This window comes from Psittacula echo, assembly GCF_963264785.1.
Source record: "Psittacula echo genome assembly, chromosome: 7".
Classification (NCBI taxonomy): domain Eukaryota; kingdom Metazoa; phylum Chordata; class Aves; order Psittaciformes; family Psittacidae; genus Psittacula; species Psittacula echo.
In genome coordinates this window covers 49731380-49842580 of record NC_137740.1, presented here as the reverse complement: position 1 = coordinate 49842580, position 111201 = coordinate 49731380, and the positions used below count along the sequence as shown (strand labels likewise).

Sequence of the window (111201 nt, the reverse complement as noted above, 5' to 3'; positions counted from 1 at the left end):
GGAGTATTTGCAGAGCTAAACCTCTTCTAATAGGGCAGACGGAGCCTTCTCTGTGAATCCAGATTGCTGGTGATGTGGTGATGTCTGTTGTGTCTTCACACTGCTACAGCAACTCTCATGGTTGACCATCATGGATCAGGGAGCACAGGGCATGCAGATGCTCGGGGAACCAAGAGGAGAGTTTTGTGGGGCAGCAGCGGAGGGTTTTGCAGTGGGTTTGAGAGCAGCATCCCGGCTGCCAGCCCTTTCTGTTGCTGAAGACAAAAGCAACTGCACTGCAGCAGGGCTGCATTAGCAGCATTAGCATCAGCAGCTGGGCTCTGTGCAGGCAGCTTTGCTGTTGTGCCACAGTGTTGAATATTATCAGTGTTCAGCTAGTACCAAAAATGCATTTCCTACACCAGTACTTTGATAGTGCCTGAAAAGCAGCAAATTCCTACTGGGTTTCCCCACTCTACAGTGTGTGGTTCCCGCCAGTGTGTGTCCTCTGAGTACCTGGTCCTGTTGTGGAAATACAGCCTGTGTTGTGTGGGCGCTTGGCTGGTGGTGTCTGCGGGTCATGAACTAGGCAGTAGAGATGTTGAAAGGGAAGTTGTGAGGGTGGTGAGCTGGTAGCAGAAGCCATCAATGGCAGTGTGGCAAATGAGTTTCTGTCTCTTATTAATGACAGGAGAGGTAATAGTCTCTCTACTGCACTAACTACAGCCAGTGAAAATATGGTAATGAAAATAAGCCCCATTGCCAGTATCTGAAGAGTTACAATTTGCATTTATAAAGAGGCTTATGTGAATAGCGATTATTATTTTGTACATGGCTCTCTTTTGTCCATTCTATTCTGATCTCAGCAAATGCTGGTGTAATTGATCACAGGGGATTAAATGCTGCAAGGAAAGGACTGGGAAGCCATGTAAATGGAAAACTCTGGCTGGTTTTGACTTAAAGTAAACTTGGGTTGTGTGTCACAAAGAACATGCTGCCTGCTCAGTCATCGTAATGCCCACCACTATTCCCCTTCCCAGAGCTGTGCATGGCTGTTTGCTAGTAACACAATAAACTCTCACCATTAGTTTACCTTGTCCTGGATGCCTGGAGTGAATAATTCCAATTTCTGCAAGGATTTATGCCCCCTACCCTTTGGGTTTGGCCAGTGACTGTAATGAAGATGTGGTTCTGCTGGCAGATCAGCCTAAATTCCTGCAAAAGTCGCTCCTGTAACTGCTCATAGTTGAACATTTGATATGTATTTTGTATTCTCTCTTTGCTATTGCAGTCCCTGATGATATCTCATCTTTATTCCCCAAAATAAAGCCTCTTAGCTAATGTGTCCCCTAATGATTATGTGAGTAATTCCTGCTTGAACAATTGCTACTCTTTGCTATGAAGGGGCAGGCTTGGAACAGACTTTTGCATTTGGTTCTTATTGTTTCATATTTTGTGTTGGTATTTTTTGTCTCTTGAAGTTTTGGGGGTTTATTTCAAGTCCTTGTAAATCATCATCTCCTTGCAGGGCTGTTAGACCAGAAGTATCTTAATGGGACTTAGTGAGTTTGAACAGTAGCAATGCCTGCAATGACTTGGTATTACCTCTTTTGGTGTAGATACTGACAAATGCTAGTGATTAGGGAGCACCATTAGGATCCTAGTAAAGTGCTGAATGCCTGGAGTGACCTAGTTATTTAAGCACCTGAATGCTTCCTGTGGGATCCTTTAGGGTTGCCTCATTAAATGTGTTTTGCTGGTCCTCTGCAGAGAACTTTGTCTCCACACTTGTTGCTACTGTGACTGCAGCAGCTTTGGTCAGTTTACCCTTTTCTAGCCAGCACTGAATAGTTATCAAACTAGAGTGATTTTAACTAAAGCTCAACGATAGCTATGAATAGGAATGAAACCTCTAGCAGCCCTATTCATTAGCAGCCATTTCCCCTCAAGTTATCAGGAATGGTTTGCAATGTGTGGACAAACTGTGCTGTGGTGGGGAGGGTAATAGAAGCAAACGGAATGCTGAACGGCCCTTTTCCAAGGAGGCAAAGGACAAGGACTGATATTTTGCTGTTTTATAACAAGACGAGGTTGGAAGGGGCTTGGAGCAACCTGGTCTGGTGGAAGGTGTCCCTGCACGTGGCAGGGTTTAGAACTGGATGAGTTTTAAGGTCCCTTCCAGCCTCAACTGTTCTATTGATTCTGTGACAATGGGTATAGGTGAACACATTTAAAACATTTGTTTTAAATTCAAAAATTAAATTAAATTTTAAGTTAAAAAATTTAAAAACATTTGTTGCTGGTTTTGTGGTTTTTCTCTAAATAGCCCCTGTTACCACATGAAATGTCTGTGGCTTCCAGTAATGTCTCTGTTCTGAGCACTGTCATGAAGAGGAATGAAGAAGAAAAACACTTGAGCAAGGAAATAATTTGAGGTCTGCTTGGTTATAGTGAGCTTAGAGAAACCTGGTGTAACTTTAGCCCTGAGTGCAGGGTCAGCTCTCACAACAAGCTGTGAGCAGCCAATGTCATTGCTTCCCAGGCTGCAGTGTTTCAGGTGTCTCGGCCAAACATTGCTCTTGGTGGTGCTCCTTAGTGCAGATCTGCAGTCCGTACTCCTCTCTAAGCTTTCAGACCTCGTCACAAAGAGACGGGCGTTGTGGAAGGGGTGAGCACAACACTATCAATCATCCTTATGGAGCCAGGAGAGCTGAGACAGTGGTCTCGGAGGCCTGGGGAGGAAAGTGTCACTCAGAAAGCGTGGAAATTAAAACTGATGGCTATCAAACTGGAAAGGACATTTAAATTTAGCACTGAGGGCAATCAGACACCAAAACAACAAAGGAAAAGCAAAATAAATCCTTTATTGCTGGAGACCTTAAAGCCAGTATCCTGAAAGAAGATCTGGTACAAAAACAGGGTGTTCCTCATGCAGAAACCTCAATGGAGATCAGGGCAGGGCTTTGGCTGGTTGAAGTCACTGACCTCCTTCATCGCTTGGCAGCCCAAGCAGGTGGGTGCACGATGCAAAGGCTACAGCAGGGCTGTGACATGACAGGGATCCCTAGCATGCAGTGCTGCAAAACATGCATCTGTAACATTGGTGACACAGATTCACAAATGTTGTTGTCTCAGGTGTAAAAAGGGTTAAATCTTCCTTTCTCCTGTTTTTGCTTGTTTTCCTTCTAATGTGCCTGGGTTTTTTTCAGAAAAATCATGGTCTCAAAAGAATTTCAGGCCCACCACCAGCCTTCATAGCAAGATGTCTCCAAGGAACCTCTGTGGTCTCTCCTCTTCCCCAGTGCCCCAGCAGGACTTCGCATCAATAAGCATTTGCCTGCTGCTAAGCCACCAGTAAGGTCTATGTAATGACAGCTGTATGTGTTCTCGGATGCAGAAGGTGTCAATGCTCCTTTCTCAGGGGGCTGGGAGACCCCAGCTTGTGCAGCAAGGTTGGATTCACACACAGTGGCCTGGGCAGCGTTAATCATATTCTTTCCTCTCCTCTGGTTGCTTACAGTCTCATCTCTTACAGTCTCTTCCCTTAGATTCTTTCTCTTCCCTTAGATTCTCTTAGATTCTCCTCCCTTAGATTCCCTTCTCATAGATTCTCATCACTTAGTTTCTCGGTTCTAATAATCTCTTGTATTTTCTTCTGTTTTCTTCTCTTATATTGGATTCTCTTGAATTTTTTAGAATCTCTTCTCTTGTTTTCTCTTAGATTCTCTTAGAATCTCTTATCCTGTATTCTCTTACATTCCCTTTTCTAAGATTCTCTTAGATTGTCTTAGATTCTCTTCTTGTGTTTTCTCTTACATTCTCTTCTCTTAGAATCTCTTCTCTTGCATTCTCTTACATTTTAATCTCTTGGAATCTCTTGGAATCTCTTGGAATCTCTTGGAATCTCTTGGAATCTCTTCTCTTATATTCTATTCTCTTATATGACAATCCAAGAGAAAGAAGAGCAGAAGAGAATGGGGGAGAGAGAGAAGAGAATAGGAGAAAGGAAGAAGAGGAGAAAGGAAGAGAATAGGAGAGAGGAGGAGAAAGAAAGAGAATGGGGGAGAGAGAGAAAGGAGTACGAGAATGAAAGAGAATAAAAGAGAACAGTAGAAAGAAAGAAGAGAAGAGAGGATGGGAGAGAGAAGAGAGAATGGGAAAGAAGAGAGGAGAATAGGAGAAAGAGAGAATGGGAGAAAGAATAGAAGAGAATAGGAAAGAACAGTAGAAAGAAAGAAGAGAAGAGAGAATGAGGGGAGAGAGAGAATGGGGGAGAGAGAGAATGGGGGAGAGAGAGAATGGTGGGAGAGAGAGAAAAGAAGAAAAAGAGAAGAAAAACAGAACAGAAGGGAGAGAGGACAAAGAAGAGAAGGAAGAAAAGAAAGGAAGGAAAGAAATAAAAGAAAGAGAAAAGAGAAGAAACAATAAGAGAAAAGAGAAGAGAAGGAAGAATAAACGAGCAGAGACTAAGACAATCTAAGAACTAAGAGAAGAGAATACAAGAGAATACAAGGAAGAGAATCTAAGAGAATATGGGGAAGCAAATATCAGAGAATATAAGAGAATAGAATCTAAGAGAATCTAAGAGATTATAAGAGTAGAAAATGTAAGAGAAAAGAATGTCAGAGAAGAGAATGCACTAGAAGGGAAGGGAATATACGAGAAGAAAAGGGAAGAGGCTCTAAGAGAATATAGGAGACTATAAGAGAAGAGAATGTAAGAGAAGGGAATATAAAGGAAGAAAAGGGAAGAGCCTCTAAGAGAATATAAGAGAACATAGGAGAATATAAGAGAAGAGGAGAGACTATGAGAAAAGAGGAGAGAATGTAAGAGAAGAAAAGGGAAGAGACTTGTAAGAGAAGAGACTCTAAGAGAATATAGGAGAATATAAGAGAAGATAATGAAAGAGAAGAGAAGGGAATATAAAAGAAGAAAAGGGAAGAGGCTAAGAATATAAGAGAATATAGGAGATTGTAAGAGAAAAAGAATGTAAGAGAAGAGAAGAAAATGTAAGAGAAGAAAAGGGAAGAGACTCTAAGGGAATGCAAGAGAAGAGGAGAGAGCATAAGAACAGGGAAGGGAATATAAGAGAAGAGAAGGGAAGAGACTAAGAGAATGCAAGGAAGGGAGGGGGTTATTAAAGAATATAGGAGAAGGGAAGGGAAAGGAAGGGAAGGGGAGTTTTCCATTAGCATCCCCAGTGGTCTTACCTCTTCCTCCCATGCCACTTTGTCATGCTTCACTGCAGGATCCAAGGACCTTGTCCCTGAGGTCTGGGTTCATCAGCACACTGTGTGCTGGGCAGCGTGCATCATCTGAAAGGCTGGGCTTCCTAGAGACTCCGTGATCACCAGGGTGCAACAGAGGCATCAGTAGAGAAGGGTCTCTGGAAACGTGCTCTTTGCCTGCATGCACTGCTCTGTTATGGTATTTTCCTGAAATCAGGGGGTTAAATACACATCTCTGTCCCTGTGAGTGATACCTAGGGCTGCCAGGAAAGTGAGTCTGTGTAGTAGACTGTGTGTGTTATGGTCTATAAGCCCACCCATCAGATATAGTACATTTGAAGTCTTGCCACTGTGAAATGTTTAGCAGATAATACCCTTTATTGAACTAGAAAACTGCACTAGTGCTGCATGCCTGGCAGGCTTCGAAAGGTAGGTAAATCTGGGGCTATGCACATGAAAGCTCTACATCCAGCTGTGGTTCAGGTGTCATTTTACTTATAGGTAAATGGCAGAGCAGCCTCAGGGCTCCTGCTAAGCTCAGGGGTCCATCAGCTGCATCAGAGGAGCTTTGCTTTCAAGATGTGACACTTGCATCTCTGATAAATGACCAGTTCAAGCAGGCTGAAATAAAAGCCAGTTTCCCCAGAGCTGGGTGGTGTTCACACGCGGTACATGTGGTAGCAAACATTCAATGTGAACCACATGCCAAACAGACCTTAGTATCTCAGATAAGCCAGTTTCCTCTCCCCGGCTGCATTAAAATGTGTTCCCCCAGGTGAATGTAACCTCATGTCAGCAAAGCGCTTTAGCTCAAGGTACTGAAGACGAGCTTCAGCAAGGGCTCAATCTCACCAGACACACCGAAGAGTGTGAGGGCGAGAAGCTCTTCCCATAAGACAGAAGGATAATTGCAGCTTTGGCGGGGGGGTTTACAAAGAGCTGAAGAGACCCTCAGCAGCTGTAGGGAATGCCTGCACTCCCTGGGGTTCTAATCGCAGAATCACTGAATAGTTTGGGCTGGAAGGGGTCTTCACAGCTCATCGAGTCCAACGTCCCCTCCAATGAGCAGGGAGGTCTTCAACTAGGTCAGGTTGCTCAGAATCACATCCAGCCTGGCCTTGAATGTCTCCATCACCTCTGTGGGCAGCCTGTGCCAGTGTTTCACCACCCTCATTGCAAAAATAATGCAGCAGACCAGCAGCTTGTGGTTCTCCCTCTCTCCAGCCCTTGTCTTCTCCTCAGCAGTGCAGCTCATCTGCTGCAGAGCTGGGCTCCCTCTCAGGAAAATCACCTCTCAGCCCTGAAACTGCCCCACCAGCCTCTGCTCACAGAAGCAGATCAAGATAGCAAAGCTTTGTTAATTTGTGTATGTCCTCTAGACAGAAGACATCATAAACAGCAAGGTCCACACACCGTGAGTACTGTGGTGGACTCCCGTTGGGTTGGAAAGGCTGCATGGGTACTCATTCAACAAGGCAGCTTTGAACTCTGCCATTTCAAACTTCAGTGGAGTGTGCTGCTTGTGAAAGACCTCTCCTGAAATAGTAACAAATACAGCAAAAGCTCTGTCCTGGATGCCAGTGCTTCAGGGGGCGCACCGGCTGTAGTAGGTAGGGCTCATCAGGGGGCATTACCTTGGGCACAGGTACAACACCAGGTGCTGCCCACTGGTAGGACTGCTTGTGCTGTGCTTTGACTAATGCCACTGTTTTCAGAACAGGGCATTTTAAACTCCAAGATGTTTCAGGCAGGAATGACTTTTACTCTGCATGCGTAGGACCTAAATACAACCCTGACCAGGTCTAGGACTTGCGGTGCTCCTGCATTGGTGCGGATGACTGCTTCTTTCCCAGGTATGAACCTTTCCCTGGAGAGAGGCTTGGAGCCATGGAAGCTGGAAGCACTCAAATGTCAAGAGGAAGCTGGCGACCCACATTGTTACAGCATCCAACAGGATGACTAGAAAAATAGTGGTAAATACCCATACAGCTGCTGCAAAACAGCCTGCAAGCAAATCAATTACTGCTTAAGTGAAAAGCAATGCAATGATCCCAAATCAGGAAAGCAAATCCAGCTGAGATTTCCTGTGAAAATACTTTCAATTAAATGAGTGTAACTGACTGGCAGGGAAACTACTTTTTGAATTAAGCAGGTAAACAAGACCAAAATAATTTCTTGCTTGTTCAAGCAGAGGACATGGTTTTTGCTCAGATTTACTGGCCCCAGGTATTTCTATATGAGGACCTAGATCTGTCCAGCTGTTAAAGTGTCACTCTGAATTTATGCCAGTGTAAGAGGAAACCAGGTCCTGCATCCAGCTCTGGGGCCTCAACTCAAGAGGGATGTGGAGCTGCTAAAGTGAGCCAGAGCAGGCCATGGAGATGCTGCGAGGGCTGGAGCAGCTCTGCCCTGGAGAGAGGCTGAGAGAGCTGGGCTGGTTCAGCCTGGAGAAGAGAAGGCTCCTTAAGGGGAGATCTTAGAGCAGCTTTCAGTACATAAAGGGGCCGACAAGAAAGCTGGAGAGGAGCTTTTGACAAGGGCCTGCAGGGACAGGACAAGGGGGAATGGCTTTAACCTGACAGAGGGGGGATTTACATTAGACATTAGGCAGAAGTTCTTCCCTGTGAGGGTGCTGAGGCGCTGGCACAGGGTGCCCAGAGAAGCCGTGGCTGCCCCATCCCTGGCAGTGTTCAAGGCCAGGTTGGATGGGGCTTGGAGCACCCTGCTCTAGTGGAAGGTGTCCCTGCCCGTGGCAGGGGGTTGGAACTGGATGAGCTTTAAGGTCCCTTCCAACCCAAACCAGTCTGGGATTCTATAAAAGATGTAAAGGAAACAGAAAGCAAGTAAGCACCTTGGAGAGACAGCGATGGGGAAACGGCAGGGGCTGTGGCATGCAGGAGGGGAAAACAAACACTTGACATAAATTTAGTTCCTGATGTGTTAGGCTTATAAAACTAGAGAAATTAGGAATTTCTGATGACTAATACGTCTGAGCAGAGAGCATGGGTAGTTTACTATATATCTATCTGTATCTATATAACTGCTCTATTTTCTTGAACTCGTGGTTCTAAGGTGTTCTGCATGAAGCAGAAGGTTTAGTCAATATTCTCCAGATGGGACTACCAGACTTCAATCAGGGTTGGGTTGTTTTCTCCTCTCTCTCCGTACAGTAATGAACCTCTGTGCTAAGCTGCCTTTTCAAGTGTCTGAAGGAGCTGTATGCCCATGACATGTTCTCTCTGGGTCTTCTGAATATAACTGCCTTCAGTCACTGGTAGCCAGAGCTGCTTCCTGTGACTGAGCTCTAACTCTGCTGCTCAGCGTGAGCGACTGCTGTAAGCCTCTGCTCTCCCCTGTCAGTACAGAGCTCTTGTTTTTAGGCAGCTGGAGACAAAGTGCAAGTGCCTGACCTCTCCCACGTGCTATGAGGAAGAGAGTCCTGCATGGAAATCAGCCTGCTGCAGTGCAGGTCACCTCCCCACCAGGTTGTTTCCAGTTGAGGTCACACTGAATAGGAAGCAGGAACCCAGCATAGCCCAAGTGCTGCCCCAGTCCCTGCTGCTGCCTGTCTGCAGCATCTGAGCCCTGGGAAGGTTGGATCTGCAGGGCCCTGGCACTGCTCCACAAATCTGGAAGACCGTCCTCGCTGTGGCAGGATAGAAGCCCACCAGATACGTTCCTAGGTTACTGCAGCCTGTAATTTAGGAACCTCCTAAACCGGAGATTGCTCCTTCATGTAACATGGCCTATCAGGGGCTTTTCTCCTTTCCATGCGCACACAGAACCATTTTTATACCCAATTTCTCAACACCCAGCTGTGCACGGCACAGTCAGCACGTCCCTGTGCCTGCCAGAGCTTGGTGCTGCACGGCACCAGGCAGAGCACAAGGAGCCAACACAGCCGGCACCCTCCCGGTAAATCCTGAGCTGGATCCTGCTCCGAATGGAAAACCTCTGCTCCCACCTGGAGCTGCCAAGGGCTAAAGAGCGCTCTGGAACTCCACAAGGCCCAAGCTTTGCTCCGCTTCAGGGCTGCACAGAAAATGTCGAACCACTAGAGGGAAACCGGGGCGCAGCTCACCTCTGAGACAAGCAACGGCTGAAGATGTTGAAGGTGCAACACTGACAGGGAATGCTCTGACCACTGTTCATTTACTCTGAGTGCATAAATGAGCACACTGAGGCAAGCTCTCAGTTAATTTCAGTATGGCGGGGCAGAATCTCACAGTGTTTGTCATAAGTGATTCCCTTTAACAATAAAAATATGGCATGTCTTTTACTGTTAAGCAGGTATCTTGCTTGTATGGGTTTACCAGATTATTTTCGATATTAGATAAAATAAACTGTGTACAACTGGAGGAATAGTCAACAATTAGTAGTAAGCTCCAGGTTTGTCATCTACATCAAGTGCATCTGGATGGGATCTCTCCCCTTTTCTTCATACAGCAGTAGAGATTTTGGCAGCAGAATAATGGATTTTAAAACATTTAGACATTGTTTAGTCAAATGACACAAAATTACATACAATAATCTACCTTCTTTTGCTGGACAAAGCTGCAGTGTAATGGGTATTGTGCAATATCAGCATTAGCACTGAAACTCAGAATACCCTTTAGCCAGGTCCTGGAAGATTTAACATACAATAAGACACAACCTCCTTTACGTCAATTTCCAGACGATAACCAGATAGGACTGCTTCAGGGAAGCTTACTCTTGCTTACAGACGATGGCAAAAAAGCATCTGAAGAAAATGACATTCTTTTCAAGTCCTTTTTTTTTTTTTTGTTTTTCCCCCCAACCCCCTTTTATTGTAGCTTTCTGTTGCTGGGTTTCTCTTTATAGAGTGCAGTGACACGTGGGAGAACTCCTGACTTCCAATCAGTTGTAGCCACTGCTGAGATCGGGGAACAAATCCGGGCTAAATTAGGCAAGGAGTAAAGAAACCTGGTGGTGACACTACCTGGTGAAAGAGCTCCTGTCAACTTGCAGAAAATAAGGAGGACTCAACCAGGTGAGAGTTTATGCCACTCTGGGGTGGCACTCGTTCGTACTCAGGGTGTGCAGTCAGTTTGGCTCCCCTCTGCCCCCTGCAGTGCCAACACACGTGTAGCTGTCACCTTATCTCTAATTCTCCTCAATTCACATGTGAAAGCAAAGGTTTGCAAAAAAAGGAGCAGGAAGAGACCAACTAATGAAGCTCAAGTATTCCCATGTCATAACTAGTAGGTTTCCGTCTAGCTTGCTTTTAACACCTCACCGCAAGGGGTGTTTGTAGGTTCAATTATCTTCAGCATTAGCAGAGTTTATTTTCATCTCCAGACAGAGCACTTCCAACTGCAGTGTAAATCATAGAATGATAGAGTAGCGTGGGTTGGAAGGGACCTTAAAAAGTCTTTTAGTTTAAATCCGTTATTTCTTGTATCGTCTACCATGGATATAGCAAACTATTTACTCCCTTTTTCTTCTTAGGAAGACCTCAGCAAGAAAAATTGGGCCGCCGTGGCTCGCCGGGTCCCCTATCGGCTGGCAAAAGCCTACAGCACCCGGGATTCCCAGGCGGTCTCCCATCCAAGTACTAACCGAGCCCGACCCTGCTTAGCTTCCGAGATCAGACGAGATCGGGCGTTTTCAGGGTGGTGTGGCCGTAGGCAGCCTCTTCTCCGCCATCACCGCACTCGCTCCGCCGCACACGCTCCCGGCCCGCGCTCAGCACCAGCACCCAAAGCCACCCGCACCCTTGTGACGCCCAACCTCGCCAGCACCCCCAAGCACACAGCCCCGCACGGCCCTGCCCGCGCCTCCCCGACAAACACCCCCCCGCACAACCGACGCCACGCTCCTTGTCTCATGTCCCGCAACAACGGGGACTCCCACGGACCTGCCCCTCCGCAGCACCCCACCGACAAAAAGGGTCCGGGGTTGCCCGCAGGGGCCCCTATCGACATCATAGCTCAACATCCCAGCAAGGAAAAGGAGGCTGGCATTGCTCGCGGGGGCCCCTAAAGACGCAAGTCCCCGCGTACAAAAAGGGGCTAACATTGCTCGCCGGGTCCCCTATCGGCTGGCAAAAGCCTACAGCACCCGGGATTCCCAGGCGGTCTCCCATCCAAGTTCTAACCGAGCCCGACCCTGCTTAGCTTCCGAGATCAGACGAGATCGGGCGTTTTCAGGGTGGTGTGGCCGTAGGCAGCCTTTTGTCCGACAGCACCACTCTCCACGTACGCGCTCCCGACCCGCGCTCAGCCCCACAGGCAATAGGCACCGGCAGCAATGGGTTGCACACCCACCCTGAGGGAACCGCTGCCGCACGGTAACCCCACAGAGCACAGAGCCCCGCACGGCCCTGGCCCCGACGCCCCAACACAAATCCCACTGCAGAAGCAACGCCACGCCCCTTGCCTGCCGCCCCCCAAGAAACACGGCAGGGGGACCCCTGCGGACCTGCCCCTCCGCAACACCCCACCGAGAAAAAGGGGTCCGACATTGCCCGCAGGGGCCTTAATCACTGCACCCCTGCAGCAAGCCTTTCTAGCACAGACCCCTATACTCCTACCCTCTGCTGTCTTCTTTTGTAACTGAAACATCACTTGTATTCCTTAGTAATTGCTTTCCAGTGCCATTGCTTAGTTTTTTACACTGTAGTATTCCCTAGCAATGTTCTGGTATGCTTATATCTAGTTGCCTTATGTAGTTGTTGCCATTCCCTTAAACAGCTCACTGAAACTTCTGTGTCTTGTCTCTTTAATGATTGCCCTTTTCAGATGATTGTTCCTTTCCTCTTTTTTTTATCACCCATCTCATATCCCTGACATTTTTTTCCAGCAGATGGCAACCTGGCTGTGCTTCTTCTTACTTCTTTGTTATACTCATGTCTTTAGACACCTCTCAGGCCAAAGCTTTTCTTCGCTCATGAGTGTCTGCGGTGGTCAGTGGCCTGTCACATATCCCATCTCTCCTCTCAACGTCCTTTGGGTGGAAGGAGGATCTCTCCACCACGGATATGGCATTTTCTGAAAGCACAGTAGTGTGAGTATGGCACGTGGTGCTCCTGTCACTCTGAACCCTTGTTTTCAGGCAGTCCTGGTGTGGTATACCTGCACCGCCATTCCTGCGTCAAACAGTCTGGTGACCCTGTGGTCACCTCAACCCCTGCTGGAGCAGCCTCAAGCTGCCCAGGCAGCAGATACCAGACAGGGCTCCTGCGAGCAGCCTCCACAGTTATTTTCTGAAGAGGTTTCCTGGGAGTGAGCTTGCCAAAGAGTGTCAGCTGTAGGTCACCACACTATGGTAGGGTCAGAGAACTGCTTACTACACACCTGCGGTGTGAAGCAGCCACTGGGACAGGACTCCCATGACACACAGGCTTGGGCACACAGGAGCCATAAAGAGGCTGCGTGTCTCTGCCAGTAGTTTCCTCTCCCCCTCCTCCCCGGTGGGTAAATCGCATCAGCAGCCACCCTGAACAGTCTCATGACAGCCGTAATCCCATCCCGGGGGATGCCACCAGCCACCTATCAGCCGGGACAGGGACGATGAGTGCTGGGAGGGACATGCCTATGATCTGCCAGGGACTGGGGACAGCGGGGATGGTACTGGGCACTGTCCCGGGAAGGGGAGCAGGGTGGTGGAAAAGGTCTGCCTTGTCTTCCATGCTGCCTGGAGAAGGAGGGGGAGCCCAGCACTGAGCTGAGCTTTGTCCTGGGTTAATTTTAGCCCAAGGAGATAAGAGAGGGGAGGCGCATGGCGGCACTTAAGGGGTCCCTCTGCCCCGCCGAGGATGGGCCTGGCGTCTGCCACCCATGCAGTCACGGAGTGGGCTATGCGGTGACTGGGGAGCCGGCGAGGCCTGACTGCTCCCACCGGCGCGAAGTGGTGCCGGCAGCAGTGAACCCTGGGCCAGGGCACAGCCCGGTGTTGGATGCAGGGAGCTCCCTGGGGGGACCCTACCCGTGGAGAGGTAACCATGGATTGTACCTCAGTGGGGGGCTCCCTGCCTGGGAAAGTGGTGACATAGCCTGCGTGTACGTGCGATAATGTACCCGTATCAGCCTGTGCGGCTGTACCCGACGGTGGGTGTACTTGTGATGGGTACCTCCGACGGCAGCGCGACCACCACCACACGATGCCGCTGCGCCTCCTTAAGTTCCCGCCCCGTCCGGGCCTCGTCCCGCCCCGCTCCGCTCCGCCCCGCTCCCTCCAAGTGAGGGAATAAAGTTGCGGGTCGGGTCGGGGCGGGCAGGCCCGGCAGGAGCGGAACGGAGCGGTTCGCGTGCGGGGCCGCGGGCCATGGCCTCGGAGGAGCTGGCGCAGAAGCTGCAGCGGCGGCTGCAGCTGGAGGAGAGCGGAGCGGCGATGGAAGGCGAGGAGGTAGCGGCCAAGGGCGAGGCGGCGGCCGAGGCCGAGGGGGACCGGAGCTGCCTGACGGCCAGCGCGGGCGCGGAGCTGAGCGCGAAGCTGTGCCGGCGGCAGGACATCAACGAGGGGGCGGCGCAGCCCCGGCGGGCCGCGGTCTTCAACCCTTACACCGAGTTCAAGGAGTTCAGCCGTCGGCAGATCAAGGACATGGAGCGCATGTTCCGCCTGTGAGTGGGGCGGGAGGGGGGACGGGACAGAACTCGCTTGGCCGGACTCGTGGGCTCGGCCGTCGGGCTTGGGGCTCTGACTTCCCCCCGCGGGTCCTCCCAGTGCTTTTCCCGGGGGGGACATCTGGAGAGAGGCTGCCTGCTCTTGGCTGGATACTTGCATTTCTTCGCGGTTTGCGGTCGGGCTGGGAAAAGCTGCGGCATGTTACCAGCGCCATCTGATCCCCACATTATCCCTCTGCTTTTTCGGGGTGGAGGGGGAGGGCGGAGAGGTTGCTCGTGGGGTTTGCCCCGGACTCGAGGCTGGAGCTGAGACTTGTGCTTCACTCACGACCTGGTGTTGCCTCTGGTTTACCTGTGTGTGGGCCGGCAGCTGTTCGTGGTGGCACTCGTATGCTGTGGGTTGGAGGACACTGTGTCCCGGGGCCTCGCAGCAATGCTGGGGATCTGCCTCAAACAATCGTGACCCTGAGCATCTCTTTCAGCTCTGCCTGGCAGTGCTGTAGCTCCTTCCACGGTCCCATTTGCCAGGCTTGGTGTTCCCTCCTGTGCACTCAAACAAAGCTTGTGTACAGCTTCCTCTTGTTTTCCCCTTCCTGGGGGCTAGGATAGGGATCCCCTCCTGACGTGAAGGTTTGTATTAGAGTCGGGCTGCTGGTGGCAATGCAGAGAGGTGCTTTTGTAAGCAGAAGGGCTTGGCCCTTCCTGGGACTATGACCCTGCCCTTTTCTCTACAAGCCCCGGCCTGGAACGTGCATGGGTGGCTTTATGCGTGCTCGGGCTTCCCTCCAGCAGCACAAACCTCTGTGCTCCTGGGGATCGATGTTCACCTAGACCCAAGGAGAGGGGTCCAGCAGGCATGGCTACCGGGCTGGGGGGAAGCTGCTGCCCGGCGTGAGGCAGGACCACAGAGGACTTTCATGCAATGGGCTTAATAAAAAGACTTTGCCATGGGCTTTCATGGCAAAGTGCAGAGATCTCGTTCCACTTACAGAGATGATGGCAGCTGGGCTTGTAACTTGTTAGGTTTTTGTTCTATGTGAAAGCTGCTCTGAGCACCCTGGAGGCTGGGGTCATTGCAAGGATCAAGAGCCTGGTTAAGTGCTCCTGGTGCTACGTGGTGTTGCTGGCCCCATCTGGGGCTGTTGCTGCAGCAGACAAGGCAGTGAGCCTTCCGAGCTCACCGGAGTTCTTTGTTGCACGGGCAGTGTTTTGTCGGCAGCCGGGCACGGGAGGAGAAGCGGGATGGGTGAGGCTGCTCTTCTGCCTGCTCCTGTGTGTCCCTTTTGACGATGGTTAAAAGAGTCCTACTCTGGCGAGCACTGAGACATGGCACTGTGAGGGCAGGAGGACAAACGATGCAGGCAGCTGCAGTGGCCACAAGCTGCAGATGAGAGCCTGGAGTGGGCAGCAGCCCTGCTTCAATAGAGATGAGGAAAGGAATAGTGGTGGTTTGGGGAATAAAAAGTGCAAGAGCTGAATTGCAGCCGAATTTTTCAACAATGAGCTCATTAAACGCCAGCCTTGTAAGTGGGGAAACCTAGGCTTTGCAGTTGAATGCTAATCAGATGGTCAGTGTAGCTGGGAAACATTGCAAGCCCTGTGAGGACTACTGCAGCTGAGTGCTGGCTGGTTGTGCCAAAAGGGAAAGAAGCTAGGCTGCTGCTCCCCTGTGCTCCCCAGGCAGTTGGATGGAAAACCCCGTCCTGGTTTTCCCTCTGTTACAGGCACCTGGCGTTTGCAATGGTGGAGAATCTGGTCTTTGCTCCATCTGCTGCCAGTGACCTCTTTTCAAGTGTCAGCTCACACCATGTGCTCTGTGAGGAGAGGAAGTATTCCCCTTAATTCCTGCCAGTCAAAACTTGAGTTAATGTGATTAAGGCTTTTTTTCTCTATATGGCTTATTGGCCGTGGCCACCACAACTCAGGATCTTTCTTACTAAAGGTAAAGTAAGCTTTTGACAGACAGGGATGTGCCTTGTCACTACACAGGATGCAAGTTTCCACTATGAGACTTCCCCCTCAGAAGTGTTTCTCATCAGTTTAGTCTGACTTGTAAATCTATAGCTTGGACTAAACATGAGCCTGTGGGACCTGGGCACAGTATGGGCTGGGCCAAGGTGCTCCAGCCAGAAAGAGGCACTTGCTTGTGATTGTGGCTGCTCTGGTGTTTGCCTAGGCATTCCACAGTACAGCTGGTGGCTGTGACCACCCCGTGCCAGGGTGGAAGTGAAGGGCTTGTCTGAACATGGGGTTTCCCGAAGTCCAGTGCTTCATGCAGGTGCTCTGTTGCTGGCTGTGCCAGGAATATCCTTCCAAAGCAGGAATGATACTCCTTGTTCTTGCTGCCATGGTTGGGCTCACTTTTCCTTCTCTTGTCCAAGACTCCTCTTGGCAGCATCCCCCGATTTTGGCACTGTTCCCTGGGAGATGGGGTACAGGTGTCTGTTGTGGGTGCTGGGTACAAGTAGCTCTTGGGGTGGTTATCTTTTTTTGGCAGAGGGACCAGCAAGTCTGCAGCTCAGGCTAATTATAATGCGACCTAATTAGCTGCCTGTTCTGACAGTGTGTGAGGACTGTGGTAGCCATGATAACCTCCCTTCACCAAGTCTTGCGCCTCAGGAGCTCTGGAGTGTCACATCTCCCCTTGGTGCCCTCTTGTCCAGATAAGTGGCAGAGTGGAATATGAAAGCCAGGCCTGTGAGGCTGTTCCAGGCAGGAATGACCTTTCTGAGGGAAGAAAAAAGCCACCGTCTTCATCCGCAGAGTGCGAGGGAGTGGAGAAATTCCAGCCTTGCTGTTGCTTTTGTATCTAGGGAATTCCATGCCTTGCCCGCGTATCTTCAAGTGCCTTGTGCCTTGCTGGTGGGAGAGGATGTGATGTCCGCTTGCCCTCCTGGAGCTATTTGGGAGCCACTCACCCTGTACCAAAGGATGTGTCTGCTGTGCTGCAGCAGACCTGCTTGCTCCAGCGCTGCCGTGCTCCCAGTGTGACCAGCTGTCTCTGGAGTCCAGTGCTCAGGGATGTCACCCCCACAGGGACTCGGCCACCCAGCCCGGGCCCTGCATGCTGCGGTGCCTTGGGGTCTTGCCCAGGTCTTGCTGGAGGATATTTTGATCTTGCTGTCATGTCGCTTCTAAAGAAGGAGAGTTCCCGCTGCCCAGGCTGAGGAGGATGGAGCCACATGTGGCTGAGGAGCCTGTTCCTGCCTCCACCCTGCCGTGGAAGAATTGTTTCCAAAGCTCTCGGCAATAGAATAGCTCAGTTGAAAGGGACTTACAGTGATCGAGTCCAACTGCCTGTACTGATTCAGGGCTGACCCGAAAGTTAGAGTGTTAAGGGCATTGTCCAAATGTCTCTTAAACACTAACAGGCTTGGGGCATTGACCACCTCTCTAGGAAGCCTGTTCAAGTGTCTGACCACCCTCTTGGTAAAGAAATGGTGCTTCATGTCCAGTCTGATCCTCCCCTGAGGCAGCTTTAAATCGTTCCCATGCATCCTATCACTGGATACCAGGAAGAAGACATCAGCACCTCCCTCACCATGTGAGGTGAAACACAATGCTCAGAGGGAATAAAGTATTGCTTAGGATTTTGAAATATTTAAGTGAAGATTACTGCCACTTCAGCTTTATTTCAAAGCCTGTATTAGGCCATTGCAGCATGCAGAAACTGCAGATCAAAGTACAGGTGCCCACAGCATGTGGAGCAAGCTCAGATGCAGCACACGTGAACAGGGAGGACAGGTTTTCTTTCCAGCCCTTCTCAAGAAGCATGAATGTTTAGAAACTGCTCTTTGATCCTTCAGGATTTGGGAATTCTCTTCAACTGTCCTTTTATTTCCCTTGGGTTTTTTCAGATGGCTGGGAGGTGACTGCAGAGTCAATACAGGTGGTGCAGTCCTCAGCATCTCCTTTCTCCTCTCCTCCTGATCCCTCTTTCTTCTGTGGTGTAACCCCCCAGCTACACTGCATATAACACCAGTACAATGACTGTACTTGGGCTGTAACAGTGCGTAACAGACTTCTTTGCTCTTAAGCAGGTCTGCTGAGCAGGTATTCCCTCCTTCCCCTTCTACATCTGCTCCTGCTTTCTTCTCCCAGCACTTCAGCATCCCAGATGGAAGCGAGCCAGCATGGGAATCTGGGTGCATCCTTGCTGCAGATCTTGTCAGCTGCTGTCTGTGTCTCATGTACTGCCAACAGCACTGCTGCGGTGGCGGTGCTCTGGAGCCGTATCACACCAGCCTGTATTCCCATTCCAGCCATCACAGGTGGGGGCCTGCCATAGCACTGACTTGGTGCTGGAGTTGCCTGCCTGTGATGTGAGATGTCTGCCTGTTGGCACAAGAGCCCCTCTGTCCATGATGCCTGCATGTCACCTGGATGAAGCTTTGCTCGTGTCCCCGGGAGCTTTGAGCCAAAAGGAAGCAAAGCCTCAGTGTCACAGCAGGGATAGGAAGGGCTGGCAAGGCACCTGAGTGCTCCATATGCTTGCTGCACCATTCCTGGAGTACAGGATGGGATGGCTCCCCAGAATGTCTGGAGAGGGACTTTTTACATGGGCATGTAGTGATGGGACAAGGGGGAATGGCTTTAACCTGACAGAGGAGAGATTTAGGTCAGATATTAGGAAGAAGTTCTTCCCTGTGAGGATGCTGAGGTGCTGGCACAGGGTGCCCAGAGAAGCTGTGGCTGCCCCATCCCTGGCAGTGTTCAAGGCCAGGTTGGAGGGGGGCTTGGAGCAACCTGGTCTGGTGGAAGGTGTCCCTGCCTGTGACAGGGGGTTGGGACTGAATGAGCTTTAAGGTCCTTCCAATTCTAGTGATTCTACAATGCGCTTGGGGACCGAACTTGCCCTCGTGCCCTCTTCCAGCAATGCCTGTGGGGGCTGACCAGTGCCCATCACCAGAACAAAGCTGCTCTGGGGGCAGTGATTCAGGTGTGAATGGTACTGGGCAGCTCCCAGAAAGCAGGCAGTGGGATTTTTGGTAGGGCTGAGGTGTGCCAGGAGCATCGGCTGCCTAACAAGTTGCAGTCTGCGTTGTGCCCCATGGTGCCTGTGTCGGCAGGGGCTGGAGGGAATGAATTTCACCATCTCGCATGCCCTATAAATATGCCTCTCCCTAAATAGTCTGGCTGCACGGCCCGTGGCAGCCGAACGGCTCTGCTCAGGTCCTAAAATACTTGGGCTGTTTTCGGAGACAGGGGGGTGGGGAGAGAATGCAGCAGTCTGCAGCGTGCTGCTGTTGCTCTATTGGGGCTGGCACCGAGCATCCGGGGAGCTTCTGGCTGTTCCCCACTGCAAGAGGCTGTTAATCTGGTTTTGGGGTGCATCTCGGTGCCAGCGGGTGTGCTCCTCAACACCCATTGTGCGGCTGGTACAGCGTGCTGCCCTGCCACCGCAGCCTGCCGCTGGCAAGTCCCCATTTCTCACAATCCGGGCTTTGTGCTGCCTCTCTGCGGGAATGATGAGCCCTGAAGCTGTGCCCCATGCTTAACCCTTTCGGGGCAGTGCATTTATCAGGGCAGGCACTGAGGGCTGGTGTTTGCCTGTGGGTAGTGTCTAACAGAAGCGGGGTGAGATGAGCGTGGCAGGCAGAGTAGTGTTCTGCCTTCGTCTCCATTGCCCAGCACTTCTGAGAGGGGATGAGCAGTGTTCTGACCCTGTTTGAGTAGCCCTTGGTTGGGATCATCCTTCTTCTGCACCCAGCCAAAGGGCAGCTTGAGCTTGCCAGGGCCAAAACAGCCAAGCCCAAGTGCCTCCCTGCCACTTATGTTTTTTGCTGCTTTATCTCATCAAAAGCACTGCCGCTCCAACCCCCTTGCTCTGGAGGAGCAGCTCCACACCCTTCATCCCAAACTTAAGGGAAAAGCAAATTGACAATTAAACATTACACTCATCATGCTTCTGTAAGGGATTGAAAGTGTGTCTTGGAGCTGGGCTGGGTGATGCTATGAAATGTGCCTTAATTAATTGATGCCTTCATCTCTGTGATGAACCTGCTGCTTTTCTTCCCTGTGACGTCTCAGGTTTGTGACCTGGTTTCTGCTCCAACAGAGGTTTCTTTCCTAGTGCTCCAGAAAGCTGTCTGGCCTGGTGGGCTTGTGGGTTAGGGTGCTGAGCATGCAAGCAGATTGGTAGCAGGGGTTGCACTCTAGCCTGATGGTGATGTCCCTGCCGTTTGGGGTCTCTTGGGCCTGGGACCCCTGGAAACAAAGAGGCAGAGATAGTATAAAATGTGTCTGTAGAGGCAGGGGGACTCTGGAAAGCTGCAGAGGCTGCCTCAGTTTTGGGGGGAAAGCACCCTCTGCCCAGTCTTGTGGAGGCAGCAGCAGAGCTTTTAGCTGCAGCCCTGCCTTGTGCTGCCCATGCCTGCAGGCAGCTCGGGGCCAGCGGCTTTGTTCATGCCTTCCTGTGCCACAGCTTCCTCTGCGGCTGTGAGGTTTCTTAGCTGGAAAGGGCATTCTTCCAGGGTAACCACAACTGTGCAGGTCTTGGTCTGCTACAGCCCTTATGTCTTTGGAAGGGAGCTAACAGTCAATGAAAGATGATGAGTGAGAGGGTTTGACTGGCTCCTGCTTCAAAGGGTTTAACTCTGTGAGGATTGAGGTGGAGGTGAGGGAGCAGTGGCACACGCTCAGGGGCTGAGCCCAGCTTGGCAGACCCTGTCCTGTCCTCCCCTGTGAGCCCCCAGCTCTGCTGTACCCCAGGCAGGACCAGGCTGAGGGAGGGTTGTTGATGAGAGAGCTGATAGCAGAGCACCTGTCCCTCCAGCCTTTGGACTTTGAAACCCAGTGATGGCCCTGGCTGTGTGAAGCACGGGTTGCTGGGTGGGCTGAAAGCTTATATGCAGTGGATGTTAGAGGAGAATTGGTGTGTGGTCCCAGGCTGACTGTGGCAGGTCTCTGTCTCCCCATCCCTAAAGCACTCTGCTCCTTGTGCGGGTGCTCTCCTCCTGTAAAGAGTCCATGCAATCCTTTTTGCTCCACTGGGATCATGGTCCCACTTCAGTCTTGCTCCTAGTGTCCTAGAGGTGGGTACTGGCTTCCTCTGCTAGCCTGGCCCTGTGATGCAGCCCACAGCACTGGCTGGGATTGCTGTGCTTCCCCAGGACTATTGTTCTGTCCTGCCAGGAACACTGGATAAGCAGCTGCCCTGAAGCATGGTGCTCGTGTGGTACAAAACCATTTCCATTTTGTAGAGAAAAGATCTTAACAGCTCTGTGTGTGTGTGTGTGTGTGTGTGTGTGTGTGTGTGTGTGTGTGTGTTTTGCCTACAAAGAGATCTATCTGCTTTCTGCTGGGCTGGCCTGTGCTTCTTGTTTCTCCTCAAATCGAGCAGCAGACCTGGCAGGAGCTGGCTCGGGCATGCATTTGCCTCCCTGTGCTGGTGCATGGTGTAAGGCTGTGTGCAAGTAACCTTTGTGCTGGGCACACAAGTGGGCGAGATGGAAATCCCGCTGAGATAAGCCGAGTTCCTCCGTGCTCCTTCTGTGTGGGTGGTTTGGTCTGAGCTCCCCTGAGCACTTCTCTATCTGAGGCAGCTCTGAAAGCTGTCAGCTACTTCCTTGAGCTTAAGATATCTCAGCACTGGTCATGTCCTGCAGCTTCCCTCCTCCCTTGAGCTTTGAGCCATGCTGTGACTTCAGCCTTTGGCACAGTTCCTCTTCTGGGAAGATGGAGATGGGGATTTTGAGGTCTGACCCCCTCGCCTTTGCACCCTGTAGGTATGACTCGGGACGGGATGGATACATTGACCTGATGGAGCTGAAGCTGATGATGGAAAAGCTGGGAGCCCCGCAGACCCACCTGGGGCTGAAGAACATGATCAAGGAGGTGGATGAAGACTTTGATGGGAAGCTCAGCTTCCGTGAGGTGGGGGTGACTGCAGGAGCAGACAGGGATGTGGCTACGGGGTGGAGGGAGGAGGCAGCCAGGTCTGTACTCTGGCTGTAGGTGGGCATGTTCCCTCTGTGTTTCTCCAGTTGTGGGGTGCAGTGGAGAAGCAGGAAAGCTTCCCTATGCCATGGGGGGCTCGAGCACTGTCAGCTTCCATCTCCACGTAGTAGCTGATTGCCAAAGCTCTCTAACCTCCCTGCTTGGTTTGTGAGCACATCTGAGCCCTGCTGCAGCTGCCTGGGAGTGCTGACAGAGCTCCTTGCTGTATCTGGAGGTGGCACATCCCTTCAGTCACAAGGTCTCACTGCTGGGCTCCTGTGATACAGTGGCTCAGGCCTCATTTGAGGTGCAGGGCAAGGGCTCTGCTCAGAGCAGCTGATTTCATGTGGCACTGGAGGCTTCCTCGTCTGGTTTATACTGCATCCCTCTGCATCAGGCAGTGACCAGCCATGGGGGAGCTTCCTTGGGGGGGGGGTCACCTCCCTGCACCAAGGAACAAATGTGGTGATTCAGCAGCTCAGTGCTGGATGCTGGCTCAGCAGGGATACACAGCAAACAGGTTTGTCACCGCTGGGCTGAGACCGCTGGGAGCAGCATGAACAGGCCAGGAACTGCTGCTAGGCAGAGAAGGAGTTTGAGCAGTGACCTGCATGCATGCATGCATGCGTGCACAGGTACTCAACTTACCTTAGCAGGAAGGGGGAGTCCAGATACCAAAGCTTCTTGCTGCATCTTCCCAGGCTTTGGTTGCTGTCTCAGAAGCATATGTCACACTGTGGCACTTGCTTTCTAAATTAACTAACATCCCCTTAGGCAGCAGGAGGGCCAGTGCTGCTTGTGTCCTGCGCTGGTTGAGGACTGTGCTGCTGTCCCACCCCAGGGGATGGCAGCAGTGGGGTTGTGCTCTTGCCATGTCTCCTCCATGGCGGTGGTTTGGTTGTGAGACAAGGTGCAGAGCTCTCCACAGCTCAGGACATGGAATTGTTCATTTTGGAGGTTCTGAGGCATTTGGCAGTGCCTGGGAGGAAGCAAGAGCAGCCACAGCCCATGACTGGCTGGGCTGGTTGGGGTGAGGGGCAGCTCACAGAGCTGATGCTCTGTCTCTCCCTGATTTCACCCTCCAAGGGTTTTCTTGCATTTCTTTTTCTACAAGAGAACAGCAGTACAAGACAGAGGCCAAAGACTGTTGGGTTACAGGCCCCAGCCCTTAGGGAGCAGGGAAAGGCATGCAAATCTGGGAAATGAGAGCCTGCTGCTTTACACCATGAAAGCCCTAGGCCAGCAGCTCCTCTGGGCAGAGAAGATGTGCCAGGTCAGAGGTGAACTAGGGGTAGCGAAGAATCCAGTGGAGCAGGAAGAGCACCATTCCCTTGGCCCCAGGTAAGACTGTGATTGCCAAACTACTGTGGGCTGGAGGAGCTCTGTGTGCCTCCTGGGCCACCCTTCACCCTGGGTAAAGAGCTGGGGACAGCCTCCGGGCTTGCTGCAGGGGCTCCTTACTGTGAAAGATAAGTGCCTTTATCCTCAGAACTCTGGAAGCTACCTGCAGCAGAGGGAGCAGCTCCTCTTCTTGGAGCACAGCCCCCTGCACAGCCCCCCATCAGCTGGCATGGTCTGCTTGTGCTTCCAGCCCTTGGGTTTACAACAGTTGGTGCTATTGTAGCTTCTTGCCAGATGCAAAATGATGGTCAAGCAACCCCCAGCTTGAGCAGCTCATGGGTTAGAATGAGGGAGCATTGCTGGCAGAGCTCCGGGGACAAATTACACAGCAGCTTTGTCATGTACCCAGAACTCCTTCTGCAAGGAGCAGGGTGCTGCTTGCTTTATTGCAGATGTGCTGCGTCCAGCTGCTGTGTTTGGGCAGAGGGCTGGCAGGAAGGCAGGTTTCACAGTGGGTGAGGAGGCCTGAACTAATCCGTAGCACTGTCCCACTCTGCTTCCTGTTGGTGGTGACAAGCAAGCATGTGAAGGGTGATGAAGCTGACTTGGGGCTCAGACAACACAAGTTAAAACCCTGGTGTAAATGAGTGTCTGAACTCAACAGGGTTGAAGTCAAGTGCTGGAGGGCTCCTGTCTGCCTCTCCAGAGAATAACAAGTCCTGACATTCCTGCCTGAAGATGTGCTTCTTGTGGCCTGGGCAGAGAATTGCTAAGGACCTCTAACTTGCAATAGGTCACCTTTTGCTGCTGCTTTGAGTAGTGTCATGTCCTCTCATTCCAGGTAAGCTGTTGCCTGGGAAGCAGGCTTTGTATGGCTCTGACTTGCTGCTGACAAACTGCTGGCCCCATTAGGAAAGCTACCTTCTATCACTGACCTTTGAGCATCCATCAATACATCAACAATTAACTGCACAATTGCAGCAAAGGAATTTAGGCTTAAAAAAAGATGAGGTACAGCGTGTGGAGGAAACACCTCTGACTGCCTGCTTCTGTCATGACCACAGGAAACCAGAGTTAATTGTTATAATAGTAATGTCTAATTGTGGCTGCTATCTAAAACCCTCAAAAATCCACCCAGTGTCCATCATGCCCACAGCAGCTTAAATGCTGACCCACATCATGTGTTTGCTGGCAGGGCTGGTGCAAACCACAGCCTTGGGTGACACTGCTTTTCTGGCAAGCTGTTGCAAGGCTGCTGCTGCCAGTCAATCCTGTGCCTTCCCTCACATCTCTGAGGCCAGCATGGAGCCTGGTGGGGCTGCATAACTGCAGCATCGCTCTGAGACCTGGCAATGGAGGGTAGATCTTGGACCATGAAGAATGTGAGCAGATATGTCTCTTCTTTTATGGGGTTACATGATGGAAAGTGTGTCATCTTGTCCTCCTTGAGAGCACAGCTTTTAAAGGTATCAACATTGTTCACTTGTTTTTCCTCTATTGCCATTTTCTTGAGGCTTAGCTGCAGTTTATGTGCCCTGGGCCCAGCAAGAGTGTGAGACAGGCTGGGAATGGAAGCTGAATACAGACTGCTCGTGGTCTCAAGATAGCAAGGACTGATGCCTTGGGGGCAAGGAACTGGTGAGGTGAGCTGCAGGTGGTGTGCTGGTGTAAGGATTGCTCCTGCGGAAACCAGCATGATGCCCCAGAGTCCACCTTGCTGGGTGCTTGGGGCTGATGTTACGCTGTGTCTGTCCCAAAAGGTGATTCAGTCCTTGGTTTCCTTTAGCTCAGCCCACATTTCGTGGCTGTGGCAACCATATTCCACCCCTGGAGGATCGCTGCCCTATCCTCTAGTTTCAGGATGATTCATGCGCAGTTGTACTCATGACTGGGTGTTTCCAGTCCCTCCTTGGGCAGCAGCTGTAGCAGACCTCAGGATTGTGCTGCCTCCGCTGTGCTTTTCCAATGCCAGGAAGTGGGACTCGAAGGGTGGAGCAGAAACTGTGAGGAGGAGCCATGACTAATGCCACCCTGGCTGCCAGCCCTGTGTCCCCTGCCTGGTGGTGGAGGAGGAGAGGAACCAGCCTGAGCCCAGCGGAACTGAGCAGAGGGAGAGGATATCTTGGGCAGGATTTGGTTTCTTTCTGAGCAGGATGTTCTGCCCATTCAGCAGAGCGTCATCTAATTTCTTCCATGTGTCTGGAGGGGGGAAGGTTCCCTCCCCAGCCACAGCCTGATGTCTGGCTGCTCTGTGCTGAGCACATGCAGGTTATGAGGCAGCAAGCAAAGCCTGATGACGCCGCCTCTGTGAGAGGCAGCCAGCGTTTCTGTCATCTCCACACCCTTCCCCATGGGAAGCCTTTGCATCTCCACCAGCTTCTGCGAGCAACTTAGAATCATAGAATCACAGAATGGTTTGGGTTGGAAAGGACCTTAAGATCATCCAGTTCCAACTCCCTGCCATGGGCAGGGACACCTCATGCTAGACCGGGTTATTCCAAACCCCATCCAACCTGGCCTTGGACACTGCCTGGGATGGAGCATTCACTTCCTTGGGCAGCTTGTTCCAGTGCCTCACCACCCTCACAGAGAAGAATTTCTTCTTTATATCTAACCCAAATCTCCCCTGTTTAAGTTTGAACTCATCACCCCTTGTCCTATCACTACAGTCCCTGATGAAGAGACCTTTTCCAGCATCCTTCTGGCAGGCAAGCAGATGCTGGGATTCTGCTGCCCTCCGCTGGGACAGCTCAGACTCTGTAGGAAGAGTCCAAGTCCCCAGCCTGGCAGCCTGCAGAACACAGCACTAGAGGTGTTTGAGGATTTATAGGCAGCCCAGTGTGATATGTGTAGCCCTCTGCCCTGAACTGAAGCAGTGCAGCTTTGTGCTCCCTTTGAACCTGGGTGACTTGTCCCAGTCTCTGTTCTTTCCACACTGTTCCAAGGACTGAGACCCCTCGGGTGGCTAAGAAGATCCGGCAGTTACAGGACATATCAAATGATGCATAGAACATCTTAACCTGGATCTTGGTTAGCAGGTAGTAAGTGGTGCAGAGGTCTTTATTTTTAAGCAGGCAGATTTTTGCATCCTTTATGTAAAATAAAGCGTGCTTTCCTCATTTGTTTCCCAGTACAATTCACATGCCAATATGCACTCTGTTGTAGTGATTCTGGATTTAAATGTCTGTGGTCCAGTGCAGAACAGAGGTTTCTAAACAAGTTGCTCTGTGCACAGTTGTTCAAGCCACTCCACCACAATGGTGTGCCCATGCTTAGGCTGCTGTTCTCACAGGAGTGCACTGGTGCCTCTGTGAAGGGATCCTGGGGCTCAGCTGTGAGCCAGGGCCATTTTTGCCCTGCTTTCTTTGTCATGGGATATCATTTGAGTCCCCAGAACACTGGGGAAGTTGGTGAGGGGCTTGTGAATACATCAATAGGGTGTGGGGACATAAAGTATATCTGAGCCTACCTCATGGTTGCACCATACAGGTGATCTCCTTCCTCTGGCCATATAGCAGCCCAGGCTCAGTAGGAGCTGTGCTTTACCAGGAAACCCTATTTTCCTATGGGATTCCTACCTCTTTTAATCTGACAGGGCTGTGCGCTAAAGCTGGGTACAAGGTCCGTGGCACCGCTTGGTTTGTATAGACCTGGATTCCTTTGCTTAGAAATGTAAATTCCAGCCCCCTGCAGGTGGGGCTGGAATTGTGCTGTTTGTGTTTTGTTTGAGCCTCAGTGAACAGCTTGAGTGTTTTCTCTCTGTATTGCTAGTTCTTGCTGATTTTCCATAAAGCTGCAGCTGGGGAGCTGGAGGAGGACAGCGGCCTGTTGACTCTTGCGAAGCTCTCGGAGATAGATGTCTCCATTGAGGGAGTCAAAGGAGCCAAGAACTTCTTTGAAGCTAAGGTACGGTGTGGCACAGAGAAACATGAAAAAGCTCTGTATGCAGGCCTTAACTGCCACTGAGACACTGATCCTCCTTGCTTTTGAATAGAAGACATGCCTAGTATTATTTCCTAGCTAAAAGGATGCATATTTCATGCTTCCCACCCCAACCGCAGCTATAGCTTTTCCCCTCAAACTTTGTTGGACTCTGTCTACATCCTTCTGCAGATCAGTCAATGCTACAACAGCTTAATTAACCACCTCTGCTTTGAGTCTTGCAGGGCCAGGCACAGGGACTGGCCAACCTATTTCCTTGTGGCTGTGAGCTCTATGGGAGAAGCTGGCTGACTGCTTTTAAAGACAAAAGTATCCTGGAAACTAATGCAATAGGGACAGTGTTTCCCATCTTGCAAAACTTCCCTCAACCAGAACACTCTTGAGTTCAGTGGTGAATGGAGTGTTTGGAGTATAAGATTTCAGACATCTCTTTCTCGAGCAGCAATCTAACCTTTGGAATCAGAATTATTCTACAGGGTCCTGGGCTTGGCAGAAAGAGCTTTGCACCATTCAAAGCTGACAAAGCACCCTTTTTGAAAGCTCTCTTGGAGAGAAAATAATCCTGCTTGTTTATTCAAGAAGTTTTTTTTCCCCAAGAGCATAGCACAGCTCTTGCCCAGCAGATGTACTGAGATGAAAGCTGCAAAAATAGCCAGCAAATAAACAATGTCTCTTTGATCTGCAGATTATCCATGGTGTAGTATGATGTTCTCAGATTTGGCTGTCATTCAGAACTATCTTCTGCAGTAGTTTCTCCCACTGTATACTCACAACTTATGCTATGCTGCCTGCCTACAGAAAGAATGTATGTGACCCAGTACTGATAGCATCATTTTGGTCACTTGTTAGTGACTTACTAGTAAACGACCTTCCTTTTTTTGATGTTCAAGTCAAGCAAGCTAACAGGTACTGGATTTAAATACCCAAGCATTGCAGTGTAATTAATACTTGAGCCACACTGACAGAGCACTGGGTGGCACAACAAACAGTTCTCCATTGCTCATCTGGGAGTAGTTTAGGCTCTGGCTCTCCCTCTAAAAGGCTTGACATGCTTTTATTTTCTCTTTCTCATAAAGGTTCAAGCCCTCTCTTCAGCCAGTAAGTTTGAAGCAGAGATAAAAGCTGAGCAGGATGAGCGAAAGCGGGAAGAGGAGGAGAGGAAACACCGCCGAGCAGCTTTCAGGGAGTTAAAGTCTGCATTTACCCAGTAACCGACCAGCCAATATGCACTCTGAGATTGCACATGACTTGGTACGTTTCCCAAATCAGGGCTCTACCTGGAGAGAACTGCCTGGATCCTGCCTAAAACTTGTTACAGCTTTGCTAGCCTTCCTCTCCTGAAGATCCTCCTGAGTTTAAGGGCACAGTTCTTGCAGTTACTATGCATTCATAACAATGTGAATCCTAAGAGCTGTGTACATGCTGTTGTGCTCTGAACTGTCAGGAGTACATCACCCTGAAGCAGCCACAGCAGGTAGCAAATCATGGGTGAGCACCGACAAGTGTCATGTTTGCCTACTTTATTCTTTCCTTCTTTTCTATACATTCTTTTTCTCTTAACACCATATTAATTAATTCCTTGCTTGCAGGCAAGTAGTGAGGTCTTGTGTAAATCAGGGTGTACAAATTACAGCTTAACTTCCTGTATGTTTGTACTGCTGTTGGGTGTTGTCACCCTTTTCTTTCTCAAAGCCCCGTGCCACAGGCACTGTGAAAACACTGTGAAGAGAGAAAGATAGTTACTAGGGACATGGATCAAATTAGTTACCATTTCCTGTAGTGTTTTCTGCCACCCAGCATGTTGTAGAGTCTTCCAGTTTTTCTTCTCTGAAGTGCCATAGTAACAAACCTTTCTAGAAGAGGTAAGAATTCCCCAGAGTTTGAAGGGAGGAAGCTGGCTCTGTCTTAAATGAGGAATAGAAAACTGAATTGCCTGACCATCTATCTTCTTTCACATTCCATCGCATTTAGTGTACTGTACGGCTTCAGTGTATTTTCCGGCCTTAGGCAGCTGTATCTTTTTTTAAGGGATATTGCCAGCTGGACAATGCAATCGGGTGGCACAATGGGGTTTTCTATTTGGAAATCCTGAATCATGAAGGTGACATTGTTTGTAATTTCATTAGAGCCATGACATACCACCAGCCCAACATACTGAGCAATCCCTGCTTGAGAAGGAGAGAGCAGCAAGGTGAGCACATTTAGCTGAACTGAAATCAGAGGGCTTGCACTATACTATTAGCCATTTTCTTTTGCAAACACAGGAAACTTGCCCACAAATGTTAAAATGCCCACTGCTCGTCTGGACACATACACTGTAGGTCAAGGGAGCTGTGTTCCCTCTGAGACCTCTCTTGAGACATGGGTTTGCTCAAATTTAGCCTCTGCTATTGGCCCAGTTTGTGCTTCTTTTCTTTCCAGTATGAAACTCACCAGTCATGTTTTCATTTGTCTGTTTTGCTTCTTAAACTGTGAGCACTAAACTGTGAGCATGGAATAATAAATAGAAAAAACCTCTACTCTTTAATGTCAGGTGAAAGAATTGGTAAACAATTAAACTGTGTATATATATCTTCACAGATTATATTTTATAAATCACGCTTTTTTAGCTAAATATTTATAATTAAATGTTTTTATACTTTACAACAAAGCAGATAATTTCATCTTTCAATTATTTCTCCTGTTGCTGAAATGTACAAATAAAGCATTGTTATCTTCTGTCTTGTCTGTGGTTTATCTTAGGTCCGTGACTATACCATTTTGTTCACAAATTACAGTAATGATCCCCAAAACTGTGTCTTGGCTTGGATGAAAAAGCGAAGTATTCTCAGGCAGATGCTCAATAGCACTTCCTCTTCTGTGCAGCAGTTCTGGTGTAAAAAGCCCTAATGTTTGCAATTCCTCAGAAAGGGACGTGGCTGTTTAAATATTTGAAATACTGTCCACTGCTTAATGCTGACATCTGGAGGTTTTCAGCCTTCAATTATCTTAAAATAGCCATTGTCTCAGCTGTGGTAGTGCCCCAGCTGGGATCTGGGCAGGTTGCTTCAGCTACCTTTCTCTTCACTTTCCCTCCTTCTGCATTTATAGAAAGGAGGGAGGGAATACATGGACATCTGAAAATGGGTCCAAGCATCTTTTTCCTACTGTTCCTGATGTGCTAAGCTTCACTGGTATGGTCAGTTTGGGAGAGGGAGGGTGTGCTAAGGAGGAGGTTTAACAATCCATCATTTCAGGTATAGTCCAGTGGTGAAATGGAAGATGTGAATGATTTATCCAGTGTGACTCCTACTCTGTGCATTGTCAGCAGTTGATGCTGTGTGTCTGTGGGCCATTGGGTCTCGGAGGTGAGTTAAAATCAGGATGAAGGCTCCTTAGTCTCTGCTTCCAAGGAAAATTGCAACACTGCAGCTTCTGATTTTTTTCTTTTCACTGCTCACTCGTGCTGCTTTGCATGTGCAGCTGTGTGAGGAGCTGGGGGCAGCAGGAGGAGAGGGTGGGAAAAGGGCTTCCAGTGGTTTTATTCCAATAGATGCCAGTCAACTCCAGCTGACAAATTTCAATAGGGAAATGAGCAAAGTGTGGCAGTTGTGTTCAGCTCAAATAGGTGCTGTTAGCTGCAGCCTTCATTCAGTGCAATGACACAAGTGCTTTTGGGTGTGCTTTTATTTTGAATTTAGCTTTGCAAAAATTAACATTGAGAAAGTAATTGCGTTCTAAATTGCTCTGTTTTGCTGGCAATTATTGGATTGAATAACAATGTCATTAGGTTATGCAAAAGTACTTAAAATTGCTTAGCAAAACCTCCCATCTAATACTTACTGCCTGACAATACTTAATTGTATTTACCTATATTTAGCACATACGATCCTTGATCCTCTGACCTTTTATGCCTGATGTCACCACAGGTGGTTCTTAAAGGTCGTGGCAATCCCAACTCTCTTTACTGATACCTGCTGGTACATTAATAACTGGTCTGGCATTCCTGACATGCCCCAAGTGGCGCTAAGTAGAGAAGGCTGATTAAAAGCCTGTTGTGCTTTTGGGCCTTTCCCTGAAGAGAAAAAGACTTGCCTCAAGTCACTCATCTCCTAGAATGGGAACTCTGGATGGTCGTTAATCCCTCGAGGGTTTTTGTTTAAAGCTTCCCAGAGTAGAAGATGTACAGTAAAGAAGTCACTAGCACTTCAGGCAGCACTGAGGATGGCTTTAGCCTGTGTGGATACACAGATCACAGTGTGTTTCTCAATGATGCTGCTTCTGTCATAGGCATTGTTGTTTGCTTCAGGGGACAGTGTTTGTTGCCTAAAAAGCACAGTGTAAACACAGTCACGAGAGAAAGGGAAACAGTACGATCAGGTTGTTTCTGGCTTAGGGTTCAGGGTTTATCTGTGAGGATTAAGGTGACCAAATCATATTTTAACCTTACGGGAGCATCCAAATAAATTCCTTCCAAGATGGATTGGAGTAACTGAAGTGCTTTATTGTTGCCTTTCAAACTCAGCTTGTCACATGTGGGAAAGATCTTAAAATAATTGTGTTGCAGAACTAGCGGTGTGTTTGCAGTAGTCTATCTTTTAAGCCATCTGAGGGTGATGGATGTGTTGAAGTGACTGACTTGAAAAACCTACAGTTGGATGTTCACCTGCCTGCCTTGTCTGTTGCTTTTATTATTTTTAGGGATGTGACAGAGGACATGGAAAAATGGGCTCTTGGGAAGACACTGACACTTCTTAGGCAAAATCCCTGGTATTTTGACAAACAGGGGAGCCACTTTTCCAAATAACAAAAAGGGGGGGTGAGAAGGGGAAACATGACAGACTGCTGCATCTTCTGGGCTGCTTTATGCCATTATTTACCAATTCAAGGCTGTGCTCTGTAGTTCCACTACTGTAGTAAAGGAGGCAAGCTAGGGTGGGTGAAAACAATGGGTCAATGAGGAAGTTTTTAGTTTGTTATGGATGCCACTTACCTGTATGTGGGGTTTTAACAGTGAGGATGAATTGGCACAGAAAGCCAGGGCTCTGAAGTACATCGTGTTCTCGGTATCCAGACTAGCTGCTTAGGTATTTCATGCTTACATTGTATCGGCTGAAGTCCTGTAATTGAAACATGTAGGAATTTACACCCACGGACACAATATCGAATTTTTATGACAGTCTCCCTGTTCTGTTTGAATGAGTGTTGTGGAGGATTTAAGATGCATCTGCTATTACCAAAGCCCAGAAATTCATCCGAGTTTCCTTAAGGTATTTCACAAAAATGCCAAGTTCTGCAAATCGGGCATGCTTCAGATACTCTTGTTTTCTTTTGTCTCAATAAAACAATGTTTGTGCTAACTGGGATAAAGTTTCCCACAAGTGCTAAACTTCTCCCCTCTCAGACGAAGCTTGTCTGAGAACATGCGAAAACATTTTTGAGTCCCCACACTCATGTTTGGTAAGTAGAGTAACAAGGTGCAGCCGTTTCTGCAGCGAAATTAGAAGTTCTTACTGACAGCTTCAAGGACAGTGCTGCCTCTCTCCCTCCCAACACCGTTATTAGTTATTGCCTCAAGCTGTGTGACAACAGCCAGGGGTATCAAATGCAGCTTATCAGAGGCCAGCCTTTTGCTAAAGGGAGCTTTGCTTTTACATGCCAGCCTCTCTAAAGGGGGAATTCAACTCTAAGATTTTCAGGTGAAGTAGTCCTGTGTTGTTCTAAGCTAAAAATAAGCCCCAAGAACTAGAGGCTTTCAACCTGTCAGCTCAGAAGAATCGCTTGTGTTCACTGTTGCATCAGTTTTGGCTGGTGTTCAGTGCACAATGACAAGTATTTATTCACCTAGAAGCAAAGGGAGAAAGCTACATGAACTGTGGCAGAAATCACAATTGGAATGAAATTGTTTCAGCTGAAAACGGTTGTGACTTCAATAGTAAGTAACAACCAAGAGTAGTTTTTTAGGCTGAAGGAACCACATGGGGCTATTCTGCATCACAGACTAATATGGGTTTGAGGACTAAAAATAAAACAGTATTTTTAGCCAAAAAAAAAAAAAAAAAAAGAGCTTGTCATTTTCCTCATCGGGAAACTCAGAGTAAAAATACGTGCACCTAATGCCCTTTCTCTGTCAGTGTCAGCATCCTCCTTCCCAGCTGTATCCCACAGCAGCATATCCACAGGGCTCCTCTGGTGCAGGGGTGAGAGTGGGTCTGACCCCCTTGGCACCACGGATACTGCATGTGCTTAAAACATGGTTGCTTCCCAAAGGTAAGGAAGATTCCTATGGCCTTGTAGTGCCACCAGGAAAGCTGAGTTACCTACATGTAAGCTAATGGGAGAGAAACGGTAAGGCTGCAGGTGAGAGACTATACCTTGAGACAGGTATCTACTGTATGGAAAAGGGCTTTGAGTATTGTGAGTGTTTGCTTAGAGCTTTAAAAAACAATATCTATGGGTGTGGATAATTATGGAACTTCCTGCACATGTACCAAAGACATTGCAACCAACCCTGGAAGAACTGAAGTTAGAAAGTGCTATACTTCTATACAGTGCATTGATACTAAGACCAATAAGCAACATTGCTAAGGGCCTTTGAAGGAAATTCCATACAAGCTTTCCTTGATCACCCTAATGGGGTCAAAATTCAAGGCCAAATGGAAAACTATTTGAGACATTTTTATAGTGATACCAAAGTTCTGCCGTGGCTTAGAGGGCAGAGTGTAAAAAGCATTATGTCTCTTCAGTTGGTTTTGTGTTATAAGCAGAATCTTTCCGTGAAGTCTCTAAATGGAGTAAGTATCGAAAATTAAAAACATTAATTTATATTTATGTACCTGTATAGCAAAAAATTGCAGGCAGTTTCTTGTTTGGCCTAGATCTGTGTCAAAATAGCAAGTGTAATAGTTGGGTGATTAAATTGGGGCTGGTGGGGATAGTTTGGGGTTGGGTTGGGGTTTTTTTTCTTATTTTTTTTTTTTTTCTGATACTGTTTTTCATTTCTCTAACTTCTGTCTTGAAAGAAACCCGTGAAGAGCAAAATCAGGCTATAGTAATTTTCTTTTGAGGAGAAGTTACTAGCATGTGATTGGGTAATATGAAATCTTAAATGGCATTAGCGATGCACAGTAGGTTTAAGAGGGTATCAGCGGAATGCATTTAGGTGAGAGTATACTATTCTTTGTCTTTATGCTACCCCTGCTAACCCCTCAGCCGTGTGCCTTGGATCTAGTAGTGATCTTTGAATGGAGGAAACTTCGACAGTGAAACAGCTTGTAAACCAGGATTCCTTCTGGCTGAGGTTGTCTGTAGTGATATCTAACTCCTGCTATGGGACTTGCAGCACCCTGCTCTAGTGGAAGGTGTCCCTCTCCGTGGCAGGGGGCTGGAACTGGATGAGCTTTAAGGTCTCCTCCACCAGAACCACCCTGATTCTATGACGACGCGCGCTGCTGCAGCATGGATGCAGCAGGGGGCAGTAATTTGCCTCAGCGGCACAGGCGCTTGGCACCAAGCGGTCGGTTTGAGTCCAGGCGGGAGGGTGAGGCACCGATTTAGGTGCTCGGGGGACACCCGCTGCTCCCGTAGAGGAGGCAGGGCGGGAGGCGCAGCCGATCTCACGGGGAAGCCATCCATCGGCGCCCACCCGGCCGCCGGCCCACAGCGGGAGGCTGCAGTGAACCACTGCCTCCGGCTGGGGGCGCTCGCTTTCCCGCGGGAGTGAGGGACGCTGCGCGCACAGCTGCGGTGACGTCACGCGGGCGGGGCCGGGGTGGGGGGGACGACTAGAAAAGGGAGCATCGTAGCCCATCCGGGTTCTCCGCGGCGGAGGCAGATGGGCGGGGCCTTGCCTCACGTGACGTTGCGTGGCGGCGCGACCGCCATCTTGTGTTGTTGGGGCTGAGGAGTCGCTGTGGTCGTGAGGGACTCTCCGTCCGGGAGCGCAGGTAACGCCGTCCCGCCGGCTCCCTGCCCCCGGCACCGCCTCGGCCTCTCCCGCCGCCTCGCTGCCGCTGCGCTCCCGCCGCTATCGCTGCCGCGTTCCCCCTCCTGCGGGAGTGGGCCTAGGCCGCGCGCCGAGCACCGGCCTTGCCGGCAGCTCCCGTCCGCCGCGGATGCCGCAGCCCGGAGGCACCCCGCGGCCTACCGGGAGGCGAGGCTGCCCCGGCCTGGCGGTGAGGGGTGCGCCCGGAGGGGCTCCCCTGCGCTCCTGGCGATGGGCTTTTGTGGGGCTGCTTGGGCCTAACCCTGCTTGGGGGTGTGGGCCTTGTCCTCTCCATGCGGCTTCTTGGCAGCGGAGGACGGTGCCTGTCAGGCGACGGTAGGGCGCCTGCGGCTCCTCACTGCCCCCGGGGCTGGCACCTGCGTCCCCGGCGCTGTCTCCCCTCACACTGACCCTTGTGAACTCGCTCGTCGTCTCGCAGCCCAGGGAAAGCGGGCCTGTGCTCCGGCAGCGCTCGCATTGAAGCCACTGTGTGCCCTGCTGTGAGCACGCCCAGCCCTGTCACAGGCTGAGGAAGGAGGGAGCTCATCGAGCATTCGAGCCTTCCCCCCATCCCCCAGGCAGCAGGGTGTTGGGAGCAGCAATGACCAGCAGTGTTTGACTGCAGAGGCCTTGGCAGGCTGAAGAGAACATCGATCAGGAATTGTGTACGTTTGGTATTGATCCAAGACAAGTAGTTTCAGTGTCAACAAAGCAGTCTCTGCTTTTTCAGTTCTGTGTAATTGCGCTTTAAAGTGGGCCAAGTAGTAGGCTGAAAGGAGATGCTGCCAAGTAGTACTTCTGGAATAAAACCTACATTTTCCCCAGTAACCTTCAGCTCCACATTCTTGCTTTGCTGCTGTAATGGTTTATCTCTTGTTGTCATTCTTAAGTGTCTTGTTTTCTTGGGTGGGAGGGGAGAAAATTCTGGTTGTGTTTTTCTGTCTAACTTCTCGCTGCTCATTCTATTTTCTTGCTTCAGGAGCTGACTTTGGCAAGTTCCTGGAAAGTACGTGTGAATTCTTTTTTTCCCTTTCCTGTAACTGCTTGTTGCTTTTGTTCTTAAGAAACTTTTTAATGAACACAGATTAATTTGCTGCTTTGTGAATAGGACTTCTAGTAGATGCACAGTGTGATAATTGGGAACCTTTGTGAACAAAATTGGTTGCAGTTGTCACTAATAAAAGCTTGCTCTGGTATTTTTGAGCTCTGCAATCGGTTGTTGGCTCCAATAGATAATAAGAGTTTTAGTATTACAAGATATTAGAATGCTTGCCATTAACTTGATTAGGAATCCTTTGAACAGTTAGCTGATGCTGATGTGAAAATGCGTGCCCTGATCAGTCTGAGGGGTATCAACAGAAACGGAGTGTCCATTGCCACTTCTGCACCATCTTCATTCCCTAAGCTCATGTATTTCTACAAGTTAACTGATGTCAAGGGTCACGTGTGGAAGTGTTAATTTCTTACTGAATGTGATAAAAAACAAGTGTCTCTGTAATGGATAACTGTATTAAAAAGGAGTCGGAGATTTATCCATGGGAATTGAATGTCACTTCAGTCATGACCTGCATCTTGTGTTGAAGCTCAGTAGCCCCTTTTCAATATCTGACATCATTGTGTATAAATACTAGGTTTTCATAATGATTCCAAGAGCTGCTCAGGCTCTTGCTGGCTCTGGATACATGAATGTGCACCTGGATACCTTGTCACTGTATTTCTCTTAGGACCTTTTCTAAATGGTTAAAGCAAGAGCATAGAACTAAAATGCAAAGTAATTATGTTGCAGTGATGATTTGTTTCTCAGGGTGATTAAAAAATAATTTGATCCACAGTAAAAACTTGGACTCTTGCAGATCCTCTTTTCACTACAGATGTTGATCTTAAGAGGACTATGAAATAGGAATATCCTGAGATACTCCTGTTAGTGTGTTGTGTTTTTTTTTTTTTTCTTGCCTTCCTAAAACATATAGTAAATGAAAAATGCAATCTTTATGTTGATGCAAGAAAAAAAAAATGCTTATAAGTAGAGACTTGAGTGCTTTACAGCTAACTTAATTTTACCAACTGTTTTGCTGCTTGATTGAGGAAAAGACTGTGTGTAAAACAGAAGTACAAACAGGATGATTCTTTTTTTTTTTTTAGGGAGTTTAGACTAAGCACCATTGTGTCTTTTCTCCTATGCTTTCTGTCTCCAAAGGCCAATTGCCTAAATGTAGTTCTGTCACAAACTGGAGTTTCTTACACCGGAATGCAAGAAAAAGGTTGGCAGCTCTTTTAAGATCTATAGATACTTATTTTTTAAGACACCCCCCTCACCTAGCTGTCAGTAATATGGAACATCTGACTGGGGCAGCTGACTGGCTGAAGAGGTGCTACCTGCCTCTGCTGAAGGATCTTTCTATTTAAATGTAGGAGGGAAATATTGGTTCATAGTAATTGATGAAGGTGAGAAAAACACCTGACCATGGTCCTTTCTTCTCTGCCCCTTCCTTTAAAGCAGGTGAAGGCTCCAGCTTTTTTTGTTTGTTTGAAATACCAAGAATCTGAAATCTGATTCTGCCCACTTCTGTCTGATCTTGTAAGTTCAAGTAATTATCAATTATATGTTTATTACTCTTCATTTAGGTTTTTGAAATTCCTTCTTAGGGCTTTTCAGTTATGATTTTATGTCTTCTCATAGTCTGATTTAGAGATAAGTTCCTTTTCCTAGCATTTTTTTCCTCATTTTTCTGTGTTGGTTTTTATTTTCCCTCCTCTCAGTGCTTCTGCTCAAAGATGAGTGGAGATAAGCTATATTTAATTCATGATTATAGATAGAGCTAAGGGGCAGAGCAATAAAATTTCTGCTCACAAGTGTAAATGCACAGGCCTTATCTGCCTTCTCCTTTCTACATAGCTTACCATTGGATGCTTTGGTAAGGGGAGACTCATTTCTCTGTTACTGAAGAAGTGTTTGTGTTGAAAGGGACTTTCTTTGTGTGATTTTCTCATCCATTTATTTTAATTCAGAGAGTGACATTTGAAAGTCTAGGTGTGTAAAATGCTGCAGGGGTGATAGTATTTGGTTTTACAGGAACAAAGTCAGTTTTCACCCCAGCTTTTCCTCTCTTGAAGTCAACTCCTGAACATTTTTTGGTTGCACAAGTGATCTGACTTGAAAATTGTCAGAACTGAGAAATCTTAGCAAGTGTATTCAAGGTGTATGTAAATTATGAATGGAATGAAGAAGAATTAAGTGTTTTAAATTATAAGGTCTATACAACATTGGCCCTCTTGTGGTTGTTGGTAGTATATGTGTATGTGTGTGTATATGTGTATATATATATAAAATCATGTAATTTATCGTAGTGATGTTTAGTCTTTTAGCTCAGATGGTGGCGGGGGATGGTAGCAGACTGAGTTCTTTCATTTGCTTTGTTAGTAGCTGAGATTGCCACAATGTGTTGATCACAAAATGGTCCACTTCTCTTTTTTGTAGAGGGAGGGCTGCCAGTTCATTCTCCCTAAGGTGGTTAAACATTGCTTGAATAGAGAAACTGTAGCAATGGCTTGATGTGTGTGCAGGGAAACTAGGCTGCCATTGAAATTCATATGTCCGTCTTGCATTTTGTTTTCTTTGGGGATGGAGAGGATGCACAGAATTGTTTTGATGCATCTGAGGTTTTTCATCAAGAATGAAATCTAAGTGTGTGTTTTCAGGAGTTAACCTCTCCTGTAGTCCTTACTATAATGTAATATATAGAAGCTGGATGTCCAGACCAGGATTGTGGAGAAGAACAGAAGGGATATCAGGAGCTTTATAGAGGTGCTGGAGTCTATAGGCCAATGAGAAAATCTGATGGACATCTAGAAAATTTCTCTTAAAATGCTGCCTTGTTGACAATGTCTTTTAGATCATTAAGTGAGTGTTGTGTAAGGGCTTTTTTTTTTTTTTCTCATTTAAAACTGTGCATTATGATTTTGCCTCTTCTGTCTTGTATTTTAAAAAAGGCAGATAAGAAAGAATGACTTCTTGATTCCTTCAACAGTGGTTCTTGTAATTTGTAATTATAAACTGGTAAATGAGCTTATGTATAACACGCCAGGAATATAAACGGTTAGAAAAATGTGTGTATGTTAAATAGGTGTTATTACAGTGGAAGCAGGCATGATGCATTGCACTTGTGAAGGTAATGTTTTGTTACTAGTGTTTTGTCCTTTTTATTTAGTAGAGGAATATTTGTTTCTAATTGTGGTTACTATGCAGTAATATTTTTTTGCTTTCTTTTTTTTTTTTTTCCTTTCCTCCTCCTGTCATTGACAACAAGTTTAAATACTTTGCATTCTTATGATGAAGATCCTGGTTTGTGTGACCATGAGATTCAGAGGGTATAGATGTCCATGTGTAGATAAGATGGGGTAAAAGCAGATTTGTGGTCTGTGTATGGTGTAGTGAGCCAGGTCAGATTGGAAGAAACTGAAGGAAAGAAGGTGCTGTGCACTGTAAAAATTTCTTTGGGTGAACTTTTATGATGGTGAATGGATAGGTTGATTTATGTAACTTTAGACTTGGAGTCAGAATGTCACGTGGCAAGGAGCTGGCATGACTGGCAGGTAATGAATGTATGTGCAGTTCTGGGTTTCCTAAACCACATGTGGTAGGATCTGAGGATGATTTGGGTTGGAAGAAATCAGGCTTTGGTAGTTGTTTGCTCCAGCCTCCTGCTCAAAGCATGGCTGATTTCAGTGTTAAACTGAATAACGTGTGTGATAGAAAGTGGGTGAGGCTGATCCTGGAAGCAGCATATGACAAGGTTTTTACGTAAAAGCTTCTAACAATTGGTTTAATAAACTGGAGACCCAGTTCAACTGACATTAAAACCAGTGGAAGCTTTTACATTAGGCTAAGTTAATGCTGAATCATCTGTATATGTAATTTTCTCTATGTATACTAGGCTTTAAGAGTACTAAGGCAGGATCAGGTCATCACAAGTCAGCTTACAAAGAGGTGACTCTTAGATCAAAACAAGTGAATATCTTCAGCAATAGTAACATAAAGAGAAAAAAGCGATGAGCTATTAAAAAGTGTTGTAATTCATGTGCAGTAACAAGTTACCTTCTGACTTACTGGTTGATGAACATATGTAACCTGATCCATGCGCTAAGTCTCTCTGTTAAGACCTTTTATTAGACAATTTCTCAGTGTTGAATATTTGTTTCCTTAAGTATAGGACATTTCAGAACCATATGAGTAAGAAACCTGAAAGAAGGGGTGGGGGGAGAGAATTTCTACAAACCCCGAAGAAACTCCTTATGTAAATGGCATTTAAAAACAGAACCAGAAGACTTCAGAACGACCCGTATCTGTTTGTTCGATGAATGTTTTCAGTGAGGGTAGTCTGAAACCTTGTTCTGCCACTTTGAATAGATGTATGGGCTGTATAATGTGTGTGATGAGCGGGAGAGAGGTGTGACACTGTTATTTTGGTTGCATTCATGTAGTCTGGCTACTGGCCTTGCTGAGGAGCAGGTCAGCATCCTGACCTCTGTCTTGTGGAGTGCACACACTAAATATTTACCTACTAGCAAATTTTGGATATACAAGGTAGAGAGATGTGGAAGTGATTTTTCAGTTGGAAAACAAGAATGCTGGCAGGATTTTGGGATAGGATTTGCAATGAGAAGTGGTTTGTGTTCCAGCCAGTGGCAAGGCCAAGGGTGTGGTCCCTTGACTGCTTGGAACTTAATCGCTGGTGTCTGGCTTTGGCTGGAAGTCTTGTAATAAAGGTGGAGGTCACACTGCTTTCTTGTGGAGAAACTGGGGAAAGTTTCATGTTCTTGTGTTCAGGTGAAGCAAGAAGTGAGTAGCTTTCTAACCACCCAGTTGACAATAGTAGGTAGGAAAGAAGGAAAACATCTGGAATTGTGATATTTCATGTTCCTTTATTTTTCTTGGGTTTTGTTAGGTGTGCATATCTCCTTAGTCTCTTTTGTCATCCTATCCCAGAAGAGTTTCAGTGCCTAGTGCTTGTGTTTGTCATTCTTGACTGTGGTGTAACATGTTGCAAGCTGCAGAGCTCCATGAAGCTTTAGGTGGATCTATATGAAGTGAATAGGGGGGTGTCAGTTTGGTATTGCCATTTGGGAAAGTCATGGGCAATTTTTAATCAGAAACTGCTGAGAGATCAAGAAACTTTTGCAATGATTTGAGATGGGAAGGTTAGAAGACTTTAGGAGATCTAAAAATGTAACTGTAATATTAGAGGTGTATTTCCAGGAGAAGTGAATGGTTTAGACATTGTTCCCTTAGGAAAAACTTCCTCTTGGCACATGAAAATGCCTTGAAAAATTTACCACCTTTGTCAGGATAAAAGGCTTGATGAGCCAGAAGGGCTTATTGTGTACCATCTTGTGTAATGTGACTAATGGATTTTTTTTTCCTGATTAATTTTTTGTTTAAACTAGGACATACTTTTTAGGAAATCATTTAGTGTTCACCTGAAAACAACTTACTTTATCTCTGAATGTCTTGCTTCAGTCCCTTCACTGAAGAAGCTTGGGTCTTCAGCCTTTTTTATTTGCATGATAATGTACAGACTGAGAAAGATAGTTTAATGTTTCTCAAAGCTCAGTAAATAGAGCTTTGGTGTGTGTGGGTTGTTTTTTGTTTTGTGTTTTCCCCCACTGTAAGGAGTATCTATCATGTTCAGTTTTTGAACACCTAATTTATCTTGCCTTTGTTGGACAGCAAAACACAGGACCCAGCATCCCTGCAGTAATAAAATCCACTCTAGATTTACTCTGTATTTCCTTATTTCTGTATTCAGTATTTAGATCTTTAGTCAATGTTGTATTGTATGCTCCTTTTCAGCTGATTAACATCTTAAATCTCAGGCTGCTTTCAGGACTGTGCTTATCCAGAATGGTTGTATATCACCTATGTTTTCTGCTTATGAATCTTCTGATTGTATGCTTGGCCTTGTTAAATGCAACCTGTTATACTGGACCTAATAAGTGAATAACTCATAATGGTATTGTTGATGTGTCGTTTTTGTTCTTTACCATATCCATATTTGTCATTCTCAGGTTTTAGAAGTTTTGTGGGCCAGTGTGACAGATTCTAGAAAAGTAGAGGATAGCTTCTTGGGTTGTCCTCCGGTTTGAAAATATTTTGCCTTCCAAGATGTTCTGTAGATTCTTTAGAAGAGAAGGTTAAAAGAAAAAATTGGTTGTGATGATTTGGGACTTTTCATGTAGTTTTGAATGATTTTGCCTCTTTTAGCATTCTACTTAAGTGGAATATCCTGCAGAAGTTAAAATGTATTTTACCTACTTGCCTGAGCAATGAATTACAAAACTATATTTTGATTAAATGTGTTCCATAACTCCATGTTGGCTGGTCTTAATTATGTTAGTGTCCTTTAATCAGTCTTGTCTGCTTTACCAGTGATTAGTGTCAAACAGACCTATAGTGTAGCCACCTGAGTCATAGTGTTTACCACTATACTTAAAAGGTGGCTTGCATATAGTGCTGAGTGTTCTTTACTATTTCAAGAATTAGAGAAAATCAGCATTAATTATTCAATCAACCTGTTAATTTTCTTTTAAAACACAGTTACTGGCTCTGGAATTAGCTCTAATAGCAGCCTGGGGAAGGTGAACCCTTTCTTGTGGAAGGTGAAGTTTTATTGTCTTGATGTAATGGTAGTGTTGCATGATGAAATACTGCTGTTAAATTCCTGTTCCGGGTTTATTTAAGGAGAACCCAGTTCCTTGCACTTAAATTTGCTCATGTTAGATTTCCGTTGTGTTCTTTGGTTCTCAAAATTTTCAGACAATTTCTGGACTAGAAAGGCTGTTTGAAACCTACAGTAGCAACAGAACTAGCTTGAAAGGAAAGGATATTTTTCTTACATAAACACCTCTGATCAAACAGTAGACTGCTTCATAATAAGGTAGCTGTGTATAGGAAGGATCAGTGGTACATCTTTTTTCCAAGGTTTAGATTTCCAGAGTTAATAAAAAACCAAAGCAAGCAGCAGCCCCAGAGCTATAAACTGTAGTCACAGTCCAAATTTTATATATATATATGTATATCTATCTATGGTTTTTTGGGGTTGTGGCTTTTTTCTTGTTGTGTGGTGGTTTTTTTGGTTATTTTTTTTGTTGGTTTTTTTTTTTTTTTGTCTGTTGGAAAGATTAGATGGGCAGACCTGAACACAGTCATTGCCTAAGGGCTCAGCTTAGGATGCTAGGAATCGTCTCCATCCAAACCAACGAAACATCTTGGCTAGGCAGATTGCCATATAGTACAAGCTGACAGATTTCTCTAATAGTAATGTAGGAATTTACCATTGCCTGAAAATCTGTTGTGTAAAACTTGAGGTTGGGCAAAGTCTGGAAAACATGGCAGTTCAGATCTTTTTTGCCTGTATGTTTTAAAAGACTAAAGCTTGTGACCAGAAAGTGCCACAGTAATTCTAGACCTTCCTTAGATTTTTTTTTTGAATGGAAATGTAATTTTATTTTAACACAAATTTAGCTGGTAGAATCAAGTTCCAGCTTGTGTCTGAAGCAGATGTTACTGAGTGCTTTAATAGATTTGTCAGGTACTAAATAGCATGCTTAAAAAAATAATTTAAAACCCCCTGAGCTTGGTAAACAACCTTTGTACCTAAAGCAAACCAATGAAATAAGTTGAGTGTTGCTGATAGCAACTTCTGCACCTATAATACTACCTGTTAATTGTGAGTGAAAGCCACTTAAAGGCTTAATGTTATTGGATTGCACTTTGTGTCTGTTCAGAGGGTGGACTTCTGACTTCCAAAGTACTAAGATGCTGATAGAATAGAGAGGCTATTTCTTCCCTTGCTAGTCCACAGACTGAGGGTGGGATTGATGTGATTTCTTCTCTTTCCAGTCCTTTATGCTGGTAATGGGTTGGTGGCTGTGATACTACCCCAGGAAAATGGGGTCCCAGTTCCAGTTTATGAAGTAATTCTACTTTTTTCCCAAATACACAAGAAAACTGCAGGTATTTGTAGGGTTGCACTGGCACTTTGATCAAGGGTTGCTCTGATTTGAAGAAAACCTTAGAGAAAAAGTTCCTCTTTGAAGGAGTGGTGGAAGGTCCTCAGGTAGCATTTTTGCCTGAGCAGTGGTGCTAATTGGACACTGTCAAAACATGGCCTCATTTTCTAGCTTCAGCTTGAGGCTGTCCCTGCGTGCTCTCACCCATATAAAAATCTGTGGCTGGGTAGATTCCTCAATCAATAGCCATTAATTTGTAGAAAATCTTGATTTACAAAGCTAGCAGTTCAGAAAGGGGCTTTTCCCTCTTCAAATCATATCAAGGAGGAAATGTGTTAGGTATGTATTGTGATTTGGCATCCTTGATTAATAAGGGGCAGCATAGATCAAAAAGACGGACATTAACATTTTGGTTATTACTATTGAAGTTTAAAGCCTAAGAAGACTATCTAGATACTAAGCATCTATCATGATATAAATCATGCCTTTTACTTGGTCAAAATAGTTAAATTTATGACCTGATCATCCATTCACTTCTATTAATTCCTCACCCTTTTTCTTGCTCCACCCTGACTCTTCATTCTCATGATGCAAGTGCTGCATAGTCCACCCCATCTTGCCTTTCCGGTTAGTACAGCTTCTCCTTTGCACACCAGCTGTGTGTGTTGTGCAGTTTCTGTCAGAGGTTCCTCTCTGGTTTGGTTTCCATGCTCTCACCTTCAGGTTGCTGCTCTGTAATCCAGCAGAAACAGCACATGGTTTCTGCTTTCTGTGTCTTGTCTGCTCTGACATGGCTAAGTGTATTCTTGCACACAGAGTCTGGTGTTCTTGAACCTCTTTTTCCTGTTCGTCTGACCACTTTCTCCCAAATTTTTATCTGTTTCCAGAGTGTCTCCTTTCCAAAGGTTTTCTCTCAGCCTTGCTTATAATGTCTCTTGCATGCATGTTTTATTTCTGGGTAATGTTGCCTGTAATGAGTAAATTCGTCCGTTAAACCTACTCAAATAATACACAGTTCAATTTTTTACCTTTTTTTTTTTTTTTTTTTATTGTTCAGCTACAATTCGTCCATTTCCAGGTTGTCTTGCTTTCAATTCAAAATTCAAACAGGCAAAACTTCAAGGGAGAGGAAGTAACTTACCTGAATGCAATCGGAATCTTATCTGAATCCTCTTCCACAGAAGAGAAAGCCAGCAGAGTTCCCAAAACAACCTGTGATGTCCAAAATGAGGGCCAAGGAAAACCATTTTGCAGTTCAGTGGGATGCGATTAGCAGGCTTTGAGTATGCTTGTAGATAATAAAGTGCTTAGGAATCTAGTAGAGAAAGATGACACAGTATCCTCAGGTTTTGGGAAGGAAACCCAGAGATGCTGAAGAGGGTGGGGCCCAGTGGTTCCAAAACCAGTAAGCTTCTTGATCCTGACTGGTTTTTAGAGCTTTATCCTTGCATCTGATGCTTTTCAGCTGTATTTTCATTGCAGTTTAACATAAAAGTGCTAGCCTTCTTAGTATTAGTGATACTAAGCTAGCTTTGATGTTAGAAGCTAAAGGTCCCTGGTGATCCACATGGATTGATGTGAAACCTCTTCCCCCTGCTACTCTCCAGCAGAAGGATTACAGGCATTGCAGGAACTGAAGGGACTGTCATCCAACTAAGGCTAGTAGGAATTTTGTTAGAGGCTTGTCTCTCCTAAAGTGTGCATGTTGGTTTGCCCCACAGTATTTTCACATAGTTGGTGTATGTCTTTTGTAGGTACTTAACCTTGTCTTTTGGTTTGCAGAATAATGAATGAATATGCCATGAACATTCTAGTGAGCTGTTGGCTGCTTCAAAAAGGCAACCCAAATCAGACCAGGATCAAATTAGGCCTGTGGGAATGGCTAAATATTTTCTGTATTAGCTTTTGGCTAATGAATCGTGTTTCATTATTTAGGGTTATTGTGAAAATCAAAGTGTGATTCATATATAAATTACATTGTGTATGGGGGGGAAAAGTTAATGTGGCATGTAGTAAAAATGCATGGGCCAAATGTTGGTTGGTAGGTTTAGGCTGCAGAGAGTTTTACAAATATTTGTAATCTTATGCCCCAAAAGACTTGGGTAAAATCTGCTCAAGAAGTTTTAGCGTGGTTTGGGTTTTTCTCATTTTCTAGCTTTCAGGCTGTTTGTTATTATTTTATTTTCTAACTTAAATGTCATTACTTCAGTAGTGCATATATATATATATAAGAAAAAAATAAAAAAATGGCTCCTTTGTTTTTGTCTTTTTCTTTTCTTCAATAACTAATGCCCTTTCCATTTCTGTCCCCCCACGTTTTATTTCTCTCATCCGTCACCTTTTCACGCAAAGTACGGACAAATTTATGGAGCTCCTTATTTAGTCCTTGTTCTGATATGGCAAAGCTCCCTACCAAACATGTATTTTTATAGGTTCTTGAAGGCTAATCAACCAGTTTCTGTAGGTGATGCTTCAAATCCTTTTTTGTTTGGGCTTTGGCTACAATGTGCTTGATGTTATAAAACCAAAACCCCTTCCTTTGCAGATCTGGACTTTGCCATTGCTGGAAGAAAAGAGGAGCTGTATTTTCTTACTGCAAAAGACACTTCAAAACTGCCTGGGCTGTACGTGGCTCTCATAGACAAAACTTCATAGCCTTCCCTTAGTCTTGTTCTTTCTCTCCAGTGTGGCTTCATGCGCTGTCATCCATAGAGTCTTGGTATATAGGAACTTGGCCTGACCTTCACTAGCACTTTCTGGATCTTGACTAATAGGTATTAAAGTAGCTGAGGTCTCAAGTTGTACGTTTTTTTGCTTAATAAAACCAAGAATGAGAGGAACTCTCATCTGCCTGCAGATGTAGGAGGATGTCACAGCGCACTGGATGTACTCAATCTTTAGAGGGCTCATTTTCAAGAATGAGCAGTGGAGATTTCTTGAATAGTGTGCCACTCAACTGGCAAATCTTTCTTGCTGTAATTCTAGTGGGGTTTTTATCCTCTTGTAATTGTCAGGAAGCTGCAATTCTCTTAATTAAGCATTACTGTTCTTGCAGAAGAGGATTATGCATCAAATTCTCAATGTTTGGTTGTCTTGTAGTCACTGATTTGAAAAGGGACTGTTGGTACAAATTGTTTCTTCAGATGCTCTGATCCAATGTTAAGAAAGAAATCTGGGGAAGAGATCTTGATGCGGTTACGCCTGTATTAGTAAATTAATCTGTGTTGAAGAGTTGAGACTGATCTCTTAAAAAAAAAAAAAGCTACCAAACAAAAAAAACCCCCAAAAACCAAACACAACCCCCCCCCAACCCCTAAATAAATAAATAAATAAATTCCACATGTTTGTGGTTTGGTTCCCCCCCCACTTCTTTGCATGGCCGGATGTGCTTTTGTATTGTGAAAAAATTCCTGAAGGACTGTATTAATTAATCAGTTTTCATAGAAACCATTTTTTATTTTTCAGATTCACGCTTCTTAAAAAAGAGGAATATAACAGGAAAAAATGGCAGCAGAAACTCAGACACTTAACTTTGGGCCTGAATGGTGAGTTTGTCTGTTTTGAGACTCTGGAACCTTGTCTAAAATTTAAAAAGGTGATTATGAATTCGTGTCCTTTGGGACTGAATTGCTCATATCCCACTCAGTCTTACAATGTCTTTGTTCCACACTGCTTCACCACAGTCCCTGGCCAGTGACTGAAAGCCGTATTTACTTTTTTAGTGTACTATAGATTATATATAGTATACTTAGTATATATATGTTTAGTATATATAAATAATACTTTTTAAATTGGCATTGTGTATGAAATTAGTTGGGTTTCATGTTATGGTAAATGCATAACATTCACATGGCCACCAAGTATCTGAGGGAAGATTGATGTTTATCATCCATGAGGCGTGATCTTGTGTCAGCTGTTAGCTTTCCAGCTTGTCTGACACGCATTGTTCTGACTTTTGATAAAGAGTAATTGCACAGATGTGGTTATTGTTAAGTGTTTGTTCCAGTTTCTTGTTAAAATGTTGGTGGCTGCAGTTACAAGAATTCTGGATGGTCTGGTTTCTGAAGAATGATGTGATCCTTACATGTGTAAATGGGAGTGTGGAGTGGTTATAGGAATATGGAATTGCTGCAGAGCATGTGATTAAACTATTACTGGAGTAGCATAGTCAGTGTTGCTGACACATTTGTGTATACAATGTACAAAAATTGGAGAGTATTTAACAAAGAAGCAAGACATGATTTGTGGCCTGGGAAACAATGAGAGAGCTCAGTCTATTTTTTTAGATTGAAAGAAGGTTAAAGAATGACTTTATCACTCTCTATAAATACACCCACCAGGCAGATATCTTATGCTGGCGTGCTCTTCGGTGTAGGAGACGAACAGGATTAGATTCATTGATGAATGAAAGCCAAAGTTACATTAATAAAAAGAAGGGGGAAGGCAACTCTTAAAAAGGCACATATTTTAACAATAACTTGATTGCTGCATCATAGTGAGGGGACATTAGTCTCCACTTAGTTTAAAGAAGAGGTTAGATTGTGTATGAAAGTATATACAAAAGTGAGTTACTAGATTTTTACAGGAATAACAAGAATCTGTAATTTATAAATTTATAAATTTATAGACTTATTCTTTTGGGTTGCAGTATATTCATGTCTGTCATGTTTACTGCTTTATCACTTAATAGTGAAATTGACAGTCACATTTCATCTGGATTGGAGCTGAACATACATAGCACTGAGCTGTCAAATCGTTTGAATAACACCTCCCCAGGCAGTTTTTGTTTGAAAGTGGTAGGTGAAGAAGCTGCCACTGGGTGGCACCAAACTAAAAAAATAAGACAAACATTTGACTTGCAAATCATTTTTTCCTTTCTGTTTAAAGAACAATAAAATCAAAGCATCTTTTGATAATTAGGTGAAAGTTAGCCTGGGAATTGGTGTTTTAGCTTAGAGAACCTTTCTTTCAAAGGATTTTGTGATTGTTGAGGAGTGTCTTCATTGTTTTCCTTGTCTGAGATGAACATCAGGGAGAATGTAGGGAAACGGTCTGGGTTTTGTTTCTTGACACACATCCTTTTGTAAAACGTTGCTCAAAACTTCGAAATACAGGGGGGTTGGGTAGCTGAGGAAATGATTATATAGAATGAGACTAATCCACATGTGAGGTGGGAATTGTATCATACAACTGGAAGATGTTAACTGCAAGAAGTCAAGTAGCTTATCTGTGTGGGATGGAACCAAACTTAATAGCATATTTATCTATTACTGTAAGATACATTACTTCTTTGAAGTGAAGTGTGGCTGTATTTTGTCTATCTTTTTTATTGAGACACTAAGCTAAATGATGTATGCATGCTCTGAAAAATGCCATTAATTTTATGTTCTGGAAAAGGAATTTGGAGTACAGTAGGATTCCAGAGAAACCAGAGGCAACCGTATTACAAAATTTACTGTACTAAGCTGTTTGTTAAACTTTATGGAACATCTGAATAAACTTTTTCATAGATCAGTGCTAGCCACACTGTCTCTGGTGGGGTAAGAATTTTTCTTGCCAAAAGGAAGCTGTTGTCATTAGTATCTGTGGAAGACTTACAACTGAAATCTGTGCAGTGTAAATACCTTAGTCAAGGCTTTAGGTGTGCAGCTGGTTTGTTATATAGTCAACATAAGAGTTCGCTAGGGGTTGAGCAATTCCTTGATGTGCTCATGGAAATAGTTTTTTTTTTTTTTTTTTCCTCCTCTCTCCTGGCTATGGGAAAAGTGAGGGAAGCTCTTTTACTCTTCTTGTTGAAGCACCAAGTGTTAGAGTTTTGAAGTTAGACTGTTAATATCTCTACTTTCAGTGCTGTATTTATTTCATTTGTCAAATCTGTAAATGTGCAGAGGGATGAGGTGCAGATGCATGGGTGAGGACATGTTCTTCTCAATTCAGTAGTCATTGCTTTTCTGCTTTATTTTAGGCTGCGAGCTTTGTCTAGTGGTGGGAGCGTGACATCCCCTCCTCTGTCTCCGGCTTTGCCAAAGTACAAACTAGCAGACTATCGCTATGGGAGAGAAGAAATGTTGGCGCTTTTTCTAAAGGATAATAAGGTGAGCAGGAAGAGGAAAAAGGCCTGATGTGTGTATGCTTAATGCCAGTCTTGTGATTAGGAATAGTTATTTGTATTTTGTGCTTATGGACAAAGAAATCAGGTATCCCTTGGCAAAGATCAGAGGAGTTCTGATTGTGGTGCTTTTTTTGTGTGAGGGTGCTTATTTGATCCCACTCATGTTTGATTCTTTTTGCTACTTCAGCAGCAACTTTCTATACCCCTGAGAACAAAACAATCTGATTGCCATATTCAGTCCCGCTGCCACAGATGACTGAGGGTTAAAGTCTCCTTGCAGCTGTGCAGATTTGCTTGCCTCAGTAGGGCTTTTTTTAAATATAGTGTGAAATAGTTATTTGGTTCAGCTTGAAAGGCAATAAATCATATTAGCAGATCCATCTGGAAAAGGCAAGAACTGCCCATTTGTCTTGACTTAAGGCAATTCACTTTAGCAGGTAAGCAGCCCACTTCTCTGTGTCTAAAGGACACAAATCTAGCACATGTAATACAGAAGAGCAGTGTAGAAAGTCAGGAACTTCCTTCTGGTTTAATTTCAAACAGAGGTTCTTAGTGATACAGAAGTCATGTTTCAGAGTGTTTCAGGCAAATGATTCGTATATTCTGCATTTGTAAACCCTAGGTTATTCTGTAGATGGTGACAGAGGTTGGTTTATTGTTGCAGCAGGCATATAATGACTTGGAAGTCTGAATCCCTCTCAGAGCCTTACCCTTGAGTCAGGGAGGGACTGCAAGAAATTATGTCAGGTTGCACCTTTAGCTTTGCATGTAGATGCGCACACATACCTCCATGGTTTTTTTTATCCTACCGTGACTGTACTGACATTTTCATACAGTGCTGGGAGCCCTTCATTGCTTGTACACAGGGTCAAGGATGTTGAATGTTAAAGATTTTTTTTTTTTTTTTTTTAAGTTAAGTGTGTTATAGCTTAAAGCCATGTTTTAATGTGCAGAATTATCCTGTTCTGCTTTGAGAAGCTGATTTAATCATTAATGTTATGCTTCAATAAGTCAGCCTGCCAGAGGTTGTTTTTTGCAATTTATGTATGTTATATCAGATAATGATAAGACCTCTACAGCTGATTCAGAGCAACCTGTTAATACCCTGTGTTACAGGAAGCTCTCTGATGGTTATGAGTGGTCCGAAAGAACATTTTCTCAGTGTGTTTGCCAGAAGGGCATTATTATTAAATGAGTGTGTCCTGCTTCTGATATGAATGTGCTTCCATGTTGTTGAGTAATTCTAGTTACTGAGACTAAAAGGACTTTTGACACTATTTGTAGTCACTATATCTAGTCTAGTCTAGATGTGATGGTTTTTTAAGATGTATCTTGTACCCTAATCCTTTTTCACTGGATCATCTGCTGTCTTTGCTGGCTGAAGATTAGGCAAAGTTGCATCTCTGATTAAAGTTACTCTGATTGAAAGCAGGAAGCCTTCTGCTAGAGTATACCTTAATGGAAAAAAAAAAAAACAAACCCAAAACCTCTAGGTTGCTTTGCTTCAGTTAAAAATTGGTAGAAGTCTTTATCTCTAGTATTGTGAACTAGATATTTTTGAAACAAATCTGTGTTGGTGTTACTAGAGCTTACTTGGCTGTGATTGCAGCTTCTTGTCCACATGTTCATGGTCACGTCTGCTGATGGAGCTGCCATCTGATGATGGACTGATTAAAAACTAGCATGAAAATTTATTTTTATTTAAATCATCAGTGTTCTCTAGTTAATAAATCCATACATATAGCTCCACTTTACTTTTTGTTTTTTTCTTTGTGGTGGTTTTATTCTCCTTGTTGGTCATAAATTGGAAATACTGACTTAAAATCCAACACAGCCTCTGTGTTATATGTGGTAGCATTGTTAATACATAACAAAAATAAAATACAAATAAAAATCTGGCTAAGAAGTTAAAGCAATGCTTTTTAAATTTACCAGACAAAATTTCGCTTGGTTCAGTTTTGACCTGCAGTGGTGTGGAAGTTTGATATGTCTAATCTTGATACTTTATGTATTACAGTTGTGGATCGTGGATGCTTTGGATGTTTTGTCTGTAAGAATTCTATTTTCTTGGGGGCATAAATTTGCAGTGGAGTTATACCCACCCCCGGTAAATGTTATTGGAAGTACTGGTGTACTGGCTAGATGGAGATAGAGGGGTTTTTTTAATCAGTCAGTGTGTGGCATCATCCCTGAAATGGAAGTACTTGGGTGTATGTGTGTGCTGTTTTCCTTTCATACAGATACCTTCAGACCTTCTCGATAAGGAGTTTCTGCCTATTTTACAAGAGGAGCCCCTGCCACCACTGGCACTTGTACCTTTTACAGAAGAAGAACAGGTTGGTATCCCTTTTCCAAAAAATAAAAGCTTTACATTGTCATTAGTGTTAGTAAGCCTCCATTAAAAACAAAGTTTGAGATTAGTAGATTTCAGGGAAAGAAATCACAAAAGGAAAGCATGTTGTGTTAGCATGAGGTTTAAATTCCATTCATGCTCAATTATTATCTTAAATTTGAACAAATAGTTTTCATACAATGTTTTGTTGGTGGCGAACAGTCAACTTGTTAAATCCAGGGTCATCTTCTGGGAAGTAGTCCTGTTTTTTAAAGTATGCAGCATTTTCAGATCAGTGAGACTTTTTCTACAGTTTTTTGACCACCTTCTCTGCATGTTTGTAATAGAAATTCTGTAACTCCAATTTCATGGTTCTTGGAGAAGTGTTGAAGTTTTCTTGACTCTTAACATCGCTTAGGGAGGTGCAGTTATCTTGACTACTCTGTATGTGAGCAGTTGCTTGATTATTTCCTTGTTTGGCCTCTATAGGTATATAATTAAGTGGTGAACAGGGTAAGTGTGATAACAGGTAGTCCACAAAGATTCCATTTCAAGAATGATTGATCTAAGTAGTTGGAAAGGCCTTGCTCTAAATTTGATTCTAGTACTGAAAACCTGCCCCCCTCTGGATAAATGCCTCTGACTCTTATCTTTATGGCTGTCAGAATGTCTGGTTTTGCAGTTGCTCTCTGGTTTGGCATGTTTTTACCACTTCAGAATACTTCTTAATAAAGTCTTCCCTTTAATGCTTTCTGGAGCCCCAGAGGATGTGAACAGCCTGTTTTTATCTTGTCTGAAGGTCTTTTTCCCTCTTCAGAACTCATTCGAGATAGCAAAGGAACAGCCTTATTTAAACTAACAGAAATTCCTGGTGTTTGTTCCCCATGATGTAAGAAATATTCATCAAGAGTCACATTCAGAAGTGATCTTGAGGTGAATATTAATGGCTTTGCTGCTAGTCATGGTGCAGGCAAGTTCTTTTACCTAAGGTTGGTAAGAGTTTACATCATTGTGCCCCCTCTGAAGGTAGTATTATCCTCTCTGAACTTGAGGGATGGAGAATCTGGGGGTCCTGTAGAGGACAGGCTGATCAGAACACATGTACTTTGGTAGTGTTCACTTGAAGCTGAACCCGTTGGGCTTACTCTAGGCTTGGATTCAGAGCAATTCTTGCTTGCAACCTGGGAGTTACTGGCTTGATAGCATTATTGTTGTATGTCCAGGAAGAACTTGTCTCGAGGTGATTTAGAGATGCGTTAGCTAGAGGTGGATAATAATTGTTCAGTCCTCTAGAATTTACTGGACAGGTACAGCTACTGCATTCCCTATTGTAGGACATTGGACTGCTGGTCCTTTTTATCCTTTTTATGTAAGATGTCGCTTTCCTGGTTGTAAGGATGCTGAACTAACTTAGAGCTCAACTGATTCACCTTGTAGTAAGTTTTGTTATGTGACATCATATATTTTTAAGATCTGTTTTGAGAGAACTGTCTTTTGAAGATAGCTTTAACAGAGGTTTCTACTGCTGACCACGGGCAATAACGCAGGATATGTTCCCTTGCCTTTCCCCACTGCCCCCATGTTTCTATATGTGTAAGGAAACCATTCAGTTGTCTTAACTCCTTGTGGAGTGAGGGAGTCTCAACCTCTTGCTGTATATAATGGAGAATTTTTGTGTCCTCATTGGTTATGTTTCTGGTGTCTGTTTCTAAGGATCTTTTCCATTTCAGCTGCTGCTGAAGAATTAATTGAGCCTCTGTGTTGGGCCAGCTTTGATCTTTGTTGTGCATTGTCAGGGATGGACACTAAAGTAATACACTAGTCAATTATAGGGAGTGTTTTACTTTTCTGACTTTGATTTTTTGCTACTTACTGTGATCTTACCGTGTAGATTATTATCACTATGCACATTGCAGTGATCACGTCCTCATCACAGGAAGCTCTACAGAAGTGAGGAAGAATTTGTTCGGAGTTTAGGCAGACAAATTAAAAGTGAGATTCCTATTTTGTTCTTACTGGAGAAATAAGGCATCAAAACTAAGGAATCTCTTATGTAAAACTGTGAATCTGATCAGCAGCTTTAAGTTGTTTCTGTAGAGAAGTATTTCACTGATTCACAAAGAAACCCCAGAGGTTATCAACATCAGGAAAGGAGGAGGTTCTTTTTGACTTGCTGTGTCAACTGTTGCTTTAAACCTTTAACAGCTATCTAGGAAGATAGAATGAGATTGACTGGAGGTTGACCTTACTATTTTGCCTTGCATGACTGGATTTTGCCCCCCTCTTAAGTCTACCTAGTTACAAGTTCCCTCTTGAAGATCTGCTTTGTAACAAGAACATACTAAGCAGTTAGGGTTGTTTCTGAAATGGGTTAAAACTCCTTCAAATGTCTGTTGGCTTTGATGTTAGCTGTTTAGATTTTAAGTAGTATGTAATTGCTTGTTGCATTGTTCCCTGAAGACCTTCACAGTCATAGTAATTCATATGAGTTCATGTAAGCAAAAATAATTTTACTTAAAATTCATGTAAGTAAAAAACCAGCTGTTTGGAGTCCTTTGCATTCAGACTGTTTAAAACTTGCATTCTGAAGCGGCATGTGAATTTAGGTTTGCTTGTTAATGTTTATGAATATTAACATGAACTCCTGAATTCTTTGGTCCAATTTTCCAAATGCTTGTACTTGGAGAGTGAGGCCAGAGTTGGTTATAATTATTCATTCTTTATCAAAACAGGTTTTTCTTGAGCAATAATTTCAGATTAAAATTAAGTTGAACTTACTGTGGTATTTTTTGCCTTATTAGAATGAGTATCACTTAGATTTCAGAAGTCTTATTTAACACTTAATTTTCCCTAAAGCATGTTACTTCTATGATATATTTAAAGAAAGGATTTATTTCTGCAAAGAAGATTGGTAAATATAATTTTAATCAAGTTCTATTGCTTTTTGCATGTTCCTGCTTTGCTTAAGAAGTATGTTTAGAATTGGTATTAATTAATGGTGTCAGGTATAGGCAAGTGCCAATCCCTTTTTCAACGGAATGTTTTTAAAGCTGTCAATAGTTTTATCACTTATTGTTGGAATAATCTTGTAAAGGAGTAGGTGCTCACTTGCTTCCTTTAGAGCATGGAAATTTCAGGTAAGTAACTTAAAGCACTGATATTGATCAGGATCCTTCTATAGACTGTTTCAGTTGTTCTCGTCTGCCAGGAATCCTTTTCCTTGTCAATTGTAGAGAATTTGTAACAAACTTAAGGAAACCAAAATCAGGATAATGGTAAACATTTCTGGTTTTGCTTTTTTACAACAGAATCTCACCTTGGCTCTTTCTTCTTGGCAGAGAAATTTCTCGATGTCTGTAAACAGTGCTGCTGTCCTGCGGTTGACGGGACGTGGAGGAGGAACTGTGGTAGGGGCTCCTCGAGGTCGAAGTTCCTCTAGAGGTCGAGGTGAGCTGTTGTTAGTGGCATGTGCTGCAATGTCTGCAGGTGATCCAGGCTAAAGATTCTGAAAAATGTTCAGTGGAGCTCCTCAGGCTAGGTTTCCTTTTCCTTAAAGCTTTGAAGCCTTTCCAGTAAGGTGGTAGTAGAGAATGAATATTGTGTTTAGTGATTGTTCTGCCCACCTTAGTGCACATCTGTACCTATGTTATGTGCCTTTGTCATGTTGGTAGGTGTGGAAAGCAAAAGGGAAAGGTAGTCTTGAGGTGGAATAGGAAATTGGTTCAGAATTGGTAAAATGCCTTTATTAAAGGTATAAAACCAATTTAAAGGGAAGGGGAGAAGAATCTACAAATTTATTTAAAAACATTAAGATTATAGTAGGTGGTGTTCAGTGTTCTGAGAGGTCTTTTTTACTTATTAACATCCTGAGATGTTAACAGGAGAAGGTTAATGGAAAGATGTAATTAGATTTGGAAGAAATTTCAGTCCTGCCAATTTTAGTGCATTATTATAGTTGATATCTCATCCTGGATCACTTCAGACATTTGCAGATGAATTGAGAAAAATGTCCTCAAGCCATATAACTGTATCCAAAACAAATTATTAAACCTAGAATTTATCTTAGCAGTTACCTGTCAATGTGCTTACTGCTGTGAACACTGTTTTGGGGGCGGTTTATGTATCAGTATGATAGATTACTTTTAGAATACGAAGCTAATAATTTGGAAATATCAGGAGTAATTAATCATGTGACATCTGTCTTTCCAGGTGCGTAGGTGAGGTTTCTCTTAGGATCCTTTCTAATTTAATTCTAAGTGGTGATATTTTCAATAGCAGCTTCAGAAATCACTTCCACACATAATTCAGTGCTTGACCAGAATTGTACTCTGGCTTAATCTGTTCTCTCAATTCTGTTCTTATTCCTCACTCTTGCTTTCTTCTTAGCTTAAGTCTTTCAGATTTTTCTAGATTGTTATCTGTCCTCTTGTGGTTGCTTTCCAGCTGAGGCATATGTATTTAAGCTTTCTTGAGGCTGTCCCTGGATTTTGCTGTCACTTCCGTTTTGTTATTTGTCATTGTCTTTGCCCAAATGCTCAGGATTTAATAAAAAGGAGCGGGGGAATGGAAAAAAAAGTGTGTGTACATATATACATGTGGGGTGGCACTTACTTGTATGTACCTTGGTTATATTTCTATTGTACATTTGAAAGCTGATGCTTTTTTGCTGTGTTTTTGCTGTACGTATTGCATTGCTGCTGTCCATGTTTCACTTGTGTAGGAATACATGTAGTAGCATGTTAGATGCATTAAGGCAAATGAAACGAATGCTACTTAAAACATGCTGATTTGAGATCATATGACCACTAGTGAGCTCTCTACTTTCAGTATCAAGATACCTTGACCATTTCTGGTTTGTCAAACCCTTTATTTTTCTTTCCTCTGTCAAATTTTCCTTTCTTTTTTTTTTTTTTTGCTGTATCATTATAGTGGATGGCATCCTTATACAGTGAGCGGTGGGCTGCTTTTTAATTGCCCCTACTAGTCTCAATGAGGTCATAAGGTTAAATGTGGCAGAATATGGCTTCTAATTCAATAATCTTACTATTGAATCTATTTGTGTACATGGAAATTTTGTTTGGCAGTGGAGTTTGATTCATTATGCTTTAGTGGACAGAACTTGAAATTTATGCAGTAATATGAGGACTTCTACTGCCTGTCTTCCTTGTTTTAATATTTTTTTTTAAGATAGGTTAAGGAATATTAGCTGAAGAACTTTGCACATTCATCTCATTCACTTTCTTGCATCCCAATTTGATCTTTTGCTTTGTATACATCATTACATGCTCTGCTTCTTAGGCTACTCTGTCATTCTTATCTGCTAAGGTGAGAAGGACACATTTATCCAGTAAACCTCTGTAAATTACTGAGCTTTCCTTCATTCATTGATCCTGGTTGCTGCTTTTTCCCTTTTTCATAAGCGATTAGTCTTGGACTGTAGGCATGATGAGTCTTCCCAAAGTTTCTCTCAGCAAACAAACTAAGGCTTCTGCCAGGACTAAAATCCTACTTTTTTTTCCTTTTTGTTTTCATAATTGTACACATGATGTTCTTGTAATTATGGGCTTTGTTTCTAGTATTTATGAAAAGCTTAGTGGAGGACTGTTGATCTCTAATTTACAAAACTAGCATGTTGTTTGTGAGTAGCGAACTTTAAATGCAGCTCTGGTTTTTCAGGCTACAGTGAAAAGGACTTGGGATTTCTTTGGAGTTTGTTCACTAAATGAAATGCTTCACCTAACAGTTGGAAAACAGCTTTCTTTATTGCCTTGCAAAATTGCCAGGGTTCAAAAGTTTATCTGATGTTTTTCATGAACTTTACATCGTTGTATGCGACAAAGCTGCTGCTGATCAAATACGGGTTTCGCCTTTACCAGAACAAGATTACTGTCTGGAAGTGACTTGCACAACAATAACTTGAGGCAAGAATTTGCATGTACGATTAGATTTGTTAATTAAGTTCCCTTACTGAGGCACAAATCAACTGTATTCCAGCATTTGGGAGTGTGAGAGGGAATCTATTGAGTCAGATAAGCAAAGGGAAGAATGGGTGAATTGCTGGTAAAATAAGTTATTATTAGAACACTTAAATGTGACTTATCAGTATTTAAAATTCCAACTTAACACTCAGTGAATGTTTTCTCAGTGTTTGCCCAAGTCTTGCTGACAGTGGTTAGTTTAGGTGATGTGAAAATGGTCTAGTGTGGAAGTTGCTTTGTTTTTTGTTTAAATTTCTTATGATTGTGTGCCGAAACACAACTTTGGAATACTGTTCAAAACTGTTTGCAGCATGCAGCTGCTGTCACTAGTACTGTATGTGTCTTTCCTGGAGACATAAATCCAAACCACTTTATTTGGTTCCATTCTCTAAAGAAACCAAGTACTTGCACGTGACCTTTTTTCTAATTGACTTGTTTTCCTGGGAGCTCCCTGTGGTGTGCAGTTAAGCCCTGTGCTTTGTGCTGGTGGGACTGGAATGTCAACATTCATGAATAAGAGCCTCAGATGAGGAGAGATTTAAATAGTCCCTGGAATGGGCTGTAAGCTTAAAGGCACCTTGTTTTGTAGCTGTTCTCTTTGCTTAAGACTCTTATGAAGGGTACTTCTTTTCTCATTAGAGCTCTTTTCCCCTCCCATCCTCTCTTCTCTTTGTAATCTGTCTTTACTGCTTGTTGGTGAGTCTGTAAAATAGTGTCAAAGTGGAAGGTTCTCATACCCTACTCAGCAGCAGCTGAACTGGTTATCCTGCTGTTCCCACGCAGTATTATGGTGGTGACCATAGATCCTAAACTCCAGTCATGCTGTAATGTCAAGAATTTGCTTGTTACATTGTGCTGCGGTGTGTTTTGTGTGTGAGTGGTTGGTTTTTGACTGTTAGAATGGCAGTGTGTGCTGCTTTTTGCCCTTTTGCTTGTGTCTCATATTGTTTACTTAAATTCAGACATGTCTGGTTTTCAGGTTAGACTCTTTTGGCTGTCATTATTAAAATATCCTTTGGGTTGAGGTCCTCATTCTGAGATTTTTAAGGAATTACTGAAATCCACACCTGCTCCATTCAGTTCTTAAATGGAAGGGTTCATCGACATCTCTTGACTTTGCATTCAATACTTTGTGCAACATCTATGCTTGGAAAGTCTGCTCCTCATGTGCTAAGCACTTCTGTGGAAGTGGCATTCTATTTAGAGTAAGCATGTCATTCTAGATTTATTAGCCAAAAAAAAGAGCCAGGAAGTGCAGCAAACAGTATACTTATACATGCAGTTTTATCCTCTCTGCAAGCATTTTGCATATGTTCTGTTATCAGTCTGAGCTGTGTCCTAGTGTGCACTTTCAGGTCAGACTCTTCTATGTGATAGTGTCTGAATAACTGACTTCGTACACCATGGTATTCCTTACTAGGTATTTTACCTCTATAGTTTGGTAGGCCGTGTTTTAATGCAATATGCTTCTCATGCAATTGGTCTACTTAGTTTCTTCTCGAGTTGCACCTCTACTTCTTCTGGTTACTGTTGAATGGGCACATGTTGTTACTGTAGCTGTATGGTGTGCCTTGTAGAATACATTGGAGCAGGGTGGCAACACAACCAGGGCATAGGTGGCTTAAATAGATCTTGTCTGGTACTAAGTGGTATCAGAACAGTTTGGAGTTTACTACTGTGACCCCACAGCCTTAAACTGAGTTGCTGGGATCATTTAAGCCTTTTGCAAGGTTATCTTTTAATTCAGGCCACTTTAGTGGCTAAGCATAACTGGAATACTGATGAACTGTGACACGGCGGGGGTAAGTGGAGAGAGGTTTCTCAGGCTTTCACATGCTTTTGAAGCTGCCATAAGCTATGCTGCTGTTAAAACAACTCTGATTTTGATCTTTACCTTCTACAGGACACTTGCTTTATTTGCTGATGAAATCTCCTATCTTCTGGCTCTGCTTGTTGTGTGTCTGCTATCAGTAATCAGGGTGCATTCATGCTTACTCATACTGCAAGGGGAACGCTACAGATGTTGTTGTCACTCACTGTAAAAACCAGGAAAGGACAATGGGTTTTATTTCTGTTGGAAGAGCGTATGCAACTTTCACCTCCACTACCTCAGGGACATGAGAAGAATCGGCACCTTTGTTTTGATTCTGCCTGCCTGTGGCTTTCTCTTGTGAACTGCTGTTGCTTTATTATCTCCTGTGAGAGGAAGGAAGTGAGCTTTCCTGTAGTGAAGAAAGTAGGAAAAGATTGCCATTGTAGGAGACGCTTGAACTTTTCCTGGGTTTTATTTGTGAAGAATGAGAGCAGGGAGTCCTTTTCCAGTATTTTAGGGGATCCTTTATACCTTAACTGAGTAAACATGGTGCTACTTTTGTTCTTCTATCACATCTTTGCTTTCTTGCCTTTGAAACTTAGTTTGCACTCATGACTGTGGTCAGCCTTCTGGTATCAGACCTACTATAGAGAAAGTACTTATATTTCTAATACAGTTGTAGGTCTGGTGCTGATGTCTCCTCTTTTGGCTTGAGTGCTCAGTCAACTCCTCTATCTCCACCTGAGTTTGTATAAGAACAGCTATGGTGAATCAGGAAAGGGCTTGTTTAAGTCGATTGTCTATCAAGCAACAGCTAAAAGACAACACCTTGGCAAGAGAATAAGGGCTGTGTAAAAATACAAAGGTGAAGAAGCATCACATAGGTGCTTAGCTTCCAGACATGTGCAGCTTGAATGTATTTCTGAACCAGATGTGGTCTCTGTTTTTAGTAAATCTGTGTTACTTATCTTCTATGAATTTGTCCAGTTTCTGTCTGAACTTTGGAATCCCCAAAACTCTGTGGCAATGAGGTCTGCCTCTCTGTGACAAGGAGGTCTCCCAGCAAACTGCTTTGCTGGTCCTTGGAGCATGGTAGTTTTGTCCAAAAAAGAATGTTTAAATCCTATTTCTGAAGCAGGAGAGATTGTACGATTAGCTTTGTGGCTTCCTTGTACACCCTGCAACCTGTACTGCCTGATACAGAATCAGTGTGTATTTGAGTAGCCTGACTGGATTATAAGGTGATCACTTTTCTTTTTCTCTGCCTTGAAAGCAGCTCTTTCCTCCTTTCTTCCTTCTTTCCCTCCACCCTCTCAATAGGTCTAGTATAGAATAGTGGAGCAGTTGTTGCAACTGCTTTGATAATTTCCATTTGTAGAGCCTTTGTTCATAGGACACTGAAATACAGTATCATTCCAGGGGTCTTCAGCTTTTTAGGTGTAGAGGTTTCTTAATCACTGCTCTCATCAGAGAACAGAGTCCATTCCCAAGGTGTTTCCTGTTTCATTTAGTCATTCTGTCTTATTTCTCTGGATCCATGGCCAGGTTTGCACCTCATCCTTTGAGGTGTTTGTTTTCTTGAAGCCACAAAGGGAAATATGAAAGGGCTGAGGTTTTTTAGTTGCACTGCCAATAATTCCCTATATCAGGTGCTTTTTAGGTTCTTGGTATAGAGACTGAATGTGTATGTAGGCAAGACATTTATCCTGACAACCAGCTGATTGATGTGTTTCACTTGTTAATCTTCTTCCCATGAGGTCCTTAAAATGGGAACTTAGCTGATAAAAACATCCAGTTGCTTCTGCTGTAGCACTTTGTGAAGCAGTTGTAGATCTGGAAACTTCAGCCCAGCAATTAATCTAACCAGCGTTGGAAGCTCTCTTGAAAGTCTGGGAATGTGGGTTATTTTGGGTTTTTTTCCCTGTTGTTTAGGGTTTTTTTGTCATTGTTTGTTTTGTTTTTAACCAAACACCCCATGCGTACCCAGGCACTGAAGATTTGCTTCAAGATGCCTTACTTGGTGATACATCTGTAACTTTTTGGCTTGAAGCTTGATATTCGATAGCCATCTATGGAGAATCATTTCTTGACAAAGTGAGGATAACTTTTTATTCTGTAGCTATTGGAGTTCTTCATGCTGTCCTGCCTATATCGATCTTGTGATGCTTCCTTTTCCCCACTGCTCCTGAGGGAGATTTCAGCTGGGCATCACTAGAACTTAATCGTGGTGAAGCTTCCTTCTCCTTTGTTAACCTTGATAGCAGTAATTGTGAATACATGTGCAGTGCAGTAGCATTATACTGGGTTCCACTGTTAAAAGCAATCTGATTTTTGAGTATAAAGTGCACGTGTACTGTGTGGATGTCATGTGAGCAATGCATCCTTGTTTAGTAGTTTGTGTTGGGTAAGTATCTGTGTTCTGTTTTTCTGCATAGTATTTATTTCAGAATTGTTTGCCTGTTCTGTCTGATCTTGTGCTTTTTGATAAGAATTTTTACATGAGACTCTTTAGTCTTTGTTCCTTTTTCCTTTTGCCTCAGATCACTTCTCTGGGGTTTAAGACTAAGATTAGTTCAGAGACACCAGGAAAGGGAAACCTACCTGATTCTCTCAACTTCTATTATTATTTATACAAACACTTGTGTTTTTTGTCTTTTCAGGCAGAGGCCGAGGAGAAAGCGGTTTCTACCAAAGAAGTTTTGATGAAGTGGAGGGTGGATTTGGGCGAGGAGGGGGCAGGGAAATGCACAGATCACAGAGTTGGGAGGAAAGGTAACAGAACTCTAGCCCTTAAAGTTTTTTGCATACATCTGCTCAGCTTCCATTTGTGCCTTTTGACTTCATAAAAACACTTTAGGAAAGGTGATTAAGGTGTATCTGAGTGGAGTGTCTTAATTTCTAAGATGGAGTCAACATGGTAATGTTTTTATAAGCTCAGGATCAAGTAAAAGAGATTTTTGCAAGACTGCTGTGTTCCTGGGAAGAAGGCACTGCTTTAAGGGAATATAAAGTATGACAGTTGCAGTGGAAGCGATGAGTGAAAATATGGATTGCTAAAGGATTTGCTTCAGTTATAGTCTCAACATTATTGACAGTACTTAGGGTCGTTTTTCAAGACATACCTAGTTGCTAAAGGCTGTGTGTGTATTGGTGTTCCTGAAAATTTCACTTGTCACTTGGACCTTTGAAAGTACTGTCTATGAAGCTCTGTTTTTAAAAAAGCCCCCTACCAAGTTAAAAAGCCATGCCTTAAATAAGTGGAGTAATTGCAAAACCTTATTTGAAACTTCTATTCTGCCTTTCTAGGGGAGACAGACGCTTTGAAAAACCAGGGCGAAAAGATCCAGGTATGGTTTTGTTACTGTATGGGCAGAAAATGGGAGGGAGAAGAAGGGTGTGTTTTGGGGAGGGTACCTATATATACATAAACAGGGAAGGTACCTGTATATACATAAACTTATTGCTCCAAGTGTATTGTTGATACAAAATTCATGATGCTGTGCCAGGCTACCTAATTGTGTCCTCACAGTGTTGGCTATGCTTACTCTTGTTGTTTTTACTACTAGACATTTAAATGTTTTAGGTAAGAAAAACCTCCAGTAAGTAGTTTCTATTTATGCAGTTAAGATGTGATGTCTACAGCTGGAACTAAATTCCTGGACCTCTGAAAGGAGTCTGTACTGATTAACAGGTGTGCTGTGGCAATATGCCTTTTCAGTGCAGCTTTTAAACACTCCTGATGTGTGCTATTTTGATACCTAGGACTTCTGGACCATGTGAACTGTTAATTATTTTTGAATGCTTGCTAGTGTGCAGTAAATCCTGCAGCAATATTCTGCTGTTCCCATGCTGATGGATTTACTGTCTGTTAAATTAGTTGAAATCATTGTATGAATTTTCTTTTCATTCAGGTTATTATATGGTCTCCCTCTCTGCCATTCCTTTCCTATTGTTTCCTAAATGCTTCATACTGGCCATATTCAAACAGAATACTGGATCGTTAATTGTGACCCAGTATGTCTGTTTGGACATTCAGCTAAACTTGGAGTGGGTTGTCATCTTGGAGATGGAACATACCCATTTAGGTAAAATCTGTATTCTGAGATTGGTAAGAACACTGAAGAAGTTCTTCTCTATCAACTGGTTATATGGTAACTGCAGGGATTTTCTGCTTCATGAGACCATGCATTGATTGCTCTCTGGTATGACCTTGCTCTTTCTCTGTGGCAGTTTTCAAGATACATGTACCACAGCTGTGCTTAGTGAGAGGTTTGAAGCTTGCTGACAGTGAGTCTTGTCTTTTTAGGACCTAGGATCTTTTGGTCTTTGCTTAAGGGAGTCTTATCCTAAAATAAGACTTAAGTGTCCTCCTTAGTGAGCAGACTGATAGATCATAGGTCAGAAAAGACAATTGCAAATTGAATTTCAGGACAAACAAAACTGAAGAGATTCAGTTGCAATTAAAAGTTGACAGGAATGTATTTTAGTTGCTGCTTGGTTGTCGGTGTGTTCTTAGTGAGAGTAGCATAAATCGCCATTTTGATAGTCTTCCAGATTAGCATGGTGGCATGTGCTTTATGAGTCTAAAATTAACCATGTTTGCTTTCAAAGCCTTCTGAATCTTCTCTCCATGTAGGAATTTATTTTCATATATTTTGAAGAGTGCTTTTGTTTTTCAGCTTTTAAGTTCAAAGTTAAGACAAAACTAATATGTTGCTTGTTTTCCTCATTGTTTTCCTTAGAAAGAGGTTCCTTCTAAAAATAATTTGAAATAGGTCTGAGGTTATCCATCTTTAAATGCCAGTAGACTTTCATTCAGTGTGTCTCTATCTTCAGAGAACTTTTGGAAAAAAACCTTAAAGTAGGAAAAACTAAGTACTACTGAGATTTCAGGACTGCATTTTTTTACTAACAGATTAGTGTATACCACAGTTGATTCAGTTTTATTTATTTAGCCCCTTTCTATTTCTGCAATGAAGTTAAAGCGCTTGCAGATCTGGACTGTAGAATGTACCACGTTTCTGATTAAGACTGTGATAAAAATACTGCTTGTCAGTTTAAGGTGAGATGTGTATCTCAGTTGAAACTGAGAAGAATTTACTGCAAGATGATTTATTTGCAAGATTTACTACAAGATTGATTTGCAAGATGTCCTTACTGAAGCTAACTTCTGCCTGAGCTTGGGGATTAATGCATCAGCTAGTATACAGTGTGTCTTGTTTATAGCAACTACTAGTGAGCAGGACTTTGGAATGCATCTTGTGAATCATTTTCTAGGAAGATGGTGTCATTGTATGCTTTTTTGGAAGTCCTAGTTCATTGTGAGGGATGGTGTGCTTAAATCATGAAGCTTTCTGTAGCACCTGATTGCTCCTCTTAAGTTTCTTGGTCTATTTCTCTTCTAGTTTGAGCTTATTTAGCTAAAAGTTCTGTAGCACAGTATGATAAAGGCAAGATACCTGCAATCTTTCTGGAGTTTTAATGTATAAAAACCAAGTTAAACAGTGGTAATCGATGCTGCATATCTCTGTTAGAGTTTAATGTCCCAGTAAGTGGGAGAACCATTTATCTCCTCTTTACCTTCAAAGAGAAATAAGGTGGAGAGCACAAAAATATTAACAGAAGTTTGGTCTGTTTTGACTCAAGCCTTGATTAATGAACAAATAGTTACTGTTGTGTAAAGGCTACCCAATGACAAAATATTTTGAGTATGAGATAGGGATTCAGATGTGCTGAAAGAAGTCCCAGGTCAATACCAAGCACTAGTATACCACACAAAGCAATGGAAGCAGAAAGGTCAGGGGGTGAATTGACATGCAGCTTATAATCCAAGCTAACATGCTTTAGGAGGTGTATATATTGGTTTCTGTTACCCTGGTTAAATTCCTTAGTTTAGGATTTTATTCTTTCATTTTATTGAGCTTCAGTTTTAAATTGCTCTCTCATAGGGCTTTCTACTAGCCTCAAATTTACATATTTTACTAAGTTGCCAGATTTTTCATTGTTCTGGGTGATCACATTACAAAATTAATCAGAGATCAAATATTAAACTCCTCTGGGTGTTCATAATGAATGACAATGCAAGAACCCCTCAACTAAAAATCATGAGATTAAAAAACTAATAGACCCTCCACAAAGAATTATTTCTCAAATATGATCAATGTGCTGTGATTAAAAATTAATACTTGCTTTTTTGGTGCTCACAACAGTTTCAAGTTCACCTTTGACAGATTCTCAACATAAACAGGATCCGTTTCTGCTTTGTGTATGCAAATTGAAGATGCACACAGTGTTTGTGAGTTTCTGTTGCTGGTTGTCACAGTTCTGACAGGTTTCATTGAGAACTCAAATCGTTTCTGGAAAGCTGAGGCCATTAGCAAAGAAAATGAGCAAGTTGTTTTTTTTTTTTTCATCATGGCTGTCTTTTAGAGCTGTACAAAAGCTGCTTAATTTTCTGTGCAGCCTCTTGGCTAATACCAGCTTAGTAGCTGAGGGGATTTGATTAGTTACCAGCAGTTAAACACACTGCTAGTAAATAACTGTAATTTAGGTTAAACAAGATGTTTCGTAAGTCACTTGTGGAACCCGGTTGAGTTCTGTTTAATGTGTATTTTTTGGATAAGTTAAGATGACTTGAATATAAAAATGGGGTGTCTAAATGACTACAAGGAGAGATGTTGAATTCCTTTGAGTCACACTTACCCTTAATCAGCCTGGCTTGCTTTGCTTCCCTGCCTTGATAGCCAGAAGGTTGTTCGAAGAAATTTTATCACCAGCTTGCTCTTGCAATGTTAGTCAAGGTGTAGAGTGCAATTTTTGTTGCACTGGAGCCCATCAGCAATTTTTCTAGGCTTGTATTCCAATCTGGGTCATGGCATACTTCCAGTACTTTATCAGACATCCATGATTCACCAGTTCTCTGGAACTGGAAAAGCAATAGGGTGTTTTGTCTATCCCCTTCTTTGTAGCTGTTCTGAAGTAATTACGCAGTTGTGCTTGTCTAATTTACTTTTACAGTATTCCTCAGCTTGACATTCCAAAATGTAATATTTGAAGACAGTATTTAGTGTATACTAACTGTGTTTTGTCCTTTATATTTGTTGTTGTACCTCCTTTTAAACCAAATCTATAAATAGAAAATTATATAAAAATCAAGACAACTTTAAAATATCAAGTTACTTAGAAACTATATGAAGCAGCCCACGCTTTGAAATTAAAAACAGCTTTCTGTATCTTTTGCTTTAAATGCTGAGATTATAGTACTGTCTTGTTGGGATTATGCATCTGAATTTGAGAACAATTGTGTGTCTGAGACTGGAGTATGTGATGGTATGTGGGGGAAGCAATACCTCACATTGTAATACTACTCTTTTTTTCCTAAATGGGTATTTCAGACTTGACACAGAAATCTGTTCTGCTGCTCTTGCACTGGTTCTTGATTTGTAGGACTCTTCTTATGTTGATAGAGAACATGGAAATAACTCTTCCAAGAAATAATTATTGATACTGATACAAGGGTGGAGGAGGAATCTTTAGCCTGGTTATGTGTCAACAGTAAGAGAGGTAGGGATGAAGGCAGTTTAACTTGATAGGGTGGTGCTCTCCAGGCTCCACAATATTTGTGAATGCTTTTACATTAAACTAAACAAGATATTTTGAGGGTGTCTGTGATTAAGTCTGTCTGAGGTGTGGAATGTAGGGAGGCAATACTGAATTTTGGAAAAAGAATTTAATTGCACTGAAAATGCCTGCCATCTGCGTCATTTCCCTTTTCCTGTGTGAAATACTTCTGCGGGGCTGTTTCCCGTTTTCCCAGACCCTAAAGCAAAGTAACCTCTTTTGGGTTGTGAACACACTTCAGTTAACAGAGTTTTGGATCTTGAGAAGAATTCAGTTAAGCAGTGTCTCATCAGATACCTTGATAATTTTTCCTGCTGCCGATGGCTTCAGTGAAGTTAAAAGAAAGTGTAGCTGATAGAGTATTATGCTGTTGTCAATGAAAACTGCTATTTATGCTGCCTTGGTCTGTGGGGAAAGTCTTTACCTTTGAAAGATGACTTTTACTTTATTTTGATGCTTGACTGCTCAAGTATGAACACATAATAGGTACTGCTTTTGTTGAGAGCTTGGAAATAATTACCCATCATTCTGTTTATCCTTTATCTTCTTAAATTATTTAGGAACTTCAGAACAGCATTCAAATCGCAATAGGTTTATGAGGCACTTAAATACAAAAGTCTCATGGATAGTTTGTTGTAATTTTTTTATTTTAAAATTGATTTAAGTGTCTCAATATTTATGCTGTGTGTACAGGCAAATAGTGGTGATAAAAGCATAAAATTAAATGGATGCAGTTCTAATTCTCATATACATAGTGCATCCTTCTGGGTCAGATCTAACTGAGACAAGCAACGCAAAGGTGAGAACATGTGGAATGTATGGTCCTTTTAAAAAGTGCATTAATTTAAATAGTCTCTTTTCTACAGCTAAATAATTTATTCAGTGTTTCGAAACATGAAAAAAAAAAATCCACTTCAGCATTTGTCATATACATCAAGATTTTTTGATACTGTCTTCATAGACATGTCTTGACATGAGATGTTCTCCTATTTGGCAGAATGAAGAACTACAGTTAGTATTTACAATTTTTCTTAATAAGCACAGCAGGAATGCTTTTCGCTGCCATAAGAGGTTGGCACTACTTTCTGAGAGTGAATTCGACCATCTGAAATCTGATATTATAACTCTGTATCCCCAGAGAGTTAGGAAAACAGAAAACTTAGGATCTTGGATGAACAGAGTTGCTTATACCAGAACTAATATATTGACTGAATGACCTCATATTGGTTTTGACTGACATTTTTCTTTTATACTGTCCATTTTGTCCCAAGCTGGTTAATTATGGCTTTGGTGAGCTTTAGGAGCTTTGAAGTTCTCTCCTTTCAGGGTCAATGCCGTTTTAATCATAGTCTAGTGAATTCAGCAGGTAGTTCTTCTAGTTTCCAAGAATTAGTACTGTGATTCTTGTACCTGACTTTGTCCTGGGTGGTTAATGCAGCCTCTCCGCAGCTTACATGGTCACACTGGTTCTTTTTACTTTGCATATCATGTTGTAATCAAAAGGATGTGAGTAAAAAAAGAAAGATCACTGTAAGATGGCAGGGTAGGCAAGGAAAGAAGGTTGTGAATGGAACCTGAAAGTTTAATGTAATAATTAAAAAAGCACTAAGTTCACAGTCTGTTCTCTCTATTCTGTGAGGCCAGTCTCGGAGAGCTGGAAGCTGTCGACGTGCTGTCCATTGATGCGGATCTCCTTGTCAGTCCTTCTTGGACAATTTGAGTCAGCTGCAGCTGGAAGCTCAGGAATAGTCTTGTCAAAATTTTCCATCTTGATCTGATACTCGCCTTTGGCATTGCGGGCTAGCACGGAGGCGAAGCGATGGTACAGCATGATCTCTGAGGGGAGGTAGGATGTTCTCCTTTGACACATTTCCCCTGTGCCCTCCTGCACAGCTGACAGAAAGATGACCAGCTCAAAGTGGTGAGCAGCTTCTCTTTGGAGGAGGGCAGCCAGGGGGCTGGAGGGAGTGACTGAATGGTAGTAGGTCAGTGGGAAGATGAAAAAAGGACACTCATCTGAAGTAATGCTGTCTAGGTGGAAGTCAATACTAGTTTGGTGCAGCTGCCCGTTCTCTCGTTCTTCGTAAAGTATAGCAGAAATCTGGACACTAGTCAGTGGGCTGGAGCGTGTGTTGGCCACCTGGAACATAAGGTATGGCTTTCCCTCAGTATGTGTCACTACAGCAGAGCGGGTGAAGCGGATGGAGAATGCCCGATTCTTTGGTCGGGCAATCTTGGCCACGAAAGCACCTGCATCATGGAAGAGAACAAACTGAATATGAGCACAGTGCGTGCAGCTTCCAAGGTCTGTGAAACAGAAGCAGGCTTGGGTGGACATAGTCTTTCTAGCCTCAGCCTGCATCTTTGAAAACTGCTAGGCTGGCATCACAGTAAGCCATTTTTGTTTAAAAAGCACAGCTTTCCTAAAATGCTTTTTTTTCTAAACTGTCCATGCCCATGGTAGGGGTTTGGAACTAGGTGATCTTTAAGGTCCTTTCCAATCCAAACCAGTCTGATTCTGTGATGATTCTGTGATTAATGTTTGGAGAGTAAACTTTAGCTGTTGGAAGGGAGATATCTCAGCTTGCCCTGGTTTACTGTAATTGGTAATAAATAGTACTTGATCTTGGTGTGCTACGACTAGGGAAGCTCTTAATGCACAGTAAACTAACCCATGTATTTTTAGTCTTCTGAAATAATTTAAACCTGCAAATTACGTAACTTGAAATGCCTCAGAATAGCTGTGACATCGTAAAAATTTTCATTTCATTGGATACTGAGGAATACTTAAACACGGAGTTAAAGCTCAACTGAAATACTTCAGCTAGACTAAAGCAAACCTTAAAATCAAAACAAATTCCATGGAAGAAGTGTTGAGAGGTAGTAATGTTGAGGTTGATAAGTAGGTATCTGCCACAAACACCATCCAATGAGTAGTGGAAGTCTCAAGTCCGCATCTTGATATTACCTAATTTATGTTGTCTTGTAATGAAAGGTGTTCAGCTTGTAATGCTACATAGCTGAAGTCTCATAATTCTTGTAGTGACTTAATTATTCTTTTGGATATCCATATGATCATTATTTATTTATAGCTCCATTTCTTAAGTCTAATTATTACAGGTATTCTATTTAAAGATTAAATATTAAGGATTACCTGTGATGAAGGCTTCCAGCATAAGCCCCAGGACCATCTGTATTGCAAGTAGTGCAATTGCACTGGGGCAGTCCCCGCTTGGGAACATGGTGCCGTAACCAATTGTGAGTTGTGTCTCCAGTGAGAAAGAGAAAGCAGCTGTAAAACTGGTGATGTACTTGACACATATAGTGTGGTTATCAGGTGGAGCATCATGGTCCAGCTCCAGGTCCCCATTCATCTCAGCTAGTAAATACCAAAGTACTGCAAAGACTAGCCAGTGAATGACAAAAGAAGCAGAAAAGACAAGCATCATCCATCTCCAGCGCATGTCCATTAATATTCCCCATGCATCCCGGAGGTATGCTAGACCTTTTCCTTGGGCACCATCCATCTGGAATGTGCTGTGTCCATCCTTGGTCACCATCCTCAGGTATCTTTGGGTCAGGAGGGGAACGCTGGACTTGGTGTTATTGCTCTCTATCATATTTGTTGTCATCTTCTAAAAAAGAGGAAAAAAGGGAGAAAGTGTGATACAATGCAGCATGTTTGTATTTTGCCTAATGTTCACAGTTTTTGACACATCAGCAGGGGTTGAAATGCTGCAGCCAACAAAGGAGGGCTTATACATTGCAATCCAGAGAAGATTAAGTCAGGAGCCTGGAGAGGAATTTACCACTGTTGTGGTAATACTCTGTTAAAAAAGATTAAGTATAAAAATCTGACTACTTCTCAAATTTTTCCCTGCTTAGTTGCTTAAATTAAACTTTCATACTTTAGCTTCCTAAATTTGCACTTGAGTTGCACGTTCAGGTCTTTGGGGCTGAGTGGGATGGAATTGGACCTACTGTATCTGAAAAGAAACTGACTTTTGTTGGATTATACCAGTTTTTGTAACTTCTTTTTAGCAGAGTTTAAGAGGCTTACTGATGCTGCATTTTGATACTGATGCTTGCACATGTGGGAAGCAAAATGGATACGTTTAGGTGTTTCACATGTTAGGCTCCTTGGTTTACTTCTAAACCTCAAAACTTGCCAAACTTGTCAGAGATGAAGACACTGGCCACTCAAAATCCATATTATAAATACTGAATGTTTAAAGATCACCTTGGATTGATTAAAACTAAACATGGGCTTATGTAAAATAGAGACTTCATAGTGTGTACAGCCTACCTAAAGAAGGTTGTGGTGAAGCTTGTTTGTAGAACAAAAGAGATTTAAAAATATATATGTAAATTCTGCAAATCATAATTATACATGCCAATTTTGCTGGTTTCCTATCAATTATGACCTTTTCTCTGAATTATGACCTTTTTGGTGTATAACACAAGCATACAAACAACCTAGACAAATGGGATTTCCCCCCTGCAAATAGTGCTGGCTTAGTTTTATCTTGAAACATGTTAGATCTAAGGATCCTGAACTTCAGAATGAACTGATGAAAGGTAAAAATCTTTCTTGTAATCTTTGATCCTGTAAACCAGAAGTTTTCATGATTGTTTACTTGATCTTGATACCAAATTCCAGTACTAACAGAACGTTCTCTTTAGCTCTTCTTGTTCTTAATGCATTCTGAATATGATGACATCACAGTGAACATTTAGCTCCATTTTAATTTTCCTTTCCTTCTGTAGGTTCTCAAAACCATCCAGCTCTTTCCTCTGTGCCTTAGTCAAAGGATGTAGAGTAGATGGTGGCCTGAGTAAAATTTGGTGGGTTTTCCCTTCATTTTTATTTTCCAATTCACATTTCCTAGAAGGAGTATTTTAAAACCGCTGTCTGTGCCAAAGAATACAGTGGGCTTACTGAGATTCTCCTGGTAGTAGTACCAGGCTACTGGTACTCTTCTGATCATAGGCTGTTTAGCTTAGAGCCTGACCCTCAGGCTTCACCTGAGTTTGGTCTTCAGTCTGCTGTGTTGCTCTGTAAATGACAGTTTTCAGTCTTGCTGCAATGTTGCCGAATTTACAAGAACTTGGATACAACTTTAAATGCTTCAGGAATGAGATGGTTAGTCAGTTTGTCTGTAGAGCAGAGTCCTTGTGCCAAGATTTAGAAAAGGCCTTCTGGATTCCTTGAGGGAACTGGAAAATGGGGCATCTCTCTTAAAGATGACAGTGATGATGCTCAAAATGAGCTGTGGACTATGCCTTGATTTTGTCAGAATAAGAAATATCCACAAGAACTCCTCCCTTTGCTTGAGTAGAGGAAAATACTTAGAACAAACTGATTCTGGGTGTAAACATGCATTCCTGGAAAAAAAAAACAACTCACCACTAAAACCAGCCAACAACACTAAAACACAAAACCAAAAACCAAAATTAGTGTTTTTGTAAATTCTCATGGTGTTTTGAGGGCAGTGTGTGCTTCATTGCCTCCAAGTAATTTGGGTTAGCGAAACAACCATCCGCTGTTAGGAATGAATCTGATGCTGGCTTATTTGTGACAGAAGCCTTTTCTGTGGTGTTATGTTAAGAGTAAAAGGGAAAACATACTTAATGTGGTACATTCTTCTTGGCTACACTTCCGATCTTCCACACATCAATGCTAAGGTAGCATGCTTGAGTGCCACAGCCTTTACTCAAAGCAAAATGCTATTAGCATTGGAGGGTCTCAGTTTTGTTAAGGAGCTTTTTGGGATGGTGAATAATCTCTTAATGTTGATTTAAAGCTCTGAAGAAATTTAGTCAGTGTTCACAGGTTATTTGGGATCTTTCTATGGGGAGGATCCATTACTGGCAGATTTCAAAGGTACTTCGGAAAGAAAACCTCCATTAACCTCAGCAGCACACTTCGCAGGAGTCCTCTGTCTCTCCTCCTTGAGACTCCCAGCAGGGGATTTTGCCTGCTGAGGTTAACCAGCTTACTGCTCTGGTCTCATTTGAGGTATTTGATAATTCTTTTTTCCCTTGTTTAGGACCGTTTAAAATATTAAGTACCTAAATTGATGGCAGTGATGGTATTGTAAGTGTGTAAGCTTGAGTTCCAAAGCTGCTTTTCTTGCAAAAGCTCTTGATGGCTTTAAGAGCCACAAGTCTTCTTGGGCTTGGAAAAATGGGTAAGAAATTGTGAATAGAGCAATGCAGCTGGTTTAAAGTAAGAGGTGAAAGAACAACTGCCCTGTGAGAAATAGTTTAATTGGGCTGGATGATTAGTCCTCTGTATTCTCAAAGCAGAGTCAACTTGAGAGTAGATGTGACTTTGGATTTATAAGGAATTATCTTCTGTCTACTCCTTTGCTTGCTCACGGTAGCAGAAAAATACCAATCTCTTCTTTCTTTGCTGGTGATAAACTATTGAAGTTTGGACCATCTGGTTTGATCCCATGGCCTGCCTGGTCCTCGTTGTCCCTGCATTAATCCCAGTTTCAAACTATATGTCTTAGGAAAGACATTCAACTTCACAGAGTTCTTATTTTCAAGTCATTGTTTGTTGGAGAATACCCATCTGCACTGCTGAATCCCTACTGTGCTTCTAATCCAGATTTGTCTAATGTAAACTCTTAACCCTCATGTTATGCTGCTTGTCTGGTTTTGCTTTTCATGGTTCTTGACTTGTGAAACTCCTTGTAGCTCTGGGGTGTCCTTCTCCTTCTATCTCCCAGCTGATAGCCCTTGTCTGGAAAGACAGGAACTGTCAGAAATGACTTTTCAAAACCTCCTTTGGCATGTTGACCTGTTTTTATCATGCATTCAGTGTGTCTAATCCTTCCTGTTTCCAGGCTACTGGAAATTAAATTGCTATTACGAGCTCCAGTGTGTATGTCAGTTCTCAGCTCTTATTAAATCTCTGCCATCGTTGTCCTTCATTCTGGCTTCTATCTTCTGCGAGATCTTGTAAGATAAGTCAAGGTAGGATGAGTACTACCTTATTAACTCAAAACCATAGTTTCCCTTTTCCTAGCAGTCAGACAGGTTCTAAACTGACATGGCTTGCTAATGATTTGTGGGGGAAAAAAAAAATCCCAACAAACAGAACTCTTTGCCTTAAAGCTCTAAGATATTGCTTACATTTCTGCAATTCATGATCTAGCACACTGATCTCCCACACTTTGCCTTTTTTCACTGAGATCTTCTTTGTTGTAACATCTCTTAGCTTGCTGCTTTATGCCAACTTGTTGCTTTCCTCTTTTCTTTTGCTTAGCCTTTCTGTTGACAGCAGAAGCGCAGCTGCTAAGACCTGGTCTGGTTGCTGGGGAGCTCATTTACAGAGCTTATTTTCTTTTTGTTTGCTTTCTCAGTTGAAGGCATTTTGACACCTTCGTCCTGTTTATAACTCAGTACAATGCACCTGCAGCCTGAATGTTCAAGGGAGACATTTGCAGTGCAGCCCTACCTGCCCAACTTCTATTCTTTAATAAAATCTGTTCCAACTGACCTTGGAAGGGATTTGAGGCAATTTGTAGTGCACTGCTTCATCATGAGAGCAGCGTAGTCAAGAGGACCTGCTGTTTGCTGGGAGTAACTGCAAAACCTGCTTACAACTCTAGCATAATTCAAAGATCTATTAGAACCCAGGTGGTGCCCTGGGAATGTATACAGTCCCTCTTTACTTGACCTGGGTCTGTGTAACTTCGCACTAGTTTCAAATTCCAACATGAGGTCTGTACTCAAAGCTGGGATCATTCAGATGTTGCAAATGAGAAGGCATAAACAAACTAAGTTTATCACTTTTTAAAAGGTGCTTTCATGCTGTTAAAATCTCTGTATTTTGTTTTTAGATTGAACGGCAATCCTTGAGATGCTCTGACATGAATATTAGGAAATGAAGGGTTGTTTTCAGTATATGTGACTGGATCATGTAATTTACATTAGGGGACAAGGGGACAATCTTAGAAATGTGGGAAGCAATTCAGTTAGAATAACTGCTTCGGTTGAAAGTTTATGCTACAGTTTTTAGTAGGATAGTTAAAATTTCAAACATGTTTGTCCTTCAGGTTTTGTAGCTAATGTGTCATTGAGATGAATGGCAGTAGTTTGACAAAACTGTTTTTTCCAAGCACTCTGCAGAATTAAGGTAACAGTTTTCAGGACTTGTTACACATATAAATCTTGTGAAAGTGGGAACTTTAGTTTGTTGAGCCCAAGTCAATACTTCTCAGAGGAAGCGCCTCTAAGTTCAATGTGTGAGAGCTCATACTTTTGACCTTCTATGACAGTTTACTACAGAATGCACTTAAAAAACCAACCCACCCACCCCCCCCCCCCCCCCCCCCAAAAACAATGCTGCTTATATACTTGATTATTGAGGACATCTGTAATGCTTAATTTTGTGTACAATGTATTTTCACATAGTACAGCATGCTGAAAATACTGTGAGAATCCAAGTGAACCCTAACAGACCAACTAGTCTGGTCACCTTTAAAGAAGCAGAAGAACTTCATTGAGACTTTGCTTAAATGTTGTTTAAGTCTTTAAAATATGCTAGTGAATACTAAATCCTTATAGAGAAACCTAAATGCAAAATTAAGTATTGCTAATGGGGGAATAAATTTGCAGTTGAGGGAGGATTTTATTTGATGTAAAGCTGTAGTAATAGAAGTCTGCTGCCATCCATTTCTTGTGAACTTACTGGTTTTGAAGAGCTGTTCTGCCCTGTGTGATGCAAAATTCCTAATGGCTTGTCTGGAATTATGGGAGTATTCTAGGGACATTGGAGTTCATACTTGATGCCCATGAACAGAGAATGCATTGATTGAAAACAGTTAAGAGTATGAGATGTAATGATAGGTGGTAAAAGCAGACCTGAAGAGATGAAGGTCACTAATTTGCGATGGTACTGAAGTTAAATGCTGAGTTACAATGAATGGAGCAAGAAGGTGAGGATGACTTTTTCGTAACACGTTGCCAGGTAACACCCAGCTAGAGTGGTATTCCTTCTGTTTGTCTTAAAATCTTTCTGAAAAAATACTGCATGATGCCTTTGGTTTTACTCTATATGCTTTTAGAAAATGCTTTTTCAGATGATTACAGCCCTTCTTTTTGAGGTGGGGGGAATCAGAAACCATTTTGTTAAAGATGATACTTAATTTAGTGAACTTTAGAAGGAAAACCATGTGCCCCGGAAACAACTTTGATTTCTTTGATTAAAGAATGGCAGAACAATTTCTAATTGTACAATAAGGAAAAAAAAAAAAAAGAAAAATTATTGTTTTGTGTACTTACCGGTTTCTGAGGGGTTTCTGTGCAGAGGAAGGGGAAGAACCTGGGCTTCAGGAGAAAGGGACTGGGCTGGTCCTTGTGTATTGGTCCCAGCACTGGCAAGAACTTCCCACAAGTGGTTGTTAGAGATTTTTTTCAAAACACTGCCAAAAATCACTTTTAAAATGGGTTTGTATGTCTCATTCCTGTGTTTATAGTGCTGGGGCAGGGGGGGTGGTTTTCATGTGAAGCTGATTTGATTGGTCATTTTGCCTGCAGGGGGGCCGGTTAGCTCTGATCATGTGGAAAAGAATGCTGGTTTGTTAGGAGCATTTCTTTACCCAACACAAATCCTTAGCAGCCAAGGAGAAATCCTCAAACACTTGCTTGGGGAAGGGGTGCATTTCCCCTTGCCACCTTCTTCAAGATAATTTTTTAGGTTCAAATGAGCTTAAAAGTTCCATGTGAAAAGCTGAAAGGGTTGTTGCTGAGCTGTAGCTTAATGCTGGTCAGAAGGTGTAGATCTGGCCACTTCTCTTCCATCTCCACATTGCTCCTTTGTGAAACATGGAATTAATCACAGGGTTTTGCTAATGCCCAAGGATGCAACAATGCAGAATAGGTGGGCTGCTGTTTCTATGCAGTCAGTGAAACCACTTTCACTTCAGCTATTTTCTCTCTTGTCAAATGAGGACAGTTATTTAGGGAAGATGTTTTAGCTGAATGGCTGTGCAGAGTACTCTGTGTGCTACTAAACCAAACTCTGAGGACAGCTTTGTAGTGCAGTAGTATTTCACACTTTTTCTTTTTCTCTTTGGTGAGCTGCTAATGTGAGGGCTTTAATTGAACATCAGATGTAAGAGGATCTGAGAAACAAAGGCTGTGGTTGTTTGCAGTAAAACTACTGAAAGCCTGCTGGGAAAATTTATTAATGTAGACTTTCTTGCTTAGGAAACAAAATCCTCCCTGTTTTTTTCTTCTCTTTCTCTCTTTAACCTTCCCCCAACCCTAAATTGCAAAACATTAATTCTTTGATTCGTTAGTATGGAACATTTTAATACATGTTCAGACACAGCACCGAAAATAGTGGTAGGCATGGTGTGACCTTCAGAGCCAGGGCAAATAATGTAGTCCAGGGGGACTCCCAGCTCTGGCGTAAGCCTGTGGGACAATGTGACTTGCTCCTTCGCCTTTCACTCTGTACTTGAGAAAGTTGAACTTCCGCTACAGGCAGAGCTTTAAAACTTACTTTAAGAAGCCATGTTTTCTTATAAACTGTATTTTGTACTGTAGAATGCACATGGTGTCTGGTCACAGGTTTTCTGATCTGATTCAACTGGATGGATTGAAAATCTAATGTGTTTGTACAGCAGATTGAATAGCTACAGTGTGTGATTTCCAGGTTTGTGTTATGGAACTGAACTCTTGTTAATTCCTTTGAATTTACTATTTCATCCATACTCATGACAGCAGATAGTGGTCAATTGAGCAAAAAAAGTACGGAGTGGTGTTTGATCTGTATGTCATTGAGACCAACTGTTGAGACTGAGATTTGATGGAGAGAGGCAGGCAATGTGAATGTAGAAATGGGCATTGGAGCTTCTGATCTCTGTCAATGACTTTGGTTACAAGTGTGTCACTTCACGATATATATGTTCCTGTGAAGTCCCTAGCGTGTCAAATACTGGCCTAATGAGAAAGTAGTCCTTCTACAGAAACATCATCTTAAGGCCGTTTGTTTTATTCTTTTGTATAATAAGCTACACACCTAGGCAAAGTTATTTGAATTTCTTAAAAACAGTAGCTGCAGTGTTTTTTCTTTTTATCCTCTTCTTGAGGAGTTAATTATGCAGCAGAAAGAAGAGAGCAAAAGTCAAAGCACTTAAAGACTCTTCTAGTTTTTCTCCTCTGTAGAGGAAACAGTATTATTGTCAGTCATCACTTTCCTGTTTACTCTTTACAAACAGTGAGCATGTCATAGGAAGCATGGCCTAACAGCATGGAGAACAGAAGTTATTTGCCATTCTGTTAGTAAGTCCTCTTCCTAAATGTGTTGCACAGGCTACACCCCAGAATTGCAGTCTTGTTCTTCTCAGTCTCCCTTCAGCTCAGTGTTGCACAGCTGTAGGTTTTTTTGGCTGGATACCACTAGGCTCTATCTGAAGTTTTCTGTAAACACCATTGCTGGCTTTGTGACAGACTTGAACAGAGGTGCCCTTTTACTGCTCCTTCTCTTCAGGAAGTCCAGTCAATTAGTCCAAGGCAAAAACCGTAGACTGCATTTTAGGGTTTTTTTTCATCCTTAAAACATGGCCAAATCCTGATTCTCTGACCTAAGTCATTTCTGCTGAAATGAGTGTTCTCAAGTCTAGGAATAGCTTGCAAAGACAGTATACTGGGACTTTGCAAGTTCTGAATTTAGATGCAAGCTGTAGGAGTAGTCCTGTATATGGCTTTGTCATAGTCTTTTTGTCACTTTGTTAGCTTGAATTTTTTTTTTTTTTTTCCTGATCTTTAACCTGTGACCAGTTTATATTTGTAAAGAACCAGTTTTTTGGCTGGTATGTTTAATGTTCAAGGTCAGATATGTTTTGACGCGTACTTTGCAGTCTTTTGAATATTGCTTGCAATGGTGTCCTAGTACCAGAAAACTTCAGTATGTCATGATATACTGCATTGTTTCTCTTAGTTCCACTGAAGTGTGTCATCAGAACAGTCATCTGATGTGACACACTGGAGTGTTGCTGTGTTCAGAAAGATTACAGAATCAAAGCTGATACCATCCTCATAATAATAATAATATCCCTTATAATTGGTTCTTTTGTTTCTTATATTTCTAATGCTGTAGAATTTAAAATCAGAGGAGGGGCAGTAGCCCATCTGAGTCTGGTCCTGGCAAACAGCATCTGATGTTTTGTCACCTGTAGAGATGTGTTTTCCAACTCCAAAGCAGCAAATGAGGATGGCGTTTGCTGCAAGTTCAGAATGCAAACCTAGACTTTGATAGTTCAGTTCTTGGGAGCAAACCCAGCTGTCTCGAGGTCTAAGAAAACTTGAGTTGCCTTGGGCATGCCTGTAACGTGCATATCTGCAGAGGGGCACAGCTATTCAGCGGCCAAGTAGACTTTGCAGTACTTTTTGGAAAAAGTAGAGCAGAGCCTGTGAGCAAGATGGCTTGCCAGTGTTGAAGTGCAGTCTCAGAATCTTAACTGAACTTAATAACAATGGAAAGAAATAACTTCTTTTCCTTAACTGGCGGAGTCTAAAATCTCTAAAATTAATGTTACTGCATGAGTGTCAGGTAATAGCTGTGAATTTTGGTGAAAAGAATAGCTATATCTCTAAAAGTAATACTGTTTATGGTCTCACAATAGCAAATTAACATTTTTCTGTCTGTGACTGTTTTAATGAGGAAACTTGAGTGTCTTGTGCTGCAGAGTAAAAGAAGAAAATCACATTTTTATTTCTTATAGCACTTTAAAAATAAGTTCAGAAAGAATGAGGCATATTCCTTATTGTCTGGGTCTTAGGCTGATCCTGTCTGTTGGACTGCAGCTCTCTTCTGGGTTACTATCTCTGTGTTATTTTACTTTCCGCTGACTCGGCTCTGTAGCTCTGTCTCCTAGTTTTCTATGATACAAAGCCTATCAAAGGAGCAATAATGAGAGGCTTCCCTGCACCTCCTATTATATTTTTCTGTGTGACATTTTTCAGAGATCTAAGATGACAAAAAACCCACCCAAATCCAGTATTCCCCATTATTTCAGTAGTGGTGTATCCATGTCAGGATGAGTCAACAGTGAAAGCCCTCTGTATGTTTAACCTGACTTGTGTATATGTGGATTCTTTTTATTATTCACACCATCCTTTTGTAGCAGTGTTGCTCTTCATTAAGCACTCGAGGATTTTGGTTTATTTTAAATGTAATGTAAATTCAGAACTAAAAGACTATGTCCTGAACTCCTGCTAGACTCATCCTTGGAGCTGCATAGGTGCTTCTCACTCTTAATATGCTGACCTTGGCTCTCCAGAAGATGGATTCATAGGATAATGTGAATACTACTTTGTTTCTCTCCTTTAATGCTTAATCCTATGTTAAATCTTCTGTTTTTCCTAAAACACTGACAGAATGCTGTACATCATATTGGATTAAATATATAGATCTCATTCTTTTCATTACAGAAATAGAAGATGGTTTTGCTTGTGTGAAATGTGTGCCATGTTTAGTTTACTGCGTCCCCATTTTCATTTAGCATGAGACTTTTCATGATACAGCAGTTTATCCCCTCTGCATACTTTGGCTTCCCTTTTATGCTTCCCTGTGTCTCTTAAACTGTTGTCTTTTCCTTCTCTTTCTTACCCATGTGATAATTTCTTGTATGTTTTGCTTTCTTTTGTTTTTTTCCTCTGTCTTTCCATCCTAAGGTACATAGGGATGTGGAGAGATTTCCTAAATATGTCATGTGCTTTCTTCCATGAATTTCTATTCCTCTCCTAGGTTTCTGTCAATGCTTCTAGTGCACTTTTGCCTCTAAAGGAGCGTGATTTCAACCCTTTTGTTTCTAGGTTCCTAAAGACAGGATGGATGTTCACTGGATATGTGTTTTCTTTGCAGTGAGACCAAACTTTGAGGAAGGTGGGACAGCAACAACAGGGAGAAAGCATGAGTTTATACGCTCTGAGAGCGAAAACTGGCGCATCTTCAGGGAGGAACAAAATGGGGAAGATGATGATGGAGGCTGGCGGCTGGCTGGGTCACGGAGGGATGGTGAGAGGTGGCGCCCTCACAGTCCAGGTGAGAGGAGATCTGGAGAAAAATGCAGCCATGGATATAGGGAAAGGGCATGGGGAAGGCAGAGGAAAGGGAGGTGGCGCCTGCTTTCCAGCATTACATTGCTAGAGTTGCAGGAAAAATACAAAGTGGAGCTTGGTATTTGAGTAGTGTGGCTGAAACATATATAAAAATATATATGTGTGCACATATGTATTCTTTAATTTTATTTTTTTCTATTTGGAAAAGATCCTGCTAGCCAGTCATGTTTGTTGTGGGATCTTGGTTTTGGGCATCTTTTGGCTCCAGAAGGCTTCTGGGGAACTAAAGAAGTGTTGTGGCTCTTCTACATCTTCACGTGGGAAGCAAAGAAAGCACGAGATGTTTTTTGGGCTGAGGTGGACAACTTTTTCCCCTCAATTAAAGAAAGCCACGCTTGCTCATACAATAGGTCTACCACCATTTTCAGTGTCACAAAGACTTTCATTACTGTACGGATTGTGAGCAACTGTTATGTCTGTTCCTAGCTATTACCAGAGCTCTATGTATTATTCTAGCCTCAAACAACTGTTAGCTTATACTGAAATTCAGTGGGGAGCCCAAGGCTAGATGTATTTTCAGATGTTTCGGATTTAGAGCAGAGGGCAAATTTTGAGCAATGTAATTTTCCGCAGTGCTTGATCGTAATTGTTCATTAGACACTGCTGCTTTGTTATGTAGTTCACATGTCATCAGGCCAGCTATGATCATATCTCATGGCTGATGTACCTCATGATGTGAACTTCATGAAGTTAAACAAGGCCAAGTGCAAAGTCCTGGATGTGGGTAGAGCAATCTCAAGCACAAATACATGCTGCACAGAGAATGGATTGAGGGCAGCCCTGGGGAAAAGGAGAAGCAGGGGGATTGGAGCTAGTTGAACTTTATAGTTCCTTTCAACCCAAACCTTTCCTTGATACTCAGGAGTGGACTGTTCTGTCAGTACAAGTCTATGTGTTTTATCTTAAAAGGATGCATAGATGGAAAAGTTTGTAAGTTCGTTCATGTAATCTTTTTTGAAAGATGTTCTGTGGAGGGTTTTGAAAACTCATCTTCCATCACAGGAAATATTACTGCTTGTTTCCATTTTAGCTTGTAAGCAATTAAGTTAACTTCACTTACAAATTAGTTTTAGCAGGTGTTCTAAGAATTGTGAGTCTGCAGAGAAGTAACTAATTTTGAGGTAGAGGCTGAGCTGAGTGCTGTCTGTTCTACTGTCTCAACTTCCCTCAGAGCTGTATTTGAAGTCTCCTGTTAGTAGTAGCCACAGGACTATCAAAACGGTTTTAATCATATTCTTGCTTTAAACAAAGACTTTAACTCAAATTGGCACGGCTTAAACAGTTTCTTTATACTTATTCTGGTGTTAGATAATAGTACTGATCATGTGTCCTGCTAAAAAAAGAGATATGTCTTCAGAGTACTGTTATTTCTTCAGCTAGACCTTCCTTTCACTTGGTTTTGCATTCTCCCTACTAGGTTGTTCTCACCCAAAAGGGAAAGAAAACACCAATCAAGCAGCACACAGTTTAGAAGAACATAGCAGTTGTCAGGCTTGAGTTTATTGTCTTCTGCTGTTAAGCAAAGAACACTTTGATTCCCACAGACCACTGTTTTTCCAGCTTTTGAATTATTATTGTTCTTTCAGCTATGTTTGCTGCAGAATGGCTGACCTAAATCTGCTCCTTTTGTGCTTTCTTACTAGGCACAAAGGATCAAGAGGGTGCACTGTGGCTGCTGAAGCAAGCACTCAGTAGTTACATGGATTCTGTGGTCTTTAGCTTAAGTTAACTCCCTTGACATAGTTAAAGGGGTCTGTCATGCATCCACGCTGTTTTTAAACTGTTCTCCTCTCACATGTAAAGTGAGGGATCATCTGAGTATTGGTAGTGAAGAAGCAAATCAGTGAGCCTTCTCCCGAGACAAGCTTAATGCTTCTTTACTTAAATTCACAGGAATGGAAACTTGTCTGGTTTTGCAGCATGAAAACGGGATTATATCACCAGGCTTTTCCAGTCAAGGTTTATGGGGTTTTCTACTTTTTTGACTACTGTCTCTGCATTAGGACTGGAAGCCTGATGAAAAGACATCTTTACTTGGCCTATACAATGGAAAAGTTGTTTTGCTAGTATTTCTGAGTAAATGTGGTATTGCTGCTATTGTAGATGAGAAATAGGATCTTTAGACAGATTAACTATCTGCTAAATAGCTTTAAATTCACTGGTTGCTTCAAAGTTCCTGTGATGGTTTTTTTTGAGGGGTTGGGTTTTTTTATTTTTTTTTTAGTGGGTTTTTGGTGGTGAGTTTTTCGGATCGTTTTGTTTTTTTTTTTTGTTTTTTTAGCCATCTTTTATAATGATTTAATGACTGGTTACCTAAAAAGCTTCGTGTTCCAGTTCTTGCTTTCATACAGTGATTGACGTTCAGATTTGCAGAGCCAAGTCCATTTTATCAGATAAACATATAAAACCTTTTCTGTATCAAAACTAGAGAATTACGTATAGATGCTTTGGGATTTTGGTTTGGGTTTGGTTTTTAAGTATGTAATCTCATATAAATATTTTTTGCTTGCTGCTTTTGTCAAATTCATCTTGGTACATTCCCTTTTCAGGGAGTCAATCAAGTAGGCTTGTTTTTGGGGCGTTGTGTTTTGTGCTTCTTGAGTACCTTAAAGCAGCTAAAATACCCTGAGCAAAGTAAAAATTAGTTACAAAATAAGAGCAAAATAAAAGTAAAAGTTGCATATACAATATATGGCAAAAAAGGATGTGTACTATTCGTTTGCATTTTGCATAGTGTTTAGTATTGTTTCAGTGTACACTGGAAATTTATTCTCTGAAATAGGGAATATAACTCTTAAGAGATAAATAGCTATTAATAATTGAGACTGAAGTATACTTGGATTTCCTGAAGCAGCCAATAGTCCTTTCTTGTAATTAACGATTGCATTATAGGTGAAAGGGCTAAATTCAGCTTATCATAATTTCTTTTACCTTGGGATCATGAGATATATATACATATAACTGATGCCTAATGATACTATAGGGCTGAATTTAAAGCCATGTTTTGTCTTAAGTTTTGTTTAAAAAACTTTAGGTAAGAATTTAAGATTTGTCTTTACTTTTGTGTTGCTTTAAAGAGTGACAGCCCTGTACTTCACACTTGAGCTGCTCACTATACTCTAACTGGGCTTTTGTAAACCTTAGTTGTTATTAAGAAACAAGGGCATGTGTCTGTTCCACGTACCTCTTCTTTTTGATTGTCCACCTAGCTTTGAAAATATGTGAATTATAAAAGGAGGTTTTGTGACTAAATCTTTGCAAGCAGACCATATGGTAAACAAAATCTCTTAAGTTCTTAATTTGAACTATTTGAAGATACCTGGAATTGTAACAAAATACTTAGAATCACCTTCAAAAACCATGTTTCTGGGTCTCACTATGAAGAGCCTGTGCTCCTGGTATTGGGGTGTGAACCATGTATAAATAATCAAGTATAATGTATGATGATGAACCATGTATAATAATCAAGCATAGTCTCAAGATGGTCCCTTTACTGCTGTACAGAAGGTTCTTAATACTGAATTTTCCTCTTTTATGCTAAAGAGAGCTGAAGAAGAGCTGCTCAGCTATTGGTGAGTCCCAGGACAGCAAACAGGCAGAGATGTTAATTTGTTTGTACTCTAATTGCCAGGTTCAGGCCATAGCTCTTTTTTTTTCTCCCATGCATTGGGAAACCTAACACAGACATTGCTTACTGTACTGAGGAGATGCCTGCCTGTAGTTTTAATCAGAAATCCAGCCTGGTTGTCAGCAACCTCTCACACTTAAACCTTGGAAAAAAGCCCTCCAATTCCAAAGGAAGTCCTGGTTTTGATGCTTTGATTTTTCTTATGAGAAGGGGGGATGTAAAGTGAACACTGCTTCTGATGCCATGTCAGTGGAGTTCCAGTGCCAGGCCTCCTCTTTTATGTAGGTAGACTGTGTCCCGCTTAGTTGCGGGTTGCTCCCAGAGATGCTTTTGTTCTTTTAAACTTTAGCAGTATTTTAATGAGATGTTCATATGTCTGACTTGCTTGAAAAGAAAGCCCTTAGAAATCTGCACCTCCTGAATTTGAACCAAGTTGGAGTCCAGAGTGCTGTGGGCAGGGATGCGTGGGGTGTGTTGCAGACATCCTCTTATGAAGAGGATGTGGAACATGACTATTACTTCATAGAATACCAGCTTGGAAGGGACCTTAAGGATCATCTGATCCAACCTTTCTTGTCAAAATCACAGCCTAGACAATGTGGTCCAGCACCCTGTCAAGCTGTTCAGTGTCCAGAAGTGTTCTGGGAGGTCTCTGGAGTGCTTACTCCATTGCTGCATCTTCAGTGAGCCTTTGCCTTTTCTTGCATACTTTTTGGGGAAGTTACTGATGAACAAGAGGTTGACATAACAGGCCTAAGATGTTAAGAACTACTTTAAAGCAGGCAGAAAAGATGGAATAAGAGCAAGCTTACTGTGCCTTGTATCTTTCCTTAATGATGTTAAAAAGATTGCCTCAGAACACTGATTTGACAATTTTGCATACCAAAAATGTCAGTTACTGGTTTCCAAGGCATAACTAGAAGCATGGATTAAGTTATACAGTGGAATTATTTGTAGGTAAGCACATATGGGAAGGCCTGGTTAAAGTCTAACCTTCTGTGTTTCCTTGATGAAATATAACCTTAAAGTTCATACTGCTTCTGGAAGGGGTTTGTTTTAAATTTCCTGCATTTGTGAGACAAAGGTAGATTTTGCATGGTTAATATTAAATACTTAGGGTTGATGTGAAAAACATTCCTTATTCATATGAAGCAAATGGAACAGAGGACACAATTTCTTCTTCTGCTGTGATGGGGTTTTTCTGGTAGCTGTCTGATAAGCAGTGAGACTGCACTGATTGCACAAATTCAGAGACTAAAAAAAGAATTTTTATTTATTTATTTTTTTTTTCCTCCAGAAAACATGCTTAAAAGTTAAGATGCTTTCATTTTTGCCTTGCACCTTTCTGGTAAAGATGGCTTCTATCGGATGGAAAGTTGTTTACCGTCCTTTCACTCCCAATTTGTTTTCCTTAGCAGCAAATTTTTTACAGTTTAAATAGCATGACTGCAGTCAGAGGATTTTAAGGTTGGCTGAATGGAGATGTCTTCTGAATAGATTAGAAAGAAAAGTAAAATAAAACTTGAATTTGGAAAGTTTTCCCTCTCATTTTTTTTCCTTATTATCATTCCAAGTTATGGTATTCCATGGCTAGAAAGTTACTATTCGAGAGTCTTAACAGTGTTTTCAAAGGTATTCAAACAGTTGGCAGTCCATTTTTCATATGTATGCACAGAAGTGTCTCTGGGTGGTATGGTCAGGATGTGACTTTGCAAATTGTTTCAAAGTAAACTTGAAATCTTACAAAGATGCCAGAGAAGGTTTAAGTCAATGATGGCTGGTAAATTTAGTCAGCATCTAGTGTTGCTTGTTCTGTTTTGGTGCTCCAGCATGTTTTAGGTTATGTAGCCCAATTTTCTTAGCCTCATTTGGTTTTTATAATGCTCATAATACAATTTATAATGTGGGGGGATATACAGTGAACAATATTTGAAAGTCTCCTGCTTAAGGCAAAATACTAATTTTCTTTTCCTTGTCCTCCAAAATGCCTGTTCATAGGTGGATTGTACCCTGTAGGGCCTTTCTCTGTCACTCTGTCATCTCTTCACTGACCCCTTCACCCTCCCAAGTAAGCTAATACCCCTGGGACTGTGTTGTAAAGTTGCTTTCCCCCTACCTTAGACGGCCCTCGTTCTGCAGGCTGGCGAGAGCACATGGAGCGGCGGCGGAGGTTTGAGTTCGATTTCCGGGAACGAGATGACGAACGAGGTTATCGACGGGTGCGGTGTGGGAGCGGCAGCATGGATGACGACAGGGACAGTCTCCCTGAGTGGTGCTTAGAAGATGCAGAAGAAGAAATGGGAACATTTGACTCCTCTGGAGCATTTCTGTCTTTAAAGGTGAACAGCTGTCTTGAACAGCTTGAAACAGCCTTTTGTTTGCTTTGAGCAAGTATCCTGTTATGTTGGGAATGGATTATGAATGGTTATGCTGACTTTGTAGAAGGTGCAGAAGGAGCCAATCCCTGAGGAACAGGAGATGGACTTCCGACCTGTGGAGGAAGGTGAAGAAAGATCTGACTCTGAAGGGAGCCACAATGAAGAAGCCAAAGATCATGAGAAGACCACCAAGAAAGAGGGAGAGAAAACAGATAGAGTAGCGGCAGGTAAGGGGAATGTCTTGCACATCTGTTCTATGCTGCAGTGTAGAAGTTCTGTTAATTCAGTTACGTAGAATCATGCAATGTTACAGAAGCAGTGGAAGAAGCAGTCCAAGCGTCTTCACCAGCTGCTAGGTCAGATACCCCACCGAAATCCCAGCCTCCAGACCTGCTGCAGACGAGTCTTTTTGAAAGGAAGGAAGAGTCTTTGCCAGAAAGAACAGAAAAAACAGAGGATAAAGAGAATCGAATGGAGAATACACCACCAGCCAAAATGTCCAGCAGAGGGGAAGGTAATAAACTTGATAAGTAAATTTAGTAAGTTTCCATTACTCATTGTGATTAACTTGGCCTCTTAAGAGGCAAGGACTGGAATATGGAGGCGAAGAGCCAGATTTCACCAGCTGGGTTAAAAATACATGATTTGTTGGACATGCCATCGCAAATGCTTGCAGTGTACAAGTACTTCACTTTGCAACACAGTCTAGAGAAACATCAGCTAGTCATGGATATGCCTTACTGTTGTAGAGCAAATAGTCTGGGTAAATGTATGTGGCCTGGGAACAGGATTACTGGAATATGTGGACTTCTGCAAAATTTGGACTTAAACTGTTCCTTGAAGTTAGGTTGGGTGCCTCTGCTGTAAACAGTATCAGTATAGGAAGATTTGAAAATCATTTTGCTTTGATGCTAATTTTGAGTTGTTTAATGTTTCTCTACAGTAAGCTTTCATTTGTTAGTTCATTATCTCTAACACTTTTCTTTAGATTTGGCTTCAGTTGCTCAACCTTTGCCACAGATTTCTGCAGACACAGCTTCTCCTGCTCATCTTTCTCCTCCTGTTTCCAATTCAAATCCTGCTTTGCGGCCAGTTCAGACATCTGTCACAGCTGCTCCAGGCATGGGCAACATTCCCACTGACCCAGATGATGAAGAGGGCCTCAAACACCTAGAGCAGGTGAGATTTCTCAAATTCCTTTGTTGTTGACAGTCGTGAGACTGGAGGAACTTGAAATGCAAACAAATATTTGAAGCCTATAAAACCAGAAATGCATCTGAAACTTTACACTCCACGATGCATACTTGAAAGCTGCTTTTCTTCCCTCCATTATTATTTTGGAGAGTAATTCAAGCTGAAGTAGTACTTTTCTGAGTAAGGGTACTATACCCACTATTAAAGAGCTAGAGATCCTAGTGCTTATGAGTAGCCTTACCATTTGTCTTGGAAACTATAAAACAATGTGTCAAATAGGTCTTTAAAAAAACCCACAACTAAATACCTAAATGGAGCACAGACTGTGTGCGTGGAAGTTTAGTGACAGCTGGGATGCAGAGTATTTTTCATACTAGTGCTCCTATGAATGTATTATTTTTTCACCGTGATATTGTGTGGGACCTTGTTGGCAAGTGTTCTAAAGCTTTACTTAAGCAGGTCAGCCATGCTTATTCAGGATCCTGACATGGTGGTAGACTGAGCTGAGGGTTTGTGGTACAGTTACATCAGTCCTTGAGTTACTTGTAATTCCTGGTGCCCCTTTGAGCACTGGGTTGTATTTGGCACACTCATTTTCAAATCTGTAAGCACACATCTAACTCTGGTATTCCTTGCTGGTTTTGATGTCTTCTGCAGCAAGCAGAGAAGATGGTGGCATACCTGCAGGATAGTGCCCTTGATGATGAAAGACTAGCAGCAAAAATTCAAGAGCACAGAGCAAAGGGTTCCTCAATGCCGTTATTCCATGAAGCCATGCAGAAGTGGTACTACAAAGATCCACAAGGAGAAATTCAGGGTAGGTCTGTGCCCTTTACACTTCCTCTTTTGTTTCACAGAACTGTTAGAGTTCTTCACATGATTACCTCCAGCAGATACTCATGCATGTTTTTACTAAAGCAGCATAGGGAATGTACCGCTCTAGAACTGGGTTTTGAAAATAGATCTTCTGCCCATCACTACCCGCATCAGCTCAGCATGCCTAATGTCCAGAGTTATCATGGATAAGGTTTGCCATCATTTCCTGTTTCTGTAAATTGAGGTTAGAATGAAACTTGTTTCATCCAATAGTTACTCAGTTTCCAGACAGTAGTTGAAACAAAACAAGAACTTGAATGTTCAGTAGTCCATGAGAAACACTGAAATCAGCTTTCTAGTCTCAGCCTGAAGACATTGAGTATTGAGGGAGGGGCAATTTCTGTAGAATCTAGAGCGAAGAAAAATTTTCACAAGCCAGTGCTTGAGTGTGATCTCAGTTTAATTTGCACTTGCAGCCAGTGCATTAAGTCATATAATACAAACAGTTTCATGCTTGCAGTTTTTGCTAAAGAAATTCCAATTTTTGTGCCATGGAAGTTGGAATATGCCTTTCATGTAGATATTTGCATCTTTGCTTTCAGAAGGTACTTTTGAAGGTCTCGAGGCTCTGTTTTAGCAGTTGTTAGCTGTCTCCCGAAAATGCAATTAAGCAGTGAGTTACATATTTACTGTACTTAGTAGTAGTTGCTAATACTGTTGAGTATGAATGACTTCCTCAGTGATGAGCTCTAGATAGGGTTTGAGGGGATGTTATTTGTGGGATCTGTGCCAGTCTCATCTGCAGGTATGGCACATCTTTAGGGTTTTCTTCTTGCCCTTTTAAGTTTAAAAGGATGTTAACTATAAAGTGTTTGTATTTGCTCAGTGTACTTTAAACTGTGTGTTAGTTGCTGTTGGGTGTTTATTGCTCAGTGACAATCTAAAGCTTTTTTTTTTTTTTTATTAGAGTAAGTGCTTCCTTGAAATGAAAGGAAGGATGGCGAGGCCCTGGCACAGGCTGCCCAGAGAAGCTGTGGCTGCCCCATTCCTGGCAGTGTTCAAGGCCAGGTTGGACGGGGCTTGGAGCAACCTGGTCTAGTGGAAGGTGTCCCTGCCTGTGGCAGGGGGTTGGAACTGGATGAGCTTTAAGGTCCTTCCAACACAAACCATTCCATGATTCAATGAATGTGGCCTCCAAAATTAGACACTACCATGTAATTTTTTTTCTGTGATACCTCTTGTGGTTTCATATTCTCTAGGAGGAATTACGTTCTAAAGATACTTCAGAAAGAGAAGGCAAGAATTTACTGAACATCCTTGCTTTTCAAAAGATATTTTTGCAAAACTTTTTTTTTTATGGTTCTTATGTTAAATATTCTTTAATACTGGCGTTGTGTCCATTAGGATATGTAAATTAGCACAGCAGCCCTCCTTTGAAGGGAATGACCGAAATCTTTGTCAGGAAAAGATGAAGAGAAGGAAAAGTGTAACTCTTTGAGGAAGGAAGGAGAAACTGGCTTCCTCATGATATTAAAAAATGTAATCATCCAAGGTGGATTTGCTTGTCTGCTAAGTTGTAGAAGCAAAACTTCTGTAAAACATGAATTCCTCAGATTTGAAGGCTATAGTTGGAACAGGCTAAGATGGTTCAGTTATCTGTGCGGCGTATGTGGGGAAAGTAGTGCTTGTGCTTTCAGCACTGTCAGCTAGCAGATACTGTTGAGGTCCACACTGAAGTTCCAGTTGTTGTCAGCCTGATGCTGAGCCTGAAGTAGTGAGCTGTGCTGGAAGGCAGGACCACGCTACACACCACTGTGGCTGCTTGGCTTTCATTTCAGAGCTGTCTTGTATCTCTCCAGTACATGGCAAAAGGAGTAATGCACTTTTCATTGAAGGCTGTCTGGGGGAATGCTGTAGCCACTGTAAAGACCTAGTGTGCTAGGTCTAGACTCTAGACTTGAATGTACTCTCTCCAGACAAGTGGATGAGATGGACAGGAAGGCCTGATGCTACATGCTGTGTTACTTTAACAAGCACCATGCTCTTTGTTTCCAATATGCTCAACTTGGCCTTACTTTCTCTTCCCCCCCATGTGTATTGGTTGGTTATTTCAGGTCCTTTCAGTAATCAGGAGATGGCAGAGTGGTTCCAGGCTGGATACTTCACTATGTCGCTGCTGGTTAAGAGAGCTTGTGATGAGACTTTCCAGCCGCTTGGAGACATCATGAAAATGTGGGGCAGGGTTCCCTTCACTCCAGGTCCAGCACCACTTCCACATCTGGTAATTGTGACAGTTACAGTATTCCAGTAGTCCTGTAAAAAGGAAATGAAATTATTTACATGTCAGCTGCTCTGTCTCGGAATTTCAGGTGTTCTAAACACCAAAGCTGAATAAGAGGAGGAAAGACACTCAATTTAAATATGTTTGTTTTGCCATGTCTGTGGCTGGAAGGCTTGGCCCTGTTGTATATAGGCACTGTGTATGTCACAGTGACCATATTACAGACGTGGTAAATGTTGATCTCTGTTTAGATGTTTTTCCATTTTCTTTGTCTTTTCAGTTCAGAATACAACTTTTAGATTGTTTGCATTTGCAATATGCTACTGTTACTACATATATGTTATTAAAATAAAATGTTTTATTCCTAAACATAGGGTGAACTGGACCAAGAGCGGCTGACTAGACAACAAGAGTTGGCCCTGATCCAAATGCAGCACCTCCAATATCAGCATCTTTTAATACAGTAAGACTGCCAGTTCCAGAGATCTTCCAGTGGCTGTGTTCTGCTCTGCATTTTTAGTCATCTGGGTTCACCTTCTTGTCATTGTTTCCTTGGGCAATGGGGCTGGGAGTCCTTCACCTCCTGCAGCTATAGCCTGTCTCCACAAGCACCAGAGGCCTCGACAGGATTAGCAGAGAGTGGGGCTACCTCAGGCACACTTTTCAGAGTCTCTTTCAGTGTCATGTATAGCTCCTCTGCTGAGACCTGCTGTATAGGTAGCTGTTACGGTCAAGCTGAGTCTTGACTATCCTTGTAATGCAGCTTAGATGTTCTGGAGTCAGGGGAAGGCTACAGTTCTTTGAGCTAGAGGTGGAGAAGGCAGAACTTAGTTTTGGTCTGCTTGATCAATGAAGATCAGTGGAAGGTAACTGCTGGGAGAAGTACTTTTTCATCCACTTTGCCAAAGGTGTCAGTTGTTCATCTGTGGTCAGTTTCTAACAATTTGTTTTGTAGGAGCTTGGAGAAAAGAAAGGAGTCAGAGTACTTATTCAAGGGGTCCTGAAAGCATATGCCATGATAATGATTTTTAAATACTGTTTGTCAGCTTATGATTTGATTGTTCAGGAATTTGCCCCTGTACTGGGGATGCCTTGACATACTGGGGAAGAGATTGATTTATGTAGGTGGGCAGTCATCAAAACCAGATTAATTTGAGCAATCTGTATATAATATGTAAAAAAAGGGAAGTAGTGTTGCACAGGGAAACATTGGACAGCAATAATCACTTGGTATAGTTGAGGGTGAGAGAAATTTGGTTGTGGTCATGTGGGCCAATTTGGTTTATTCTTTTATTTTGATTCTTTTCAAGGCCCCGTTCTGTGGTTTCCTTTAGTATTTAGCATGTACAGTATATAGGTCAGTGGGCATTAGTCACAGAGATTGCATCTGTGCAGCTTCTGCAACTTGGGCATTATACAAATAAGCAAGTGAACAAATACCAGTGATTCTCTGCTTCTCTTTTGAAGACAACAGTATGCACAGGTGCTAGCTCAGCAGCAAAAGGCAGCCCTCTCATCCCAGCAGCAGCAGCAGCTCGCTATTCTCTTGCAACAGTTCCAGGCCTTGAAGATGAGGTGAGTTAGCCCAGACTTGAACTGAATTCCATTCTCTCCTATATGCTAGCTTGTATATAATCATTAAAATCTTGTTAGTGTCTGTCCTATTCAAGTTTGCTTATATTTGAGCATTACATGTTTTCAAGATTGTGTGAATATGCCACAGTTGCAGGATGTCAAATACTTCCCTAGATAAGTAGCCTTTATCTCAGAGAATGTTTAGGGAAAATCTTTATAGCTGAAATCATACCTTTTTGACAGATCTGTTGTGTTGGTAACAGAATGGCTTTGCCATTTGAGTCCTGCAGTACCGGATGCTTGTTCCTCAAACTAGCCTATCAGCAACAAATGTGAAACTAGCAGTAGCTGGCTTAGCCATTGACTTGGCAGCAGGGATGAGATAAGCAAGAACTCTGCAAGCAGCTAGTGTTGTCTACATCATATTTTTGTTTTAAATAGAGGTGTGGAAGGAAAGGAGTATGTTACCAGTTACTGAATCTCATGTGTGTTCAGAGCACTCCTGTCCCTGGAAGTGACATGTTGATTCTTTCTGTTGGTATTACAGAATATCTGAACAGAACATGATGCCCCCTGTTACAAGGTCTGTGTCAGTGCCGGACACTGGCTCAATATGGGAACTACAGTCAGCTTCACAACCTACAGGTAAGATGCTCAGCATGTGTCAGACCTATAGAGAAAAGTTTATGCATTAAGAATCAGCATCTTCAAGATGATCACTCCCTTCTTGACATGAGAGGAAATTATCAGTATTCTTTAATTGGTTCAGCCTACTTGGCCTTGCAGTTTAAATTTCATTTGGGCTGTGAAGAATATGGTAATTTTTCTGATGGTTATGGGAAGTTTTGATGCAGAGGGATTGAGTGTTATATTATAAAGGTGGTCTGCTGTGATGGGAGGAGTTTGAATAGCTGATTCTTGTGTAGAATTTTGTAGGAAACCCAGCCTTGCTTCAGTAATGGACAAGCCTTGTTTTACAGGAAGAAAAGGTGGCCCTCTGCTGACTAAGACTAACGTGTTGTCATGATTTTAGTTAATAAAACATAACAACAGCATAAACAAGATTTTTTCCCTTTCAGATGTCTTTTTGTTGATGTGCTTATGTTTGCTTGTCAATGTTTGTTTTCTTCCCTATCTAGTTTGGGAAGGAAGCAGTGTCTGGGATCTCCCCATTGATACTGCAGCTCAGGGATCAGCTCTAGAACAACTTCAGCAGCTCGAGAAGGCCAAAGCTGCAAAGGTCAGAAACTGTTTAATACTGTAAGAAGTTGGGATTGCTGTTTTGCAATGAACTGTGTTTCCTAAGCCAGTGGAAGACACTTAGCTCCTCAGTCTTTATGCCACTCTATGATTTTGATTGTGTTTTCATAGAAAACACTGTAAAGGGAATAGGGATTATAGAAACCAGTTATGAAGTCCTTGTGGACTGCTGTTTGGAAATCATTGCTGTGGAGGTACTACTGACCTCTAAAGTAGTGCTTATGTGTTTCACGCTTGTGACTAAAACCAGTTCACTAGCCACCTCTGTTTCAAAATGGAATCATCATGAGCTGTCATGCTGTGCAGGTAGTTGTTCTCTTAATCTTTGCATCTTGTCACCAGAGTTGGTTTGGGGAATCTCAGTTTGTCAGGGTTGTTTCACATTTATTTTAGTATTAAATTATTTTTGTAAGTTTGAACCTTTATGATTCTGTACATTTCCTGAAATTTGATGGCTGCAAAGCAACTCGCTACTAGCTTCTAAAGTCAGAGGTTATTTTAAGGAGCTGATACAGAAAGACTGACTAGAGAAGTGGTGTTCATTACTGAACAGAAATTGTCAGATATGGTTCTAGACTACTTGAGGAATCTGACCCCAGTAGGCAGCCAGCTGATAGGTAAAATTACAATTAAGGGAGAGCATCTGTCAGAGGCTTTATTTGTTATGGTGTTACTATAATCTCCGCAGAGTTGCCCTAGAAAATGGTGTAGGAATACGTTACCTGCATCTGAGTGTAGTTTTATGTGAATTGTAGCTAGAGCAAGAGAGGAGAGAAGTGGAAATGAGGGCCAAACGAGAGGAAGAGGAGAGGAAAAGGCAGGAGGAGCTTCGGAGGCAACAAGAAGAGCTACTTAGGAGGCAGCAGGAAGATGAGAGGAAACGACGGGAAGAAGAAGAACTGGCCCGCAGGAAGCAAGTGAGTTTCCTCAATGTAGTTAATCTCTAATTAATTCTAATGATTTAAAAAACTCACTTTAAGAATCCTGTGGGGTCTAATTAATCTTTGGTAGGTGTGTATGAAGAGAGTTCTAATATTTTTGATGTGAGTATATGAAATTATTCTTCTACTCTTGATTTTAAGAGCCAGAATTGCAGTTTGAAAAATGGGCTTTCATGCTTCGATTCAAGATAGGTTTCTGTTTGTGAGATGAGAGGCTTTTATTCCTTGTGGAATATTCCCTCCCAGCTTCTTAGTGTCAATATTAGACTTCAGTTAGTTGCCCAGTTATTGCATGTTTAATCTTTATTCATGATTCATGCAGTCTAGTGGGTTTTTTATAATGGTATGGTCTGGACCTGTTCCAGATGCATATAGAGGGTTATAGTGGAGAAAAGTGATGCTGCATTTTGCTTTTTTCCCTGTTGTATGGGGTTTTTTATAACTTAGTAAAGAATTTTTTTTAACTAATTTACCTGGTTTATGTCACATAGTCTGTCAGCTTGGTTTTCTTGAGTTGGTATTTGGAAAAGGAAGGGTGTAGTTGGGGCAAGCAGATTGATAAGAATGAATTACATGATTTGTGTTGCAGGATGAATGAACCTAGGAGTTGTAGTATGTTCTTAATCGTGCAAGAATATGAAATTGAGACATTATTAACTTGTGGTTTCTAGCAGTAACTTCTAAATATTGTATGGAAGAAAGATTAATTGTTCCTTAGGTGTTGCAGGAGGGAAAGACAGTGAAAGTTCAGAGTTTCACTCTGTATGTGAAGGATATGGGCAAGCACATTGGTGAGCTTATTCACTAAGGAGTTAGTCAATAAATGCCCTCTAAAGTAGCACATGAATAATAGGTGAAAGTAATAAATAATTCTGTCCTTTATCATATTTTCTATTTCCTTAGGTAGGCAGTTGTAAAGTGTTTTTCCTGGTTTAAGGATCAGATGCTTTTGAGGAAGCCTCTAGAATCTTTAGTCATAGACCTCAATTAACTCATTGTTTGGGTTTTGTCATTAAAGGTTTATTTTAAGAGACTGCAGTATGTGGTTAACTTTCATGGTATCTTTAAGAATCAAGTCTGTAAATTAATGGCTCTTTGCTTTACTGTATTTACTTTTATTTACAGCCAGTCATTATGGTATAAAGTAGAAAAGCATCCTTTTAATGCTCAAGTTCAAGCTTTACTGTAGCATTAAAGCAGTAATATACTCAGAAGTTGAAATTTTGAGTTAAGTTGCTTTAGATCTGTTCTAATAACTAATTTTTCAGCTGATCACCTGGTAACTCAATGTATGTCATCCATGGTGGCTTCAAATAAATAGACTTGGGTTGTTTCTTTTCAGGTTAATGCTTTTGCTACTGTGTACAATGTCATAGAAATGTCCATTAAATTCCAAAGGTTTTTTGTCCGCTTTGAATTTATATGGTAAACAGTCTGACTCTGTAAGATGTAATGGGAAATAATTTAGAAGGAGGAAGCAGAATGGGGTTGAAAAGCAGTAACAGCAACTATCTTAGTTCATTACCAATGGAATAATTGCCACCATTAATTACCAATTACCAATTCCATTACCAATGGAATAAATGCTTAATTCTGAGAAGTAAAGTCTTGAAAAGGTAACAAAGGGTTTAAGCACTTCTCTGGAAAGAGAAAATAATATTGTATTATGTATTTTAAAAACAAAAAAAAAGTGGTCTAATATTGAATCTGAATTCTGAAGGCATTGTAGAATCAGGGATGAACTGATTTATTAGCATGGATTTATACAGAGGAGATGATGCTTAACAAATTTGATTAACTTCTTTTGAGGAGATGACAGTGAGAGCTGAGAGGGGTGAAGCAGTAGACTTAATCTGCCTGGACTTCAGGAAGGCTTTTGATGTAATACTGCATAAAAGACTAGTATATAAGGTTAGTAAATATGCTGTTGATGGTGAATTCTAAGTAAATTAAAACAAACAAACAACCAACAAAACCCCAAACTAATAGACATTCAATTCTGCAGGATGAAATGTCATACCAAATGTTGAATCCAGTTCTGTTCATAGTTTTCATCAGTTACTTGCACTGTGAAATTGCAAACAATAATGCTCAGCTTGTGTAGCTCCTGTATTTCTTTTTTGTTTCTGGTCTGATATCTTCTATTTTATAATGATTGATTGCTTTCAGGAACCAAATGCAAGGTTTAATAATTAGCTAATAATTGTTTTGTCTGAATTGCATCTTCAGTGTTCCCTTTAAAGTGCCTGGGTCAAAGATGGGATCCATAAAATGAAAAAAATTAGGTCCTAGTGACATAAACAAGCAGAATTGCAGGTGCTACCAATTACAAAAAAAATCCATAATATTTTATTGAAGAATCCAGTATTAGTTGAAATGGGGATTGCTACTTAGGATTTTCTCCTATATTACAGGTATTTTAAAAGACCTAAAATGAGTTGTCTGTACAGCAATATATGTTTACTTAAAAATAATTATTAGAGAAGATGCTAAAGAATATTGGGATTCTTCTAGAGGAGGAAGCCATAAATATGGGACCAGTAAGAGCTGAAGGAATGAATCTGTTTCGTGTACAAGTTAGTGGCAGAAAGCTGGAGAGCTTTGAATGCTTTTGATCACATGTTCAAACAAAATCGTGGAATGATAAGAAGACACAGAAATAAACATTCAATCAACGTTTTCTGTAGCTGTGAAGAGTAGGAAAAAAAAGATTTCCATCAGCTGCATGGTTCCCAACTTTTAATAACCTTGCAGTTTTTTTCCCCTCATGCTGGTACAACACTGTTCAGCTTTAGTTCTTTAGGAGAATGAAGGCTTTTTAAATTGCTGTTATTCAACAGTACCTTTCCTAGCATTCCTGAGCAAGAAGGAGATCCCTTACAGCTTTATTCATGTCAATTCTAGCCTTGCTTCCCAAAGGGAAAGTAGGGCAGAGATGCCAATGAACTGCTGTCCTACAGGAGAACTTGATGACTTTGTTCATCTCAGCTATATGTTATATCGATGACTAGTGCTGAACATCCTGCCCAGCCTGGGCAGCAGCTTGGCATCCTGAGCTGAGATCCTGGTGTGTGGTCTGTAGTCAAAGAAAACATACTGGCACACCTCCAGCCTCCTCAGTAGACTTTTCAGTGCAATAAACAATAAGCAGAAATTTTTTCAGCACTTGTACTGGGGACACGATTACTGCAACTTGACTGCATGTGTCCAATCAGTACACTTAGAGGCCCAAGTTACAGAAATAGTTGAGGTGATGTGTGTTGTGCTTAAAGCTTTTGTGAATATGACAAATCAAGACTTGATTAATGAGAAGGTAATTCAAAGGCTAGTGGTTTATGTCCAGCAAGTAGAAGTAAAACTTACACTTTACTGCACTTGCATTTAGCATTGAACCAGTTAAGTGATACACAAAAGTATGAATTGCTTGGCTTGTAGATGGTGCCAGAGGATTGCTTATAAAAAAATTCTCTGTCTACTGACAGTTATATTGTAGACATCTGAAGTTAGCTATGTCAAACACCTGGTCCAGATGTTCAGTTAACTGCATTGCAGTTTATCTATGCTGTGTATAGGAGGTTTGTTACCAGGTTGAGTAAAAGGGTCTTGGATTTCAGAATTAATTTCCTTGATTTAACAGAGTTCAAAATTTATGTCCATGCTGCACAATTAGTCTCCCTTTGCTCTGTAAATAATATATTGCTTAAAGAAACTTGAGAGGACAATTGCACAGTACTGATCATTCAAAAGGAAAATGTTTATATGAAAACTTAAAGTTCTTGTTCAAACAGTAGGATCTGTAGGTTGAGCTGGTAGGGTAAGTCAGAAAGTGGAGAGAAAAATAAAGGAATGAAAAATAGGGTGGCCTTAACACAGTTGCTGGACTTTAGAAAAGTCAGCAAAACCCAAGGCTATTTAATGCAAAAGGAAAGTCAGAACCAGGGGACACACAGTTGCACTCCTGTCTAACAGCATACAGGAAACCAGCGAAAGACTGGTTATTCCCTATTCTTCCAAAAGCAAGCATCAGAAGGGAAAAACTGTTTACTTTGATCTTCAGAATGGTAGGAATGGGTGCTGATGCGTTATTTTTGAGTTAAGTAAATAATTTTTCTACTTGGAAAGCAAACCGTGATTTATTGTAAGCTGTTTAAATAATATAGGGATAGCCAAAAATCAAAGCCCTCAAGAGCCCATAGTACTTAAATAGTATAGGAATAGTCCAGTCAAAGCCCTTTCGTTAAGTTCCACATCTGAGACTTCCAAAGGTTACAGTGTCCTCAAGTGCACTGGGCTTCTTCAGTTTATTTCTGGTTGTCTGGAGATGTGGTTTTAGTTTTGTAGGGTATTTGAGTAGTCAGTGTTTAGAAACTTCTGTAAGTAGGAAATAAAGCTACTCCTGTAAGTAGGAAAAGCTTCCAACTTACAGCTTGACACCCCAAAAAAATGATTTAATGATACTCACACATTGAAATACATGTATATGTTTAGATGCAGTTAGTGCATACTGGAAAGAGGAGTCTTGCCCATTGTTTTCATTCTCAACACCATTCTTTTTAAAACCAGAGATAGTGATTTCATGTGTTTCCTGTTTCATTAAAATAATTACGTATGAGATGCACACTGCATCAAAAAAAATCCTATTAACATGTTGGTCTGTAGTGTTTAATAGAGCTGTTTTTAGTAGTGCATAGCTTGGAGCTAAGGAGCTCTTCTTGAGGCTATTTATCTGGCCTACATGTTGTAGTCTGTGTTCTGATGCAGTTCATCAATAAAATGGCGTTTATAGATTGACACTTTGTTCCCAACTCCAGGAGGAAGCCCTGAGGCGACAACGGGAGCAGGAAATTGCACTAAGGCGACAGCGGGAAGAAGAGGAGAGGCAACAACAGGAGGAAGCACTTAGAAGATTGGAAGAAAGAAGAAGAGAAGAAGAAGAAAGACGGCAGCGAGAGGAGTTACTGCGTAAACAGGTGAAAAATGGGACAAGGGACTTAGTATATTTAATTATGGAGCCTGTCAGAATGAACAAACTTTGAAACTTGCATCTGTACCTCAGACACCATGAGTTTTGGTGGAGGAAAGCAAAGCTTGTATGCAGTATCGAGTGAACAGTTTACCTGTATCCTGATTTCAGAGTAGATAATCGGAATCTGATCTGCTGTTTGGCAAATTGATTAGTGTTGAATGAATGTCTTCCTTCATGTTTGAGTCTTAAGAATGGCTTTGCAGCATGGTATTTCTACTCCTTTCTGCAAAAGAAAGGCAGAGTACAGTACCATAATAATGATTTATTTTGAGCCTTTGCTATAGAATCATACTATAGAATGATACTTCTTCAACATCAACTGAGATGATTGGTTTTGCCAGTCTTCCTGTACTATGCCAAGACTATACCCACTATCAAAGTTTCAGTTTTTCTTTCATTTTCTTGTCTTACTGTTAAAAATTATGTTTTTCTTTGGGGTCAGCTTTAGAAGTCCCTAAATGGGTAACTTGAGCTTCCAGACCCCTAATTCGTACTGTCACCATTCCTAAATCAAGCTAACCTTGAAACATGATTGGCTTCACATTAACTTCCAGGTTTACTTCAGAATTGACAGGTTTTTTCAGGGACTTCCTTTGTAAGACATTCATCAACATTTTTGTCCCACCACACAGTCATCTCCTTTTGTTAGCAGAAATATCTTTCTCTTCGCAACTCTAATGTTGAATTTGCAACAGTAAATATCGCTGTTTTCTTCTTTCATGCCAAAACCTCTTCTCCCTTTATTCTTGTCAAGTTTTATTCAAGTGTAACAGTACTTGACTGTAAGTAGTATGAGCAGACAGAAGGTCAGACTTGAAAGGTCTGTAACTCTTGAAAGGAAAGTGTTATGAGATTAGCTAGTCTGAATTACGGAGATGTTATTCTCTTCCAAATTGCTCATTCCTTGGTGGAGCAATGGGAAACTTGCATCTTTATGAGACATAAACTATATTACTGGGCTGAGAAATGTAAAGGTAAATTAACAACTTAAACAGCACAGGTTCCAAATACAAAGGCCTCTCCCTGTTCTGTCAGAATGTTAATACCACAGAGTACGAGTAATTTTGACTTTCCAAGTCTACTTAGACTTTACTCCTCTTTATGTCCTGGGAAGGAAGAGGAGGCTGCCAAGTGGGCACGTGAAGAGGAGGAAGCTCAACGGCGACTTGAAGAAAGTCGTCTACGCATGGAAGAAGAGGCAGCCAGACAGCGGCTCGAAGAAGAAGAACGAAAGCGCAAGGAGCTGGAACTCCAGCGCCAGAAAGAAATAATGAGACAGAGGCAGCAGCAGCAGGAGGCTTTACGACGGCTGCAACAGCAGCAGCAACAGCAGCAACTTGCACAAATGAAGGTAATGTGTTTCTGTAGTTTAACTTCCTCCTTCAGTTTGGTGTAATAAGTGAAACCACAGCTGGATTCAGGGTTGTCTGGGCCCACTTGAGCTGAGTAGGGATGGATGAACTATTTGGAGAGGGAGGAGAGTAAATAGTTGACTGGGAAAGTGATGAGAGGAGCAAGAGGGAGGATAAGTTACAAAATAAAAAGGGAAAAGGTTCAGTCAGTAGAAGTGTGTCCTGGGTTCAGCAGTAGCAGTCACTTTTTCTCCTTCTTAGTAGCTGGTGCAGCTCCATGTTTTTGATTTTTGGCCTGGGGACAGTACTGATAAAACCGATGTTTTCAGTTGCTGGTCAGCATGTTTACTCTGATCAAGGACTTTGTGAGTCTCATGCTCTGCCAGGGAGGAGGGGAAGCCGGGAGGAAGCAGGGACAGGACACTGGGCCCAAACTAGCCAAAGAGGTCTTCCATACCACAGCACGTCATGCCCGGGATGTAACTGGGAGTTACCCGAAAGGGCACTCTTTGCTTGGTCGGGCTCATTTTTGGCGGGTGGTATCGTATTCTTTTCCCTTGTTATTTCTCTTATCATTATTATTATTGGTGACAGCAGTAGTGATTTGTGTTATACCTTAGTTACCGGACTGTTCTTATCTCAACCCGTGGGAGGACATTCTTTTGATTCTCCTCCCCATCCCTCGGGGGGGTGGGGGGGGGGGAGGTGGGGGGAGTAGAAACTGCGTGGCTGACTTGCTGACTGGCTTAAACCTTAAACCAAAGTGCACTGGAAAAGGATTCACAGATGAGTGCAGATGTTTTGAGTGCTGTGTTAAGTAAGGGCCACTGAAGAATTCCTAAAGCTTAGAATATCTTTAAAATCAAAATTGATTTTTCTGGTTTTAGACAATGATGTGTTAAATTATCCTTGATACAGTCTTTGACACTGATCAAAAGGCAATTAAAAGAAATATACTGTTGGTACTTTTTCCTACTTAATTATTCCATATTATACTTTTCAGGTTTGTGTTAAACTTTAAAGGTGGCCTTATTTTCCCTTGTGCAGTGGGCTTATGCTGTTGTTTTTCATTATTATACTTTAGTAGTGTTCTCTAAGATGTTTTGTAGTTCCTAATAATGTGGCTTTTTTGGCCCAGCTCCCTTCATCTTCAACATGGGGTCAACAATCAAATTCAGGAGCTTGTCAATCCCAGACCACACTGTCATTGGCAGAAATCCAGAAGTTAGAAGAAGAACGAGAACGGCAGCTTCGAGAAGAAGTAAGTGCTGACAGTGATGAAGTGTAACTTGTTGGACTCAGCTATGTGATGGCTTAACTATCGATTTAGGAATGGTGAGGATGAGAAATGGTTTCTTAAAACAGTATAACTCAGGTACAGTTATTTCATATCTATACTCTGATATGTTTGTAATATGCACAAGACCAGGGCAGCTGGGGGGTTACAGACCAGGAAACACAGGGTGGGAACAACTTATGATAGGAAAGAATTTTTTCCTCCAAGACACCAAATATTTAGTTGGCTGCAGTCATGATTTAACATATTTATTCTGTCCTGGGCTAATAACCTGTTTGTATTTACTGGTTACTTAGTGTTTCCCCTTTTAGAGGAACTGTAATGGCTAAAAAAAAAACCAGTAGGTCAGGCAGACTCCTCCAGAAGAGAGTGAAATCAGTTTGAAACTAGTTTCCCAGCTAAAATTTTGAATAGTAATGATCTTCTGTAAGTATGGACAAGCACTTTTGTCTTGCATGCAACAGCAAAGGCGTCAGCAGCGTGAACTAATGAAGGCCCTCCAGCAGCAGCAGCAACAGCAGCAAAAGTTGTCAGGCTGGGGTAATGTCACCAAACCAACAGGCACTACCAAGTCCCTGCTGGAGATACAGCAGGAAGAGGCACGGCAGATGCAGAAACAGCAGCAACAGCAGCACCAGCAGCCGAACAGAGTCAGAAATGCTTCAGTACGTATGGCTTTTGTCTGATTAGTACATGGAGGGAAACAGTACATGACAGTTCTTCATGTCTGGTTCTAATAACCAGGATCTCTTTATTATGTTTCAACAGCACTCTAACCTGCACACCAGCATTGGGAATTCAGTGTGGGGCTCCCTAAACACTAATCCCAGCAACCAGTGGGCATCTGACCTAGTCAGTAGCATCTGGAGTAATGCTGATACCAAAAACTCAAACATGGGTTTCTGGGATGATGCAGTGAAGGAAGTGGGACCTCGTAACTCGACCAATAAAAACAAAAGCAATGCCAGCCTCAGGTAGGAATTGGGGAAGCAGCTTTTGCAAAGAAAGGCTACCACTCCTGAGATGATCACTTAGCAGTTGTAACGTCTTCACGTGTTTTCCTTTTTTTAGTGTGACACTCAGGATCTGTTTTGACAACAAAAATAGCTAATAGGTGACCCTTCACGATTTACTTTGTCATCTACTTAAATTAGTTGGTTCTTAAACAGTTTGCATCTTGTAAACTAGTGAGTCTCGTAACACTGTACTGTATACTATACTGTTGATAAGTCTGGTAATTTATAATTTATTATCTGTGTTTTCTTTACCTCAGTAAATCTGTTGGTATTACAAGTAGACAAAACAAGAAGGTGGAAGAAGAGGAGAAGCTGTTGAAATTGTTCCAGGGGGTTAATAAAGCCCAGGATGGATTCACTCAGTGGTGTGAACAGATGCTTCATGCACTCAACACAGCCAACAACTTAGATGGTAAGAGGTGGGAGGAACATAAATGATTCACTGTGAGAAACAATATCTTTGTTTATTGAGCAGGTTGTTCTGAGGGAAAGTAATGGCATCAAGGTAATGTTTTTAATGCCGTCAGCAAAATGTCATCTTTAAATAGTGGTCTGAAGAGCTGGCTGCATCATATTCTCCATGGTTTTTGTTGGCTTAACTGTATGAAATCAGGTGGGGTGGGAAACAGTTGTAAAGTCTGCCACCCAGAGGATTTTTGGTGGTCATGGAAGCATTATCAGGCAGACGGATGAAGATCCAGTTCACTTCTAAGTATAGGCCAACATATGCCTCTGTGCAAAGCATTTTTTGGTGTGAAACTGGTTGGGTTTTGTACTAACTCTGCTGAAGCACACGTAGAGTAGTGCCTAGTCTGAAATCACAGACTTGTACCTTCTTGTACCAAAGTACTGCAGGCATCCCACTGCCTCCAGTGTCGACCTGTGCAAACCCTTGTACTCCAGCACCTGCATGCTGCAAAGTTGTGGTTCTGTGGGACCCATGAACCTGAGTGGGGAGCCAGTGCTGTCCTAAAAGCCAGGAGGATCACACCTTGCACAGCTTCCCTTTTCTTAGGGGGGTAATACTAGAAGTAACTTGTTGGCCTCATTTGTGATGTACTAACTAGCTGCATTTGGTGTCTGAGGAGAGGGTTTGGCCCCACAGTGCCATTCTCAGTGTTTCCATGCTTCCAAGGCTACTTTCTGTCACAGGTGGTAGCCTGTTGTCCTGGTGTCTTCCTGGCTGGTGATTTTGCTTTGTCCTTCTTCATGTTAAAATAAAACTCAGTGCAAGAAAGATAGTTTAAGAAACGAGAAGCTGGTAAGGAAGGCTTGCAAGTGCCCTAGCTGTGGAACTTTAGGTGCTTGCAAGTCAGGTCAGTCACTGTGGAGTGCGATCTGTTGTGCTTCAGACAAAAAGATTATACTGATGACAGCTCTGAGAAGAGTGTTTTCCATTTGAGCCCTGCATTAAATTTGAGCTTTATATCTGGTGGGGTAACATACCCTTAGGATTGTCAGTTTATTTTTCATTCTCATCACATCAACTGGCTTTCTTACCATTGCTTTGACTGCACAATAGATGAAGGATTGTATCATAGGGCTTTACTGTAGGGAAAGTGGAAGGGCAAGGGTTTTTGTGGCTACTAGATTAGCAAACATTTGAAACAAATCCAAAGCTTGTGTTTATTGCGTGCATGTGTTCACATATCAACACGCATTCCCTCATGGTCTGCTTTCTTTTTGCAGTTCCCACGTTTGTTTCTTTCCTGAAGGAAGTGGAGTCTCCATATGAGGTCCATGATTACATCAGAGCCTATCTTGGAGATACTCCTGAGGCCAAGGAGTTTGCCAAGCAGTTTCTTGAGCGCCGTGCCAAACAGAAAGCCAGTCAGCAGCGGCAACAGCAGCAGCAACAGGTAAATCTTACTCTCTACAGTCCTCAGGAGTGTGTAGAGGTTATGTTTGAGTTTGTAGGAGGATGGGTTGATAGGAGGATGAGCAGGATTTTACAGTTCATGTGAAATGCAGAGGAAAAAGCAGGTTTCAAATATTTACTGCAGAATCAAGTTTTCTGTATAACTTAACAGCTGAGGCCAATTGTAGATCAAATAGTGTTTTAGCATGCTGATCTAGGATATGCTTTAGAAAGGTGAGGTTCATGTACTTGATGGATGCATCAGTGGCTAGTGCTGCCACGTGGTGTAGAAAGTGCTTTGGGCTCTCTGAATGTTTTCAGTATAAATAAACCAAACTTAATTGCACTTCATAAACTTGAACTTGCTTTGTTTTCTAGGATTCAGTGTGGGGAATGAACCACAGTTCGCTACATTCGGTCTTTCAGACCAATCAGAGCAACAACCAGCAATCAAATTTTGAGGCTGTGCAGAGTGGCAAGAAAAAGAAGAAACAGAAAATGGTTCGTGCAGATCCCAGCTTGCTAGGTCAGTTTTAACTTTTAGAAATTACTGTTTGATTTGGGAGGAGCGTTGTGGAGTGTGGAATGCTTGTAAGCCCTAAAAGGGAATATCAGACTTGAGCAGAACAAGTAGTTGTTGAAGCATCTTTAGAATTTGTTTCAGTATTATTAGTTAATGATTTAAAAAATACTGTATATGTTTCATCAAACATTTGCCTAACTTTTCCTCCTAAAAAGGCCTCTTCAGTACATTGGTTATTACCTACAAACATTAAAGTAGTTAAAGGATGTCATTAAAACTGCCTTTTTTTCTTTTGAGTGGACCTTAGCCTATTTTATTGAATTAATGATAATTCTTTTAAGAAAAAAACATTTTCTGTTTCCTCATGAGGAACAGCTTCTTGAGGCTTGCCTTTATTCCTTCCTACCTTTCTACATGAGTTAACCACCCTAGTCAGAAAAAAAAAAAGATCTTTAGAAAAAAAGGTGAATAGTGGTCACAAGTTTTCATATGGAGGCAGTGGAGACGACTGCATCATTAGTAGTTGGGTTTTAATATTTATGGTCTGTATCTTAATTTTTATGTGAAGATGGTAGTTAACCAGCCCCTGTAGCATTGATGGAAAGGTTTCTTTAAAGTGGCCTTTAAGATACAAGGGGATCACGTAGTAGTGAGCATTGTGGGGTGTAATGTGTCGTTGTAGTATTTTAGTAGAATAAATGAGTGTGCATTTATGTTGTGTGTGATAGAAAGGAAATGAGGACACTGCATTGGGCCAGTATTTGTTGTGCTACTTAGCTTGTACTTGTGTAAAGCAGGCTGGTATTAACCACGTGGAAGTTACTGCTGCTTTTTAAGGCTCTAACAGAGCCCTCTCTGGTTTTTGTCTTTGCTTTTTGTTCTCAACAAAATCAGTACTCTTAAATCAGTGTTTTCTGTATTGCAGTACATGTAATTTTTCAGTGGAATCCTGACTTAGGCCAGCCCATGTGCCAGTATAGTGAGTCTGATCTGGGTCTTCATTTGAGTAGTTTAAAACCCTGCTCATGTAATGTGAAGAAGAAATCACTAAGTACAACTAAGAAGTTACAACTGTAAGAGAACTACCACTTGCAGCTTCTCAAAAATCAGTGCGCTCCATTAAAAATAATTCCAAAGCCTTTTAGGTAACATTGTGCCACGAGAGGGAGCCAGAACAGTTCTCTAAAACCTACTGAACAGAGCACTTTTTATCTGTTGAAGATAATGACTGTGAAAGGCAGTTTGTTTTGTAGCCCAGAGCGAGCCTACAGAGCAGTGAAATGTCTGATTTGTGTTAAGTAGCCTTACACAGGAAAACTTTCCTTTTTCTCATACTCTGTATGGGATTGGTACAATCATAAAAATCGGATTTTATGAGGAAAGTTGCATATGATGCATTGTATTTTTTTCCTTGTAGAAAATGTGTTTGTTTTTTTTCCTCACTTTCCTCATGTGTTTTATGCCCTCAGCCCTTACAGTTAAAGGGTTGGGTACAAGTTTAGGTGCATTTTGAGCCATCTGCATAGGCCTGTATAACTTTGTACATGTTCATGTTGTACTCATGAAACAGATGATTGTGAAAAAGCATAGCAATACATGGAATTGTCACTAGACTTAATGGGTACATACATGTATTTAAACTTTAAGGGATAGAATTGCTCATGTTCTCTGAAGTGTTGATTTGTATTTTATGTTCACAAAATGTCTATTCCTGCCTTTTGGACCATGTAAGTACAGTGTTGACAGGTGATCCCAAGTACCAGCTGACTCAAAGGTGCTCCGTTCCAAGATGTAGCTCAGCCATGTCACCACTATGCCTAGATGTGCCTTGTAAAAGATGGCATGAAAGTCGAAACCAGTCTTCTGCTGATCTGTTTCTAAAGACCAAGTGATACTTAGCTAAATCTAAAGTTCCTTTTATTAAGGAAAAAAGCACTTGTTTAATTTTATCTCTAGCCTTACTGAGCTTCCACCTGAGTTTATATTTGATAGGTATCACTCACTTTATCTTGCACGTGCCACTGCGTGTAACAGATGTATTGCATCAAATACAATATAACCCATCCAGATTTTAAACACAAGTCTTTTTTTGGTTTACAGGGTTTTCGGTGAATGCCTCATCAGAGCGGCTCAATATGGGAGAAATAGAGACTTTGGAAGACTACTGAGCATGTGCAAATCAACTGGCTTTTCCTGCATCTGTTAACCATGGGTTCTCCGTTTTGGACACAGTACTCTCCACCATGCGTTCTTCTTCGCCTTGCAGTGAATCACAGAATCGATCATCTCAGGCTGCTTCCTCCAGCCCCAGCAAACCCTTTCTGCCCAGGACTGCACTGGCATTTTTCTTACTGTCAGCCTAGAGTCAAGTGGACTTTGTGTGGAGTCCTGGGAGGGTGGGAGATAGGATTCATTCACAACAAGGCTGATTTGGGCAGCAAGCTTTCACTGTGCTGTGATCTCCTCTGCTGACATACCTGGAAAAAAGAAATCAATTGGGATTCTGCAAACCATTGCTTCCCTCTCCTGGTTACTCTTACCACATCCAACACATGCAGTCATGGAGAGAGAAAGAGGGAGAGTTTGTGGTTAACAGATGTTGGTCAAAACCAAAATGCCACACAGATACTGACTTCCGCGCTCCATCAGGGCAAGAGGTGCTCTCCCAAGCCAGGAGTTGCATTCATAAGCTAACCTTAGAACTGGCAACAGCAGGAGAGGGGCGGTGGCGGGCGCAGTTTAGCTTGGGTTGGTTTGAAGTTGCACACCCCCTGCCAGCCCTTCTCAGCACATTATTTTGGAGGGAAAGCTCGAGTCTGTCTTCATTAGGTGGTGATGCTGAAGCTGATGGAGTTCCTTGTCGGCCTACTCCAGCCTTCCTGGACAAGTGGGAACTTATGCTCTTTGGAAAAAGAGGGGTGGCATCTCTTCTTTCAGGTTGAATTTATCCTTTAAATGCTACCTTTGGAGGGTTAGGACCAGTTTATTTTGAGCTCTTTTCCTGCAAATTTGTCTCGTTTAAGAGACAGTAGGATCTTTACTGTGTGAATCTTTAGTCTTTGAGGGTGAACACTGGCTTTCGGATATATACCCCAGCAGTCTTAGCTATTTGTCATTTCAAGCAGTGCTTAGGTTAACAAGCAGAGATGCCCTTTTGTCATGAAGAGAGACTGTGGAGGGCGAAGCTATGTGCAATGACGGCCCTGCTTATCTCCTACACCTTAAACTATTTCACGCACCTTCACTGGGATCCATAATCTTTAAGTATTTATGGAATTGTAACCTTCGTCTCTCATGGAAAGATTAACACCACCTTCCCTTCTCCGCCCGCTCACATGCATACACCACGAAAGAAAGGAAATGAAAACTGCCAAACGCACTTAGTTTCAAGCCCCTGGTCCCATCTCCCATGCCCAGAGGGTTATAACCTGTGAAGGAAGAGAAGCTACGGTTCTGGTGGAGTTGTATAAAGGTGTCTGTTGTTCTGTCATCACTGCCTAAAGAAAACAGTTCGAGTTGCTCAAGAGGAGTTTGGCTTTGGATTTTATTTCATTTGGTTTATTCATTTTTTGGGGTCACCTTCCCCTCCTCCTCTTCCTCTTCTTCCTCTCTCTTCCCCCTGCCCCTAAACATGTACAGTAACTATACAGAGACTGCTGCAGACTTGTATATAGTTTTTGGATCCAATAGCATGGAGAGACTTGGAACTGTTGCAAATCTGGTCTCCCTGTCTCCTTTGCTTTGTAAATTCATAAAAGGGGGAAGAGGGGTAGTTCAAATGTTTACAAAACTTTAAACTCCCTCTGAACTTTTGCCAGTGTGGGGGGGGGGGGAAGAGAGAACTTAAATAAAACCTGGTTGTATTATATCTGAGAGAAAACTTTTTGCTTGCTTTTGTCGAAGCTGAGTTTTGAGATGATTCCTGGTGCTAAAACTGACCCAAAACTCAATTTGCGTTAGTTTTCATCAAGAAGCAGCAAGCAAACACGCAGGATGTGGAACAACAACTGCTGCTTTATTTCTTCCCTGGTGAGGAATACTGGTGGGTTTTTTTCTACTTGATAATTTTAG

At 42.6% G+C, this 111201-nt stretch overlaps 3 protein-coding genes across 16 annotated transcripts; 2 read left to right on the top strand and 1 right to left on the bottom strand.

The window, feature by feature from the left end:
* The first annotated feature begins 13448 nt into the window (after positions 1–13448).
* On the top strand, positions 13449–29679 carry EFHD1 (EF-hand domain family member D1). Its single transcript, XM_080624302.1, has 4 exons — positions 13449–13789; positions 21520–21667; positions 26843–26977; positions 28090–29679. The coding sequence occupies exons 1-4, from the start codon at positions 13494–13496 to the stop codon at positions 28222–28224; spliced, it is 714 nt and encodes a 237-aa protein (XP_080480428.1). The 5' UTR covers positions 13449–13493; the 3' UTR covers positions 28225–29679.
* A 5140-nt stretch (positions 29680–34819) lies between these two features.
* Positions 34820–110923, top strand: GIGYF2 (GRB10 interacting GYF protein 2). Of its 14 annotated transcripts, none has more exons than XM_080622545.1 (29): positions 34820–35641; positions 47451–47530; positions 49951–50080; positions 52338–52433; positions 55768–55876; positions 62881–62992; positions 63527–63567; positions 81729–81908; positions 87735–87952; positions 88056–88218; positions 88305–88505; positions 88980–89170; positions 89843–90002; positions 92116–92282; positions 92657–92745; positions 93750–93857; positions 94405–94502; positions 94997–95097; positions 95873–96034; positions 97868–97969; positions 100870–101028; positions 102199–102435; positions 103575–103697; positions 104198–104398; positions 104478–104707; positions 105007–105161; positions 106439–106608; positions 106986–107133; positions 109231–110921. In XM_080622545.1, the coding sequence occupies exons 2-29, from the start codon at positions 47490–47492 to the stop codon at positions 109296–109298; spliced, it is 3960 nt and encodes a 1319-aa protein (XP_080478671.1). In that variant the 5' UTR covers positions 34820–35641; positions 47451–47489; the 3' UTR covers positions 109299–110921. The 14 variants fall into 14 exon arrangements, with proteins under 14 accessions (XP_080478671.1, XP_080478668.1, XP_080478669.1 ...); XM_080622542.1 differs by having other exon boundaries at positions 97871–97969; positions 104502–104707; positions 109231–110919; XM_080622543.1 differs by having other exon boundaries at positions 87753–87952; positions 104502–104707; positions 109231–110918.
* KCNJ13 (potassium inwardly rectifying channel subfamily J member 13) lies at positions 69468–71472 on the bottom strand (the record flags this gene model as incomplete). Its single annotated transcript, XM_080622557.1, has 2 exons — positions 69468–70090; positions 70995–71472. The coding sequence occupies 2 exons, from the start codon at positions 71470–71472 to the stop codon at positions 69468–69470; spliced, it is 1101 nt and encodes a 366-aa protein (XP_080478683.1).
* Positions 110924–111201: the final 278 nt, after the last annotated feature.

Excerpts from the sequence above, each read along its gene's own strand:
- GIGYF2 (XM_080622545.1), top strand. The coding sequence starts at position 47,490 with ATGGCAGCAGAAACTCAGACACTTAACTTTGGGCCTGAATG. Across the intron at positions 47,531-49,950 it reads CTTAACTTTGGGCCTGAATG|GCTGCGAGCTTTGTCTAGTG; the intron begins GTGAGTTTGTCT and ends GCTTTATTTTAG. Across the intron at positions 52,434-55,767 it reads CTTTTACAGAAGAAGAACAG|AGAAATTTCTCGATGTCTGT; the intron begins GTTGGTATCCCT and ends TCTTCTTGGCAG.
- EFHD1 (XM_080624302.1), top strand. The coding sequence starts at position 13,494 with ATGGCCTCGGAGGAGCTGGCGCAGAAGCTGCAGCGGCGGCTGCAGCTG. Across the intron at positions 21,668-26,842 it reads GGAAGCTCAGCTTCCGTGAG|TTCTTGCTGATTTTCCATAA; the intron begins GTGGGGGTGACT and ends CTGTATTGCTAG. Across the intron at positions 26,978-28,089 it reads AGAACTTCTTTGAAGCTAAG|GTTCAAGCCCTCTCTTCAGC; the intron begins GTACGGTGTGGC and ends TTTCTCATAAAG.